Below are 144,179 nucleotides of genomic sequence, written 5' to 3' on the forward strand. Positions count from 1 at the left end.
AACAAATGTGCCGAAACATACAAAGAATATTATTATGAACTTAGAAGATAATAATGGGAACGGTTCTCATTGGGTTTGTATTTTTAATAGTCAAGACAAATATTATTTTGATAGTTTTGGTCTTCCACCACCTGGTGAAGTCATAAAATTCTTACAGAATGGTGTTTATCAAACATTTCATGTCCAAGAATTAAATTCCAAGTGTTGTGGCCAATTATGCCTATATGTGTTATTTCAACTCAACAAAAATAAAAAATTTTATGATATTATTTTTAATCTAATATAAATGACTTATGTTGGTAAAGATGGTTCTATCTTTGGTGTATCTCAAGAACTGGATATTGATTTATCAAATTATTACACAAAGGCACAGGCTGAACGACATAAATATAATATAACCAAAAATATTAACATGAAAAATGCTTATAAATTAAAAAATTATCCAACCCCAACTGAAGCGAATGACTTGGTGAGATTAAGTGATTTATCACAATATATATACTTAAATAAAACGGCTGTGTATTCCAAAGATACAGAAGTGTTGATATTATCTCCAGGTCATACAGAATTCACAGTTCGAATTAAAATAAATTTTTATAAAGAAGGGCGTATCGTTTGTATGAGAATAGAACAATGGGGGTATGATATGAATGATTTAGGGTATAATTGGTCATTTAAAATTAACCTCGAAGACCTGGAACAATTAAATCAGTCTCGTAAGGAAGAATATTATCCACTTGGTATCGAGAATGAGTTTTGTGGGGCTACGATTAGTAAACAACAAATAAAAGAATATAATAAGGGTAAATATAATAATGGTTTTGCCCTTGTTTATCTCATGAAAACAGAAAAAACAGGATTGTATATAATAAGTAAGGAAATACAAAATGATTTAACTATGGGAAGATGGGGAGGTGTTTCGTGCCATAATATTATTCTAACATATATTTCTAATACATAAATGACAGCAAAAAGGCTTCAAGAAAATTATCATTTCTGTGTCCAAGCATACCTTCAAGAAAAGGGTATTCGGTATTTTAATAAATATGTTCTACAACATAAGAATGAGTTATTTTCAATAAAAGATTGGCATTATGCTGATGTTGATAAACCGACAACTTTAGATTTAATTAGAATGTTAAATGATGAAAAAATTATAAAGTTAAGAAAAGGTAAGGCTCTTTTAGAAATTCAAAAGAAATTTTGTTGGTTTCCTGTTGTAAAAAAAATTATTTTGGATACAGGAATAACAAGAAATCCTGATGAATATATGTATAATATTCTATGGGGTGTAAGCGATTCAAGGATAGTAAGGGATGAGGAAGGAGTTGAAGAAGAGAGGGAAGAGGAGGAATAGGAGAAGAGAGAGAAGGAGGAGAGGGAGAAGAAAGATAAGGAGGAAAGAGAGAAGAGAGAGAGGGATGAAAGGGAGAAGAGAGAGAGGGAGGAAAGAGAGAAGAGAGAGGGAGGAGAGGGAGGAAAGAGAGTGGATGAATAAATATCAAAATATGGAAACCAGTGAGATTCAAAAAAGAATAGGGGTATTACAGAAAATAACTTAACCCACCGAGGAGGAAAACAAAGAATTGATAAGTCTATTTACAATACTTTCGACAAGACTATTGACATCGAGAAGACATGTATTTTAATTCAAGTTTTTCATTTTTTTTTTTCTTAAATAAATGGGGGAGAGAGTGAAGGCATTTCTAAGGATTCTTTATGTTTTAAAAATTAAGATTCAAATATGCATGTTGGAAACTAAAAAGGTTTTTGCACTCTGCAGGAATTTTTCTCATAAATAAATGAGTTATTGTCTCAAATGTAAAAAGAAAACTAATACTAAAAATATTTCATATATTAAAAGTAAAAATAACAGGGTTATACAAAAAGGTATATGTTCGGTGTGTGGTTCAAAAAAAAATCAATTTATCTCCCAACACAAACTAGGAGGAGATATACAAAAGTTTTTATCAGGAAGTAAATTTACAACTACTGGAATACCAGGGGAATTACATCTTCCAGGGTATTCTTTCTGTGGTCCAGGCACAAACTTGGATAAAAGATTAGATGAGGCAGACAATCCTAAATCCTGGAGTAAGCCTGTCAATAGAGTTGATGAAGTGTGCATGAGACACGATATTGATTATGGGAATACCACAACGTTGGAAGAAAAGCATGAAGCCGATAGAGAAATGTTGCATAATTTGTCTCTGATACAAAATCCAACCTTGAGAGAAAAAGTTGATCGGTTCATTGTGAAGAAGATGATCAGTGCTAAATTGAAACTTGGACTTGGAAATTCAAAAAACTTGTAAGCTCTAATGATGTCATTAAGACTGAAGAGCAATTAGCTGATGAATTACATAAATCAATATTCACAAAGTTTCAGAGAAGGAAAGTTTATTCCAAGGAAGTAGATTATATCTGGTCTGCTGATTTGATTGAACTCAATAATGATAAGGGGTACAAGTATGCTTTAACCGTTATTGATTTGAGGAGTAGATATGCGTGGGTTGTACCATTAAAAAACAAAACAGGTAATACTCTTATGTTAGCCTTCCAAAAGATATTTAATAAAAGTAAGAGAAAACCTAAAAAATTGTGGACTGATGAGGGTAGGGAGTTTTATAACAAGACATTTATGAATTTTCTAAAAAATAACAGTATTACATTATACAGTACCTTTAATGAAGGGAAGGCAGTTGTTGTTGAACGTTTTAATCGTACCTTAAAAGAGAGACTATATAAAAAATTCACACAACTCGGTTCACAACAATGGTCATCTTTTATTCAGGATATTGTGGATAAGTATAATGACACGATTCACACGTCAACAAATATGAAGCCATCAGAAACATTTACAAAATTAAAATATGAAAAAGAGATTAATGTCAGAAAACCTAAGTTCAAAGTTGGTGATATCGTAAGAATATATAGGTGGAAATCTCATTTTGAAAAGGGTTTTACTAAACGATGGACGAAATAACTTTTTAAAATTGTTGATGTAATAGATACGGTTCCTTGGACTTATAAGATATATGATTTGGAAGGGGAAGAGATTTTAGGTTCATTTTATTCACAGGATTTACAAAAGACAAAACTAAGCAGATAATACCCATGGGAGCAATGGGTTGTCCCTTCACTCCCTCCTACTATACACCTTTGTGGACACTAGAGGGCCAAGTCCGAGGTGTATAACAGTATATAATGTGTGTCAAGGGGTGGACGTTCTTAGATCTGTGAACCCCAAACGCAGAATCCTCAACTGAATAGTCAAGGCTTAACTTTTGTTTGTTGGTGTGTGTGTATGTGTGTGTGTGTGTGTGTGTGTGTGTGTGTGTGTGTGTGTGTGTGTGTGTGTGTGTGTGTGTGTGTGTGTATGTGTGTGTGTGTGTGTGTGTGTGCAATGGGAGCAATGGGTTGGCGCTTCACTCCCTCCTACTATACACCGTTGTGGACACTCGAGGGCCAAGTCCGAGGTGTATAACAGTATATAATGTGTGTGCAATGGGAGCAATGGGTTGGCGCTTCACTCCCTCCTACTATACACCATTGTGGACACTCGAGGGCCAAGTCCGAGGTGTATAACAGTATATAATGTGTGTGCAATGGGATCAATGGGTTGGCGCTTCACTCCCTCCTACTATACACCATTGTGGACACTCGAGGGCCAAGTCCGAGGTGTATAACAGTATATAATGTGTGTCAACGGGTGGACGTTCTTAGATCTGTGAACCCCAAACACAGAATCCTCAACTGAAGTCAAGGCTTAACTTTGTTTGTTGGTGTGTGTGTGTGTGTGTGTGTGTGTGTGTGTGTGTGTGTGTGTGTGTGTGTGTGTGTGTGTGTGTGTGTGTGTGTCCCAACCCTCACATTCAAAATCTCAACCCCAACCCTCACATTCAAAATCTCAACCCCAACTCAATCCTCGCCCAACACAATGTCTTTTTCAAAATGAGATTTCCACCTATATATATATTTTTTACGTTTTTTTTTCTTCTTCCAATTGTCTTTTAAGGCTTTCAGGTTTGATGACATAGAAAGGGGGAGTAAGCCTGCACTTTCTTCCCAGAACGAACAATGTATATTTTTTGTATTTTTCTCTTCTTCCAATTCTGTCTTTTAAGGCTTTCAGGTTTGATGACGTAAAAAGGGGGAGTAAGCCTGCACTTTCTTCCCAGAACTTTCTTGATCTTGCTCCCATCAAGCACCATCCGACAAAGAACTACATCGATAGGTTTAGATCCCAAAGAGTGATAGCAACTCCAAAAGTCTCCAAAATATAAATAAATAAAATAATAATAATAATAAATAAATAAATAAATAAATAAATAAAAGCCCCCAAAAAAGTTTCAAGTGTCCAACATAAACCCAACTTTCCAAGTCTTCAAGGTATAACCACATTCCCGTTGAGTTTCCAAGATATGTATCACATTGTGAGTTATCAATCCAGAACCCACATTTCAAGTATTCAAAGTAAAACCAACTTACAAAGTCTCTTAAGGATAACTCATTTACTGATTTTTTCAAAATTTGTGAGTCTCCAAGGTAGGACCCATATTTAGAACCATCTTGGCAGAACCCTTTTCCTGAGTCTCCAAGGTAGTTATTTAAACCATCAAGGCAGAACTCATTTACTGATTTTTTCAAAATTTGTGAGTCTCCAAGGTAGGCCCCATATTTAGAACCATCTTGGCAGAACCCTTTTCCTGAGTCTCCAAGGTAGTTATTTAAACCATCAAGGCAGAACTCATTTACTGATTTTTTCAAAATTTGTGAGTCTCCAAGGTAAAACTTGTATTCTGGCTCATCAAGGTATAACTTGTTCAGTGGGTATTGTCTTGATAACTCACAATGAGTACTATTGCTGTAAAACTCTTTTTCAGGATTTTGCTGGTCTCCAAGGTATAACTCTTTGGTTGGGTCATCAAGGACGAACTCGTTCTGTAGGTCTTGGTCGCTCATAAGGTCTTCAACCAAGCCAACAATTTCCCCCAAGTTGTAGCAAAAGCAGTATTTTCATTTCGTATTTCAGACACAATTTCCTGTGAGAGAAAATAATAATGTATTAATTAAGTTATTTAATTATTAAACGAGTCGATGTTTAAAAGGAACTAAAAATAGGAAAATAAAATCTTACCTCAATGGATAAGAGGTTTGAATCCAGTTCATCAACTTGAAGGTTTAGTTCCATACAAGTCAGAGAGTTCCAAGGGACCCCAAAGTCATCCCACTCAAGGTCTTGCTCGTTCTGTCGGTCTTGGTCGCTCATAAGGTCTTCAACCAAGCCAACAATTTCACCCCAAGTTGTGGCAAAATCGGTATTTTCATGTTGCATTTCAGATACAATTTCCTGTGAGAGAAAATAATAATGTATTAATTAAGTTATTTAATTATTAAACGAGTCGATGTTTAAAAGGAACTAAAAATAGGAAAATAAAAATCTTACCTCAATGGATAAGAGGTTTGAATCCAGTTCATCAACTTGAAGGTTTAGTTCCATACAAGTCTGAGAGTTCCAGGCAAGCACACAGCACACCATTGCCAGCAAAAACTAATGTTTAAAATGGAGCCTGGGCATGAGGCTTTTATAGGGAGACTGTTGGGTGTGGTTTCCTGTGGAAATTCCCTGGTGGAATTCCCTGGTGGAAGACAAATAACCATTTCATAACATGGAAACCATAGAAACTGAAACATGCTGAAATTTTCTAGTGATTTCTTTGTGAGTCAGAGATGAACTGGAAATGATGTAAGAGTAGGTGGGCGGGGCTTAGGAAAAGTGGGCGTGGCTTATAAAAAACCTCATGAAAAGTGGGCGGGGCTTAGCAAAAGTGGGCGGGGCTTAGAAAAAGTGGGCGTGGCCTATAAAAACTCATGAAAAGTGGGCGGGGCTTAGCAAAAGTGGGCGGGGCTTAGGAAAAGTGGGCGGGGTTTAACAAAAATAACCTGTGGCTCAGGAGGTGGTCAGATGAGATCATTAAGAGAAGTTTATCATTTCGTAATGGCACAAAAGGGGTATCTTAAAAAATATAAAGATTCAAATGTTTTGTTTGTCAATATTTTAGATGGGGATTATTGTGCAAAGAAAATTAAACTATTGAAGGAATTTGAGAATGAACAAATGTTTATAGGTTCAATGAGTGAGCTAAACAATATGCATTGGTTATTTGATAAAGAGTGCCCCGAGGCTTAGACGTTTCAGATATTTCTTTAGAATCACCTTTAACAAATCTTTATCTTGTTGTATGGGTTATTTGAATAGAGAGTGCCCCGAGGCTTCGACGTTTCAGATATTTCTTTAGAATCACCTTTAACAAATCTTTATCTTGTTGTATGGGCTATATGAATAGAGAGCCCCTAGGTTAAAAGGGGAAATAAAAAAATGACCGTTTTTACAGCCATTTTTCCCTGCTGTGCAGGGGTTTGGCTTTTTCTTGAGGCAATGTTTTATGGCCGGATGCCCTTCCTGACGCCAACCCTGGTCGCCTCTTATGACACACAGGGATATGGTACACCTATTCTAACCGGGGCATACACCGGGACCAGTACACTGGCACTCATTTCGCCGACCTCGGAAGGATGGCAGGCTGAGTCAACCCCCTGGTGTTAATTCAGCAGCCAACGGGATTTGAACTCAGGACCCTGGGATCCCAAGCCACCACCCTAACCACTAAGCCAACACCAGGCTCCAGGTTAAAAGGGGAGACAAATAAATATACCTTGGGCTAAAAAGGGGATTTATTTTTTTAGGGAAAAAAAAAAGAAAAATTTCATGGCTGAAAATCCCCCATTCATTTACATGGGGAAAAGTGAGCCAGAACCAGTATTCTTTCCCTACTGATGGAGGACAAATTATATGGTGAAAAGGGCAGAAAGAGGATGTGCAAAAGCAGCAGAGCAGGTTTTTTTTATCAGACTCAGAGTCGAGGGTTGCTCGAAAATCTTCTACCTTCTCAGGTGCAAAGGACACAGACTCCATGAGCAATTGGTTCTGACTAGATAAGGTGGGTACAGAGAGAGAGAGAGGGGTTGGGGACAATATTTCGAAGCAAACACAGAATTGATTCATTCGGCCATCTCACGAGCTGAGTTCGTTGTGATACCATTTGATGTGACAGAAGGGAGGGATGGGGAGCATACTCCAGAGACAGGCTTTAACAAGGCACCACCAGGTTTTAAAGGAGGGAGACAAGTTTGGAAGTTCAATCTTGAGGTTCGTTAGATGTGGTTTTCTGCCTCTTCTGAGGGTGCACATACACTTGTTGAGGGCTATGTGGAATGATCTGAGATTGCCTTCAGTCTGGTTTCCCTTCCAGGCAGTGAATGCAAGTTGTTTCAGAGTAACTGCTCCACCACATGATTCAGCGTACCATGGGTGGGAAGAAGAATTGGATACTTGAAAACTAAATGGGACGAATCTGTGAGAGAGAGAGAGAGAGAGAGAGAGAGAGAGAGAGAGAGAGAGAGAGAGAGAGAGAGAGAGAGAGAGAGAGAGAGAGAGAGAGAGAGAGAGAGATTGAGAGAGAGAGAGACAGACAGAGAGAGAGAGACAAAAACAGAGACAGAGACAGACAGAGAGAGAGACAGACAGACAGACAGACAGAGAGAGACAGAGACAGAGTGAGAGAGAGACAGAGACAGAGACAGAGAGAGAGAGAGAGACAGAGACAGAGAGAGAGAGAGAGAGAGAGAGAGACAGAGACAGAGACAGAGACAGAGACAGAGACAGAGACAGAGACAGAGACAGAGACAGAGACAGAGACAGAGAGAGAGAGAGAGAGAGAGAGGGAGGGAGGGAGAGAGAGAGAGGGAGAGAGAGAGAGAGAGACAGAGACAGAGACAGAGACAGAGACAGAGACAGAGACAGAGACAGAGACAGAGACAGAGACAGAGAGAGAGAGAGAGAGAGAGAGAGAGAGAGAGAGAGAGAGAGAGAGAGACAGAGAGAGACAGACAGAGAGACAGAGAAAGAGAGCAGGTTTCTGTGGAAGAATTCTCAGGGTGAGTTAACATCAGGGGCAGTAGATATGGGAGCCCATTCCTGAAGAGATGGCTGCTTGCAGTCCCTGCCAATCTGCCTGAGTGAAATGCTGCTTTGTTCCTTAATAACACTAAACAATGTTCAAAGGCTAATAAAGTAATCCGCTTCTATTAATATCCATTTGTCAATTCCATTGTCCTGGTGTAGGAATCTGATCCTCTCCAATTGGATGTTACATTTGTTTTTATCTTTCTTTCTTGCTATGTGTTACCCTTGATGCCCCCTGGGAATTGTGATTGAATAAGTAAAATAAGTCATTAAATAGCTCTCACCGCAGGTTAACATGTTGCTCAATAAGTATAACAATGGAGCATAATTGAATACGTAGTTATGATTACAGAAAAGTGTCAAATATATAATAAAATATGTTGCGGCAATTTATGCTAATGATGCCATGTATCTGTTCCTTGTCATCTTTTATGATCCATTTGCAGGGAGACAAATGAACAACCCGATTTATATCTCCCAAATCCTTTAACCCTTTGAACCCTAGCAGCCGTTTTACCAGCCACTATTCAAACCTCCATACACCCGAGTGGCCGGATTTTACTCCAGGGAGCCCAGAGTGGGGGGAGCCGGAAGTCCAAGGAGCTCAGGATTCAAAGGGTTCAAGATTTATTGGCCTGGGTTACAATCCTGCACTGGACACAACACCGATACAGGATACTATACTCAGGGTTCAGAAATTTTTGTCATTTCGCCACGGTTCCGATGATCTTTCACGTTCACAAACAAAGCAGGGAGATGGAACACACAGTTCGGGCTCACAGGACGGCCTAGAGGTAAGCACACTCCTCGCGGATAAGCTATCTAGCCTGGGTTAGAATCCTGACCTCAGCTATAAACTGTCATCCTGGTGTTTCGCAGGCAGGGTGATTCATCAAAGTATGTGCCGTTCTTCCGATGGATGTTAAACTGACGTCCCATCTGCCAGCTTCCGTTGGTGGACTTTAAAGATCCCATGTTGTTTTTCGCGAAGAGTTGGCGAGCTATCTTCGGCACCACAAACAAATTCCAAATTCCTACACTAACCAGCAGAGGGCTCTGCGTCCGTGGCACAGCCACGCCGTCAGGCAACGATACTACCCCGCAGCCTTGTGCTGCATACGAACGAAGAAGAATACGAACACTCAGTTCAACTAAACATTGCTTTACCTGCGAAGCAATAGGACGAGAGTTTTAGGTGGGTCGAGATTTGGATCCAGGTGAGACAGCTCAGAGGCTAGGCTATATTAGCAGCCCAAATTTAGTTATAGTGTTTATTTTACCCAATTTTATCTTCTACAATGAAACTATTCTTTCCGTAAAGTTTGTACAAACTTTTAAACGTCGTCCTTCGAACTCGTGAAATCATGCAATGTGCAAAAATATAACCTCTACTACCGAAGAATCAAAATATAAAATGTAACCACCAACCCGCACCTGGATGGGATCATCTTTGCAAAGCGACTTCATGGAGTGGTGGGTTATCATTGCAATGGAATCTCGTGCATAAACGATCGAAGCAAATCGTCCCGACAGTGCGATGCAGCAAAAACACAATCTTCACGACACCCAACCGCAATTTTTGTCATGATCAGGGCGATTGTGCTGATGTGACCGATGCAGATTTTTGCTTCTGTTCACAGAGAAGCAGAACAGCGCAGTTTGTACGCAATCGGTGGAATCTGTTGTGTAATTCGTTCTCTCGACCACAATTAGGGCAATTCAGTTTCACAGTAAATGCAATATTTCTTCATTATACGTGATATAGTAGTGGGTCATAAGGGTGGCATATTTATATAGCATCGCCTGCTGAAAAGGTGAGAGGGTGAAATGGAAAAGGTGGTGTTAAAAGAAAACAATAACACGTGTTCCTGCTTCATTAATTTCATTACGGCAATACTTTCATTTCTCAATATGTCCCGAAGGGCGAAGATTCATTGCAGGTGGAATGTATCAGAAAGTTAATTGATGTTCATACTCTCCGCAAATAGGAAAGAGCAAAAGCTTATTTGAAGAAGTGCAATAGCAAATGGCTGATATTCCTTAGTGTAAAACCTAGTGGTTCTCAACAAATCCCAAACGCTCCTACAATGTATTCTAATATTGCACGCCAGGTATCAGAGCCTTGCACCATAGTGTTTTGTTCTCTGTCACTCCTCATTTTTCAACGTGGAAGCTTTATTATATTTATTTTTTATTTATTTTTCCCTGATGCCATTACAAAATTGCTTGCTTCAAAATAGTGCAGAACCTATTGTTGAAGCATCCTCCAGTCGATTTTGCTTTGGTGGATTTGCATTCAATAAGTATTCTCGTCGTTGAATTCAATTGAGTTGCAAAATCCTTCCATTTTTTTTTTTCACTTGTTTCATTTGAGTTTGCCAAATGCTTGCATCTCAATCTCAGAAAATAAAATTACAAACTTTAGTTCCTATTTCTTTTTTTTTAAAACTCAATTTGTCAATGGTGTAAATAGCAAGTTTTAAACTAGTAGGGCACTTGATAGAGCACATACCTCCGCCAGGCTGAAAAAGTTTACATTTTGTATCTCACAGATCGGCCGGATCTGCATCCAGACCTGAACCGAAATCGAATTGGTTTCTTCCTATCGCTGTCTACTCTGCTGAATCATTCTTCTGCACTTATTTTGTCTGCACCCCTCATTGCCTTAAACATTTCTATCATATCTCCTCGTAACCGCCTCCTTTCTAGTGTGTAAAGCCCTGTCTCCTTCAGCCGCTCCTCATAGCTGAGTCCAGCGAGGCCCAGAATAAATCTCGTAGCCCTGCGCTGAACCCTCTCGATGGCATCTATGTCCTTCCTGAGTTGTAGTGACCAAAACTACACACAATATTCTAGATGTGGCCCTCACTCAATTCCTGTACAATGTTAACACCACCTCTTTTGATCTAGAAATGATCTTTTCCGAATACAACCTAAAACCCTGTATTTGTTCTACCTAGAGCTGCCTGACACTGAGCTGCCTCCTCACCTCCCGTATCTATTACCATCCCCAGATCCTTCTCCTGTGTGACACGCTCCAAAATTACCCCTTACATCCTGTAATCTCTACTTTCATTGTTCTTTCCCATCCCCAACACCTAGCTCAGGTTAAATTACATCTGCCAATATTTTACCCAATACAGGGGTAGATCCAGAATATTTTAATTTTTTTATTTTTAGGGGGAGGGGGGTTCACTTAAAGTTAAGATGTTCTCACATTGTGAAATGTACCACCAACCCTTATTGAAGTCATTGTAATTGTCGAGGAAAAATCGGTTAATCTATCCAGAGCTAGCAGTGGCCAACCATAAATTTACTCTCTCCACAGGAAGACATGGGAATATCGAGATATTTGATGAAAAGACCTCAAGACTGTCACAAACTGATTCTTAAGAAAAGATAAAGATTTTGGAATCTTTGCGACGGATCTTTACAACAACAATGTAAATACACAAAATGTTTCCAATACAAATCAATGAAAATATCGAACGGATAGGCACAAAATGTGGCGAAATAACCCCGAGCACGAAACCTAAACCCACCATTGTGGATTATCAGATCATAAATCATAATAATGGATGATGTAGCCACTGAAACTTTGAATGACCTAGTGAAATAGTTCAGGATCGTACTGAAATTTGCTGGAGGACACGATCCTGAAAATGTTGCCTTTCTCTTCGGAGCCATAACTAAACAATGAGTCGCAGGGATTAATACAGGACCAGCTGCAAGAAGTATCGCGGCTCATATTAATTGCCGAGTGAAAGCAAAAGACGTGCGATTGCCGATTGTCCAGTGATATCTCGTACAATGATCATGTGACATAATTGTAAGAGCGGAGGGGAGGGGTTAAGTTCCTGTGCACCCAGTGAACCCCCCCCCGGATCTACCATTGCAATATATGCAAGTATCAATACTTTCCTGAATCTGATCACCACTCAGTGTGCTATCCACATTACCTCCAAGCTTTGTCATCTAAAAATTTGGAAAGTCTACTCTTCACCCCACTATCCAAATTGGTGATGTAAATAATGAATAACAAGTAAAAAAGACGTAAAATATCATAGCCCTGTTGTTTCAGTAATTTTGCTGTATGGAGTTCAAGGGCTAGCCCATATTTATGTCCAACTAAAATGGCTGCCAGTCGACCACCTTTGATCAGAACACAAAATAAAGTGAAAGGCACTTGTATACCATCATGTACTGTGCTTCTGCCAAGTTTGAAAAAATTCGGACAATGCATGTCTGAGAAATGGTTGGGGACACGTTTAAGTAACAAAATAGCCACCAGTCAGCTATCTTGGATCTGATCTTGATTTAAAAAAAAAATGACGTGCTTATGTAAGGCATCATTCGTTATCTGTGTGCCAAGTTTGAATAACATTGGTAAATGCTTGTCCAAGAAATGGTAAAGGACAAGTTCAACATCAGGTTTTTTTACAACTGAAATGGCCACCAGTCAGCCATCTTGGATTTGATGTCGGAATAAAAATGATGTGCTTATGTAAGGCATCATTCATTATCTGTGTGCGAAGTTTAAACAACATCGGTAAATGCATGCCTGAGAAATGGTTGAGGACGTGTTCGACACCGGGTTCTTTTTGCAACGAAAATGGCCGCCACTCGGCAATCTTGGATCTGATGTCAAAAACAAACAATGACGTGCATATGTATACCATCATATTTTGTCTTTATGCCAAGTATGAATATAATCAGTTCATACATGTTCGAGATATGGTTGCGGACACACGCACGAACACACACACACACACACACACACACACACACACACACACACACACACACACACACACACACACACACACACACACACACATACAAAATCGACACCAAATACATAAGCCCCCATTTTGGACTAAGTCCAACAGGGGCTAAAAATAGTCCTAGTACTGATCCCTGAGATACCCTGCAACTTACATCCTCCCAGCAAGACATCCTCCCCCTCACAGCCACTCTTTACTTCCTACCACAAAGCCAGTTTGCAATCCAATTAGCTACCTGACCAGCCACTCCACAAGCCCTCACTTTGGCTAACAACCTCCGATGTGGTACCTTAACAAATGCCTTCTTAAAGTCTAGATATACTATGTCCACTGCCTTTCCCTCATCCACCCAATCAGACACTGCTTCGTAGAACTCTAAAAGATTTGTGAAACAGAAACTAACTTTGGTAAACCCATGCTGACTACCTTTAATTAGTTTGTATTTATTTTAATGGTTCCTCATCTGATCCCTAATTAATATCTCCAACATCTTCCCCACAACTGAAGTCAAACTAACAGGTCTATAGTTTCCCAATTCTTGTATGGATCCTTTCTTAAATAATAGTATTACATTTGCTACTCTCCAATCTTCCAGTACCTGTCCTGACTCCAGGTCCTAACTTTTATATATGGTCTGCCAAGGAGGAGCCATAGCTGCTGGTGGGACAAACAATTTGAAAGACTGAAGTTCTTCCATTCGTTGCAATCACACCCATTTGTAGTGTCAAATTCCAAAATAATCGTATTTCTTGACAACAGAGATATCGTGGCTCAATAAGGAAGACAGAAAGGAAGACGGTCACTGCTGTCATGGCAAGTAATTCATTATTACATTATCCTTTTTTCCAATGTGAGGAAAAAAAATGATCAATCCCAACAGAAACAGAAAGTAAGAAAGCTTTTGCAACAACAAGGAATGAAAGGAAAGAGAAAACAAGGTGTTTGTTTTTAAAGGGTTGCCCATACCATCACAAAACTGAAGACACTGCAAGCTGACCGAAGACAGAAGTGGACCTGTAGTCGCCTAAAAAACATATGAAAAAACTAGAAGGGCACTCGGTGGAGCGCATACCTCCGCCACGTAATGCCTGATCCACGAGAACATGTGGGAGATTCTACGGTAATGGAATTACAATCAGAGGAAAATCCAGCCAAAAAAAATATTTAAGGCCAATATTCCAAACTGATTGCCTTGAGTCGATGGATATCTCACTAATTCTCTGCCCTTTTCCCCCAGTTTCTAAGAGCCTATCAAGTAGTCTATGGAATCAGGCTTTGCTAAAGTTAGATATTCCTTTGTTGATGAAAGGAGTCCCTTCAGAGAAGAAAAGTCCATGGTAACGGAATTACATCCTCTGAAACAACTGAACGTTGTGAGGCCGCAGGCCATTATTCATTCTAGATACCCTTCTGAAGTTACAAAACCTACCACAAGGCATATGAAAAACTTAACTTGACTAACACAATGCATCCGATGGGGATGCAGTTAACAGAGTTTTCAACACGATTTAACACCAACTCCTAAATAAATCAGCTTGCCACAGTTTTAACTCAATGGAGCTCTGTCCATACAGTATCTGATTATTTGGCAGAAGGGTGTTGCTCCAGATACACAGGCTTTTTTTTTAGCAGATATTATTCAATGAAGAAACAAACATGGGGAAGAAACATGGTAACAGAATTACCACAACCACACATATTTTGTCTAAGTGCAATGTTTTGTCCACTGTTTGTGTTATTTGCTGCTATTCCATGGGATTTGAAATGTGAGAACATTGGTTGATTAGGTTTTTTTTAATCAACTGACCATGTTTTATCCCACCTTGGTCCCTGGAACACCAAATCTCAAAGAATGGTTAAGCATACAGCATCACATGTTTCACTGGATGAAAGTGATCCTGTCTCGCCTGTCCATCTGCGGTTCAGGAAGAATGTCCACAATATTCACACACTGCACTGTATCAATTTCCTCAACCTCAGGCCAAACATATTTATCAAATTCAGGAATCTTTTTCAGGAATTTGACGACAATATCCTCACCAGATTTCCTAATAACCTGGCCCACAAATTTTCCTGCATCCTTCTGTTGAGAGTGCTGAACCTTGACCCAATTTCCTACATCTACTACATGCACAACATCGACCCCATCTCCTGCATATTCAGCATCATGTCCACCTGAGTCTCCCTCCTCAGCTTCTGCCTCATCATCTCTGCCATCCTCATCTGTCGTGTCACTTTTTTCCTCTTCAGCTGTATCCAACTCCATATCGGTTCCCATCAAAGGCACCAGCTCTATTTTGTCCACATCATCTGCTGTGTTATCATCATCGCCAACAACTTTGAAGACATGTTGAGCTGTAGTTGATGCCCTAGAATGATCCTTTACATCAATACAATAGGATCCAATGGTGATGATTGTATGTTTTTTTCTTTACATCTGGAATGGCATGCACACCCTCAAAGCCATGCAGCAACTTGGGCTTTGCCTGCTCAATTTCATCTTTGGAGACATGTAGGACTTCTATACCAGGATACTGTTTCTCTGCAATCGCTGCAAACTCCACCGATGTTGTCACAGTTGTATTGCGACTCAGAACAGCCTTGGCAACTTGTGTCTTTGCTGTACCGCCAATTTTCACAGATGTTGACGGATTAAAAGTTCTGACATCCAGGTTTCACATGGCACAGCTTCCTGACTTCGAGAAAAGGTTGAAGGTCAAGTGTCTGACACCTATTGTCCACACAATCAACCAAAACAATTAAATTAGGACAATAATCAACTAAAAAAATTAAATTAGGCCAATAATCAACTAAAACAATTAAATTAGGCCAATAATCAACTAAAACAATTAAATTAGGCCAATAATCAACTAAAACAATTAAATTAGGCCAATAATCAACTAAAACTATTAAATTATGACAATAATCAACTAAAACAATTAAATTAGGCCAATAATCAACTAAAACAATTAAATTAGGCCAATAATCAACTAAAACAATTAAATTAGGCAAATAATCAACTAAAACTATTAAATTATGACAATAATCAACTAAAACAATTAAATTAGGCCAAAATCAACTAAAACAATTAAATTCGGCCAATAATCAACTAAAACAATTAAATTAGGCCAATAATCAACTAAAACAATTAAATTAGGCCAATAATCAACTAAAACTATTAAATTATGACAATAATCAACTAAAACAATTAAATTAGGTCAATAATCAACTAAAACAATTAAATTAGGCCAATAATCAACTAAAACAATTAAATTAGGCCAATAATCAACTAAAACAATTAAATTAGGCCAATAATCAACTAAAACAATTAAATTAGGCCAATAATCAACTAAAACAATTAAATTAGGCCAATAATCAACTAAAACAATTAAATTAGGCCAATAATCAACCAAAACAATTAAATTAGGCCAATAATCAACCAAAACAATTAAATTAGGCCAATAATCAACTAAAACAATTAAATTAAGCCAATAATCAACTAAAACAATTAAATTAGGCCAATAATCAACTAAAACAATTAAATTAGGCCAATAATCAACTAAAACAATTAAATTAGGCCAATAATCAACTAAAACAATTAAATTAGGAAGTGCTGACACCTTTTATTGTATACAAAGACCAAAGATTCCTTTCAAAGACCATGAGAAACCAAGCTTGAGTACTAACTGTAATTCCGTTACCAATGTAATTCCGTTACCACATTTTCTCAGAAGTATGAGGTTCTTAATTAGAAATTAGGCTGTAATCTCTTCATTGGGCTCCAAATAAAAGAGAATCTTCAAGGACTTTCTCCAAGATCAAGGAATAAGCTCACACACAGATTTATTTCATGATTTTGGTAACGGAATTACCACTAAAAAGGTGTGAATTGAAAACATCTGTGTGAATTTCATAAAAAGGCCGGTCAAAAATGAATAACAAAATCAGAAACCTTGAGTGTTGAACCCATAATTAAAATAATTTTTACAGACATTTCTCTCATCGATAAAATTATGGGGTGGACCATCAAATATCAGCTAAAACTCCTTAAATTCCGTGGCAAAAAAGTCCATTTTCACTGAAACGGAAAAACGTGTGGGAATGAGATATCCAGGAGTTGTCTGTTGCACTGAATGTCTAAGAACCCATAGTTTTGTGCTAATAACTTTCTAATTGGGTGAGGCCAAGTTTGAATTTTCATGTTTTTAGCCTTTCTGCTGTAGAATTGCCCATATCTGGCTCAATACATTTTTGAAATATCATTCTATATATAGTTTTGGCCCTAACCGGGTGTAGTGGCGTGCGCCTGTAATCCGGCTACTCGGAGGCTTGGGTTGGAGGATCGCTTGAGGACGGGAGCTCTGCACTGGGCCATGCTATGAGAGGGTGTAGGGCAGCCCGGAATCATGGCGAAACCCAATCCTTATCCCTGTGTCGTAAGAGGCGACCAGGGTTGCGTCAGGAAGGGCATCTGCATAAAACCTATGCCAAATCAGTATGCGGATCATAACGGATGATCCACTGTGGCGACCCCGAACGGGAGCAGCCGAAAGAGGAAGAAAATATAGTTTTGGCCCTATCCCTCAATGGTGAAGAATCACTTTAAAAATTAAATAATTTTCGTATTCAGATCCGGATCTTCACCAAAAGCGAATCAATTCGTCCTTGTGACACACCCAACATGTCCACCAAGTTTCATCCGAATCCATCGACAACTTTTTTGAGATATCGTGTTATATATCATTTTTATCCCGATCTCTCAATGGTGAAGAATCACTTAAAAAATTGGCATAGTCGGATCCGGTTCCCGATCTTCACCAAAATCTAAGCGGTTTGTCCTTGTCACACATCTAACCTGGCCACAAAATTTTATCCAGATCCGTACACAACTTTTTGAGATATCCTGCACACAAACAAACAGACAAACAAACAAATCAAATTGCTCGTTGAGCAAGTAATTGCCGGGATAACTTTGTCATATCTCCATGAGCTCTGAAAAAAACAAAAACCTGGAAATAAATTTGGTTCTTATAAGTCGATAGTACTACTGTTTAATGAGTTATAGCACCGAGTTTGGTCATGATCATAACTTGGAAGTCAATCGGACTTGAAATGGAAATTTTATCGCAATTTGAAAGTTTTGACCCGACCCCCCTGACATTCGACCCCCGACCGTGAAGAAGGGTGTTCGTGTGACACCCCAATGAGACATGTGGTTGGATACAGTATTGGACGATGCGCATTTTGGATTTGGATTGAAGTCGATACGACCATTTTTAGCAAACGTTATTGCAAAAATAAGAATTTCGGTTTTTCGGTGACCTTGACCTTAACCTTTGACCTAAATTCACCAAAAACGACAAGTGTCTAAGTTGGCCCATGGCCAACGTCTGTACCCAGTTTGGTCATGATCGCTGAAACGGTGTGGCTGCTACAGGGTAAACAAACACACAAACAAACAGACAGACAGACAGACACACAGAATGACACACACAACCGACCAACATAATTGCCGAAATCCGAAGGATTCCGGCAATTAACAAACAGACAGACAGAAAGTGGTGAAAACATAACCTCCTTCACCTTCGGTGGCGGAGATAATAAAACCAATTGGTTGCAGCTGGATCCTAGCAAATGAATTGCCAGGTGACAAATGGCATTCTACGATTAATTGCAATTGGTCACCGAGTTTGACACCAATACAAATCTTTATTACAGACTCTCATCATAAAAAATATACATATTTCGAACAAGCAGTTTCAAATGGAGCACCTCGCACCATTAGAGCATTTAAATTGCATCAGATGTGGCAATAAATGTGAATTGTTTCTCCCAGGTCGCCGGCTCGATGACAGAAGATGCCGTTCACACTTTTTTGCCGACTACGTGCATTCGTATCCCACTTCGAATCTCGCGTGGGCACGGGAAACTTCTTTGTGTGATTGAGAATGCACATCATGTTCCGAGTGCCTTCACAGTACCTCGTGAGCTGAAACAAACCTTGCATCGAAAAACCGAAAGATTTTCTCGCGCTATATTTCTCTTTCATTTTGCCTCCTTCTCCGCTGTCAAATTCTAAGATAGACGCAGTCGCAACCTTCACAGACATATTTAAATATCATTTAAAACTGCCTTTACAGTTGAACAAGCTTCCACATGTACATGTGCATTGTACATCAGGGAGAGATACCGCACAATCCAAGTATTATCTGTTTGAACATTGTTTCCCTTATAGTGGGGAAACTTAGCACAACAATTGTGCATTTTGTGAGGAAAGCACCAAATTTGGCACACTAGTAGCCTATCATATTATGAACAGATTTGGATATCGGGCCATCTCAAATTCAGCTGGTGATGGCTGTGGCAGCCATTTTCCACTGCCATCAAAAATTTTGAGATGGCCCAATATCCAAATCTGTTCATAATATGATAGGCTACCAGTGTGCCAAATTTGGTGCTTTCCTCACAAAATGCACAATTGTTATGCTATATTTAGTTAAGTTGCCCCACTATTAATGTTCAGAGTAATTCAGTTGCCATCATTTCATCAGCTATAGCAAGGATAGCCATTAACATTGGGATCTGCTTCATGAGCTAAAGATTTGGGATTGTCTTTTGCACATTTTCCAAATGTGGGTTATCTTCGCCCCATGAACTATGAACGATGGAAGACTTTACATTGTTGTACAGTCTTGGGTTTTCTTGTACATCAGGTATTTCTGCACATTATTCGATCAATGTCAGTTGAATCTCTGGGCTAAGAGTTATCTACTGAAACGATGACAATGTGGGAATGTGGGACTTGATGACATCAGGTATTTCACCCTCGTTTACTTCTTTTAAAAGGTTTTTAAGCTTATAATTAAAAATTCCTGATACAAAGTCGGGGTGTCTTTATACCCTTTCGTTAAGCTTAAGAAGCCTGATGTTGGCTTCGTGGTTAGGGTGGCTGGCTTGGGATCTTAGGGTCCTGAGTTCGAGCCGTGTTTGACATTGAATTAACACCAGGTGGGGTTGACTCAGCCTGTCATCCTTCTGAGGTTGGTGAAATGAGTACCAGTGTACTGGTATAGGGGCATTGCATCAGCAGCATTGTGGTGCCCCAACAAAATGATAGTCAAGCTGCCATATGCAAGAAGAGGAAAAAGATTGGGTTTAAGGTTTTCATGTCTTTCTTTCCATGCAGGATTGCGCGTGAAAATGATAAAAAGAGGTCAGGTTTGCCATTTTTCCAACAATTGTCATTGCATCTTGAAAATTCTGCTGCTGCACATTTCTTGCACTTCCAATAAATGAAGATGGAAGATTGACCTTTTTTCTCTGAAGTGACATTTTTTTCTTCAGCCCTCGTCTTAATATGGTCAATAATATGGTCAATAAGACCAATAACATTAAACTCGAAGCCATTTTTAAATTTTCTCCAATACATTTCAGCCCTTTCCCTTCGACTGAAACATACATATCCACAATATACTGTCCTGTGGGAATAGTTTTCACGAGGCATGAAGGAGGGAAAAGTTTTTCACGAATTGCTAAGCGATATGAATGAAAATGAATCTTTGTTATTTCGTTTCGCCTGGCTCTCCTGCTTTCTTCATTATGTTCAAGTCCAACTTGCCAGCCCAATTCACAACAAGGAAAAAGCAAGCGGTAAAGCATAGGGTCTCGATTTGGGTTCATTACTTGTTATTATTTTGTTTGCAGCCTGTGGTTGTTGGTTACATCGTTGCTGGGAGAGCAGCTGTGCCACTAATTTCACTGTGCCACTGTGCCCTCTGTTTCCAGTAAGCTGGTACTCATTCTGCCCACCTCGGAAGGATGACAGGCTGAGTGAGTCAACCCACCTGGTTTTATTTAACAGCACGACGGGAGCTCAAAGTCAAAACCCTAATATCTTAAGACAGCCATCTTCACCATTAATCCAACAACAAGTTTGGTAAATTACTCAAAGTGCTTTAATCCCTTGTTCCTTTGAGTGTGGTTTGAATTGTTTATCTGCTGGAGTTCTCCATCTGGAGCAACAGAAATTGCTGCAGTGCCTGTAGCGGTAGGTTCATTGTGTCGTCGCATATCCAAAGAATTGTTGTTAACAAATACCATCATGACTGGCTCTACTTGCCGGTGTTCATCAACTGCCTTTCTTCTTCTTCAATTTCCTTCATCATTAAAAAAAAATTTTTGACAATGATTGACTTCTATTATTCATCGAGTCATGAAGCATTTGTTCACTAATTATGGAGTTTTCATGACGACCAAGTCTTTCTTGAATTGCCTGCATCATGATCATGACGATGATGATGATGATCATGATCATGACGATGATGATGATGATGATGATGTTGATGTCCATAAAATACAAACTGGCATTTGTTGGCGAATTGTCTGTTGTTCTTACTGGCCCAATGAGATGATGAATCTGACAATTAGTTCTGAAACAGTCAGGAACGAAACCCCTTGGTAGAGAAATGTGAGCTACAATAAATGCAAATGCCAGAGAGCCGTTTAAGATTCTAATATCATTGAAATATTTTGTTGTTCTTCCGTCATTGTTTTATATTGGCTGCTGTACGAAACCAGGCACCGTCGGCAATGGTATTGCAACTTTTCCATGATGACAACGTGAAGTGAAACTATCGTTTTGTCCATTTTTCTGGTGGAAAATGAAGTGCTTAGCAGTGTGCACAATGTTCTGAAAGATATTGAAATAGAATGTAGCTCAACTTCTGCATCTGTATACATTTGTTGGGCATTTAAATGTTGCTGTCCTTACTCACTTTGTCGCCTAACCTGACATTGGCGTCTATTTCGTTCTATCTCTCGTTGGTGATATTGTTCATTTGTAGCCTGATGAGCTTGGGTGTCTCTTGCCTGCTCATGTTTGGCAAAAATCTATGTTGCCTCGACGTCGTCTTTTACGCTTGTGGTCCCTTGTGGTGGAGCTTTAGCTTGAGTTCATTGAGGTGGTCTTACAAGCATGGGTTGATATTGGCGTGTCTTCAAACAGCAGCACAAGTGTTGGCAGTGGCGATGACGGTGACATTCTCTTCTCTGCTATTCAAATCAATGACGACAAGCAGTTAACGGTTACATTGCATGGTCTTCAAACGTGCCAACATCTAGATAATCATCAAATATCGAAAGGTTTCGCCGATATGTGTCACAGGCCTTGTACGTCTGAGCGATAGGCCTTACGCTTCAGACCTCCGGTGTTAGCCTATGGGCCATTGCAATATTGGAATCCATCCGAGCTGTATAACCAGGGTTTTGAAATTTTATTTTCGGGAGTGATCGAGGCAGAGTTCTGTTCTCTTTGCACCACTCAAAGAAAAGGTACACTTTGATTACAACCCATGCAGAGGAAAGAAAACAGTCATGGAGGTAATGCAAGATATTAATATTTGAAATGTATACTTAAAACAACTGCAACCCATCATTGAAGTCTTCAGCCAAGGGAAATTACATGTTGCATTGTCACGTGCTAAACCATTTGAGGATGTCAAGATAAAGATAGTCAGTAATTGGCAACAAGGAAAAATTGATGGCAACAATGGAATAATAACAATAATAATAATAATAATAATAATAATAATAATAATAATACCATTCTTTCATGCTCTTAAGGCACATAGGGCTGCTGAGGCAGTTTCGTTGACAAGGAGTACAGTCCTGGACGGGTCACCACTCCAATGCAGGTTATCCCAAATAGTTATTACCCCAGTACACGAGTACTCATTTTACTGACCTCAGAAGGATGACAGGCTGAGTCAACTCCACCTGGTGTAAATTTAACAGCCAACAGGGGCTCAAACTGATGACTCTAAGCTCCCAAGCTAGCCACCTTAACCACTTAGCCAACACCAGGCTTCCACAATGGAAAATTCACCCATAATGTTGTTTACCAGAGGACCATTCCAGGAAACCACCAGAGGGGCAATTACAATTCACATTTCAGATACATCAGATTAATAAATAAACTGTATTTCACACAAAACATTAAATCATTTCTGGATCTGGTGAATTACCAGTGCCCATTTTTGGAAACTCAATATGCAGCATCTAACTCAAGATGTCTAAATGTAATCCATACCTATACCTGTGGGTTTCTCACAGGTGCTGGCCGTAAACCAATGCATCATCATGAATGAGAGCACATGGTATGGATTGCTGTGTTATTATATAAATTGTTGTATCCACAAATACAAGTGTAGATATGCATTGCTGTGTGATTGCATATATCATCACAACATCATAGATGACTGCAGATATGGATAATTGTGCAATTACATGAATCATCATATCATATACTATAGCTATATACATTTATAAATGTAAGTTGCGTGATTGCGTCTGAACGGGGTAAACGTCATAACCACAGCACGTATAAAGCTGAATTATTCCTCATTAAAGAGCTCTTGGGTCCGGACAGATCAGGCGGAGGTATAAAAATATCGATATTCACGCAATTTTGAGTTATGTGCATTTTTGCCAAGGCTGCGCACATGGGTGGTGTATAGGCTCAGATTCGCTGGTTCACTCACCCACCGAAGTAAAAGAAAAAAATGAATACAACCACAAACTAACCATTCAATCAATTACGCCAATGTATAATTACCTTTTCATCGATTGACTTCACCGAGAAACCTTAGCATTTGTAACGTGCAGTTAGTGACTATTTTGCAGACTTCAAGAAGAAATGGGAAGCCTCGTACCTGAGGTTGGGACAGCAGGAACAGAGAGTCTAAGGGGGAGGGGGAAGAGAGTTTGAGTGTTGGGGAGGAGCAGAGCTCAAATCCCATTCGGCTGTTGAATTAATACCAGGTGGGGTTGACTCTGCCTGTCATCCTTCTGAGGTCGACAAAATGAGTACCAGCTTGCTGGTATCCTGTGTCAGAGTGGCGACCCGTCCAGGATTGTGTCCAATAGCCAAGGAGACTGCTTAGGCAGCACCAACGCTCTGCACAGAGTATGGTCCCCATGGATGGATTGGGGAGGGGGTGCAGAGAAGTGACCGAGTTTGGAAAGGGGGTTGAGGCTGGGGAGGGGGGGCTGAGCACTTGGTGTTGTGAGGGGGATAGTGGACTTGGAGTTTGGGGAGGGGGGTTGAGAGCTTGAGGAAGAAAGGGGAGGACAGGACATAGTGTTGGGGTGGGGAGGGCAGAGAACAGACAGAGAGCTGGGAGAAGGGGTTTGAAGACTTGGGGCTGGGAATGGGGGGGGGGGGGTTGCAGACTTCAAAAAGAAAGGGTTGAGTTCTTGAAGTCGCATTTTATCTTATGTGGAACTTCTGTGGTTCCCTGCCATTATGCTGTCAATGGATATTCCTAACAAACTCCCTAAATATTCCACACTATTGGGAACTATTTCCCTCACAACAGACCAGTAGAACTGGGGTATAAGCGAGGAAAATTAAATAAAGAGGACTGATAAAAAGGATGAGGAGAGAAAAGAGGAAAATGAGGATCAGGAGACCGTAGCCTTCATGAGAAAGAAGAGTTATTCATTCTACAAAGAACCAAAGATGGTTCATATGATTTGAGCGTTTGAGGTTCGATGATTACCCTGAAAATGGGTCAATGTTAAAAAAAATTGAGTGTGATGTTTGAACTAAAAACAGTTGACTGAAGCGTAAAGAGTACTACTGCTAATGCTTTTTTTTTAGATTCCAAACTCCAAAGATTCCAAAGAAAAATAGAGCCGGAATCCTGAAGTTCACTTGGATCAGGAGCAAGTCACTCAAACCCCCCACAGACCTCCTCAGACCCTGATTTATTTATGCTGTGAAATAACTTTGGTACATCATGGGTGATGTAGGTTGTGGGCAAGTTTCAACAAAATTGGGTGTGTAGCTTCGGAGAAGAGAGCAAATACCTATCTTGGGGGGCTCAAAAAACCCCGTATACCCCCTTAATGAGCACAGATTTTTATGCAGTCAATAAACTTTGGTACAGCACGAGTGATGAAGGTAGTGGTCAAGTTTCATCAAAATTGTGTGTGTAGTTTCAGAGAAGAAAGCAAATATCTATTCTTTTTTTGGGGGGTGGTCAACAAAAACCCCATAGACCCCACCCCCCTTAATGAGCGCAGATTTTGATGCGGTTGATACAATTTGGTATATCCTGGATGATGACGGTTGTGGTCAAGTTTCATCAAAATTGTGTGTGTAGTTTCAGAGAAGAGAGCAAATACATATTTTTGGGGGTCAACCTCCACCCCCCCCCCCGTAGACTTCCTTAATGAGTGCAAATTTTGACGTGGTCCATATGCCTTCGTTGGGCATCAGATATGAAGCTTGTGGCCAAGTTTCATCAAAATAATTTATTTGGTTCAAGCGATAATGACTGAAGTGTTTAAGGACTCACTGAATGACTGACTGACTCACTCACTCACGGACACTGGTCGATCGCATCAGCTCACCGGATGAAAGTCCAGGCAAGCTAATACTAAGTAAGAAAGAAACTTTGAACGCAAGACTTACTTTTTCAGCATTTCAAAGTAACACAGGCTTTTTGAAAATCATCTTCGGCACACCATTTCTTGAAAGCTGCTGGAGATCATCCTCGATTTGTTTCCAAAATGTTGAGATACTTTGTTCAAATCTCAAGCACCGTGCCCGTTTTCCAGTGGATTGGACCAACAGAGCTATATGTTCTTATTACACCGTGGTTCGGTTTACCAGAAAGAAGCAGGGCACCAAGGTTTTGCGCATATGTAAGTGGCTTTAATGAGGAAAGCAGTAACTGATTATATGGAAGCAGAATGTAAATCGTTGTACCACCAGGAGTTCCCTTCTAATTGGGCACAATGATAAATGCCCCGTGATTATTGCCAGATTGTTTAGTGCACAGCCATTCTCCCATTATCTGTAAGCATCGTGTAGCGACGTGGTTGGTGCAGTGAAATTAAGTGCATGGTTTTCCAAGAAGACAATTTCCAAGTTTTCAACAATGCAACGACAAAGTATGAAAAGTCAGACTTTTTTTTAGTTGCTGCTGTGGTTGCTACATTGTGTGTGCATTCAGTTGTGTATTTGCTATGAGAATGGCCAAAGTATGTCTGACCATGTGGCTTGAAAAACAAAAATTCGTCCGAAGTCGTGCAACTGCGGAAAATAAAGAATATTCGGTTTGCTTTTGGAATGTGTTTAGTTGCGGTGGATTTGCCAGCTTTAGCCATTGTGATTGTTTAACTTTTATCTGACTACTACTCGTCTTTGCACTCAGGTGTAAGTGACATGATGCGGATGGAACATGTAATTGCAATCTACACAAAAGAGCTAAATATTCATTCAATTGCAGTCTTTAACAAGATCGAGAATTGCTTTGCAATGCATGTCCCCGACCAATGTTATATTTTGTCGAGTCCAAAAAGGGCATAACTCGGTGAAAAATTGACGAAACGCGCTGAAACTCGAACCTTTTCTGTAACTTATCATAATAAAGCCATGTGCCAAGTTTCAGTTGAATATGTTAAAGGGTATGAGGAAAAAAAAGTCTGAATGATAACGACAGGTGGACAGATGGACAGACGGACAGTCCCCTCCAGTGAAACCGGTAAGTACTAATAACTAGTCAACCGGAAGACTTGGGCTTAAAACGTTCCCCTGCTGATCGCAAGAAGGGTGCATAATTGGAACCACTGAAGAGATGGTGATAGTTGTTGTTGTCATAGTAGTAACATTTAACCTTTTCGGAATGATCAGCTTCATGTTAATTCTCACTGATTTCATCCAAAGCATTTACGTATATGCAATAGAGCATACTGCATCACATCAGCTCGGTTTGCGAAGATTTTTTGTTGGATGTTAAAGATCCACCGATACATTTCAGTAAGAGCAGGCTATTGTGTGCACACCTCTTGTCATTGGAGCATGGCATCAGCAATATATCCCCTCACCTTGGATAGATATATAGACTCGAACTTTTCATTTTTTTAGAAACTTCGATAGATATATAGACCTGCAGCCACAAACCATGTATTCATGAACGAAAACAGCAAATCATGACACACATTACTTTATGGTCATGTTAACATTGAGCCTGAGATTGATGGAATGCTGGAAGTGTGTTAGAAGAGTAATGATCTTTTGATCGCTGTCATGAGAAGGTATTGTTCATCTTGTGAGATTGTTCGCAAAATGGAAGTCTTTTTCACAAACAAGGTGGTTTGTGAAACGACGAAACCATCAAATCACAGCTCGGTACACCTGCCAAAATTGTGCGATGGGGGCGTTCAAAAAGTTTGTCGAAAAGGTATAACGAATGGTATACCTGTAACAAAAGGATACGTACATATATGATCTTACCAATTACACCTACTTCTATTTTGAGAAAAAAAAAATAACACCAAAACTTTCCCACATCTTGGAGAATTGTGAGCATCTCGTGAGTGGACCTTTTTGAACGCCCTTCGTGATCTGATTAAATCTCCAAGCTCTGATAAATGGTGCAACCCTTGGGAAGCTCGTGACAAGAGCCAATTAAATGTGGAGAGTAAGAAAAAGGCTGTGAAAGTGCGCTGTGAATTGCAACTTTGTCTAGACTAAGGAAAATATTACACAACTACTGTTGTGAACGGAATAAGTGCTTCAGCTGCTAACAGATGTTTGTAAGCAAAATAAGCAGTCAAAATTTGTGTTAATTAATTATTTGTTTATTTATGATCAGTAGTTTGGTGGTGATTATAATGCATCTGGTGCAAAAGTCAAAGATATCGCAATATTAACACAATGCATTGAACAAGAGGAGTTAGTGCAGATACGTTTCACCCTTGTGATTTGTTAGCACGTTTCCCGTGTAGCGGGAGACCGAGGTTTGCAATCACTTCTGTGTATCCGTCTGTCTGTGTGTCTGTTTGGGCCTTAACTTTTAACCATTTGTGCTTTTGTCAAATTTTCAACAAAGCTATATGATGAAAATATGAAGACAAATTAAGAATTTGGTTAAAAGGTCAAAGGTACCGTTAGGCATATGGAAGAAGAAGTAGAAGGCTTTGCATTTTCAGATGCTTTCGAGTTACGCTCGCTGAAGGATTCGGAGAGAGTATTGCATTTCGGTCCGTTTGTTACTTTGCAAAAATTAAGAAAAAAACATTTGACAAGTATGTTGATCGCCTCCGTTTGTTTGTGTGTTTGTGTGTGTTTTTTGTTTGTTTGTTTGTTTGTGTGTCTGTCCGCTTGCCTCCAACCCAAATTGCTCAACCGATTATTCTGAATTTCTCAAGGATTAATGTCATTGACGCCGCGACAGTCATGCATTAAAGTTTCGTAAAATTTGGTCGACCAAAAAGGTCAACATCGTCATCGGCCAATCGGCCAATTTGAGCCAAATTTTCCAAAATCTTCAAATTTGACCCGATTGACTTAAATTTGAACCGGATTTGCATATCAGGTCAGTGAATTCAACCACATATTACTTTTGAGGTTATGATAGGTCAAAAGGTCAACATAGGTCATAAGGTCAACCGAAAATAGGCCAATTTTTAATTGTTTCTAAAATCCTCAATTTTCATCCGATTGACTTGAAATTTGAAGAGCATTTTCATGTCAGGTCGCTGATTTCAAACACCTATTGATTTTGAGGTAAACATAGGCCAAAAGGCCAAGTTGGGCCACATTTTCTAAATCTCAATTTTCATCCAATTGAGTCGAGATTTGAAAAGGATTTACATATCAAGTCACTGAATTCAACCACCTTATATTTTTGAGGTCACCATCGGTGAAAAGGTCAGCAGACCAATAGGTCAACATAGGCCAAATTTCTAAAATCCTCAATTTTCATCCAATTGAGTTGAAATTTGAAGAGCATTTGCATATCAGGTCACTGAATTCAACCACCTGTTAATTTTGAGGTAAACATAGGCAAAAAGGTCTACATCGGCCAATAGGCCAAATTTCTAAAATCCTCAATTTTCATCCAATTGAGTTGAAATTTGAAAAGGATTTACATATCTAGTCACTGAATTCAACCACCTAATATTTTTGTGGTCACCATCAGTGAAAAGGTCAACATCGACCAATAGGTCAACAGGGGCCAAATTTACAAAATCATCAATTTCAATCCGATTGACTTGAAATTTGAAGAACATTTTCATATCAGGTCGCTGAATTCAACCACATATTAATTTTGAGGTAAACATAGGCCAAAAGGTCAAAATAGGCCAAAAAGCCAATTTGGCCCAGATTTTCTAAAATCCTCAATTTTCATCCGATTGACCAGCCCATCACTGGGATACAAAACGGGAATTGTTCCACTTGACAGAGGTATGCGCTCTACTGAGTGCCATTTTTCCAAGTTGTCACTCTACGAGTGATTTTTCATTTGTCTGTCTGTCTGTTTATTTGTCCGCACAGAACTTTCTTGTTTTTCTCTGCAACTGCTTGTCAGATTGAGCCAAAATTTTCACCATTGGTGCAAATACTCATGTAGAATGTTTCCAATGATAGTTATGATGTCATAGGTCACGTGTTGTGGCAGCCATATTGGAAAAACGGAAAAACTTTGGACCTCTGCATCTCTGAAACCACACCAAGGAAAAATTTGAAACTTGGCACATAGCAAGTACCCTTCATGCGGAATGAGGGTGATTTTTTTTTATGATGTCATAGGTGCCCTCGTTATGACGTCATAATTGCATATGTAGAATGCCACATCTGATCAGTAGGAAAATGTTTGAGGGTCATCCAGCGATAGAATGGTCCACAGAAAAAAAAATCCATGACGTCATCGGTAACATGATTTAGCAGCCCTATTGTTAAAACCAAAAAAAAACCTTCAAAAATCTTCTCTGAAGTGGCTGAACAGATTGAGGCAAAACTTGACACATATGATCGCCTGTCCATGAGGAACAAAAGGTTCACACATATGATGTCATTGGTCACATGGTTTGGCAGCCATCTTGGATTTACCCTAAAACCTGTAAAAAAATCTTCTCCAGAATGGCTGGACAAATAGAGGGGAAACTTCACACACGTGTTCCCCAAGCCATGGGTGTACAAGTAGCACATAGCAAGCACTCCTCAAGGGGAATGAGTGTGGTATTTTTATGATGTCATAGGTGCTTGCCTTCATTATGATGTCAAATTGCATATGTAGAACACTACATCTGATCAGTATAAAACATTTTGAGGATCATCTAGGGATAAAATGGTCCACAAAAGTGTTTTCTTGTATTTTTTTAAACCTTCAAAAATTTTCTTCTCTGAAATGGCTGAAAAGATCGAGGCTAAACTTTACACATATGTCCGCCTATTCATGAGGAAGAAAAGAGTCACACATATGATGTCACAGGTCATATCGTTTGGCAGCCATGTTGGATTTACATGAAAACCTATAAAAATACAACACTCAAAAAAAGTCCTGGCAAGGGTTGGCAATCTCTGATTGCTCATTTTTTTGTTAACCTCCGCCATCGAAGATGGATGGAGGTTACTGTTTTCACCCCTTTCTGTTTGTTTGTTTGTTTGTTTGTGAACAGTATTACGGAAAAACTCCTTGACGGATTTCGACGAAACTTGGTGGAGGGGTTAGGACTGGTCCAAGGATCATGCCATTAGATTTTGGACTTGGTCCAAAATCCAATATGGCCGCTATGGTGGCCAATTTGAAAAAAATATTTGAATTTTTTTTTTTTTTGCATTTCTACATGTTTTAAGGGATTTCCAACCCACCCCAATACAAAAAAATTGTTATGGAAAAAAAAAAATTGCAACTTTTTTTTTTCAACAAAATTTCGATTTCTTTTTTTTTGCATTTCTACATGTTTTAAGTGAATTCCCACCCCCCCCCCACCCCCCCCAAAAAATTGTTTGAGAAAAAAAAATTTTGCAAATTTTTTTCAACAAAATTTCGATTTCTTTTTTTTTGCATTTCTAAATGTTTTAAGTGAATTCCAACCCCCCCCCCCAAAAAAAAAATTGTTTGAGAAAAAAAAAATTTGCAAATTTTTTTCAACAAAATTTCGATTTTTTTTTTTTGCATTTCTGCATGTTATAAGTGATTTCCAACAAAAAACATGCCAAAATTATAATTGCGGCTGATTTTGGAACTTCAGGTGGATATGCCCACGTAAAATCAATTTGTCTCAAGGAATCCAGTTATGACGAATGAATTGAGTATGTAAAAGTTAAAAGTAAAAAGGAAAGTTGCAAACTATAACTCTGTGAGCACTGTTGATGTCAAATTGAATGAATAGGATATCAGGTTCACTTGAGTGACCTAGCAGAATTGGCGGCGGAGGTTTTGCACTCTACCGAGTGCTCCCCCTCTAGTTTGAATTGTGTTTGTTGCATGTATCTTATGAGAATGAAAAAAATAATTTCTCAACTATGCCAGGCAGCTATCGACAAAAAAATGTCTCAACTGTACCAGGCAGCAAGAGACTAAAAATGCCTCAACTGTACCAGGCAGCAAGAGACTAAAAATGCCTCAACTGTACCAGGCAGCACGAGGCGAAAAAATTCCTCAACTGTGCCAGGCAGCAAGAGGCTAAAAAATTCCTCAACTGTACCAGGCAGCACGAGGCGAAAAAAATCCTCAACTGTACCAGGCAGCAAGAGGCTAAAAAATTCGTCAACTGTACCAAGCAGCAAGAAGATAAAAAAAATTCCTCAACTGTAACAGGCATCAAGAGGTTAAAAAAATTCCTCAACTGTACCAGGCAGCAAGAGGCTAAAAATGCCTCAACTGTACCAGGCAGCAACAGACTAAAATTGCATCAACTGTACCAGGCAGCAAGAGGCGAAAAAATTCCTCAACTGTGCCAGGCAGCAAGAGGTTAAAAATTCCTCAACTGTACCTGGCAGCAAGAGGATATAAAATTCCTCAACTGTAACAGGCAGCAAGAGGCTAAAAAAATGCCTCAACTTTAACAGGCAGCAAGAGGCTTAAACAATTCCTCAACTTTAACAGGCAGCAAGAAGCAAAAAAATTCCTCAACTGTAGCAGGCAGCAAGAGGTTAAAATTGCATCAACCGTGCCAGGCAGCAAAGAGGGTAAAAAAATTCCTAAACTGTAACAGGCATCAAGAGGTTAAAAAATTCCTCAACTGTACCAGGCAGCAAAGAGGGTAAAAAAATTCCTAAACTGTACCAGGCAGCAAGAGGCTAAAATTGCATCAACCGTGCCAGGCAGCAAGAGGCTAAAAAAATGCCTCAACTTTAACAGGCAGCAAGAGGCTTAAACAATTCCTCAACTTTAACAGGCAGCAAGAGGCTTAAACAATTCCTCAACTTTAACAGGCAGCAAGAAGCAAAAAAATTCCTCAACTGTAGCAGGCAGCAAGAGGTTAAAATTGCATCAACCATGCCAGGCAGCAGTAAGCTAAATGTAATCAACTTTGCCAGGCAGGTATAGGCTAAGCTTAGAGGTTATATTCGTATTTATGTAGGTTATATATTATATAGGTTATATTCGAAGGGAGATAAATTATAAATCAAAAGAGGTCGTGGTAACACAACAAGAATTTACTGAGTCCTCATCAATAATATTTTGTTCAGTTTTGGTTACTACATCTGAGAAAGGACATAACTGTGATGGAGATGGTTCACAGAATGAAGGTTATGGTGAAGTAATGGAGTATGATATAGATAAAAGAAAAGAATGAAGGATATAGACAAAATAAGTAATGAATTTTTTTTTTTTTTTGCAAAATAGACTGATCGGACCAGTGGCCATAGCCTGAGAGTAAAGAAGAGTTAGGATGGTCGTAAAGCAGGGGTCTTTCATTCAGAGAGTATATTATGTATGGAATGGTCTCGCTAGTAAGGTAGTAGCAGCAGAAAGAGTAAACAAGTTTAAATTGGAATTAGATAGATACCTAGAAACATTGGGGATCGAGGGCTCCATGGATATTTGCCTGATTTGTAGGTAGCTTACGTGTGGATGGTTTATAGTTTACATATTTAGTGATTATATGTGTGGTGTGGCAGAGTCTCATCGAAGGCTGAGTGTATGGTTAGTCTTGTGCATTCCTCACCTTACAGCCGTCATCATCATCCCCCCTTCCAAAGCAACAACAAAACATTTTGGAGTAATAATAACAATTATACATACTGTACCAAGTTTGACTTAATTCCTTCACTCGTTCTTAAGTTATTGCATTACCAAAAACCTATCATGGACTCGCTGCCTGACGGACAACATGAAAACATGCCTCCGTTGACTTCGTCGGCGGAGGAATAAAAATATTTTTAATTTAAATATTATTTTGTTTGCACATATGGCATCCCTCCCACATTTAAATTAGGTTTGTAACATGAGACTGATTTGTTTGGTCTCGTGTTGGTGTAGCCCAGACCTGGCGGGCCAAATGGCCTCCTGCTTCCAGGTTCCTTGTTATTCTCTAACTTCCAAAAACAAGCCTATAAGAATAATTAGCAAAATTTATTGTTGATTTTGGAGCTAATCTTAGCGAAATGCAACATCCACATGACAATTTTGCACCTGCTTTCCTGGTACTGACCACCCAACACCCCCACCCCCATTTCAGTATCCACATGATATCTATGACGTCACAATGGTGACTATCTGACAACGTGAAACGTTTATTCACTTATCGTTATCGGAGCAGTCCTGAAATATTGTCACACCTTAATTGGCCACAGAAAAGTGGAATACTTTCTGAGCACCTTCTGATTCCATTGACTTGTGGCACACTGTCTGGTTTGGCTTATTTATGAGCATTGCTGTAAAGCTTACTTCCACTAAGTGCTGTTATGCTGTGCCATTATAACTGCCATATTTCATTGCTTTATTGACCAATAAATGGGACATCGCTATCAATTCTTGCTGCAAGATGACATCTCAGATTGAATTGCTTTAGTAATGTCATGTGTAGTAATAGTTGAGGGTTAATAATCCTCCCAGTTTTCAATTTTCCATCTTTTCACCCAGCATATCAAGCAGAGATGTTCGAGTGAAAATAGTGCTCGATCTCCCCCATTCCCTCCAGATTCACACCCCCCACACCCAGAGCAATCACCTGACTACCTTAAAATGGTTCCTCAGGCCACATGTTTAATTCTGACCAATATTGGATTTTCTGTTTGCTTGGGGAAGTCTTTCAAGAATGGGTCGTTGGGGATTTGGCCAATCAACCTGAATATCAACCCAAAGATCAATATTCCTGAACTTACACCACCCGACCACCTTGTTCTGAAGACGTGAAATTTAGCCACTTTGCTGCTTTATAGACAGGTAGCTGCATTGTACAGTACATCCTCCTTTGAAACAAATGTCTCATGTCGCATTGTTACTTGCGGAGATTAATAATCCCACAGTGGTTTCCAAACAAAGTAGCCATTGTGAGCCCCTGCCCATATTCCAAAATTCTACCCTGACTCTCGCAAAGGAATACAATGGCAAACCGTACTTACACTAAATCCCTAAGACTCATTCTTGCAGCTTCCAAACGATGGATGAAGTGCACTTGGCAAACACATTGAGGTTCAATGCAATGTCATGCTTACCCCATGTCTTATTATGACTGATATTTCTTATTGATTTTTATTGATGAAACTCTTTCAATCGATTTGCCTAACTTATTGTTACTCCATGACGTTTTATTTGTTGAATCAGTCTTCTTCTAACCAAATAAATACACTATTATTTTCCAGAACAGAGTTCTTGCATTAAACCTCCATTGATATCCTGGTATGTGCTGCAGTTGAACACTCGATTGTTTACCTGTCTACCTTCAAATGGACTCGGAGGCAATTTTAGGATTGTTTTAATCCAGCGATTGGCTGTGGTTCAAATTTGTGTTAAAGCGAATGAATACTTTTTTTCTCGAAAATGAAAGACTAACTCAGTGATCTACACATAGTTATTCATATTATTTAGCAGACAGGGAGCGTGGGCCAATCAATGTGTGCCAGTCCTTGCAAAATTTCAAGTGTCCATCAAGCTTGCCTGTTATACATTGATCACACAAAAAAAATCACATTCATGATAGAATGACATCACTTTTGAAAATTATGAAACACTATTTTACCAAATTTCTGTGCATTTATTATAACTTTCTATACAATAATGGAAAAAGTGAACAGATGGACTGTGATGTCATGGCATTGTTGTTACTTGTGTCTCGGTGGCCAAATCCATCTCAACAAGCTTGTTACTTAGAGTGAGATTTTGTTACTAGCAGAAGCCCGTGGTAAAAAAAAAATATATACCTCGACAGAAAAGCCTGAGCGTGTTATTTTATAGAAAGAATGGCTCCTCGTCACCAGGCCCACACTCAGAAGGAGCCCATAGTGATATACTTATTTATTGATTTTTTTCTTTTTAAAGTGTACACATCACGATACATTTCAATAAAGAATATGTATAATTTAATGCTACTTAAAAAAACAAAAACATAGTATGTATTTGAACTAAAAAAAAATCATACTACCATTTTCTGGTGCGTGACGTCACCACAGTCTACACTGTTAATGGTAGACATAACAGTTCCAGTACCATACATGTAGAGGGGGACAGTTATAGTTAGTTTGGAGAACAACTGGATAATTAGTAACACAAATGATGAAAAACATTTGAGCGGCACTCAGAAACCGCAGTGCGGTAATCTTCATCCTGTTGAAGCAGCACTTCATGGAAGGAAGGAAGGAAGGAAGAAACGCAGGCATAAAGTAGATAAGGATGAAAATGAAGCAAAACTGCATCCTCGTCCTTGCGATGTGGATGCCAATGGCGACTGGGGGGAAAAAAAAAACTTGAAGAATGGTTTGCATCATGGGACGACATCCCGCATCAACTGGGGGCTTAGAGAGGGGTGGGGGACTGGTCTCAGAGAAAAAGCCTTTAGCTACATAAGGATGGACCCTTGATACCTCAGCATATTATTATATCGAATATGGCATTACCGGAAATAATTTATTGATTTGGTTGTCCATTTGTTTATTTATTTAATTCTGACAAAAAGAACCTTTCAATATCAGCCAATATCTTTCAATGTACCTGATCAGAAAATCGATAAACTTCCCGATGTAGGGATGGCATGGACACTCTTTTAAGTTTAATACAACACAAATCCTCAAAAACTCCACTAAGATGCAAACTTATAAACATATAAAAACATATAAAGTCAGAGTGCCGCTCTGCCAGAATCGGTTGAGTTACTCTCTTATATAGCCAGTCGTTTGCAAAGGATTTCACATCCAACAACATTCATGAAGCTCTTGGACAGCATCGCTAAGCTCCAAAACTGACCAAATCAAACAAAGCAGGTGGTTTGTAATTATTATTATTCTTCTTTACATAAAGCCTAACTCAAAAATGGTTAAAAAAAACAACCTCTCAGTAGGTTTAACCATGAATATACTTTGGGATAGTCCATTACTAATCAATTTTCATCAGTTGGCAGAATTCCACAAAGTAAGCAGAGCTGCTTGTGTTGGAGCGTCGATCACCCTTCACCAAGGCACGAAGACTTGAGAGACACGAAGACTCGAAGATTTATGTACTTGAGAGAAAACTGTTTATTATCTATCATACGTGCGCATGGAGAGCAGACACCATGAACACCAATTAAGCAATTGAGGAAACCGGAGAGTGCCGCTCTGCCAGAATCGGTTGAGTTACTCTCTTATATAGTCAGTTTTATCTTTAACAAATGCCATTACACAATTGTCCTTTCCTTCAACCCAGGACCAGCTGGATTACCATCTGGCTTATGTCCTGGCAATATATATATCAAACCGATAAGCAAGATCAGAGGTTTTCCTCCCAGATCCTGCTACACAATGCTCCCTTGAATCACTCAAGGTTAAACCTTCCTTATCTCACACACAATGTCCCAAGCAGGAATATATTTTAATTAACTGCAGGCGAGTGAATTGAGTTGGGAATAAACAAAGCATTTCAGAAAAAGGTACAAATCCCAACACTTGTGTACACATCGGGCAATGAGGACCCAGGAGAAGTGGGTGGGACAACACTTGTCAATCAGCCTTATAGGAGTGGGCTCATGCCGACATACTTTTACATTTTTCCCCCCGCCCCTCCGAGAATGTCGGAGATGGGGGACTTTAAAATGAACTCCATCCGACTGACCAACAGACTGACCAACCAATCATCCGTCCCTGTATTTTTGTGTTCGAGATATTACAAAAACCGTTGAACAAAATGCTTTCATCTTATGGCTATCTATTTCTCACGACATTATCTCAACCTGATTAGATAATAGCTGTGATTGGCTGAAATCTCAGTAACTCAGTAACTTGGCATGTTAGCCAATTGATTGATTTGGCATGTTGATTGGCAACCATCTCAGTAACTTGGCTTGTGTAAGTGATGTTTAAAAAACAGTTCAAGATTTAGTTTTCATATTGCACAGATCTATTCCTCATACCACCCAAAAGGTGGGAAACATAGAGTACCAGCTCCTCGTTTTTTAAGGTTTTTCATTACTTGTGAAAAAGTGATGAAAAGCCATACGTGCCAAGATTGATTCGAAGACACGGTGAAGCACCATTTATTTTTTATTGTTTGAATTGTATTTATGAAAAAAATTCTCAATTTACTTTAAACCCCCCCCCCTTTTCTTGAACAAAATGCAGAACATAATTTAGTGACCTGGAGGTATTGTGACAACACATGTGAAAACTTTGATAATTCCTTCATTTTTTTGAGAGAGAAAAAGATTCTTGTAACACTTCAATGATTTTCAGAAATTGATATGAAACCAAAAGTTTCAAAAAAACGAGATAGTATTTAGCACACGAGGATTGTTGTCATGATCCAGGATGGGGCAGCACCCCAGTGATTAATTTTTGCCATCTCAAGGATGTTCCATCATCCCAATGGTCAGACAAATGAACTCTGTGATCCTATTACAATAATGGCTGAGAAGTGTCACTCTCACAATTAACGATCATTCAATTTACCCACATCGTGATCATTCTTGAAGTCGAGATGTACACACAGCAAGGATTAGACCAATTGTAGAAAAATAAAACTCCATTATTAAACAATGAGCATACTACGTACAATAATGGGAACAAGAAAAAGAACAATTAGAGATTGCAGACCCTCACCAGGACTTGGTTTGTGTGGTGTGTGGTGTGTGATGTTTGTGTATTTTTGTGTGGAATTTGTGTACTGGTGTGTTATGTAATTAATAAGAGACACAATTAGAACTGCCACTTTATAACTGCGATGATGACCGGGTACCAAGACGTCCCGCTTTGATGTAACCCTGATTTGATCGGACATCTGACTTTGACCCATGACAAATTTAATGATTATTCAATTGAATTCTGAATGGGATTAAAATAAATTCAATTCATATCAAATGGAAGACCAAATAGGTACAGTACTGCATTGGAGGAATCAGATATAACCCAAACAAGCAAAAATAAAAGAAAAAACCAATGTCACCTGCAGGGTGACCCGTATCTTGCCAAAAGGTGACCACGTGTGACTTCTTTAAGGTCACACTGAGGTGAACAGAGCTGCTATCCACCATGAGCGACTCCTTGAGGAATATCTGCCTACGAGAGATTCCGATGAGAATCGTTCTACAGAGTAACCATGAAAAATATGCGTTTGCCTCATAATGCCACCAAATGACGTCATAATGTCTCAAGCTTGACATATCTAGAAAGCACTCATCGAGGTGTTCAATTTGAGGTACTACACGATATGGTTCCTAAAACTTGAAAATTTGACCTTGGGGTCAAATATGTTTGACCTCAGGCGCTAACCATGAAGGTCAAGTCCAATCGCCACCAAAAACTAAGCAGCTGAGCGCCAGACCATATACGACATTCCCATAAAGTTTGGACATGATTCGATTAAAATTACTCAAAAAATAAAGGTTTCGTCAACCTCCATGATTTACCGCAAAGTGACCTTGACCTTTGACCTTGACCTTTATGTGTGCTGAAGGGTATTGTAATAATACTACGACATGTGTACCCACAAGAGTTTTCGATGAGAATTGTGCTCTACAGAGTGATATAAAGGTGAAAAATCCAATGATTACAGACAAACAAACAAACAAAAAAACTTACGAAGTAACAGATCTTGCAAAAACTTCATTTTGGCAAGATAATGAAGTCATCATGAGGAACCTGGATAGGATTCACATTTCAGCTGCTACTCCTCGACCCTCAAACCCAACCAGGCACAGCCAAGTGAGATTTATTCAACAAAAAAAAACAAAAAAAAAACCCATATCAAAACATTAAATAATTCTGGCTGCTAGACAATGTGTCCAATCAAGTTGAAATTTAAAACACGTATTCCCCATCACAACTGGATTACAATTGTGAAGTTTTCACGTCGATTGATTAAGCAATTCCAGAGAAAACATAATTTAATATTTTTCTTCAATCCAATAAGGCTACTAAACCATGTAAATGATCAATTATTCCTTAGTAACTATTATTCCTTGTACATGTAAAATTATTCCTTGTACATGCATGCCTTGGGGAATATTTTTGTGGTTTCCCCTCAATCTGCTCAGCTGTTCTGGAGAAGAATATTTATATATGGTTTCGGATAAATCCAATATGGCTGCCAAACCATGTGACCTATGATGTCATTTGTGTGAACCTTTTGTTCCTCATGGATAGGCGGTCATATGTGTAATGTTTTGCCTGGATCTGTTCAGCCATTTCAGAAAAGAAGATTTTTGAAGGTTTAAAAAAAAAAAAACAATATGGCTGCCACATCACGTGACCAATGATGTCATCAAAAAACATTTTGTTGACCATTTTATCCCTAAATGACCCTCGAAAATTTTCATACTGATCGGATGTAGCGTTCTACATATGCAATTATGACGTCATAACAAAGGCACTTATGATATCATTAAAAAATCACATTCATTCCCCATGAGGAGTACTTGCTGCATGCCATTTCAATTTTTCCATGGTGTGGTTTCAGAGATACAGAGGTCCAAAATTTTTCTGTTCTTCCAACATGGCTGCCACACCACGTGACCTATGACATCATAATTATCAGTACAACATTCCACATGAGTCATCGCACCAATGGTGAAAACTTCGTCTCAATCCAACAAGCGGTTGTGGAGAAAAACACGAAGGTTCTGTGCGGACAAACAAACAAACAAACAGACAAACAAACAAACGGACCCAAAGGCAACACCCTCTCTTTCAGCAAGGGTAAAAATCGTATGCACATCAATGAACCATATAACAGTTCTCTTAAATGTGAAGAAACCAAAATTAAATTCTTAAGCGGTAAAACCACTTCAATATTTGGCAACGTCCTTCCTTCCATTCGTCCGTCCGTCAAAGGGTAATTGTAAAGGGTTATTCTAAAGGGTAATTCTAAAGGGTTATTCTAAAGGGTTATTCTAAAGGGTAGTAAAGGGTTATTCTAAAGGGTTATTCTGGAGGGTTATTCTAATGGGGTTTTCTAAAGGGTTTTTCTGAAGGGTTATTCCAAAGTGTTAATCTAAAGGGTTATTCTGAAGGGTTATTCTGAAGTGTTCTAAAGGGTAATTCTGGAGGTTTATTTTGGAGGGTTATTCTAAAGGGTTATTTTGGAGGGTTATTCTAAAGGGTTGTAAAGGGTAATTCTAAAGGGTTTTTCAAAAGGGTTTTTCTCAAGGGTATTCCAAAGGGTTATTCTAAAGGGTTATTCTGAAGTGTTATAAAGGGTTATGCTGGAGGGTTATTTTGGAGGGTTATTCTAAAGGGTTATTTTGGAGGGTTATTCTAAAGGGTTATTTTGGAGGGTTATTCTAAAGGGTATTCCAAAGTGTTATTCTGAAGGGGTTTTTTAAAGGGTTATTCTAAAGGGTAATTCTAAAGGGTTATTCTAAAGGGTTATTCTAAAGGGTTATTCTAAAGGGTTATTCCAAAGTGTTATTCTAAAGGGGTTTTCTAAAGGGTTTTTATAAAGGGTTATTCCAAAGTGTTAATTTAAAGGGTTATTCTAAAGGGTTGTAAAGGGTTATTCTAAAGGGTTATTCTAAAGGGGTTTTCCAAAGGGTTTTTCTAAAGGGGTTTTCAAAAGGGTTTTTCTAAAGGGTTATTCCAAAGTGTTATTCTAAAGGGTTATTCTATAGGGTAATTCTAAAGGGTTATTCTAAAGGGGGTTTCTAAAGGGTTTTTCTAAAGGGTTATTCCAAAATGTTGCTCTAAAGGGTTATTCTAAAGGTAATTCTAAAGGGTTGTAAAGGGTTATTCTAAAGGGTAATTCTAAAGGGTTATTCTTAAGGGGTTTTCTAAAGGGTTTTTCTAAAGGGTTATTCCAAAGTGTTATTCTAAAGGGTAATTCTAAAGGGTTGTAAAGGGTTATTCTAAAGGGTTATTCTGGAGGGTTATTCTAAAGGGGTTTCTAAAGGGTTTTTCTGAAGGGTGATTCCAAAGTGTTATTCTTTTGTTCCTCATGGGTTATTCTAAAGGGTTATTCTGAAGGGTTATTCTGAAGTGTTCTAAAGGGTTATTCTGGAGGTTTATTTTGGAGGGTTATTCTAAAGGGTTATTTTGGAGGGTTATTCTAAAGGGATATTTTGGAGGTTTATTCTAAAGGGTTGTAAAGGGTAATTCTAAAGGGTTTTTCTAAAGGGTTTTTCTAAAGGGTATTCCAAAGGGTTATTCTGAAGTATTCTAAAGGGTTATTCTGAAGTGTTCTAAAGGGTTATGCTGGAGGGTTATTTTGGAGGGTTATTCTAAATGGTTGTAAAGGGTAATTCTAAAGGGTTGTAAAGGGTAATTCTAAAGGGTTTTTCAAAAGGGTAATTCCAAAAGGTAATTCTAAAGGGTTCTTCTAAAGGGTAATTCTAAAGGGTAATGCTAAAGGGTTGTAAAGAGTGATCCTAAAGGGTTGTAACGGGTAATTCTAAAGTGTTGTAAAGGGTTATTCTCGAGGATTATTTTAAAGGGTTATTCCAAAGCATTGCGAAGGGTTCTTCGAAAGGGTTCTTCTAAAGGGTAATTGTAGAGGGTAATTCTGCAGTGTAATTCTAAAGGGTTATTCTACTGTGTTGAAAAGGGTAATTCTAAAGTTTGATTTTAAATTTTTTTTTGTTAAATTAACAGTTTATGAAGGAGAGATTTTGTATTAATTGATAATTAGTTAATATATTACTTGAGCAGAAATAACCATCATTGCCTGACCCAGGCACAGTCGGACACCGCGACCAAAATGGTTGATGAATGTTTTGTCCCGCAGTCGCAGGCTGACCAGGTGTCTTGTATGTTATGGGATCGTCCCATTTCTCACTTTTCCTGGATGCGATTTGTGTCTGTGCCGTGTCCCAACATCAGGTCTGTGAGGTGTCGATGTCCCTCCCCAGTGGTTGGTGGATTGTGGAGGGGGGAGGGGTGTATGAGATGGGATGCTGGTAGGTATTGTGGGGATGATGATTATGGGGGGACGATGGAAAGGGGTGGTGTAGAATGGTGGTGGGTATTGTGGGGGTGATTGTTGTGGAGGGGGGGGTGGTATTGGATATACCTGTTATGAATGGAAAAGTTGAAAGGTAAACCCATACATCAATACAATGTAATTGTGTTTATTTTTCAGTGCTCTTGTATGAGCAAGGTTAAAACTTGAATTTAGTTTTTTAGAAAAGTTTTTGGACAGCTGAATGATTTTATGGATAAATGATGTTTGGAATGAATTTGTAAGGTTTGTGAGAACCATTTTGTTATTCTGGTGTAGCATGTAATTATTTTTTGTATGAAATGTTAAAGTTGTTTTTCTTCGTTTTTTGAAGTAATGCAGTATCTGTACTTTATCACTCTATATCTCTATGTACAGTATATCTCTCTGCATCTACCAATGGTTGCATTTCATCACAAAGTTCTGTTGCACTCTTTGTGATGAAATTCAATGTGAATCTCATGTGATTCAGTGTGTCATAGCAAATCGTCCAAAGTTATTTTGTACAATTTGCTACTTTATTAGGATTGTATATGTTTGCGTGCATTTTCTTTATATTTCAGGTATGGCTTTGATTGGGTGAATTACAGCCTTATTGAAAGTCGGCTTGTTTCTATTCTACAACACACTCATGGTGCCGAAGCATAAGTACAACACAAGACTTGGTGGTGTAATTGTTAAGGCGTTTGCTCTGAGTCTGTGAGGTGGGTAGTTCGATCTCCAGTTGAGTCATACCAAAGACTTCAGAAACGGTATGTGCTGCTTCCTTGCTTGACTCTCAGCATAATAAAAGCATAGAGCATATACATGTAACTGTAGTGCAAGTTTTGATGGCCCCAATGGCCTCCTCCTGTGTCGAAGTTCCCTGTAAGGGAAAATATATTAATATTATTTATTGCCAGCTTTTGCCCATATGCTGACTCTACCAGTTCCAATAGGATTTTGCCCGTTTCTCCCCATGGGCTTGTCCAATGCATCCCGTCCCTTCCCATATGGTGAGGGCAATGTCTCTCCTCCAGGTTTGGGCCAGCCATGTTGTTCCTCCCCCAACACAGGGCTATTGCAAAGCAATTATTCTACCACACCTGTGCTTGCTGATTTGCATGTAGATTGGATTTTAAGTGATAATCCTTTACATGGTGGCTTACTTTAGGTGATACTTCACCTGTTGGTGCTGCACATTGCACCAAAATCCAATCCCATTCTCAACAATTCCTGCTGCTTAAGGTCACAGTTCTTACACAAATAACATGAGCACAAAATAAGAGCTTAATGAATTCCCATTCTTGCAGACCATGGATAATTGATGTGATCCACTGAGGCCATCACAAATTACCTCCCCTATGGAATCTCAGAGCTAAACCCAATGAAGTTCCAAGCACGTAAACAACTCTTAGTGAACAGTTCTGCATGCAAATATCATAAAAACATGTCCATTGCACATGACATTACTTCAACTTTTTTCACAACATTACAAGACGATAAAATAAATCCAGCGCTTAGCAAAAATGTAACTCGTCGTGTACTGTATAAAACCAGATCCCTCGGGCATCTCCTTGAATGACAACTGAGGAATCAATGTGGTGCACATCACTTTATCTGAAAAGACAAGACAGATCGGGATGTGAAATGGCTTGTGTGAAGCATCTTACGAGATCGGACTCCATTCTCAAAGAAAAATTAGGAAAAAGCAAAATGTTTTAATTTCAACAAGAAGATGAGACATGAAATGCACAAGCTGCTGGAATCAAATTTCTCAAAAAAGTTGTAGGGCAATTACCTTGCGGATGAACCTCATTTTGGGTGGCGTTTCAGGCTTTGTGGTTGTTTATTTATTTATTTATTTTTAAATAATGCACAGGAGGAGGTCATTTGGCCCATCGCGCCTGCACCACACCAATACCAGGTTTAACTGGAACTACGTTGTCGATGGCACACCATCGCATATTCTCGCGCGCACTGCTTTGCCCCATTAACGCAAGGTGAAATTTTATCTTGCAAAATGGATTGACTATTCTTTTATATTTGATGTGCTTTATGACCAAATACTTACGATCTACTACACTAAAAAAATAGAATATGTTTGTATGTATGTGTGTTTGTTTGTTATCTTGCCAAAACAAAGTTTTTGCAAGATATGTCAGTCAGCTTGTATGTTTTTTTTTGTTTGTTTATTTGTTTGCTTGTTTGTCTGTTTGTTTGTCTGTTATCACGTATAAAAAATTCTGCAGAGCACAGTTATCATTGGAAATTTTTGTAACTTCGCATATCAGAGGCCTATAGAGGTCCCTTTTAGTGCACAAAATTTTGAAGGTCAAGGTCAAAGGTCAAGGTCACTTTGTCGCAAATCAGGGGAGTCGACGAAACCCTTATTTTTTGAGTAATTTTGATCGGATAGTCTTCAAACTTCATGGGAATATAGTTCATGGTCTGGCGCTCAGCTGATTAATTTTTGGTGGCGATTGGCCTTGACCTTCATGGTTCGCGCTGAAGGTCAAACATATTTGACCCCAAGGTCAAATTTTCAAGTTTTAGGAACCATATCGTGTAGTACCTCAAATTGAACACCTCGATGAGTGCTTTCTAGATATGTCAAGCTTGAGACATTATGACGTCATTTGGTGACCTTATGAAGCAAAAGCATATTTTTCATGGTTACTCTAGAACGATTCTCATTGAAATCTCTCGTAGGCAGATATTCCTCAAGGAGTCGCTCCTGGTGGATAGCAGCTCTGTTCACCTCAGTGTGACCTTAAAGAAGTCACACGTGGTCACCTTTTGGCAAGATACGGGTCACCCTGCGGGTGACATTGGTTTTTATGTTTGTTTGTCCTTTATAGGTGGCCGAACCGTTGGATGGAATGAGATGAAACTTGGCATGAGTGATCCTTCGGACATGAGAACGGACATGGGGGGGTCAAGTTCAAGGTTAAAGGTCACGGGGTCAAGGGGTCAAGGTCACCGGGTAACTTCAATTTCTCAATTTCATCCGATCGAGACGGGACCAACGCCATCGACACATAATCAAAATTAAATGACATAGTTCATTGATGACATTCACTTCCGACTTCCGGTTTTCGAGTTATGATGTCATAAATTGACTAAAACGTCAATTTTTCATGTTTGTTTGTCCTTTATAGACGGCCAAACCGTTGGATAGAATGAGATGAAACTTGGCATACGTGATCCTTGGGAATGGCCATAAGGGGATCAAGGTCAAGGTCAAGGTCAAAGGTCACGGGGCAAGGTCACCGGATAACGTCAATTTCTCAATTTCATCCGATCGAGACGGGACCAACGCCATTCAACAGATAATTTAACACTGTCCAGCAATATAGAACTGTGCATCAATTTAATCATAGGAATGAACTGTGTATAATATTAATTATAATTATTCATAATCAATTAGATAAATAGAGTAAAACCTGTGACTGATTGTCACTCATGGGGGCCACATAAGTAAGTTCTTTATAAAATAATTTACAATGTACAATGGTAAATACACTCAAAAAAAAATCTATAAGACAATTTTTTTTTAATCGACCCCCATGACCCCAACCAGTCTGGCCCGGCCCCTAGGGGTCATATCAAAAATCCGAAAGTGTTGTGCACTTCCCCATACATCTATCTACTATGTCCCAAAGTTTTAACTTCCTATTTCAAACGGTGTAGGAGTTACAAGGTAAGACAGACAGATGTACGGACGGATGGACGGACGGACGGAGACAATCACAATATTCCCGCTTTTCTCTGAAAGCGCGGGAATAATAATAAATAATGGAATCAACATTGATTGAGGTATGCTAACCGCCGTGGGGTGCAAGAAGAAACTGGTGTTTCTGGCGTTAACCCTTTGTTGGAGCAAAAGAGCGACATTGCTGCCAGAATATCTGCTATTAACAACCTCGAAGTGGGGTTTTTATTGTTTACAGGAGGGAGGATCATGGAGGAGTAAGGTAGAACTGACAGTGGGGCAAGCATAACGTGAACAAGAAAAAGAGCAATCAGAGATTGCAGACCCTCACCTGGACTTCTTTTGAGTGGTGTATTTTGCGTGGCATTTGTGTACTGGTGTGCTACGTAATTAATAAGAGACATAATTAGAACTGCCACTTTGTGACTGCTGGCAGTGATGACGGGATACCAAGACGTCCAGCTTTAATCAGATACCTGACCGTGACCCATGACGTTTCTAGCTCATCTGTTCGAATAACAGAGAGCTACAGCGATACCCCTGGCGTGAGCGTGAAAATGTTAAAGTTTTTGGTGCAAGTTATTTCCTTTCTAATGTTTTTATCTACCACACTATTTTTTACTGATTACAATATACAAATACATATATTGCTTTAAAATTATTTGGATCAGACTTCACTGCAATGCTTTATAAAAACAAGGACAAATGTGTCCAAGAGCCACGTCCTAAAGGTTTTGTCTTCACCAGAAGAAGAAGAAGAAGAAAAAGAACAAGAAGAAGAACAACAACAATGCGGAGCTCTCTTAGAGCCAGCGTTCGCAACGCGACGCGGCTAAAAATTCATTACAGAAAGTCAAAACATCAGCATTTTGATCACAATAACAATAACAACAACAACTTCCGATATTTCGTCACGTGCCTTGATGGAGCCAATAGCGAGACCTGTCATGGAGGCTCCTCGTTCATGAAGAGAAAATAGTGTATTTACGAAATTACAACACATTAAATGGAATAATCTTTAAATAGTAACGTGAACTTTTCGAAACTTTATATATGTCAGAGTCTGTAGTAATTTGGTTTGTGGTGTGGGATGGGATGAAGGTGGAGTATATACACCGGAGACAGACTTGACAAGGCACCACCATATCTTAGAGGAAGGAGACTGGTTGGAAAATTTGGCCTTGATATTTTTAACCTCTGTCATCTTCGAAGATGGATGGAGGTTACTGTTTTCACCCCTTTCCGTTTGTTTGTTTGCTTGTGAACAGTAGTAGGGTGAATATCCTGGTTCTAGCTCACTTTTCCCCATGTAAATGAATGGGGGATTTTCAGCGATTCCCTTTTTTTTTCCCTAAAAATAAACCCCCTTTTTATCCGTTTTTCCCTGCTGTGCAGGGGTTTGGCTTTTTGTGAGGCAATGTTTTATGGTCGGATGCCCTTCCTGGACGCCTCTTACAACACAGGGATATGGTACACCTATTCTAACCGTGGCATACACCGGGACCAGTATACTGGTACTCATTTCGCTGACCTCGGAAGGATGACAGGCTGAGTCAACCCCCTGGTGTTAATTCAGCAGCTGAGCGGGATTCGAACTCGGGACACTGGGATCCCAAGCCGCCACCCTAACCACTAAGCCAACACCAGGCTTTGTATATATATATATATATATATATATATATATATATATATATATATATATATATATATATATATATATATATATATATATATATATATATATATATATATATATATATATATATATATATATATAACCAGGCTATCCCAAGGTATATTTATTTGTCTCCCCTTTTAAGCTGGAGGTTGATCAGCTCACTCATTGAACCTATAAAGATTTGTTCATTCTCAAATTCCTTCAATAGTTTAATTTTCTTTGCACAATAATCCCCATCTAAAATATTGACAAACAAAACATTTGAATCTTTATATTTTTTAAGATACCCCTTTTGTGCCATTACGAAATGATAAACTTCTCTTAATGCTCTTGTTTGACCACCTCCTGAGCCACATATCATTTTGAGATTATAGTAAATTGTTTTTTCATTGTTCAATTGATAACCATCAAAGTTTTCAGTCCATTCAAGGATATTCATTTTTTTCTTTACATCCTCTAACTTACTAGTTTTTAAATTGATTCGCTTATTTGTTTTATTTACCTTTGTTTTAGTTATTTTTTCAATAAGACTTATTTGATATTTTTCACATTCATTATGTTTTCCATTTATATACCAAGACTGAGATTTTCTCCACTCTTTAGTTTAATTAATACTTGGTTTAACCATTTATATATTGCGAAAAAATGCGGCGGTAGCCCTTAAAAAACCCTAACCCATCTTCCCATCGTTAAAACACAATCTATTCTATTCACTCTATCATACAATATCCATATGGAACACAATCTATTCCATTATCTAAAATAAATCTCTGATCATCAAAGGCTCCTAATGTCTTTTTATTTACGTCTTCACTATATATGTTATGTTTATAACTTCTTATTGTATTCATTTTCCTATATTCTTCTTTCTTATTCATCAAACAATTATAATAATTTCTAAAAGTTATTGATTTCTTTATTACATATTTCTTTATTCCCTTTAACCTCATCAATCTGATCACCATACTTATAAGCATATGCCTTTGCTCTCAATCCAATAAACTCACTCATTACTTTTCCACCCAACTCATCCTTAAACTTACCAATAACCTTTTCATTCTTTTTGGAAAATAACTCACTCTTCTTGCTGAAATTACTTGTATCATATACTCCAATATTTTTCTTCATATCTTCATAAACATCATCAGTTTTTATATCTAGGATAAAACTATCAGTGTCCATATACAACAATGAAACATTTTCACCATACTCTTTCTTTAAGTCATTATACAAATAATCATACATCAATATCTTTGATAAATCAAGAACTGCTGTTCCAATATAAATTGGTTTATCCATTACAATACTTTCCTTTTTCATATGAATTGCAGAAAAGTTCTCTGAAAAAACCTCTTCTCTCTCAAAACTTGGTTTATTTATCAATCTCGAAGCTTCTTTCCAAGATGTTGCGAATCTAATGTTTTGCCTGTTTCTAACATTTTCCATAGTCTTTCCAAATACAGCATTATTCATTAATTTATAAAAGTCCCCTTCAAATTTTACTTTTGTATTTGCTCTCATATCTGTATTGAATTGAATATACTTTTTCACCCAAGGACTTTGTTTAAATTTTAAAACTCTATGAATTTTAGCTACTCTCAATCCTTCTCTCAAAAACTGTTTTAAGCTTCTCTGATGCAAAACATATCCCTCTTTATCATAGAATGTTGTTAATAACTTTTCTGTTGATTTACCTTTAATATTAAAACTTTTATGATAATCACTTAACCATTCTTTCTTTGGGGTTTCTTTCTCACATGCAAAAGGAAGATCTTTATGCTTATTATGAAGATCACTTGGGTACCTCAAATCAACTTCAAAATAATAACCTTCTTCTTTGTCATTCAATTCCTCTTGAGAAGAAATAACAATATTCATCAAAGCCTTTTCATAATCCTTTTCTTCCACCCACTCTAATTTACCATAAGGCAGAGATTGAGACATTGCCCATCCATACAAATTATTAGCATCAAAATACATCAAATAATTACTATCTTTTTCACTATCATAATTTGGAAGATATTTATTATTTGCTTTAGCATATCTTTTTGAACATACTTGTGATATTCCACCTCTCTTAGACTTCTCAATCATCAAAAGCATATCAACATCACTGATTAAATCTATATCTTGTTTTGTCATTTTCAACATTGCACTCCAAGCTAAACCAGGAGCTGTGAAATAGTGGGCAGGGTCTAATCCATAACAATTTTTATTATGACAGAGTGATCTAAAACCTTCAAACACATCAGCTAACAATAAAACATCTGTTTTTAGATATAAATCATGATATTCTCCAAGGTTCTTTATCTTAAATAATTTCCATATTACTTGTGCGTGTTTATATTCCTTATCACTTATCTCTTCTTCATAAAGGTTATTATAGAAACTTTCTTTTGATGGAAGTTGTGTTTCTTTAAATCTCATAAATGAATCCATATAATCATAAGGATAAATTCCCTTACTTGTAAGAATTTTCTCTTTACTTTAAATTTCATTCCTTGTTTGAATTTCCTCTCTCGTAAGAATTCCTTCTTCAATCAGAATTTCATCTTTAATCAGAATTTCCTCTTTAGTTAGAATTTCATTCATTGTTCGAATTTTCTTTATAATTAGATTTTCATCTTCAGTTAGAATTTCTTCATTAATTTCCTCATTAATTAGAATTTCCTCTTTACTTTGAATTCTCTCTTTAATCTGAATTTCCTCTTTAGTGAGAATTTCCTCTTTTGGAAAGAATGAATTAAGATTTGGAAAAGAGTCCATGGAGCTTAGATTTGATGCGAGGTAGGCTAGTGGTGTTCCCATAAACTTGTAAGAATCAAGAAACCGAATACGAGTTATAGGTTTTGTGAATATCATTTTTGTAAATGAAATATACTTTTGACTTGTGTTTGTTATGGCAGAAATATTCCCTGGTGTTTTTGAAAGTTCATTTATAAATATATGTGTATCATAGTTGGCGCTGTTGTGAAGAAAGACTGGAATAAAAGAAGGTAATTTATAATTAAGATTACAACAGGAATGAGCGGGACCTCTATATTTACCAGTAAGATGACAATGATCCCTAAGTTTAGACTCCTTAATTTCCCCCTCACAAATATGAGATATTGTTCTTTCTAAATTCTAATTTTTCTTCTTTGGTTAATTTCATCGGTTCATTTGTTTCTTTCATTAATTTAGTGAGTCTTATACAATCCTTTTCTAATCGTTTTACAAACTCTTGTGAAGCTTTTTTTCCACGATAATGTTCAAGTTTGTTATACTTTTCTCCAACAGATGATTTGATATAATAACAGAAACCACAAGGAATATGTTTTTGATATTTATTTGTATATGATTCTTTTGGATTAGGAGAAGCAGTATTAATCTTTTTAAGGATAGACTCAAAATCAGCGTATATCACAAATGGGTGCATGATAGATTTATTATAATCTTCAAAAGAAATCTTTTCACCAGGTTTAGGCATTGTAATTACAGCTGATTTATGATTACTACAATATTTTGAATGTTGTTCTAATCGTTCTTTTGTATGAAATGAATTAAGACATTGCTTACAAGGATATATTTTGTTTGCTGTTCTGAATACCTGAGAAGAGATTAATCTTGATAAATTATTGATGTATGTGTAATGTGAATTCTTTCCAACACTAAAATATAAAAGATCAATGTGTGTTTCCTCATTTTTATAGTTGTTTGAAATTTTTAATATTTGATCTTTGTTTGTATCCGTTAATCCATATACATTAATAGAAAGATTATTCTTTTTCTCAAATTTAGGAATATCTGTTAGTGGCATTGGGAAATTAAAATCTTTAATGTCCAAGGTATTCTCATATTTCATATATTGTTTTACTCTTTCTGAATTACATTTTGGTGGATGTAAGTGAGCAAGAACAGACCAGAGAAAACATTCATTATCATTATTCTTAATATTAACAACTGCCTTCTTTCATTTTATTTCTTTTGGTAATTCAATATAAGAAGAAGCTTTAAGAGGGTTTGATTTTAGAATGTGTATATCTAAAAAGATGATTTTTTAAATATTGAATCCACTTCCTACCACTGTATTATCAACATCCTCCTCTTGTCTTGATAGTTCTTCATAAACCCCACTATTCAAAAAATCTTGAAATGATGTTATAAAATGAAGATCTGTTCTCATATAAGGAGTTTGTTCTTCATCTTGTCTTTTCATATTCATTTTCACCCCCATATAAAACTTTAAAGTTTTCATTTCTTTTAATGTCTTTTTAATAAATTTTTCAACATCGGGTTTCACTATTTCAATTGATTCAGCTATTGATGATGGACCGGGTTCTCCAAATTGAAAAATCCTTATTTTTATATGCCCTTTAAATGCCCCATCAGTGTTTTCAATATAATAGTCTCCCTTTACTTTAAACTCATTTTTCTTGTGTTTTTGTGATTGAAGATGTTTATTATAACTACTCTTCAAAACATCCTTTGAACAGATATCACAATGTTTTCTTTCCAACTCAAGAGGAGATATTTTATGAAATAGATTAAATGTGTGTTTGTTGGTTCGGAGGTGTTTTCTATAATGTTTATATTCGTGATTACAAACATCGCAGTATGTTGTATTCACCATATTTATATAATAAATCTTTGCTTAAACTAAAATTTTCTTGATGAAAATTTCGTTTATTTTACAGGTGAATCTGTGCTTAAAACCATTTTATCCTCCAACTTTTTCACTTAATAAATACAATGTTTCAAGACACAAAAGACAAGTTTCAATCAATCTCTTCATTTGTTAAAGATACTGAGAAATATGTCAAGGATGTAAAATTGAACAAAGATAAATATAACAACTATTGGATAAAAACAATTATGGTAAATAATATGAGTTCTTCAATTTCCTTCAGTGGAAGGGCTTTTAGTATACCTGGTAGAACATCAATTAAAGTATCTCTAACAAAAGTTTCTCCTCTCCTTCTAGTAATATATTCAAAACTAGAAAAAGCAATGAAACAAGAAAAAGTATCAAAAAACAAAAACCTTATGGATGAAGCTTTAGAAAGAAAAGATAAGACCATCTGTAATATGCAAGGAGAAATTTGTATTTTTTTCAACAACCTTAAAGATATAAATCCTGATGAAATAAAGGATGTTAATATATCAGGTGAAATGACATTTCGTTCAATAGTAATTAACGATCATTTTAAAATTACCTTTAATATAACAAATTTTGTAGTTGAATCTGATAATGAAAAAAAGTATATCGATATCGATGGTAATATACAACTGAAAGTATAGATGAATTTCAGTTTAAGTAAAGTTTTACTTTATAAATATGCTAGACTTTCCTGATTCTCCATATGACAAATTTGAGAATTGTCCTGCGTGTGAAAGACGGGGATTAAACACAGAGTCAAAAGCCTATAAACAATGTATATTCTGTGATTATCTTCTAATTAATGATAACAAAAAATATAAAAAGGAAAATAATTCTTTTAGATTTACACCAAAAATGAATTACTTTACAAGATTGATTAGAGAAATGAATGTAAAGTATGAGGGTGATAACACACCTTTCCTTACAAGGGAAGAAACTGAACGTATAAGAGAAATGTTCAAAGGATTGTTGTTGTATATTATTCATGGATGTAATTTTCAGGGAAATATCAACACAAGATATTGTATAAATAAAATAATGGATTATCTTGAAATTAAACCTGAACTTAGGATAAAATATAGAGTTTCTAAAAAAGCTAATAATAAATTAAATAACCTGTTTTTCAAATATATAAATGAATGATTTTTTACCTATTTGGGAAAATAAGATAAAATTTAACAACCATAAAAATCTCCCAAATTCATTAAGATGTCTAATAGTTGGTTCAAGTGGATGTGGAAAAACCTGCTTACTTTTAAAAATGCTCCTCACTCCCAACTTTTTAGATTATGATAATTTAATAATTTTCACAAAGTCAAGTTTTCAACCAGAGTATCAACTACTCTCACAAGGTTTTAATGCTGGTCTTCAAAAAGAAGATATAATCGGTTTATTTAAACGCCAAAAAAACCTAAATGATTATAACATTGAAGATATGATTCAACTATTTTGTGATACACAGCGATGTAAAAAGAAATCAAATCCTATAACTTGTATTCTTAGTGATAATACAGATGATATACCGTCTCCCCAAGATTTGGATAAATCAAAAAAGAACCTCGTTATCTTTGATGATTGTGTTAATGAGAGAAACCAAACGGTAATGGACAGCTACTACACAAGAGGGAGGCATTCTTCTTGTAATTGTATTTATCTTAGTCAATCGTACTTTCAACTTCCTCGTCGTTCCATCAGAAACAATGCTAATACTTTTATTTTATTCAAGTTAAATTCAATAGATATCAATAATTTTTGGAGAGATAATTGTTCTACATTATGTAGTAAAAAGAAATTTGAGGATTACATGAAGCACACGACTGAAAAATATAAATATATTGTTGTGAAACAAGATGAGATATTAAGGGATATATTTTTTGTTTTATAAACAATTACATATATAAATGACAACTATTATTATAAATCTTGTGGGTAAATCTGCTTCTGGAAAAAACTTTCATAAATCAAGGTTCTTGTGTAGTACAAATGAGAATATTGTAAATTTACTTAAAGAACACCCCGTGATACGCATTGTATCAACAACAACTAGAGCAATAAGACCTCGAGAAGTAAAAGGTGAAGATTATCACTATATTTCAGTGGAGGAACATATGCGATTGAGGAATGAAGGCCAAATGTTTGAGGAGGTTTCTCTTGGTACAACAAAATATTCACATTGCAAGAGTGAGTTAAGGAAACTAAAATCTGGTGGTGTTGGGAGATTAGAAACTAATCCAGAAGGAACGAGACAAATTATTAAACATCTGAGTGGAGTGAAGATTTTATCATTCGGTTTTGATGTTGATGAAGAAACTCAACGCAAACGTATGAAAAGCAGAGATGCAAGTATTCGTGAAGAAGAAATTACAACTCGCATTAATGTTAATAAAGAATTTGATGAAATATTTAAAGAAAAGGATTTATTTGAACACATCTACTTGAATGATGAAGAAAAGGAAAATTTCCCTGTTGATCTTTACAATTCATTAAATGATATTTTACAATAAATAAATGGATGCAAAAGAAAGAGCAAGAAGATTTAAGGAACATCAAGAGTTGGTTTCAAAAGTTGTAAAACAACAGGAAGACATAAAGAAGAAACGCAGACAGAAACTAACGGGCGAAGAAGCATTTGAAAGAAAACAAGAGAAATTTTTTAAACCACTTTTAAAAACTTCCCAAGAAAAAATGAAAGATGTTTCCACAGTTCCCACAGTAGAATATACTCCCAGAAAGCTTCAAATGTTAAAAGATTTCAGTCAAATGACGGAGGAAGAATTAGAGCATATTGGAGAATTAGAATATCATGATGAAGAATTATTTCAACAACTGGAAGAGATTAATCAACCCCCTGATTATATTGTGAATGCTGTTCAAAACAATGAATATTCAGCGGATTCAAAAACCAAAGCAGGACTCATTCCAACAGAACAACCAGCAATATTTCATCTTCTTCAAGAAAAGGTATTGATATTTAATGATGAATTAAGGTTCTTGGGTTCTGCTCAACCCCCTGTTAAACTAACTCCGAGATTAATGTTTCTTCTCACAAAAGATGGAAGACAAGATTCAACTGTGAGGGATGAATCAAAGTATATTGATAAGCCATTGGATATGGAAAATAATGATGATAGAGTATATATTGATCTGCTGAACACTCTAAATTACAAGGTTATTCTTTCTGGTAAAAGAAGGAAGAATGAGAAGGAGAAACACATTATTCAGGCTTTAAGTATCCTTGGTTCAGGTGTTAGTTTTCTTCCAAATGACCCATCGCAATTAGTTAATAGACTGTTGTTGTTGTTAGGCAGTAAGAAGGCTGGAAATAACAATTGTTTTAATGAAGCATCAGCCATTTTAGACCAGTTGATGAACATGAAAATAATTAATAAATCTCAATATAAAGACATTTTATCTCATATTAAATAAGATGAGAAGCACAATCCTTAGTTTCAATTTCACAACAAGCGACCACACATCTTCATTCCCATACCCACTACAACTTGACACAACAAAAGAATATGAGGCATCTTTATTGTCCATGGAAACTTATAATACCTTATTTAATATAACTGATAAAAATGACAAGTTTAGTTATAATCCCGGAAGTGGGTACAAAACGATAACAGTCTCACCCGGAGCATATGAGATTTCTCAAATATCTGATTGATTTTCAATTTTTCATTGATTGATTTTCAAAAAAGATTGAAACTAATGGGACTTTTTACAGTGATAATGTCATTCAAATATCCTCAGGAATAAATTCGGTGTTAATTCACTGTGATTTGATTGATGGTGCTTATAATGATGGAAAAAAAACAAATACAATATTTTCATTCAGCGCATACTCAACCACAATTGGTTATAAATTCAATATGGAACCTAAAAATTTGGTTTATCTACCTGTGTCAGGAAAAACCATACACAGAGTAAATTTTAGGATAACCGACCAAGATAATCGTGTGATTTCTTTTAATGGAGAAGTTATATCTATCAGAATTCACCTACGTGAAGTTTTCCAATAAATAAATACGATGGTTATTGTGAGGAAACACGAGTTGGGAAAATATAAAATAATTACAGGGGATGGGATGTTCCTTTCCCCATACTACAAGGGTGAAGGTATGTATCTTGGTAGAGGATACTATAAACCTAAGAGACAAAGGGGTGTTGGACATCAATTTAGAGGAGATGGGATAATTGATACTCTCATGGGTATTGGTTCAACTATTCTTAAACATAAAGATCTAATTGGTTCAACTGCTTCTGCTGTGGGAAATGTAGCAGGTGCTGTAAAGAGTATAAAAGATGCTCAGAAGGAATCTCATAAATTACAAGCAATAAAAGAAATTAAGAAAGGCAAAACTCAGTTGTCCCCCCCAAGAACGACAGAAAATAATTCAAATACTTGGATCAGGGTTTCAAAAGTTTTAACATCTTTTTTCCTAAATAAATACAAGTATGGAAGCAATTGATAGTATCTATGATTTGGATGATACTATTATTATCTCAAACTCCACGAAAAAAGAAGATTACTTCAAGGTAAATGCAATAACTGGAACAGACTGGAATACGAATGGTACAAAAAGTTTTGAAATAAATAATCAACAAACCTATTTGAATCTCTCCGAAAGTTTCTTGTTGTGTAAATTTAAATTCACTAAAGCTGGGAATAACACAAACGCTACACTTGTAAATGATTTCTTCTGGAAAATGTTTGATAGTGTGCGTTTGTATATTGGAACACAAGAAGTTGAAGCGGTTGATTATGTCTCTGCTGTATCTGAAATGATAAAATTTACACTCTATACATTCAGTGATAGAATGGGAAAGGGGTCTGTCGAAGGTTTTATTCCTGATATGTCAACGGGAACAAACACAGACCCTGGATATACTCAAAGGAAAGGAATGTATAATGATGATACAAAAACAGAAAATAGTTTTACTGTGGCAGTTCCTCTTAAAGGTATATTTGGATTTTGTGATCATGATAAAGTTCTGTATGGTCTTAAAATTAGATTTCAACTACAAAGGAATGATAATGAAAATCGATTGCTTTTTGGTGTTGCTAGTGCTTTTGGTGATCAGAATAAATTTGTAATTGAGGAAATGAGTTGGTATATCAGTGAATATACTCCTAATCTTAAAACAGAAGAGATGTTGAATCGAAGACTTAACTCAAAGAAACCACTCAGTGTATCATACCTCAAAAGAAGATGTCAACACGTTAAACTCAATCAAACTACTTACACGTGGAATTTGGGTGTTCTGGAAGGAAAGCCACGATATCTGTGGATCATTTTTAAAAAGCCAGATGGTGATACTGCGACTGATAAGAATAATGCATTGAGTGATAATGCTAAGGTGAAACAACTTCGAGTTTCTCTCGATGGAACATTTTATCCACGAGATAGATTGGAAATTAATTGGGAAAAAAATGATTTTGCTGAAGCATACAAGTCTTACCAAAAGGTGTGTGAAAGTAATGGAAATAAAGAACCTATTTTGGATATGACAGCATTTAAAAGTTTGTATACAATCTATGCGTTTGACCTGAGCGCGCAAAAGGAAACTATAAAGTCTAATCGAGTGGATACTTCCCTATACATTGAAAGAGGAGAGAGTGAAGAAGTTGATACATATTGTTTGCTTTTGGAAGAAACAGAATTGCAGATTAATACAGATAATGGTGTGATGATTAGTCTCACATAATTTTTTGTTAAATAAATGAGTGGCAAAGTACCAACTGGGGTATATGTTAATCAAATCAATCTTCATAAACTATCATCTTGTGTTCAAAATCAAAAGCCTTGTATGATTAACGTTAATACAATTCAGAGAAAAGGAGCAGTAAGAATTGATGTTTTGCTCACAAGAGAACAGGTTAAAATCTTGAATGACACTGGCTCACTTAAAATTAAAATGACAAAACCAATGTTGAAAAAATATTCAATAAGAGAGACGAGTGGAGGATTTCTCCCATTTCTAATTCCTTTATTTGCTGGTTTAAGTATGGTTGGAGCATTGACGGGTGGTATTTCAACAGCGGTGAAAACTGCCAACGAAAGGAAGGCTCAACTCCAGGCTCAAAAAGAATTGGAAAGACATAACAAAGAGTTGGAGAAACAAATTAGTGGAAGTAGCGTAATTGTAGATTTTGCTGAAAAACTTGAAGGTCTGCCTGATAAAGCGAGATTGCTAGTTGGAGATATGCTTTCTTCTATAGCACAAGCAGGTGTAAAATTAACGAAAAGAGGTAATGGATTATATCTTTCTAATAAATAAATGAGCATTGATGAGTGGTTGGAAAAATTTGGAAAGAATACAACATCAAATTTACAACTTGTCAAATATTGTAAGAAATTAAAAATTCATAATGTGGTTATTTGTATGAGAGATGAATTAACAAATGTGCCGAAACATACAAAGAATATTATTATGAACTTAGAAGATAATAATGGGAACGGTTCTCATTGGGTTTGTATTTTTAATAGTCAAGACAAATATTATTTTGATAGTTTTGGCCTTCCACCACCTGTTGAAGTTATAAAATTCTTACAGAATGGTGTTTATCAAACATTTCAAGTCCAAGAATTAAATTCCAAGTGTTGTGATCAATTATGTCTATATGTGTTATTTCAACTGAACAAAAATAAAAAATTTTATGATATTATTTTTAATCTAATATAAATGACTTATGTTGGTAAAGATGGTTCTATCTTTGGTGTACCTCAAGAACTGGATATTGATTTATCAAATTATTACACAAAGGCACAGGCTGAACGACATAAATATAATATAACCAAAAATATTAACATGAAAAATGCTTTTAAATTAAAAAATTATCCAAGCCCGACTGACGCGAATGACTTGGTGAGATTAAGCGATTTATCACAATATATATCCTTAAATAAAACGGCTGTGTATTCCAAAGATACAGAAGTGTTGATATTATCTCCAGGTCATACAGAATTCACAGTTCGAATTAAAATAATTTTTTTATAAAGAAGGGCGTATCGTTTGTATGAGAATAGAACAATGGGGGTATGATATGAATGATTTAGGGTATAATTGGTCATTTAAAATTAACCTCGAAGACCTGGAACAATTAAATCAGTCTCGTAAGGAAGAATATTATCCACTTGGTATCGAGAATGAGTTTTGTGGGGCTACGATAAGTAAACAACAAATAAAAGAATTTAATAAGGGTAAATATAATAATGGTTTTGCCCTTGTTTATCTCATGAAAACAGAAAAAAACAGGATTATATATAATAAGTAAGGAAATACAAAATGATTTAACTATGGGAAGATGGGGAGGTGTTTCGTGCCATAATATTATTCTAACATATATTTCTAATACATAAATGACAGCAAGAAGGCTTCAAGAAAATTATCATTTCTGTGTCCAAGCATACCTTCAAGAAAAGGGTATTCGGTATTTTAATAAATATGTTCTACAACATAAGAATGAGGTATTTTCAATAAAAGATTGGCATTATGCTGATGTTGATAAACCGACAACTTTAGATTTAATTAGAATGTTAAATAATGAAAAAATTATAAAGTTAAGAAAAGGTAAGGCTCTTTTAGAAATTCAAAAGAAATTTTATTGGTTTCCTGTTGTAAAAAAAATTATTTTCAATGCAGGAATAACAAGAAATCCTGATGAATATATCTATAATATTCTATGGGGTGTAAACGATTCAAGGATAGTAAGGGATGAGGAAGGAGTTGAAGAAGAGAGGGAAGAGGAGGAAAATGAGAAGAGAGAGAAGGAGGAGAGGGAGAAGAAAGAGAAGGAGGAAAGAGAGAAGAGAGAGAAGAGAGAGGGAGGAAAGAGCGAGACAAAATAAATATCAAAATATGGAAACCAGTGAGATTCAAAAAAGATTGGTGGTATTACAGACAATAACTCAACCCACCGAGGAGGAAAACAAAGAATTGACAAGTCTATTTGCAATACTTTCGACAAGACTATTGTCATCGACAAGCTATTCATTTTAATTCAAGTTTTTTCTTAAATAAATGGAGGAGAGAGTGAAGGCATTTCTCAGGATTCTTTATGTTTTAAAAATTAAGATCCAAATGTGCATGTTGGAAACTAAAAAGGTTTTTGCACTCTGCAGGAATTTTTCACATAAATAAATGAGTTATTGTCTCAAATGTAAAAAGAAAACTAATACTAAAAATATTTCATATATTAAAAGTAAAAATAACAGGGTTATACAAAAAGGTATATGTTCGGTGTGTGGTTCAAAAAAAAATCAATTTATCTCCAAACACAAACTCGGAGGAGATATACAAAAGTTTTTATCAGGAAGTAAATTTACAACTACTGGAATACCAGGGGAATTACATCTTCCAGGGTGTTCTTTCTGTGGTCCAGGCACAAACTTGGATAAAAGATTAGATGAGGCAGACAATCCTAAATCCTGGAGTCAGCCTATCAATAGAGTTGATGAAGTGTGCATGAGACACGATATTGATTATGGGAATACCACAACGTTGGAAGAAAAGCATGAAGCCGATAGAGAAATGTTGTATAATTTGTCTCTGATACAAAATCCAACCTTGAGAGAAAAAGTTGATCGGTTCATTGTGAAGAAGATGATCAGTGCTAAATTGAAACTTTGGCTTGGAAATTCAAAAAACTTATAGGCTCTAATGATGCCATTAAGACTGAAGAGCAATTAGCTGATGAATTACATTAACCAATATTCACAAAGTTTTAGAGAAGGAAAGTTTATTCCGAGGAAGTAGATTATATCTGGTCTGCTGATTTGATTGAACTCAATAATGATAAGGGGTACAAGTATGCTTTAACCGTTATTGATTTGAGGAGTAGATATACGTGGGTTGTCCCTTTAAAAAACAAAACAGGTAATACTCTTATGTTAGCTTTTCAACAGATATTTAATAAAAGTAAGAGAAAACCTAAAAAATTGTGGACTGATGAGGGTAGAGAGTTTTATAACAAGACATTTATGAATTTTCTAAAAAATAACAGTATTACATTATACAGTACCTTTAATGAAGGGAAGGCAGTTGTTGTTGAGCGTTTTAATCATACCTTAAAAGAGAGACTATATAAAAAATTCACACAACTCGGTTCACAATAATGGTCATCTTTTATTCAGGATATTGTGGATAAGTATAATGACACGATTCACATGTCAACAAATATGAAACCATCAGAAACATTTACAAAATTAAAATATGAAAAAGAGATTAATGTCAGAAAACCTAAGTTCAAAGTTGGTGATATCGTAAGAATATATAGGTGGAAATCTCATTTTGAAAAAGGTTTTACTGAACGATGGACGAAAGAACTTTTTTAAATTGTTGATGTAATAGATACGGTTCCTTGGACTTATAAAATATATGATTTGGAAGGGGAAGAGATTTTAGGTTCATTTTATTCACAGGAATTACAAAAGACAAAGATAAATTGAAATTTTTTGACTCCGCCCCTTTTTAACTCCACCCACACAAACCCCGCCCACACAAGCCCCGCCCACACAAACCCCACACAAACCCCACCACACACAAACCCCTCACAAGCTCCAATAAATTGAAATTTTTTGACTCCGCCCCTTTTTGACTCCACCCACACAAGCCCCGCCCACACAAACCCCACACAAACCCCACCACACACAAACCCCACACAAGCTCCACACAAAAACTCCACACAAGCTCCACACAAGCTCCACACACACAAGCTCCACCCATATTCATCATATTCACATAATTAGTGATTAGTTAATTAGTTCCCCACACACAACATGTTTATTTAATTAAAAAAATATCCACCCATCCACACAAGCTCCACTCATCCACCCATCCACCCATCTCTCCACCCATCCATTGATCCACACAAACCTCATCCACATTCACCCCTCCCACATAAGCTCCACCCACATAAACCCCTGCCCACATAAACCCTGCCCACATAAGCGCCTCCCACATAAGCCCTAACTACACAAGCTCCTCACAAAACCTCCTCACACATAAGGCCTGTCCACATACACCCCTCCCACACAAGCTCCACCCACATAAACCCTACCCACATAAACCCTGCCCACACAAGCTCCACCCACATAAACCCTGCCCACATAAACCCTGTCCACATAAACCCTGTCCACATAAGCCCCGCCCACACAAGCCCCACCCACACACACCCCTCCCACCGAAGCCCCGCCCACACAAGCCCCACCGAAGCCCCGCCCACACAAGCCCCTCCCACACAAGCCCCACCCCCTCATCCCCTGTGCGCCCCCACCTTTGACCCACCACCTCCCTCATCCCACCCCCACCCTTCCCCACACACACACATGGGGAGGGGAGGGATGGGATGAGGGGGTGATGGGTCATTGGGGGAGCGCACCTACCCCCCCACCCCCACTCCCAACCCCTCCCTCTCGTTCATGTCTTGATCCTCTTCTTGTAATTCAGAATCAAGTAATTGTATACAAAACAAATATAATTTATTAATATTGAAAATATTAAATATTCATTTGCGAGAATGTATAATCTTTCCCAGCAATCTTCTCCAGATGTCTTGTGATTTCGAAACTCAGACACCATATTCTGTTTTGAAACAAAAAGTGGATAATAATTACATGGTAATATGAGTAAGCCTCGTTGACCACTGAATTAACACACCAGGAGGCCGACTCAGCCTGTCATCCTTTCAAGGTCAATAAAATTAATTCCAGTGTACTGACAAAACCGCGTCCAAACTAATGATGCAACCAACATTAGACGACATTCTAAAGAGAGAGTGATATTAATAATAATTCAGAAATATTTACCTCCAGAAAATCATGTGTTGTACAAGATTGCTTCAACAGCTGATGTTGTGCGATAGTGCTGAAAAAAAAATAAGAAGTCAAGGGTATAGATGAAGAGACAGACAGAGAGAGATACAAACAGACAGGGAAAGCAACACACACACACACACACACACACACGCACGCACGCACACACACACACACACACACACACACACACACACACACACACACACACACACACACATACGCACACATAGACACACACACACGTGTCTCACCATTGGTTTAATTCATTCGAGATCAGAGACCAGTCATTATAAATCATTGACCTCTTCAATAAGAGCAGAGAGAGGTAGGTAGAAAGACAGACACACACACACACGTGTCTCACCATTGGTTTAATTCCTTTGAGATGAGAGGACGTGATCAGACTTCGTGCCACTCATTGTAAATGTCTTTCAATTCTCTTCTAAAATCATTGATCTCTTCAATAAGAGTATTAATTTCATGAACCACGTCATGATATGTAAACTCAATTTCTTCCAATGCCCTGTCAGGGAAAAAATATATATATCAGAATTATCATGATTTAATTAATAATCATTTGCTTCATCGTTCAAAGAGAAAACCATACACAAACTTACCAACTCTGTAGTAAGCTTTTGTCTTCATCGGAAGAACGATCGCCCATGTCTCAGTTGTAAAAATGAAAATCCCGTCTGGCAGAAACTTTGTCTGGTGAATCACTTATAAGGCAACGACGAGGAAATTCCCTAAGCATTGGGTGCGGCCACAGGAAATGACAGGTTGGAAAATAACTGGGCGATTGTATGAATCATTTACAAAACATACTTAAAATGGTTTTGATTCAAATGTTTTCAGTTCGTGTTCTGAGAAAAAATATAAACACGAGACCTTGTCTCACAGAATAGTTCCTATTTTTTCACAGCATGACTGTCTAAAACCACACAGCACGACCGTGTCAAAAAACACTTCCTCATTTTCACGGCATGAACTGAAAACATTTGAAACAAAACTTTTTTTATGGCGTGGTTTATACACAAAAATGATTTGCAACTCGGGCGGTGGTCAGATGAGATCATTAAGAGAAGTTTATCATTTCGTAATGGCACAAAAGGGGTATCTTAAAAAATATAAAGATTCAAATGTTTTGTTTGTCAATATTTTAGATGGGAATTATTGTGCAAAGATAATTAAACTATTGAAGGAATTTGAGAATGAACAAATCTTTATAGGTTCAATGAGTGAGCTGATCAACCTCCAGGTTAAAAGGGGAGACAAATAAATATACCTTGGGATAGCCTGGCTATATATATATATATACAAAGCCTGGTGTTGGCCTAGTGGTTAGGGTGGCGGCTTGGGATCCCAGTGTCCCGAGTTCGAATCCCGCTCAGCTGCTGAATTAACACCAGGGGGTTGACTCAGCCTGTCATCCTTCCGAGGTCGGCGAAATGAGTACCAGTATACTGGTCCCGGTGTATGCCCCGGTTAGAATAGGTGTACCATATCCCTGTGTTGTAAGAGGCGTCCAGGAAGAGCATCCGACCATAAAACATTGCCTCACAAAAAGCCAAACCCCTGCACAGCAGGGAAAAACGGATAAAAAGGGGGTTTATTTTTAGGGAAAAAAAGGGAATCGCTGAAAATCCCCCATTCATTTACATGGGGAAAAGTGAGCTAGAACCAGTATATTCACCCTACTAACAGTATTACGGAAAAACTCCTCGACGGATTTCGATGAAACTTGGTGGGGGGGTTAGGTATGGTCCAAGGATCATGCCATTAGATTTTGGACTTGGTCCCCCACCCCCCAAAAACAAAATTGTTAGAGAAAAAAAATTTTTTTTTGCATTTCTACATGTTTTAAGTGATTTCCAACCCCCCCCCCAAAAAAAAATTGTTACCCCCCCCCCCCAAAAATTGTTAGAGAATTTTTTTTTGCATTTCTACATGTTTTAAGTGATTTCCAACTCCCCCCCCAAAAAAAAAAATTGTTACCCCCCAAAAAAATTGTTACCCCCCAAAAAAATTGTTAGAGAATTTTTTTTGCATTTCTACATATTTTAAGTGATTTCCAACCCCCCCCAAAAAAAATTGTTTGAGAAATTTTTTTTTTGCATTTTTACATGTTTTAAGTGATTTCCAACCCCCCCCCCCAAAAAAAAATTGTAAGAGAAAAAAAAATTTTTGCAACTTTTTTTTTCAACAAAATTTCGATTTTTTTTTTTTTTTTTGCATTTTTACATGTTTTAAGTGATTTCCAACCCCCCCCCCCCCAAAAAAAAATGTTGGAGAAAAGAACTATAACTCAGTACTGTTGACATCATATTTAATGAATAAGATATAAGGTTCACTTGAGTGACCCAGCAGTATTGGCGGCGGAGGTTTTGCACTCTCCCGAGTGCTCCCCCTCTAGTTTCATGATGTTTTTTTTCTGGCTTATCAATCCAGATGGACATACTTTTTTTTTCCAAGATTTATGGAAGTTATGGAATGAACCCACATGTTAAAGAGTTTGCAGTATGTGCAGCTTCCTGTTCAGCAAACTGAGAAAGTACTGCAAGTGTTTCATTGTGCAGAGGTACAGCCCTTTCTCAGGAACTTTTCCAAATATTTTCAGCTTATTCCAGAAGCTCTGTCAGCCATTTTAAGTTACAATACTTATCTCCGACACAGAGTATTTCTGTGTCAATAAATGTCTGTGTGCCCTTTGTGCTCCCTCCCCATTCACTTATTAAATATGCAAATGAAATCACTTGGTCTCTGAGTGATTTGAATTGCCCTGATTGCAAATGGCTTTAGCTATTAATTGTCCGTTAAAGAACAGATTTGGCTCAGGATGATTAGTATACACATGGAAAGCATCCCGCGTCCGGTGTGGTGACCGCTCAAACTGACATTTGGTTTGTGGGTGTGAGGGAGTACCAGCACGTCGTTGAGCTGGCTCAGACGTTCCACCAAAGCACGGTAGCGGCGACCTCTCCCTTCCTGTACTCCCTCCACTCTCAACCCACACCAATAAATGTCTATTTGTGTCCATAAATTATTTAGAGATTGTTCTGTAATGATTTGTTTAATTTTTGTCTCTAATATGTACATAAGTGAAGGTGAATTTAAGTTAGGGTGACTGAAAATTTTCCCTGGCAACGCATCCCCCCATAACATGATGTACACTACCGGTCTAAAGTTTTAGAACACCCCCATTTTTCCAGTTTTTGCTAAAATTTAAGCAGTTTAATGTTTCAATGTACTCTGAAATTAAAGCAAAGAACAAATAAACAATTGCAGATAAAAATAAATAAACCATGGAATCGTTTTGTTGAACAAAATTTAATCTAAATTTTTGACTCATCAAAGTAGCCACCTTTAGCAGATATAACATCCGAACATACTTGTGCCATTCTTTCTACAATGGAAATCAAATATTGTTCGGAAAGTTCTTCCCAACACTGTTGCAGAAGTTCCCACAAATGTGTTACACTTGCAAGTTGCTTTCCTTTCACCCTTCTGTCCAGTTCATCCCAAACCAGCTCGATCTGGTTTAAGTCTGAAGACTGTGCTGGCCATTCCATGATTTGAAGCCTACCATCTTGTTCTTTTCTTCTGAGGTAGTTCTGACATAGCCTGCAGGTATGTTTTGGGTCGTTATCATGCTGTTGGATGAACCCATGACCAACTAGGCATAGACCAGAGGGTATTGCATGGCGCTGCAAAATGCTGTGGTCGCCCTATTAGTTCAGGATGCCAGTCACTCTGTGCAAGTCGCCGACTCTGGATCCAGCAAAAGAGCCCCAGATCATCACGCTTCCTCCTCCATGTTTGACAGTTGGTGTCACACACTGAAGAACCATCCTTTCGCCTACTCGACGGCATACAAAAACCCTGCACGATGAACCGAAGATTTCAAATTTTGATTCATCGGTCCATAAGACCTTCTTCCAGTTTTCAGTAATCCACTGGCAGTGCTTCATGGCCCAGGCAAGCCTCTTTTTCTTATTTTGCCATCTTAGCAATTGCTTTCTTACTGCCACTCAACCTGTCAAACCTGCAGCTCAAAGTCTTCTCTTCACAGTTGAAACTGAGACTTCCTTGCTTCGACCAGTGTTAAGTTGCGCTTGAAGCTGCTGTAATGTGAGCCGCCTATCACGCAAGCTGTTCACTCTCAGAAACTTGTCTTCTGATTGAGTTGTGGCTTTGGGTCTGCCAGACCTCTTCCTGTCAGAGTTTCCTCCAGTTTCCAAGTGCCTTTTGATGGTGTAGGAAACTGTACTCACTGACACCTTGGCTTCTTTGCAATTTCTCGAAAGGAAAGACCTACACTTTTAAGGGTTATAATGGTCTGTCTGTCTTCCTTTGTTAATTGAATTTTTCTCGCCATTATTATATCAATATACCACTTCCTGCAGTGCAATATTGTCCAAACAATGCTTCAGAGGGTGTAGCAACAGCCTGTTCCAACATTGCTTTTATACAGATAGAGGGTTTGTAACTAATCAACAAAAGTTGGGACACCTGTAGGAATTGTTTGCATCAACTTTCAAGGCTTAATTTACTTCCATTGCTGCAGAACAGCTGCAGTTGCTGACCCATTACTTGTTCTCTGAAAAGGGCCTTTTTTAACAACTTAAATTTACATTATTTTTCAGTTTTTGGTAATCCAAGCTTTCGTTTTTTTAACCTCTGGCAGTTTACCACTTAGCTTTGTACCATTTGAGGTTATTCACTGGACTTGAACTGCTTAAATTTCAGTAAAAAAACTTGAAAAATGGGGGTGTTCTAAAACTTTTGACCAGTTGTGCATATGGGTAAATTGTACCCGAATAATGTCATTTCGTATAACATCGCAGTTTTTTGAGAAACGATCTATGACGTAAATCAAAAAGTTGCTTTATAAACACTGTAAAGGGAAATAATGATGAATGTTTTCTTTCACAATCATGAGAGACTTCCAGAACTCCTCAAACATCTTTATATTGACATGGATTTCATGGTCCCTGCTCGAATCTAATAAGAGAGAAAAAAACTTTATCGCTGCTGGAAAAAAATATAAAACATAACCCGGGTTTGAAGCAAAACCATGGCCACTGACCACCAAATATATAATACATAGCTGGAAGCCCGTGGTAAAAAAGTACAGGTCAGGTCAGGTATGGGAGCATGTGCCAGAACAGCACGTCGCTGCGTCCACTTTCCGCCGGTACTCCAGGGGCCTCCGTCTGGCCATCCCCCAGGCAGATGCCAGGCCCATCCCCATCTCCTTGAGATGATGGTCAACCTGTTGCAACCATGAGGCACGTGGTCGACCCACTGGCCTCCTCCACTCATGAGACTCCCTCGCTGAGAGAATCTGGTGAGCAGGATCAGAGTCAGGAAAACGAGCCACATGTCCATACAGCCGCAACTGACGCTCACGGACTATGCAGGTAACAAATCTCATCCGAGTCTCTCTCAGCAACCGCTCGTTGGACACAAAATCCGACCAGCGATAGCCAAGGATTCTCCGAAGAAACCTGGTACCAAAGGAATTAAGTCTCCGTCTCAGATCCTTGGTCAGAGTCCAAGTCTCGCACACATAGAGCAAGACTGGAAGTACCAAGGACCTGAAGACTCGGACTTTCGTCCTCCCGCACAGGTACCGGCAGCGCCACACCCCATGATCCAGTGAATCCATGACTCCCCAGGCCCGACCCAGACATCTATTGACCTCTGACTCGCAGCCAGCAGACACATGAATATCACTGCCAAGGTAAGTGAATCTCTCCACGACCTCAACATCCTCACCACAAACAGACACAGACAGGACAGCAGCATCCAAGATGTCACCGAAAGCCTGGATCTTAGTTTTGACCCAAGAAACCCATAATCCCAACGGCTCCGACTCCTCATTCAGCACCTCGAGGGCCCCCAAGAGGATGTCTAAAGTCTCCGCAAAGATGACTGCATCATCTGCAAAGTCAAGGTCCGAGATCTTGACATTCCCAAATGACGCACCGCAACTTGATCTCTCCGACATCCTCCCTAGAATCCAGTCCATACAAGTGCTGAAAAGTGTGGGGGCAAGTACACATCCCTGACGAACTCCAGTAACAACTGGAAATAAGTCAGAGATGGTACCACCACACTTCACAGCACTCTCAGTACCAGAGTAGAGTTCAGACATCAGATCGATCAGTTTTGGTGGCACCCCACGAAGACCAAGAATCCTCCAGAGGACATCCCGATTCACTGAATCGAACGCTTTACAGAGATCAACATAGGCTGCAAGCAGCCCCTGCCGAAACTCTCGTCTGCATTCGGTGAGGACACGAAGTGCAAGGATACGGTCAATCGTTGACCTCTTTGGTGTAAAGCTTGACTGCTCTGGACGCTGGTGCTCAAGCAGATGGTGGCGAACCCTATCGAGAATTATCCGAGCAAAGACCTTGCCCGGCACTGAGAGCAGCGTCACCCCTCGGTAGTTGTTGCAGTCTTGGCGATCACCCTTCCCTTTCCAGAGAGGGACAACAAGGCCCCTCTTCCAGTCAGTTGGGATGATGCCTGTTTTCCAGGCAGAGCACAAAACTGCATGCAACGACACGAGTGCAGCATTTCCACCAGCCTTGAGAAGTTCGGCATGGATGCCACAGATACCTGGAGCTTTGCCCCGTTTCAACTGGTTCACCGCAGCCCGTGTTTCCACATGCGTAGGTGGACCACAGTTGATTCGAGGGTCAGCAACAGGGATTGTAACACCCTTGACGTCCGACTCGACAGTTGGGGGATCAGCCTGGTACAACCGCTCAAAGTAACCGGCCCAGCGGGCCTTCACTTCAGACTCCTCTGTCAAGAGCCTACCACTCTCTGCTCGAACTGTAGTGCTCCGAGGGATGGGCTTGGATGAACGTAATGCGCGAATTCCCCTGTAAGCGGGACGAGAATCACCTGTCCACAGGTGATGCTCTACCCCCTCACAGATTACTCGCACATAGGCCTCCTTGTCCACCCTCAGTGCACGTACAGTTTTACGCCTCAGCTCCCTGAACAGCTCAGCTCTGCCATTCAGCCTGGCCCTGCGACTCTGGTCAATGGTATCCAGTGTCCCTTGAGAGACAAAATTCTTCTTTGCCCTGCGGTGAGCTCCAAGGCATCCACCGGCAACATTAAGGACGGTGGTCTTGAAGGCGCTCCACAACTCTTCAGGACCCCCCAAAGCACCCAGACCCCCCAAGTGTCCACTCAGCCTGTTTGCAAACTCCTCAGCTACTCTCTCATCCCTGAGCTTGGCAACATCCAGCCTCGGCTGGGATGGTACCATTCTCCAGGATTTAAGGTGCAGCTTTAGAGTTGCTACAACAAGCCTGTGGTCAGTATTGAGGAACTGAGCACTCCGGTAGACCCTGCAGTTCTGGATCATCCTCCGACGACCGTCAATGAGGACATGGTCAATCTCCTTTGCCACACCGCCAGCGTTGGAATACCAAGTCCAGCGATGAGCTTGTGGGCGCTGAAACCATGAACCAGCCACCCTAAGTCCATGACTTCTTGCAAAGTCAAGGAACTTAGTGCCATTCTGGTTCATAGTTCCTGACCCATGGGGACCAACACACACCTCATAACCGTCCCTATCAGTTCCAGTGGATGCATTGAAATCCCCCAAGACTAGAAGTGTATCTCGTCTGGGGCACTGATCAACCACAGGCTCGAGTGTGGCGTAGAATGCATCCTTCACGGTGAGATCACTCGCCTCAGTCGGAGCATAAACAGAGACCAGGGAAATGACACCTAAGGAGTGACGAATCCTTAATCTCATAATAGGCTCGTTGACCGGTGTTACCTCAATTATCATTGGGGTCAGCTTATTGGACACAGCTACAGCAACTCCTTGGGTATGGTAACCATCAGAGCGACCAGACCAATAGTAGGTGTAACCACCCACCATTATCTCGCCGCAATCCGGTCTCCGAACCTCAGAGAGAGCTGCAATCCCGATGTCCAAACGCTTGAGCTCAGATGATAACAGAGACAGGTGATCATCCTCTCTTAGGGATAGGACATTCCAGGCACCCACCCGAAGGGACCGCCTCAGGTTAACCCAAGGAAACCGCCGTCTGGTGGACGACACCTCAGCACCACTCCAACACACTCTCCCGCAATCTGACCCAGGGATGTTACCCCGTGGTTTCCCTCCTATCAAAGATTGGGGGTCCCGAAGGCTTTGCCCCAATCCCGTCATCCGGTGAGCTGGTAAATGATCTTGGTAGCTGAAAGTACCGATCCTCATCGTTTGGTGAGCGTGGTAAAAAAAAGTACAACGATAGAAAAATTTTAAAAGGAAGCAATTTATTGTTGTGCTGACGAAAAGGGCTCAAAAATACAAAAAAAAATTAAAAAACATCTCTTCACAGTATGTTCTCGGTTCAAATTGGTACCTTCACCTTAGTTCATTTTACACAATGAAAGTACCGATCCTCAGTTCAAATTGGTACCTTCACCTTAGTTCATTTTACACAATGAAAGTACCGATCCTCAGTTCAAATTGGTACCTTGGTTCATTTTACACAACGAAAATACCGATCGTCCATTCAAATCGATACCTTGGTTCATGTTACACAATGAAAGTACGGATCCTTCATTCAACTTGGTACCTTGGTTCATCTTACACAATGAAAATACCGATCGTCTGTTCAGATCGATACCTTGGTTCATTTTATACAACAAAAAACACCGATCATTGGTTTATATTGCTACCTTGGTTCATTTTACACAATGAAAGTACCAATCCTTGGTTCAAATCGGTACATTGGTTCACTTTACACAATGAAAGTACCGATCCTCGGTTCAAATTGGTACCTTGGTTCACTTTACACAATGAAAGTACCGATCCTCAGTTCAAATTGGTACCTTGGTTCACTTTACACAATGAAAGTACCGATCTTCGGTAAAAGTTGGTACCTTGGTTCATTTTACACAATGAAAGTACTGATCCTCGGTACAAATCGGTACATTGGTTCACTTTACACAATTAAAGTACCGATCATCGGTAAAAGTTGGTACCTTGGTTCATTTTACACAATGAAAGTACCGATCATCGGTTCAAATTGGTACCTTGGTTCACTTTACACAACAAAAGTAATGTTCCTCGGTTCAAATCGGTACATTGGTTCACTTTACACAATGAAAGTACCGATCCTCGGTTCAAATTGGGACCTTGGTTCACTTTACACAATGAAAGTACCGATCATCGGTTCAAATTGGTACATTGGTTCACTTTACACAATGAAAGTACCGATCCTCGGTTCAAATTGGTACCTTGGTTCACTTTACACAATGAAAGTACTGTTCATCGGTTCAAATTGGTACATTGGTTCACTTTACTCAATGAAAGTACCGATCATCGGTTCAAATTGGTACCTTGGTTCACTTTACACAATGAAAGTACCGATCCTCAGTTCAAATTGGTACTTTGGTTCATTTTACAGCATGGAAGTACCGATCCTCGGTTCGAATTGGTACTTTGGTTCATTTTACCCCATGGAAGTACCGATCCCCAATTGAAATTGCTAATTTGGTTCATTTTACACCATGGAAGTACCGATCCCCAATTCAAATTAGTACTTTGGCCCATTTTTCACAATGAAAGTACCGATACTCGGTTCAAATTGGTACCTTGGTTCACGTTACACAATGAAAGTACCGATCATCGGTAAAAGTTGGTACCTTGGTTCATTTTTACACAATGAAAGTACCGATCCTCGGTTCAAATCGGTAATTGGTTCACTTTACACAATGAAAGTACCGATCCTCGGTTCAAATTGGTACCTTGGTTCACTTTGCACAATGAAAGTACCAATCATCAGTAAAAGTTGGTACCTTGGTTCATTTTACAGAATGAAAGTACCGATCCTTGGTTCAAATTGGTACCTTTGTTCACTTTACACAATGAAAGTACCGATCCTCGGTTCAAATCGCTACCTTGGTTCACTTTACACAATGAAAGTATCGATCTTCGGTAAAAGTTGGTACCTTGGTTCATTTGACACAATGAAACTACCAATCCTCGGTTCAAATCAGTACCTTGGTTCATTTTATACAACATAAAACACCGATCATTGGTTTATATTGGTACCTTGGTTCATTTTATCCAATGAAAATACCGATCCTTGGTTCAAATTGGTACCTTGGTTCATCTTACACAATGAAAGTACCGATCCTCGGTTCAAATCGGTAATTGGTTCACTTTACACAATGAAAGTACCGATCCTCGGTTCAAATTGGTACCTTGGTTCACTTTGCACAATGAAAGTACCAATCATCAGTAAAAGTTGGTACCTTGGTTCATTTTACACAATGAAAGTACCGATCCTTGGTTCAAATTGGTACCTTTGTTCACTTTACACAATGAAAGTACCGATCCTCGGTTCAAATCGCTACCTTGGTTCACTTTACACAATGAAAGTATCGATCTTCGGTAAAAGTTGGTACCTTGGTTCATTTGACACAATGAAACTACCAATCCTCGGTTCAAATCAGTACCTTGGTTCATTTTATACAACATAAAACACCGATCATTGGTTTATATTGGTACCTTGGTTCATTTTATCCAATGAAAATACCGATCCTTGGTTCAAATTGGTACCTTGGTTCATCTTACACAATGAAAATACCGATCGTCTGTTCAGATCGATACCTTGGTTCATTTTATACAACAAAAAACACCGATCATTGGTTTATATTGCTACCTTGGTTCATTTTACACAATGAAAGTACCAATCCTTGGTTCAAATCGGTACATTGGTTCACTTTACACAATGAAAGTACCGATCCTCGGTTCAAATTGGTACCTTGGTTCACTTTACACAATGAAAGTACCGATCCTCAGTTCAAATTGGTACCTTGGTTCACTTTACACAATGAAAGTACCGATCTTCAGTAAAAGTTGGTACCTTGGTTCATTTTACACAATGAAAGTACTGATCCTCGGTACAAATCGGTACATTGGTTCACTTTACACAATTAAAGTACCGATCATCGGTAAAAGTTGGTACCTTGGTTCATTTTACACAATGAAAGTACCGATCATCGGTTCAAATTGGTACCTTGGTTCACTTTACACAACAAAAGTAATGTTCCTCGGTTCAAATCGGTACATTGGTTCACTTTACACAATGAAAGTACCGATCCTCGGTTCAAATTGGGACCTTGGTTCACTTTACACAATGAAAGTACCGATCATCGGTTCAAATTGGTACATTGGTTCACTTTACACAATGAAAGTACCGATCCTCGGTTCAAATTGGTACCTTGGTTCACTTTACACAATGAAAGTACTGTTCATCGGTTCAAATTGGTACATTGGTTCACTTTACACAATGAAAGTACCGATCCTCGGTTCAAATTGGTACCTTGGTTCACTTTACACAATGAAAGTACCGTTCATCGGTTCAAATTGGTACATTGGTTCACTTTACACAATGGAAGTACCGATCCTCGGTTCAAATTGGTACCTTGGTTCACTTTACACAATGAAAGTACCGTTCATCGGTTCAAATTGGTACATTGGTTCACTTTACTCAATGAAAGTACCGATCATCGGTTCAAATTGGTACCTTGGTTCACTTTACACAATGAAAGTACCGATCCTCAGTTCAAATTGGTACTTTGGTTCATTTTACAGCATGGAAGTACCGATCCTCGGTTCAAATTGGTACTTTGGTTCATTTTACCCCATGGAAGTACCGATCCCCAATTCAAATTGCTAATTTGGTTCATTTTACACCATGGAAGTACCGATCCCCAATTCAAATTAGTACTTTGGCCCATTTTTCACAATGAAAGTACCGATACTCGGTTCAAATTGGTACCTTGGTTCACGTTACACAATGAAAGTACCGATCATCGGTAAAAGTTGGTACCTTGGTTCATTTTTACACAATGAAAGTACCGATCCTCGGTTCAAATCGGTAATTGGTTCACTTTACACAATGAAAGTACCGATCCTCGGTTCAAATTGGTACCTTGGTTCACTTTGCACAATGAAAGTACCAATCATCAGTAAAAGTTGGTACCTTGGTTCATTTTACACAATGAAAGTACCGATCCTTGGTTCAAATTGGTACCTTTGTTCACTTTACACAATGAAAGTACCGATCCTCGGTTAAAATCGCTACCTTGGTTCACTTTACACAATGAAAGTATCGATCTTCGGGAAAAGTTGGTACCTTGGTTCATTTGACACAATGAAACTACCGATCCTTGGTTCAAATCAGTACCTTGGTTCATTTTATACAACATAAAACACCGATCATTGGTTTATATTGGTACCTTGGTTCATTTTATCCAATGAAAATACCGATCCTTGGTTCAAATTGGTACCTTGGTTCATCTTACACAATGAAAATACCGATCGTCTGTTCAGATCGATACCTTGGTTCATTTTATACAACAAAAAACACCGATCATTGGTTTATATTGCTACCTTGGTTCATTTTACTCAATGAAAGTACCGATCCACGGTTCAAATTGGTACCTTGGTTCACTTTACACAATGAAAGTACCGATCCTCGGTTCAAATTGGTACCTTGGTTCACTTTACACAATGAAAGTACCGATCCTCGGTTCAAATTGGTACCTTGGTTCACTTTACACAATGAAAGTACCGATCCTCGGTTCAAATTGGTACCTTGGTTCACTTTACACAATGAAAGTACCGATCATTGGTACATTGGTTCATTTTACACAATGAAAGTACCGATCATCAGTTCAAGTTGGTTCCTTGGTTCATTATACACAATGAAAGTACCGATCCTCGGTACAAATTGGTACCTTGGTTCACTTTACACAATGAAAGTACCGATCCTCGGTTCAAATTGGTACCTTGGTTCACTTTACACAATGAAAGTACCGATCATTGGTACATTGGTTAATTTTACACAATGAAAGTACCGATCATCAGTTCAAATTGGTTTCTTGGTTCATTATACACAATGAATGTACTGATCCTCGGTACAAATTGGTACCTTGGTTCACTTTACACAATGAAAGTACCGATCATTGGTTCAAATTGGTACCTTGGTTCACTTTACACAATGAAAGTACCGATCATTGGTACATTGGTTCATTTTACACAATGAAAGTACCGATCATCAGTTCAAGTTGGTTCCTTGGTTCATTTTACACAATGAAAGTACCGATCCTGGGTTCAAATTGGTACCTTGGTTCACTTTACATAATAAAAGTACCAATCATCGGTTCAAGTTTGGTTCGTTGGTTAATTTTACACAATGAAAGTATCAATCATTGGTTCAAGTTGGTTCCTTGGTTCATTTTACACAATGAAAGTACCGATCCTGGGTTCAAATTGGTACCTTGATTCACTTTACATTATAAAAGTACCAATCATCGGTTCAAGTTTGGTTCGTTGGTTAATTTTACACAATGAAAGTATCAATCATTGGTTCAAGTTGGTTCCTTGGTTCATTTTACACAATGAAAGTACCGATCCTGGGTTCAAATTGGTACCTTGGTTCACTTTACATTATAAAAGTACCAATCATCGGTTCAAGTTTGGTTCGTTGGTTAATTTTACACAATGAAAGTATCAATCATTGGTTCAAGTCGGTTCCTTGGTTAATTTTACACAATGAAAGTATCAATCATCAGTTCAAATTGGTACCTTGGTTCATTTTACACAATGAAAGTATCAATCATCGGTTCAAGTTGGTTCCTTGGTTAATTTTACACAATGAAAGTACTGATTCTCCATTCATATCGGTACCTTAGTTTGTATTGATTCACCACCATAACAAAGGCCCAGATGCCGATGACCTCCAACATTTTGATCTGTGATGATCATTTCAACAGTTGCATTGGTCATTTTACACTGAGGGTAAAACTTGTGGGGAGAATATGACGATTGTGAATATGGCCGCTGCAAATAAATCTTTGGCCTCGTTTTATACAAACACGGCTGTCAAATGTCTTGAAGAGGTGGAGGAAATGTTACACACAAACGGATATGGACGAACCGGCGTATTATTATATAGATAGATCTATTATCGAGCAGTATCAACATCCAAAATCATATTTCTTAACAGCAAAGATTTCGCGGCAATATTTCTTCACATAAAAAATTCAGAAGCGATCGAAGCAGTGGTTGGACTTGTACATCATCCAGGTTCAATTTTTTTTTTGTGCAATTGAAAAAAATGATAATTTTCCTGCACGTTTGGATTAATTTGAAACAACTTTTATTGAATCTTTCTCTCCAAAGAGCGTTTTCCGTGTTTCACGGTTGGACAGACAGACAGACAGACAAACAGGCGGCACTAGCCTATTCCATATATATATATATATATATTGTTGCGGATTCGCGCCCGCCGGCGTGCGAGCGGCCACGTAACTCGAATCGCGGCACGTCGCCCACCGGACGGACAATCCCGTCGTGACCCTCTCGGACTAACGCCGGGAACTAGTCACGGGTGGGCCTTTCGGCCTCACCACGATCGTGCCAATCGGCCCCCCGCGTGGGATAGGGTTGCTCGCCAAATTCGACCTACCTAAGTACCCACACGGAGGGTAGACCGGGCGATCGCACCTCGCCGCAGGTCGACTTCGGACACGGGCCACTTTAAGCGACCCGTTCCGTACTATCGGGATAACCGAGCGGTGTTATCGTCAACCTCGACGGTTCGATTAATTATTGGGCGTATTTAGCCCACGACCAACCCTTTACGTGAAGTAAGATGGAGATTCAATAAAGGAAAAGACGGAGCAAAACGGGAAAAACAGTTCAACATAAAGCACATTTATTCCGCGGCAAACGGAAAGCACACATATACAATTATACACCAAAAGCAAATGTAAAAATAGAAGAAACACACAATTCTGCACAAAAAGCAAATGCAACAATGCAGATCTACTACCGACTACCGAGCACACGGCAACACTTATACAGTTTTACTTCACAGACGGCGCCGACAACACATATACTCAAAGCAAAAGAAAAAGGGACCACCCTCCACTACAAGGGGGCAGACGGGCCTGGGGCCGAGACCGCGTGGAGCCTACCCATCTGGTGATGAGCCGCAAAATGGCGGTGGCGCCCCGACTCCGCGGGCCTCGCTGGCACTGCCTGGAAATGGGGTGGGAACGGGGCCCCCTTCTCACACTATCTTAGCGCGGGGGGAAACAGGAGGGGGTTGTTGATGCTCGGGGGAATGAGGATATCTCGCTGGCTTGGGTCCCGCGCGAGCGTCTCCACCGCGACCTCGGTCGCGTTACCGGCCTCCCCTCTCCGCAGCTCCCCGACTCTGACACGAGCGCCCTCTCGACTGCCTTCGCCGCCGCCACCTCTCCAACTCTCCCACTCTCCACTCTTCTCAGCTCCGTCCAACTGCTTTCTCTGACTCTTCTCTTCTCAACTCTCCTTGACTGACTGCCTTTTCGGCGAGCGAACGTGGCCCTTTATAGCCCCCGGGGCTTCGCTCCTTCACCTTCGACCCTTCACCTCTGGCTGGCTCCCCATTGGACAGAGGAAAAGTGGGCGTGAATGATTTTTGATCCGCGAATCTACATATAGCGATTATACTCCGACGCACATGGAGGCGGGGCCAAATCGCCCCACGCTCGCCGATAGGACGGAACAGAAGTGGGCGTGAATCGTTCTTGATCCGATTTCTTCGGAAAGGCTGGTGTTTTTGCACCCTCTGTTCGGTGCGCGCCCTGTACGAGTCCAGGATCGGTGCCCACAAGCGGCGCGGGAATGGCGGTGATGCGATGGTTGCGAGAGCGAGATGTGACGGTAAAGGTCGTGGCTGTTGTTGTGAAGCGGCGTTGCGGTTGGTGGTTGTTGTGTGATGGCTGTTGAGACGTGGTTGGTGGTGGTTGTGGTGGTAGTAATGGCGGCTGGTCCAAAATAAAGATAGTAAAAGAAAAACGGCTATCCTGAAGGGTCGCAGCCCGAATGAATGACATTTATTCCCTCTAAACAACGGGTTTGGACTAACTACACATATACTTACAGAGATATCTCACCTAAGGGACCTGAATGGTGGTTTGCGAATTTCGTCAACCACAACAATATATATATATATATATATATATATATATATATATATATATATATATATATATATATATATATATATATATATATATATATATATATATATATATATATATATATATATATATATATATATATATATATATATACATGATTGGTATGGTGATTGTGAATATGACAGTGCCGAAGATGTCTTTTGCTTCATGTAGCACAAACATGGCAGCCATATGATTTTTCAGGTTGAAATTGTGGGTGGTCAGGCCAGCTGTCTACCCAATGGGTGGAAAGGAATGTTGTATACACAGATGGACGAACAAGTGTATTATTTCGATTTTATTCAGTATAACTGAGAGCTTCTTTATTCTTAGCATACACAACATATGTATTTGCCTCACTGTTTGGAATGAATTTGTAAGATCGCACTTGTAAAAACATTAAAATTGCAGGCGAGGACTTACCTTTGGCGATGTGTGGAATGGAAAGGTTTGGTGCAGCTCGAGAGCAGAATCCACATTTCGGAGAGCCGTCCTCCCCGAGCAACGACGAAACGGTGCCGGAGACGAAGTAAGCCAATGACAAAGCGAGACAGTGACGAAGTGAGCCAGCAATGAAGTGAGCTCAAAGATAAGACAAGCCAGTGATGAGGAGCACACAAGACGAGGAGAGCAAACAATGACGCTAGAACCAGAGATGAAAAGCGCCGAAGATGAAGCAAGCCACCCACAAAAAGCACCAGTGACAATAAGCACCTCGGGACATGGAGCCTGAACGAGTCCTCATGACCCTCTCTCTATGCGCTTCTTCTTCACCTTCGAGCCATCCTGCATGCTGGGAGCTCTGGTGTTCCCTTTCTCTAGGCCCCTGTTCGTCCTCCAGGGCGTATTCCTCCTCCAGGCTGTCTCACCCACAGGGCAGCCCCAATAAAAATAAAGCCATATTGCTTCTTCTGGGTTCCACAGCACACTGTGCCACCATGGCTTCCATACCTCAGCCAGAAAGATCGTGATCGGCCTTTTTGGGGCATGTGCCTTTTTGTGATGGGAAGTTCTCACCTGTCCCCTCCCACAAACAGGTGTTTATGCATATTATATAACCCTGTCTGTAAATTACATATGCTGATTCGTCTTCTGCCTCCTTAAACTGTAAAATTCCTTCTTTCTACTTTACCACTATACAACTATACCTTGCTGAAAGGTTACTTTTGACTTCACATCAACTGATTTAATGTGAGTTGTGGGTTAGTTTGAACAAATTTGCAAATGACCAGCAGAAGGAAAATTTTCTGCCAAGTTTTATGAAAAAACCTCTCATAGTTTAGAGATGTTTAACCAGCTGTGACAATGTTATGACTGTCTTATGGACTTTTGGGATATGCAGATGATTAGCCACGTCATAAGGTCCTCTGAAAATGTTTTCTGAAAATCATCTTCACATGTGGTTTTATTTTAGTCCGTATTTGCATTCAATGTAATGATAGGATGGCCAAGATGATGCGCACTTATCTTTGAGACACTATATACTTTGCAATTGATTCCCAACCCCACTATAAGTTGGTGGATTGGTGGTTCTCAGGCAAGCAAGGCATTGCATCAAATATCCATTGGCTCTCAGATGGATGTGAGGGTAGTTGTCCCCTCTGCCAACATTACTTTGACACAACCTTGAGTAAATTACAAATTCTTGCCCAAATAACCTTTAGTCGAATGTCAGGCTCAACCAGTAAATTTGTGAAAGATTTGTGGCAAAACCTCACCCAGCTGATACGACAAGGAAATGGGAATAAATGGGGTCGTTAAAGTAGTAGTAGTCGTCAGAGAGTTGTCCCAATCAGGGGATTGTCCTCAAAATTAGTCTCTGAAGGAAAATATTATCTAAGCTTACTGAAGTAATATTGCTGCAGATATGGTTCCTCCTCAGGATTAATAAATGCTTAATATCGTGTAGTTATTCCTATGTTGAGTGTTTAAAATAAGCGTAAAGTCATTAAATGTCATTTTAGATAGGCGTCACGACTTCATTTATTTAGAAAATGTCAGACCCACCCCATTGTGTGTGTTTAAAATCCTCCTGACACACAACTTATCAGGTTTGGCCTAATGACTGCTGGCCTGTGGCGATCTGGAGGGGAGTCTCTGCGGCAGGGGACTGATTTGGTTGCTCTGCGACTCAACAGATTCGAACCAGGGCAACGGTGTCGAACCCCCGTGAACCGTAAAAATATCATAGCATGTGCTAAGCCTCTTTTAAGTTGAACTAGCTTCTTGTCACTGCCAGTACTAATGTATGTCAACTTCTATGATTGTTTTCAATGGCATGTGTGTTGTGGAATTGGATGCAAGTATGATAAATCAAAAGTGAAAAGAACTGCTGTTTTCCAATAGCAGGTACACGTGTTTTTGAAGTTTTTTTCTGACTCCTCTCTTGTTCTGATACCTGCAACCTAAGTTATACGTTTTCCCAAACCTTTTAATACTATGTTGTACATGTGCAAGCTTATTTAGCACATCTTCATCTGTTGTTGTTTGCCCATCTCAATCCATTCTTCCCCCAATTCAGCATTACATTATTCTGCATTATTTATCTTGCTCCTGCTCCGCAGCATAAGTCCCGAAACACAGCTCTCCACCCTTTCCTATCTTGGGCTATATGTTGTAATCTTTTCATAGTAATTCCAAGAAGCTTCCATTAGATCCTTTTCCACTGTTTGCTTCAATCTGGATATTGGTCTACCTGCTTTGCTATATTATCTTTCACTAATCTTTCCTCATCCATTCTTTCAATATGTCAGAAGCAAATACATCCAAATCAACGTCAGGTCCAACAAAATCCGTCACGGCTGCCTCATGTCCATCTCATATGAAGCATTTGTCCTCCTCCCATTATTAAACCCCTTTGTGTTTTCTTTCTCAGGAGACCCTGGTCAATTTGTGTAATATTCTCCAGGCTGTTTACATCTTCCATTTAACTCAACGTAATGAACTGCAACAGCAATGAACGTATGACTTAGTAATTTCAGATAACTTAAACTGTACTTCATTCCTTCTGTATGTCTGGTGTTGGCTTAATGGTTAGGGTGATGGGCTTGGGATCCTAGGATCCTGAGTTCAAATACCGCTTGGCTGTTGAATTAAAACCAGGTGGGGTTTGACTCTGCTGTCATCCTTCTGAGGTTGGCAAAATGAGTACCAGCTTGCTGGTATCCTGTGAAGGAGTGGTGACCTGTCCAGGATTGTGTCCAATCGCCAGGGAGACTGCATAGGTAGCACCAACACTCTTCACAGAGTATGGTCCCAATGGATGGATCCCTTCTGTATACATATATAAATTAATATATATATATATATATATATATATATATATATATATATATATATATATATATATATATATATATATATATACACACTATACAGGGTGTCCCAAAAGTCACCGAGGGATTTAGAAATTAAATAACGTTTGTTTTTAATAATGTATGGTTATTTTTATACCAAAAGAAAATGTACAAAATGGAGATAAATTTGCTTTATTTATGAAAAATGATGCGACTTAGGTGTCCTCCATTTTCGGTTTCGCAGAGACGGGCTCTTTCGACAGCATTTTCCACAATAGCGGACAATAACTCTGGCTGCAACCCTCGAATTTCTGCACAGATGTTGTCTTTGAGCTGCTGAATTGTGTGGGGCCTATTGATGTATGCACGCTCCTTCAGGTAACCCCAAATAAAATAATCGGGAAGCGTCAAATCAGGAGCACGTGATGGCCAATAAATTTCTGAATTTCGCGAAATTATTCGCTGTTCATGGTCTTTGGGTGAGAATAATTGATCGATGAAATTTAAAATAAAATTCCAGGATTTTGGTTCTTTGTTCAGTTGTGAATTTTTCCATGGGTAATTTCCAAATGTTCATCTAAATTCTGAAAAAAAAAAATTTTTTTTTTTTTTTAAAACGGAAATGCTATTTAATTTCTAAATCCCGAGGTGACTTTTGGGACACCCTGTATAAATATTATAATGCCTTGTATATTTAAACGAGAAGCTAACTGATGAATAACAGTGTTACCAGTTGCAGAAGAAAGTTCCCAACCTCCTTCCTCCTTGGCACCTCCCTGGGAAGAGGAGAGAGGTTGGAGATGGGTAGCTGCTTTCTTAATGCATGGCCCATCCTTGTGATATATATATATATATATATATATATATATATATATATATATATATATATATATATATATATATACATATACATATATATATACATATACATATATATATATACATATACATATATATATATATATATATATATATATATATATATATATATATATATATATATATATATATATATACACATACATACATATATATACATATATATATATATATATATATATATATATATATATATATATATATATATATATATATATATATATATATATATATATATATATATATATATATATATATATATATATATATATATATATATATATATATATATATATATATATATATATATATATATATATATATATATATATATATATATATATATATATATATATTCCTGTGTGTGATTGAGTCTGAATTGTATTCAGGTGACGCAAACTATTTCAAATTTATTTTTCCCCTCGTCCTTTTTGTCATACATGGGAAATTTAATGGGCCGTACCAGAGTCCCCGATGCTACTTTGATGTATGCATGCTGCATGCGAGGCGTCTCTCATATCACAAGCTTCACAGAGATTTGAAGATAGGCTGTGTTTTTATTACTCTGCAGCATTTGCTCCATCAGCAATATTATCCAATATCTGGCGCTGGTTACGAGATGAAATGTCACGCGTTTTCTCCAACAGAAGTGCGTTTCTTTTTCGCTTTGTGTGACTCTCCCTGCTACCCCCAGCACTCATCGGGTTTCAGAACTTGACCTTTGTCGCTCCCAGGTGGTTAATAACACCTGCCAAATGCTTTTTAAGATCACTCCACTCTCACAGATTACAAAACTCACTTGTCATTTAAAGAGACGCTTCAATTTCGACACTGTCTCCCGGCCCCGACACCACTATTAGAGCAAATAAACGGCAGGTGAGCCGACGGGCTGCGAGGTCGCTGACGCACTATGAGGTCATGCCTCCAGACGTGCTTCGGGAGCAGCGTGGATATAATTCCCGACCAGATGCAATCACACGAGGCGCCTTGACGACGGAATTGACCGCGATTTGACCAATGACGAATAGAGATAATTTGATTCCTCGCAAAGGTGATGGCAACACAGACATTGGATGGATTTAAGCTTGGGTTAGGTAGATACCTAAGAGGAGTGGGGATAGGTAGGGAAATTAATTTTTGGCAGATTGTGCAGACTTGATGGGTCTAATGGTCTCCTTGAGCGTTGAAGTTTCTTGTGCAGTTCCTTTTGTCATTTTGTTGTCTTGAGCACTTTAGAGGATGTTGGTGCGCGGAGGGTACTTTCAGATTTGTTCCATTGAGAATTAGCTAATTGCGATGATTTTTCTAACATACTGAAACATAAAAACTGCAACAGCCTGGGTCAAATACTTGCTTCATTCATGATGTTTAACTACACTTGTTAGCTGCTACACAGGAAGAAATCCAATTCAATGAAGAAACCATGAAACAATGTAACGTTTCCGATTCATGAAACAGAACCTCTACAAACAAAGCGAAATGTTATGACCTCCACCACCGAAGGTGAAGGAGGTTATGTTTTCACCTCTTTCTGTTTGTTTGTTTGTTTGTGTACAGGAAATCTCAAAAAGTTGTGGACAAGTTGGGTGTATGACTAGGATGAATTGATTAGATTTTGGTGAAGATCCGGATCCGGATCCGACTACTGTAATTATTTAAGTGATTCCTCACCATTGAGAGATGAGGCCAAAAATGATATTTAGCACGATATCTCAAAAAAGTTGTTGACGGATTCAGGCGAAACTTGGTGGACAAGTTGGGTGTGTGGCAAGAACAAATTGATTCGATTTTGGTGAACATCCGAATACGAATCTGGATAAGATAATTATTTAATTTTTAAAGTGATTCTTCACCATTGAAAGACAGGACTAAAAACGATATAGTACTGAATAGCGTGATATTTCAAAAATGTATTGGGCCCGATATGTTCTTGTGGATCAGGCATTACGTGGCCGAGGGATGCGCTCCAACGAGTGCCCTTCTCGTTGTTTCTGAAATAGGCATTACTATACTTACTCACTTTTTATGGACGCCATCTTGTTGCAGTGGAAAGATTCAGGTGAAATGGTCTCAAGCGTCCAGAATATAATTGCTATCACTTCATGTAACAAACACCCAGTCATGTCCGATGGGACTCGACCTTGCTGATGCCACAGTTATCACTCGAGCCTGGTGTAGGTTTAGCGGTTAGGTTGGGATCCTGAGGTCCTGAGTTCGAGCCCCGTTGGCAGCTGAATTAATACCAGGTGGGGTTGACTCAGCCTGTCATCCTTCTGAGGTTGGCAAAATGAGTACCAGTGTACTGGTAATAGGGACACTGCATCAGCGGCATAGCCGCATCCCTAACCATTCATGCAACCAGCAGCCATAAGGCTGCACTCTAAAGAAAATTAACACTGCAAGATGGCCTGAACAGGTTAGGACAGGTATGGGAGCATGTGCCAGAGCAGCACCTTCTGAATGTGGAGGCTTTAATTCAGCCTCCCTTGATAGTCCTCTTCATTGCATGGCCTGCGAGACATTGATGGCCACTGTTGGCCAAAAGTGCGGCCCCTGACGCATGGCCGATAATGCACAAATGTGAAAACACCCCATAATCCGTCATAAATGCTATCAGATTGACCAAATGTGAAGTAATGTTCCAAAATAGCATCACTACATCAGTAAAGCTTGAAGCCCAGTAACCACAATGAAAAAAAAAAACAGAACAAAAAGAGTGCGTGGAGGCAGGCTGTTAGGGTTAGCAGCCACTTTGGAGTCCTGCAGGCGGTGTGGCGGCTCTCACACTGATGTCTATCCGCAAAAGTGCCCCCCTTCTAAAAAAGTGAAGATCGCTGCTCTATACAATCAGGAAATGCTTATACCTGTTGTAGGGTTTGTTTTGACAATGAGCACACCAAAATTTTAATGGTACCCTAAAATTTATCCGACCCCCCCTAGGAGTACTAATCCAGCACTTAGGGAGGTGGGGTGACTTTCTGGGGGTGGGGGGGGGTGTTCCTTTCCTTTTTTTTCTGCCAAAGTTCAAGCTATATCTCAGAACCAGCAGGAACTTTCAGAATTAAATTTGCCATCAATAATGGGAATACAAAGTGTGCAGGGCTGACATAATTCCTTTGACCATGACCTACTATTTAAGGTCATGACCCAATTATAAACATTTTAACATTATAGACATGTAAACATTTTTCTCCATATCTCAATGAAGGATTATCCGATCAGAATGACATTGCCTTCCCTAAATAGTCTCGAGCAAGGCGCATTTCTGCTTCATTTACATCACACCCATCAGGGTTAAAGGTCAAGGTCAAATGGCGGTCTGAAAAAAAAAAACACGTTTTTTTTGTCATCGCTCAATTTTGCCAATGCGGAATCTTAAGACCGCTTGGCCTTTCAGAATATTTTTGCATCATAATGCAAAATTACAGGATACCAGCATCATAGTGGCCTGCAAAAGTATTCACCCCACCCCCCCCCCCTCCAAAGTTTTCACATTTTGATGCCACCTGAGCTTATTTCATGATGCTTTCAAATCAAACTTACTACATGTAGTCTTCATAAATTACTCCAAAGGGATGAAACTGAAAAATGTAGATAAACTGCAAATAAGTTTGATGAACAGACAAAATCTGATGATTCTCGGTTGTGTAAGTATTCATAACCTTTACCTAATTAACCCTAAATCACTTCAAGAGTAAATTATTTGTTTGAAAGATTACAAAATAAGTGTAATATGCTTCACCTCAATATAATCAGTGGTTTAACTTAAAAATTAATCTCCCTCACTTATCGAAGGTGTTTTCAGGTGCAACTCACTTGGTGAACCAACAAGGCAAACATGAAGACCAAGGAGCTTTCAAAAGAAGTCAGACATAAAGTGGTGGAGAAGCACAATTTAGCAGAGGGTTATAAGAAGATTTTAAAGTCATTCATTATCCATTTGAGTACAGAGAAATCCATCATTAAGAAGTGGAAGACGTATTATACCACCCAGACACTGCCCAAATCAGGTTGCCCATCGAAACTCAGCAGCTGGCAAGCAGGGAATTGGTTCGGGATGTCACTGCAAATACAGCAATGACTTTGAAAGATCTTCGAGACTCCGTGTCCGAAATGGGGGGGGGGGGTCAGTGTTCATCAATCAACAATATCCCGTTCCCTTCACATAGCTGGCCTCCATGGACAGGTGGCAAGAAAGAAGCCATTACTGAAAAAGACACATCTAAAAGCTCAGATGGAGCTTGCAAAAAAGCATCTTAGTGATACTGCAGGCACGTGGAGAAAAGTTTTGTGGTCAGGCGAGGCAAAAATTAAAATTTTTGGTCGAAATTCAAAGTGTTATGTCTGGCACAAGCCTAACACTGCAAATCACCCAATCAACACTACCCCTACTGTCAAGCATGGTGGTGACAGCATCATGTTATGTGGCTGCTTTTCATCAGCAGGGACTAGCAAGCTTGTCAGGATAGAAAGAATAATGGATGGTGAAAATACAGGAGAATTCTTGACGAAAACCTGCTTGAGTCAGCCATGAATCTGAAACTGGGTCAGAGATTCACATTTCAGCAGGACAATGATCTGAAGAACAAAGCTAAAGCTACACTGAAGTGGCTGAATAGGATTAAAATAAATGTTCTTGAGTGGGCCAGTCAAAGTCCTGACTTGAACCCAATTGAACATTTATGCCGAGACTTGAAGATTGGAGTCCATCGATGATCCCCAACAAACTTGGCAGAATGGGAGCAATTTTCACGTGAAGAATGGACAAAGATTTCACTACCTCACTGTACAAAACTGGTAGAGATCTACCCACAAAAACTCATGGCAGTCATTGCTGTAATAGGTTCTTCCACCAAGTACTGACCGAAGGGTCTGAATATTTTTACAACCAGTGAATTTTCATTTGTACATGTGTTTTTACTGGTCCTCCTGACGTGTAGCCTCCTTCAACGATAACAATGTTTTGTTTGATCTCTTTCGTTATGAATAAAGTTCATTTGGAGAAATTGTTTTTGCATAATTCATCGAAATGTGCCATTATTGGTAGAGGGTGAATACTTTTGCAGGCCACTGCATGCAGAAAGGTGACATGGCTTGTACTGAAACATAATCGTTTCCCAACTGAATTTTATATAAACTAGCAGAGTACCCTCGCCACAGGCAGTCTTGTTCCAAGCATGTAACACGTTCTTCCAATGCATACCTTATTTGGGTGGTGTATCGGCAACTGACAGTTCCATATAGGAAAAACTTAATAACCCGGGTTATGTGAATGAATCATAAACATAACTACTACCTCTAATTCAAAAAACCTCACTGCACTGGAAAACGTGGGGACAGGAATACTGCACTGTAAATGGGAAAAACTTGTAATACGCTCCCCCACCTGGAGGCGGCGCTACACGATACACATTTCCATAGAGAATTTGTGTCCTCTCCCAAGAGCACCGGAAAAGATAAAAACACCCCGACACATTAAATAGGGTCATGCTGATCCTCTGCAGCAAGTCTGGATGTAATTTGGCCCAGAACTGTTGGAGTAGCAGCCCGACAAACAAACGAGCACACAAACACCAGTCCGTGAAATATAGTAAGGATTACAATGTTGCTTTGTTGGTGTCATCTCTACTAGTGTAAGTCTGTGCAAAAATACTCGAATGACGTCTCCAACTGAATGTAGTCGACTTTCTACAATGTAGTATGCATATTACAATCAGACATTGTTTTCCTTCATCATGTATGTGTATATATATATATATATATATATATATATATATATATATATATATATATATATATATATATATATATATATATATATATATATATATATATATATTGGGGAGAACAAGTATTTGATACACGCCGATTTTGCAGGTTTTCCCACTTACAAAGCTCGTAGAGGTCTGTAATTTTTATCATAGGTACACTTCAACTGTGAAAGACGGAATCTAAAACAAAAATCCCGAAAATCACATTGTATGATTTTTTTTGAATAATTAATTTGCTTTTTATTGCATGAAATAAGTATTTGATCACCTACCAACCAGTAAGAATTCCAGCTCTCACAGACCTGTTAGTTTTGTCTTTAAGAAGCCCTCCCATTCTCCACTCATTACCTGTATTAACTGCACCTGTTTGAACTCGTTATCTGCATAAAAGACAGCTGTCCACACTCAATCAATCAGACTCCAACCTCCCCACAATGAGCAAGACCAGAGAGCTGTCTAAGGACATCAGGGACGAAATTGTAGACTTGCACAAGGCTGGGATGGGCTACAGGACAATAGGCAAGCAGCTTGGTGAGAAGGCAACAACTATTGGCGCAATTATTAGAAAATGGAAGAAGTTCAAGATAACAGTCAATCTCCCTCGGTCTGGGGCTCCATGCAAGATCTCACCTCTTGGAGCCTCAATGATCATGAGAAAGGTGAGGGATCAGCCCAGAACTACACGGCTGGACCTGGTCAATGACCTGAAGAGAGCTGGGACCACAGTATCAAATAAAACCATAAGTATCACATTACGCCTTCATGGATTAAAATCCTGCAGCGCACGCAAGATCCCTCTGCTCAAGCCAGCGCATGTCCAGGCCCGTCTGAAGTTTGCCAATGACCATCTGGATGATCCAGAGGAGGAATGGGAGAAGATCATGAGGTCTGATGAGACCAAAATACAGCTTTTTGGTTTAAACTCCACTCGCCGTGTTTGGAGGAAGAAGATGGATGAGTACAACCCCAAGAACACCATCCCAACCGTGAAGCATGAAGGTGGAAACATCATTCTTTGGGGATGCTTTTCTGCAAAGGGGACAGGACGACTGCACCGTATTGAGGGGAGGATGGATGGGGCCATGTATCACGAGATCTTGGCCAACAACATCCTTCCCTCAAAAAGAGCATTGAAGATGGGGCGTGGCTGGGTCTTCCAGCATGACAACGACCCGAAACACACAGTCATGGCAACTAAGGAGTGGCTCCGTAAAAGCATCTCAAGGTCCTGGAGTGGCCTCGCCAGTCTCCAGACCTGAACCCAAAAGAAAATCTTTGGACGGAGCTGAAAGTCTGTGTTGCCCAGCGACAGCCCTGAAACCTCTAGGATCTGGAGAAGATCTGTATGGAGGAGGGGGCCAAAATCCCTGCTGCAGTCTGTGCAAACCTGGTTAAAAACTACAGGAAATGTCTGATCTCTGTAATTGCAAACAAAGGTTTCTGTACCAAATATTAAGTTCTGTTTTTCCGATGTATCAAATACTTATTTCATGCAATAAAATGCAAATTAATTATTTCAAAATCATACAATGTGATTTTCAGGATATTTTTGTTTTTGATTCCGTCTTTAACAGTTGATGTGTACCTATGATAAAAATTACAGACCTCTACTTGCTTTGAAAGTGGGAAAATCTGCAAAATCAGTAGTGTATCAAGTGTGTGTGTGTGTGTGTGTGTGTGTGTGTGTGTGTGTGTGTGTGTGTGTGTGTGTGTGTTCTTTCGGCTGTTCCCGTTAGGGGTCGCCAAAGCGGATCATCCGTATGATCCGCATAGTGATTTGGCACATGTTTTACGCCGGATGCCCTTCCTGACGCAACCCTGGTCGCCTCTTACAACACAGGGATATGGTACACCTATTTTAACCGGGGTATACACCAGCCCAGTACACTGGTACTCATTTCGCCGACCTTGAAAGGATGACAGGCTGAGTCAACCCCCTGGTGTATTAATTCAGTGGCCCAACGGGGCTTGAACTCAGGACCTTTTGGATCTCAAGCCGCTGCCCTAACCACTGCGCCAACACCAGGCTTCATATATATATATATATATATATATATATATATATATATATATATATATATATATATATATATATATATATATATATATATATATATATATATATATATATATATATATATATATATATATTCAATGTTTGTCGATGTACATTTGTTAGCTGGTGATGCTCTGTTTTAAAAGTGTTCTCAGGAAAGAAGAAGAGAGATAATTATGTTTTATGAAGCTGTCATTGATGTTGCAATACATTGGCATATTCTAACTTCCAAAGGCTGATTATCTTCTCCTATTGACCTCACAATGACTTCTTTACATACCACACCCATGCTGACACTGACATATAGAGTTTATCCATTTTCTGAACTTAACTCCTTTGAGAGTGACAGGAATCAATATGTAATTTCTGGTGTTGAAGTCTGCTGTGGACAAAAGAAAGGCGATTGTAATAAAGTTGGCTTCCAACGGGTTCGGAAATCTGTTTTTCTTTGCAATTCTTGCAGTCTTGCAATAACCAGCACAAGTAGCAATCATATTGCATGTGCCATTTGGCTCATGACTGGGCTCTGGCTTAAAATACCAAGGACATGTGGCTGTCTCTCAAAATAATCACAAGAGATACAGAGGGATAAAGACAGCTTTTGATGTTCTGGTGTTGTGGCAAAAACTGACCATCAAATATTAAGTTTTTATCAGCTGTTTGGAACAAAATGTTATGTTTGCCTTTTAAGCACCATTGTGCATCTGCTTTGGGTTGTCTTGCGTCTTGTTTATAAATTGCAACATGAAATTGCCATGTACACAATTTTATTGCAATGGATACGATTCCTAAGAAATATCCTGGTTTTCGGGTTGTAAGATTTAATAAAGTGAGAATCATAGATATTCACAAACAAATACATATTTGTCACCCTGGCCCTCAATCCACTTTGACTCTTATATGTCGAAAGGAAGACACCAGACCTAGATTTACCTGCTGTAAATGGAAGGAGCTGTGGCAAGGTATTGTAGCAGTCTAGCGTCGTGGGGGAACCAAGAGGGATGGACTGCCTCGGTTACTCGCTGGACTCACCCGAATCGCAGGCCGTCACACACGAATAACTTCATGATGCAGCGGGTTGCTAATCAACTGTGAACGTCATTAATGACCACGTAACTTAGGGTCCTTCGTCTAATAAACCATTTACCTAAGGGTCACGTGACCTCATTACCGGGGAACGCACCCTCGATGCATACTTGAGTGAACCAGATTACCTACCAGATCAGGTGCAGCCGAGTGGAACTGCCAAGTATGTACTGGCTACAAAGCGAATATGTGGGGAATAATGTCCCAGCTAAGAGAGGATGCAGGCCATTTTATATCCATGCTGGACCAATAAAGGGAAATACGAAAACGAGCTGGGAACATTTCTGCAGAGTGAATTTATTTACAACCAGTATATGAGGAAAGGAATGTGGCACAGTGAATGGGATTTATGAGTATGTACAGCAGGAAAAGCAAGGAATTTGTGGGGTGCAGCAAAAGGGCAAGAAATCTTACAAAAGCAGACATAGAGCAGAGTTATCTCGTTATATAATTCTACAATCTTAATTTATGCTAGGACAGGCACCATCACACACAAACACACAAACCCCAGGAAGATTAGATAGCCCAGAGAGAAAGAAAGCAGGTGAGAATAAACGTCCTCTCAATACCTGGCATGGTCGGCAAACCAACACAACCCAAAATGCTTAGGGAGAGGCAGGTGGGAAGAATACTTGGTGTATCTGGAGTGTGAGAGTGTAAGGTGTGATGGAGTGCAACGTGGGGGTGCAGCATCATGCAAGAGTGTGAATGCGAGTCAGTTCGTTTGCTCCTTAGGGTTCTGCCTGTAAAAGAACAGTCGACCTTCACCCGCGTTCATGTTCTTTTATGCATCCACAGTAGTTGAGATCAAGAGAAAGAAAGATGGAAGAAAAAGAAGTGTCAGGAGAAAGTCCCTATCCTATCTAAGTAAATATCTGTAAGTGTAAATGTCTGTACCTATTGATGATCACTCGAACGGAGTGGCCCCACCTCATGGCAGTAGTGTGCGACTATTGCCAACTGACTCATGAACCGACTCGTCAACTGACCCGCAACTCACTCAGTGTCCACTGACCCGCGCGCGTCGCACCGCACACCAAGAACGGACCTCTCCCTCTTTTTTATAGGCGGCCTGTCTCGGCGGCACAGACTCCCCCCAAATCCACCCCGCCCCTCTTGCGCACCATCACCGTGATAGCCCACACGTCCCGCGATTATTCCTCGCTTATGATGCCAGGTCTGTGGTGGTGGTCGAACTGCAAAAAGCAGCCATTCGTCAGAATTACCGAGCACAAACGTGAAGCGCTCATAAAACAACAACAACAATTATTACCTCACTGTTCAGCCCGACATGAAGAGGAGCCAGTTAGCGTCCATAGAGCTGTGGAACGGGGTGTCGATGTTGATCGGAAAAGGCAGGTCTCGGCGTTCATGAAAGAAATGGGTGTCACCGTCACTGGAAAAAGGTGGGCGTCGGCGTCGGTGAAAGAATCGGTTATCTCACGTGCATGAATGTGTCTGTCGTAAAGAGAAAACGCTTCCCATCAGAGAGGGGTTCTATTTTTTACCCTTCTCAATGCATCACATTTAGAATCCCACCAGACATGGGGATGGGTCTATCCTGGACATGCATTTAGGGAAATAACTATCTGAGGACCTGGATCTTGGTATGCATTCGCCGGATCGGATTCTGAAATCCGTAACTATATATATATATATATATATATATATATATATATATATATATATATATATATATATATATATATATATATATATATATATATATAATATGATGTTGATGTTAATGTAAATATTCATATTGAAGTTTCAAAAGTGTGTGAATCCTTTTTTTCATCGAAAATTTCGAGTCCATCCAAATCCTTGTGTATTCAACTATTCTCCGTTATTAAAGTGGGTTCCTGTCTTGCCATAAAGTCTCATTGAATGCTGCTTTTCTGAAGGGGGAAACATAATCTTTTTCAAACGCCATGTTTGTTCACCCTGTCACATTCATAACATATATTTAAAGCACTATAACTGAGCATAACATCTTCAGCTTAATATTTGGTCTTGTCGTTTTTCTACAAACCAATAAATACATCAACATGCATTCAGAAAGCCAAACCAAACAGGTTCAGCATGGTTACATCATCACCTCTTCAAACACAAGTGGATCATTTTATGATTAGGAAACATTTTTGACTTATCTGAGAAAATAACAAACGTTTGATGTTTCGCAATCTGAAAACATGGAACAGAGGCAATATAATTGTCTCTTTGCTGTCTAGTCTGGGTTCGATGATTGACCAGACTCAACTGTCGAATGGTGTTACATAGGCAGGATGTTGCATCCCAAGGAATGCCATTCTCCGGATGGATGTTAAGCCGGATGTTCAGTCTGCTACCATTAGCTGGTGGTAGATCATATGGTATCTTTCATGAAGAGTTGGCAATTTATTTCTGGAACCCTAAACCAATTGCAAATTTGAGGAAAGGAAAGGTGATGTTTACTGCGATGATAGAATCCATGCATTGATTACAATTAGAAGGAAGCTGACCAGCCTGTATTTGAGACAATCTGTTTTTGCACCTTGCTTGTAATTGGAGTGATGTTTTTTTATCTTTCAAGATTATAGGAGAAGAGCAGATAGAAGATAAGATAGAGCAGCATAACAGTATTTGAGAACACTGGCACCAATGCCACCTGAGATGTTGCCAAGGGTAGAGGCCAAGCTGGACAATTTTCTCTATCTTCCTGGGTTAAAAAGTCACTGTCTATAAGGCAGTGGGTATATGAGCAGATAAGGTACAGGTAGTGGTCAAAGATAATGGAAACGCCTGAGTAAATGAGAGACACCAAGCATATTGAAAGCAACGGCTTCCACGCAGGTGTGGCCCATTTGTTAATTCAGAAAATAACATCCCAGCATGCTTAGAGTCATCTATAAAAATGTTAAACAGGCCTGGTTGCTTATAATTATGGCTAGCAATTGCAAGAGGAGACCTCAGTGACTTTGAAAGAGGAGTGATTGTTGGGGCACGTTAGGCAGGAGCTTCAGTGACTAGGACAGCTCAACTCACTGATGTTTCACAAGCAACGGTGTCGCGTGTGATGCCAGCATGAAACTTCAAGGGAAAGACATCATCAGCAAAGAACAACAGTGGGTGGAAGCGCATACTCCACGATCGTGATATCCATGCATTAATTTGAAATGCAAGGCAAAGCAGGGGAGCAACTACAGATCAATTGACTGTAAATTTCAACATAGAGTGCGAACAGCCAGTTGCATAAAAAACTGTCTGCCAAGAACTTCACAGAGTGGGATACCACAGTTGGGTTGTCATGTACAAACTGCTCATAACACCTGGAAATGCACGTATGCAAGTCCAATGGTGCAAAGAGCACAGGCAATGCACTACCGAGCATTGGGGAAATGTGATATGGTCAGATGAATCATCCTTCACCATGTTATCAACAAATGGACGAGTACATATGTAGCGCCAACCTAAAGAACTCTACAACCCTGAGTGCTTGGTTCCAACAGTGAAGGGTTCTGGTGGTTCTGTAATGTTATGGGGCACATTTTCCTGGCATGGTTTGGGTGCAGTCATTCCCTTAGAAGTCAAGGTCAAATCCAATCACTACGTAATGGTACTGAATGATCATATTCACTCCATGTTGTAGCATTTATTTGCTGCCAAGAAGGGTGTCTTCCAGAATGACAATGCCCCCATACACAGAGTACATGTGGTCACCCAATGGTTTGGTGAGCATGACACTGGTGTTATCCATATGTCATGGCCTTCTCAGTCACCTGATCTCAAGTCAATTGAACATTTATGGGATATTCTGGAAGGATGCCTGAGACAGCATTTTTCACCTCCATCAAATAGATGTGAGTTGATCGACTTTCTTGTGAAAGAATGGTGCCACCTCCCTCCTGCAGAATTCCAGACGCTGGTGAACTCTATGCCACAGCACAGACAGGCCATATTGGCCACACATTGTGGCTCAACACCCTATTAGGTGACTTTACATTGGCATTTCCATTTTTTGTAAACTACCTGTAGGTACAAGGAAGGATAGGTTTGGTGATGGGCATTGAAGGCAAACGTTGAGTTGATACATTTGGCATTATTTCGAGCGAAGTCGAGTATTCTGTGAATTACTGGCTATGTAATATACTTGTACACAGAATAGCAATTATCCCAGTTCACTGAGTGCAGGTAATATAATCATGCATGCATCGAAAATAACTGTTGAACTTCGTTTTTGAGAAGAAAACGAGAAGGACACTCAGTAGAGGACCTCTCCACCACGCAATGCCTGATCCACGAGAACATATCGGGCCCAATACATTTTTGAAATATCATGCTATACAGTACTATATCATTTTTGGCCCTTTCTCTCAATGGTGAAGAATCACTTTAAAAATTAAAAAAATTCTAGTAGCCGGATCCAGATCCGGATCTTCACCAAAACCTAATTAGTTCGTCCTTGTCACACACCGAACCTGTCCACAACTTTTTGAGATATCCTGTACACAAACAAACAGACAGACAGAAATGGGGTGAAAACATAACCTCCTTCACCTTCGGTGGCGGAGGTAATAATTACAAAATAATTTTTGTCATTTCCATAATGCAGACAGTTGTCTTTAAACAATAAAATAACTCAATTACATCATCACAAAAACAATTCAACTCACTTACCAAGTTTCCATTGCCATTATAGAGGCCTGGAAAAGAATCTCAATTGTTCCATTATAATAAGCAGCTCTTTCAGTAAAGTGTTATGATGACAATACGAGGTCAGTAACATTCTGAAAGTTCAAGTTACTGAAACAAGTTATATGACGTGTTGCAGTACAATTATCCCCAGTAAGTTAATGACGAGTGTGGCTTTGCATGATATCTTTTTTTCACCAGTTTCCATATTTGTGCATTAAGTATCATTGACTAGTTCTCGGTTTCATGAGCACTGAGCCGTGTCGAGACTGCTCACCTCCTTATCCATTAGCTTGCCTCCCATGGTGTGATGCATGATAAGCAGCGTCCCTCTGGATGCTTGCGTTGCTTGTTAAGCCGTTGATAGAGAGGACATTCCTTCGTGCGCAGATGCATCATACATTCAGGCCAAATGCTTCCTTCCCAGAGAGTAAGAGTTTGACTTCAGCATCTGCGATACTCTCAATTTGGTTTTGCAATCCCTACTTCTTTTTCTTCACTTGAGCAGTTTACATCCTTGAAAAACGTTCAAGCCAACAATGCATGGAAATGTGGGTTTTGTTAAGAGTTGAGCAAAGGAGGAACCATGGGATGTAACAATAACAAGGGAAAGAGCTTGGTTTGATGAACCATTAATAACTACATTGATGAACTCCAGAGAATTCCACCATTATGTGGTGATTGCTGTGCATCAACGAACTTTGGGAAGAAATGTGCTTTCAATACACATTCCCTTTCATTACCCAAAGCAACCAGGACTCATAAGGCAGTAGTCTTTATTTAAATAGGTATGTAAGTTGCCTGGTGCATCAGCATCAGGAGTGAAGATCATGGAAGATGAACAACAAGGAATTAAAAAAAAATGCTTTGTGTGTATTTCCTCAGGATATAATGACATTTCATACAAGGTATGGGAGAAACTTAAGGCAATCTCAACAATAATTTACTTGTAGCATATCTTGGCATTTGTATCTCATTCATCAACAATAATGAAGCTGGTATAAAACCAGAGTGATGGGAAAGTTCACGGAAAGGGGGATGGTTGAGATGTGTAGGAGTAAGGTTACAGTGAAGGTGGAGAGCTAGTCAATCGCTGATGTTGGATGCTTAGCCTGATTCATCGCAACACTGATTTCTCATTTTTACACCTATGTTGTTGTTAGCCCGTCTGCCTGCACAGCAGATGATGGGGTTTTGCAATCGCGTGTGTGTGTGTGTGTGTGTGTGTGTGTGTGTGTGTGTGTGTGTGTGTGTGTGTGTGTGTGTGTGTGTGTGTGTGTGTGTGTGTGTGTGTGTGTGTGTGTGTGTGTGTGTGTGTGTGTGTGTGTGTGTGTGTGTGTGTGTGTGTGTGTGTGTGTGTGTGTGTGTGTGTGTGTGTGTGTGTGCGTGTGTGTGTGTGTGTGTGTGTGTGTGTGTGCGTGTGTTTGGCCATTCCAGGTTAGACAATGGGGGAACACTTATCTTACATGTGTAATTTGCAATTGCAAAACTTGTCCTATGTTTGCTACAAACAATAGAATTAATTGTACAGTTATGGCTAGATCTTACAAGTTAAAAGAAACCAAATAAATAATTACATGTAAAACCTCAAACATATTTATTGATTGACTTGGAGCAAATATGTGATGCGATTGGTGAAAACAATGCAGAGGTGTAATGTAAGAATGAATGCACACAGGAACGGCATAAGAAACCCAGATAAAACTACTGGTTGTCCACTACTCACTCGTCACTTTACTTATGGACAAGTCTGGAGACTGCGATGGTTCGCCTTTTTTATTTTTTGACCTTCGAGGGGACGCCACGGGCAAACTGGCAGGAATCGGGAAAAACGTAAATGATGAAAGTTGTAGTACTCGAAGAGCACGACTTGCATACCAACTTTCATTCAAAACAGTTGAAAACCCTAGGAGCTCGATGCCCAATTTATTGATTTTTTTGACATTTTCTAAGTTTGTGACCTTGTGACCTTGACCTTGGGATGAAAATGAAAAATTAAGCTCCGTGGAGCTATGCAGGTGCCATTTGGCTAACCAAAGACCAAAACCCCTGCCAGATTCGACAAACCCCCTCGGAGAAGATGTAACTTGAAATCGGCTACCTCCTAAAACACGTTTTTTGGGCGTGGCTCCGCCCATAATGGGCGCAGCAATCCCATTCTCAGGAAAACACAACGAGATCATGATATAAACCTCCCACCAAAATTTTATCAGGATAGGATCAAAACCACGGAGCTATGCTCGGGACAGACAGACAGACAGACAGACAGACAGACACACAGACACACACCCATAACGAATATAGTGATCACTCTGGCTGGCGCTCTGGCGCTCATGAACCAATACTGTAACAATGTCAGCTTCAGTGTTCAGATTGTAGAAAAGATAAGTTGTTTAAAAAATGAATGCAATGGAGGATAAAACAACTACACAATTATGTAAGCAGAGAGAACTTTTCTGGATTGAAGAATTAACAACTGCTTAGCCATGTGGATTAAATTAGATAATTAATGGCACGTACAACATAATGGCCAAAACATAATCACATAATTGGGGATTGCCGGTTCTGGTTCTTGAGCGACGGTGGCTGTTCCTCTTCAAGGTCTCTGCTGACTTTCTCAAAAATAAGTTTACCTGTCGTTTTTATCGCGTTTTTACATTTATTTTGTTGTTTGTGTTTACTGTGTGTTTCTAGTTTGGTTTTGTGTTGAGTGGGGCAGATAACAGCAATTTTTGAGAGGAATCATGCAAATGATGATACAAGCATCAAATTTGGCACATTTGTTCTCCAGGGGACTCTAATCAAATCCGCGTGATTGGCCATTTGAAAATCCAAGATGGCGCCATTTTTCAAGATGGCCACAAAGTTAGCCTCCCAAAGTTGACTTTTTGCTTCAAAGTATTTGTAGTTGTCCGATTTGCATGATTTTGGTGTGGATTCCTATGTTTTCAAGCCTGCTGGAGTGGATTTTCCTGTTTTTAAAGCCCCCTGACACACACTTTATTCTGATTTTGCACCACTTTAATGATTGTCATATGAAGCTAAGGCCTTTCTGCAACCGTGCCCTGGCTAGTAAATGTTCAAAGTTATGCATACAATGCGAATGTTCCTCCAGCTGCTACTGTCCACATATGCAGCTGCAGAGTGCTGTGCAGGGGAGCCCTGACTGAAAGCACTTGCATCTCCGGTTGCAACCTTTCTTACAGGGACACTTGGTCAGTTCCTGACAGCTGGCTGCAATCGGGGGTAGTGTTGTCCAACATATCTGCCACATCTCTCCTTTCTGTGTCCATCCCCATTCAGCGGGACTGCTCATGTCTGGACTGGAGATGGTTGCCTGGCCCCAGATGATCCCAGCCTGATATGCCGCACACCTTGCATGTTCTCTGAGGGCTGCCTGTGTTGGTGGAATTGAGTTGTATGGCCTCTACTTGTGGGTAAAGAGATCCAGGCTTGCTCCGTCCACACCAGTTACTGCGCTTGATCTGTCATACATGAGGACAACGAATCTCTCCAGCCTCTGCAGGTAAAGATCACGAATCAATGTTGGATGCTGGCAGAGATTGGTGAATGTTTCAAAAACATCATCAAAGAAGTTCCAAGTCTGCCATGCAGTTTTCTTCCCTTTAAAGGCCCGGTCACACCTTGACGTTTTAGCCAGCGATGGCAACGTATTAAAATGTATGTAAAACGCTGGCTTACGTTGAACTTTTGATGGTTTTTTTTAAAGATTCGGACGTATTCATAGCGACTTGGTCTTATGTATAACGCATTGGTAACGGACACAGAACGTTTCGTTGTGTTATAGATAACTTATACCAACGAATGCTGAACCTGTTGTCGGCCTACACAACCGATGCCCAACGATAGTCTAACTTAGGCATAGCGCGTTGCACGCATCGCCGACGATGTCGTGACGTAGCCTATTAAAAGGCTGATGCACAACGATTCGAATCATAACTGCCGTAGAAATGGAAGTGTCAACATCGCGGTCACACCTTGGCGATCTTGCCAACGTATGCCGACCTAAGAAAAAATGTGTCTAAAACGTTGGGGCACGTCAAATACGGTATGAGTAAGTTTGATATATGTGAGTAGAACGCTAAAGTACGCTATCATACGTCGGAGTAAGTAGAGTACGTCAAGAAAATTTAAACATGTTCAAAATTTTACGACGTACTCGGCGTATGACACACGTTCCGCATGCGATGGGGATAAGTTTTACACACGATATGTGGACGCTTACACACGTCCACAAACGCTACTTATAAGCTACTCATAAGTCGAAACACGTCGCGGTAAAGTCTTTTTACGCGAAACTTATTTCTAACTTGTGTTTGACGTGCTTTGAACCAATTCTTTACGTAGTCCCAACACACATCGACGTATGTAGACGTATTCCAATGACGTCTTCCGGTCGACAAAAAAAAAATTAACGTGTTTCTAGCTTACAACTGCATATAAAGACGTGTTCCCAGCGGTTTTGGGAATTGGTATATAAAAATGCTGCTCATAAAAGGGGAACCCAACAGTGTTTTCGAGTTCCTTTTTGAGTCGATGTCCATGTCAGCAGTAACAGTATCAGTATCAGTATCAGTATTAGTATTAGTATTAGTATTAGTTTGTTCATGTTGGCAGTCGTAGGTGAGTGTGAGGGGGAGGGTGTGGGTTATGATGGATCGTCCTTGCATTTAACGATTTAACGATTTAAATGATAAACTCAACGATTTAAATGGCTGCATCTCCACTATTGAAAGTAGACGCTTGCCTCAACAATTGGATTTTTTTTACACTCAACGACTTTTAAACGGTACCACTCAGCTATTTTCATTGTTTACAATGAACGATTTAAATTGCTGTCACTCGCCTTTGTTTCTTGACGCTGGGGTTTTGAAATTTGAAGCGTTTCTTCTGAACGTGTTAAAACGCTCAAACTCGACTATTTTAAATAGACGCTGCCGATGGACAATTGGAATCATAGCCAAGATAGACATCGAAGTGTGAACATCCTCGTCATGCCGAAGAAAAGTTTGAAGAATGCTGCAAATAAGTGTCCTGGCCGTGGCCGTGGACGCTGACGCAAGGACGATCCATTATACCGACGTCTTTCAGCCTATGAGTAACTTAAAAGTAACGTCTGTCAATGTGTGGCAACGATCGCGTAACGTGCCAACAACGCGTTAATCATAGGTTAGAAATAAGTTTCGGGTACGCTAAACATTACCTCGGCGTGTCTCAACTTATGATTAACTTACAAGTAGCATGTGTTGACGTCTGTCAACGATCGCAGACCGTGCATACAACTTGTGGCCAGCGTAGCGGAACGTGTGAGTCATACGCCGGCATACGTCGTGAAATTTCAAGCGTGAAAAAATTTGAGGACAACCAAAAAGTACAACGTTTAAAGCCAGCGTACAACGACGTATGGCAGTGTTTTTCAGCGTGCTCTCAATGTTATCAAAACTTACCCATAACGTATTCAACGTGTGCCAGCGTTTTAGAAAAAAAATTCAAAAATCGGCATACGTTGGCTAAAACGTCAAGGTGTGACCGGGCCTTAAGGCCCAGTCACACATTGACGTTTTAGCCAGCTTATGCCGATTTTTGGAAAATTTGTATAAAACGCTGGTACACGTCGAATACGTTATGGGGAAGTTTTGATAACATTGAGAGCACGCTGAAAAACACTGCCTACGTCGTAGTACGCTGGCTTTAAACGTTGTACTTTTCGGTTGTCCTCAAATTTTCCATGCTTGAAATTTTAAGACTAATGCCAGCGTATGACTCACACGTTCCGCATAACGCTAGCCATAAGTTGTAGCCACGTTACGCGATCGTTGACACACTTCGCCACACGTTACTTGTAAGTTACTCATAAGTCGAAACACGTCGAGGTAATGTTTAGCATACCCGAAACTTATTTCTAACCTATGAGTAACGTGTTGTAGGCACGTTACGCGATCGTTGACACACGTCGACACACGTTACTTGTAAGGTACTCATAAGTCGAAACACGTCAAGGTAATGGTTAGCGTCAGTGTTCCAGACTCCCTTGGGTTTTTTTCTTCTTCTTCTTCGGTATGACGGTGATGTCGACACTTCGATTTCTAGTGCGGTTATAATATAATATGATTAAAAGGCTGCCGCTCAACTATTTAAATCATAACCGCACTAGAAATCGAAGTGTCGACAACACCGTCATACCGAAGAAAAAAAAAAAACAAACAAAAAAAAAAACAGGGAGTCTGGAACACTGACGCTAACCATTACCTTGAGTGTTTCGACTTATGAGCACCTTACAAGTAACGTGTGTCGACGTGTGCCAACGTTCGCATATCGTGCGTACAACTTATTCCCATCGCATGCGGAACGTGTGTCATACGGCAAGTACGTCATAAAATGTTTAACACGTTTATAATTACAAGACGTACTCCACTTAATACGACGTATGATAGCGTACATTAGCGTTTTATTCACGCATACCAAACTTACCCATACCGTATTCGACGTGCGCCAGCGTTTTAGAAGCATTTTTCAGAGGTCGGCATATGCTGGCAAGATCGCCAAGGTGTGACTGCGATGTTGACACTTCCATTTCTGCGGCGGTTATGATTTGAATCTTTGTGCGGCAGCCTTTTAATAAGCTACGTCACGTCATCGTCGGCAATGTGTGCAGCGCTATGCATAAGTTAGACTATCGTTGGGCATAGGTTGGGAAGGCCGACAACAGGCTCAGCATTCGTTGGTATAAGTTAGCTATAACACAACGAAACGTTCTGTGTCCGTTACTAATATGTTATGCATACGACCAACTCGTTATGAATACGTCCGAATCTTTAAAAAAAACATCAAAAGTTCAGCATAAGCCAGCGTTTTACATACATTTTAATACGTTGCCATTGCTGGCTAAAACGTCAAGGTGTGACTGGGCCTTTACCGCGGAAGGCAGACATGGCGTCACATCCAGTGAACGCATGGAAGTATGGGATCCCTCTAGCTTTCTCAGGCCCTACTGCAGAAACTACTGCAGGGACTGGAATCCATCGCACCTTGGCTCCTTGGTCAAAGGCAATCCACATGTTCTCAAGACCTAGTTCCTGTAAGGATGGCAGTACAAATATTGAAATGACTAGTTCGTCCATGTCATTAGCCTTAATGATAATGGACTTGCTACCATCTGTCGTTGCATCCCTGGTGTGTATAAATATTCGAGTGTCAGCTTCTTCATGACAACATGGAGACACAGCATCCAGTGACTTCCTTGTGTTGCTAATGGCATCTTCTCCTTTTGTGACAATGACTGTGCTTGTCGTCTGTGCTTCACACATCTTTTCTGCAAGGAAGTGAAACAGCTCAGTCTTGTTGCTGTCATCTCGAAGAAAGCTTCTCCAGTTACTTGGGGTCTTACTGGTTCCTGTCACTCTTCTTCTGATTCCTTGCCACCTTTTCGACCTTGCCTCGGACTTCAGACTTGACTTCTTGTACACATCAAACACTATGTCCACCCTCTCGTACCTGACACCATAGGATTCCAACTTTGGGATGATGTCTTCTTTAGCATAGTCATAAAATATCTTTGAAGTGCGTGGAGGTAGGGCATTGATAAGTGCTGAGCCATCAATGATGACTGCATCTCTCCTTGGTTCTCTGTCTGGGATGTTCACTTGCGCTTCAAGAATTTCAGCCAGCTGTGACTTCTGACATGTATGAAGCTTGCCGCTGTCACTGAGAGATGCAGGGTGATACTGATTCTCATGCTTGAATAATTCTTGCAAGTCACACTGCCTGTTCTGGCATGAGATGAACAGTCATCAGAACAGCTGACAGTCGTCTTTCAGGACTTTCTCCTTCGAACTTCCCCCAGCTTGCTCTTGTTTGAAGAAAGAAACAATGTTTTTCTTGATTGGATGATAGAAAGGACATTCACCTTCATTCTGTAGCCCCTCCATGAATGAATGGAACTGCTCTTTGCCCCGCTGGTGATGTGTAGCTACCATTTCGGCTCGAGTTGGGTCTGCAATGTTCTTCATGTCTAGTACCAGTAGGTCGGCTGATTCTTCTTGGAATGGGTTGCCCATCTCCTGCATTACTGCAGAGAGTGCTTTCACCTTTTCAAAGAAAGATTTCTGGGCACTCAGTGTCTGCTCATGGTGTCTGCTGTTGTTGGTTGCATCTTTCATACCAGACATGGCCTCGTATCCAGCTACTAGACGACTCACTTCGGGTCCAGCGACCATCCACCTTCCAAGTGCTGCCGGGTCTTCTGTCAACCCAATTGCTCCTCCGTCACCTTTGATGACTGCATTATTTTGCTCGTCGGCTTGGTCGATTGCCAGGGCAGAGAATCCTCTTCTAGACTTGTGGATAACGAAGTTCCCTTTGTGAAACTCCCTGGCCACATCTGGATGTTGTTGCTCAAGCGACATCATATCTCGGAGGTGAACTGGGATCCATCACGCATAGTTGACATTGTTATTCGCAAAGAAGTAAGGCGCCAGTTCTGAAAGTGCTTCACGGTACAGGTTGAAGTCTCCTTCTCTGAATGAGCAGATCAGGGTGAATATGGTGAGCTCCATGTCCAGCACCAGACTCCAGAACTGGAACTGTGGACTCTCTTGCCTCCGTTGTTCACACCAATCTTCAAAGGTTAGATCTGATCGGTTAGACTCTTCAGAGTGGTAGTCATGGTATGCTTCCTTCATCAGTTTGTACAAGCTGCAAGCAGTGCCTGGTGTGCTTGTCTTGTCCTGGTGACACTGGATGCAGACAGGAAAGACTCTGCTGTACCAGATGAGGCCACCTCTGCTTCCACAATGGAACTGGTCCAGTCACTGTCCTGTAGTCGTGTTCCTATCGATCTCAGTGTAGCCATTCCTCTATGAAGTCCACCAAACATGATAACGAACTTGTACTCTCCATATTCTGGCCAAATGCCATTGTATTTGTTTTGCCAGAGCATACAATGGTTGGTCAGCAGCAATGACAGGTGTCTGCCCTGGGTTCAGGAAAGCCACTGTATCATAGACCTTCTCCATGACATGCTTGATCGTTACAACAGAGTGAGCCTGGTCTCACAACAGAGGCATCAGTGCTGAAATGCTCACTTCAAATGGATGGCTCCTTTTCTGTGTTGCATGGTGGGCTGACCATGCAATGCAGACTGCATCAGCCACATTCTCAGTGAGGAACACTTCCTCCAACCAAGAATATTCTTCTTTCAAGTGTGACCAGATTGACTCGGGTGCTGGTAAGGACTGGCTTGCTACTGGAGGAGGATTGAGATTTTTCATAATGTATGCTGGTCGAACATTGGTGAATTCTTCTGGAAGCTCTGGAACTTTCTTCACCTTCATTTCTGACTCCAGTTTGAGCAGCTCACGTTCATCACCAGCATTTTCAGTGCTTGGATGTTGGAAAATGGACACACTTGTGCCATGGAAGGATGTTTGAGCTGTGGTCGCAGTCGGATTATGATCTATGTTGTCCACTGCTGCAGTTGTGAACAACTGCTTTTTAAAGACTGGGGGACAGATGACTCCATCTTCCACATACCATGCATCAACTGCTTCTCCTAACTGGGCTGAGACTTCTAGGACTCTGTCATATGATATGCTGAGCCCATTCTCATGGAGCATGTCAATGAGTTGTCGCTTCCTCGTCTTGGCAAACACATACAGGCCAACGTAGACTGCAAAAGGTGTTTCACGGTCCTTGGAATGCCTGTGGACATCCGTTCCTTCCTTGTACTTGGCAAAGCAGTTGTACTGCAGGAGCTGTGATATAGAAAGGTCAGATTTCGATGCTCCATGATGGAGTTGGGACTTGATGTCTGCGCCATGTTCGACCATGCATACAAATTGCAGAAGTGATGGTGGTACAGCCTGTTCTAGGTCTGTGTCGTGAAATGTGCTGCTGAAATGCGACTTTTGATGGAGCATGTCTCGTCTTATTATCCCAGCAGCTTTCGCTAGATGGATCGCTTCACCGTACTTGGATGCTTGTGTGAGGATTGAGCCTACGTCATTCTCAAAAGCCAGCAGAACATCTCGTCCTTGGCGATGAGCTTGCAGCTTGTGGATGTGAAAAAGCAGCTGGTCCTTAAGTCAAGTAGGATGAACATCAGGCGATTCAACACCAAGCTGCTCCAGCCTCTGCTTGTAAAGCATGGTCATATCAGCAAGCCTGAAAATGGGTGGATCTGTACTATCACTGGCAGTTTTCATCTCACTAATGTAGGTGACCAGTTTGGAGAAAGCAATTGGATATGCTTCCTTCCAGTGGTCCTGTGCTTTCTCTTGCTCCTGCGCCTTCAGGTAGTCTCGTTCTCGGTTATACAGTGCCACCAAGCAGGCAGGGTGATATTTCAGTTCTTGTGCTACGACATCTCCTACACTCAGTTTGGCAAGGAGTTTTCTATCACTGAGTGTTTTTGCACATTTGTTTATTCTCTTATTCAATTTCATTGTCATTGCTTCTCTAAGCTCACCCCCTTGGGTTTCGCAAAGAAAACATTCTTGCGTTTTAGCTTCTTGGACCTTTCGTGGGATCTTACTTCTACTGCCCTCATCACTAGCACCTGCAGGGATTGATCTTTTTTCAGCTGTGTAACTTTGTGTTGTTAAATAGAAGCCTGCAACTCTCATGATATCGTGCCTTGTTTTGTCTCAAGGTTTCCTCTATCCCACCACCTTCATCAAGTCTTGCAGGGTCTAGCTTGATTGGTAGTGCATTGAGTGAGTGAAACAGAGGAATATTCCTTGCCAAGTTCATATACCGATCATCTCCTCTTTTGGCAGGATTGGCCTGGGGGGACTTTAGATCTTCTTTCTTAACCTCCTGACATAGGCAACACTTGGTCCAGACAGTGTTCCATGATTTACCAGTAGAACTCACGTCCATGGCCAGTATGACGTTCAGGGTCGAGGGTTTATCCTTTTACCACCCTGTACATGTATAATGGACACTTTCCTGTATGGGATACAACTAGGTTTATGCATCTGCCCCACACCTAGTCCAATCATTCATCCAGTGTCATAAGTCCCATGCGATCTGTCCACCATCCAGATAAGTAAAACCCCGTTATCCTTGGCTCGGCTCTCCCGCTCTGGCATGTCCTGTCGATTCAGGTGCGGCTGCCTAACTGATCCGGAGTTGATTAGGCAACATTTGGGACACTAGTAAGTTGTTGCAGTATGATGCCAACAATGATGCCAACATACAATTCCTACTTAGCTGACACTGAACCCCATGCTGAGTTTCACAGCAGTGATGTCACCAATGTGCCTTGGTAGTGCCTGACAATCACTCCTTCAAGAAATTCTTACTTGGCGATGAACTGGAAATGTTGATTAAAAGACTGGTAAGTGGCCTGGATTCAATCAGCACACCTGTTTCATCAACTTCGTGCACTTTGAAAATTTGGAGCTAGATGTACTCCATCACATGCAGAGACCTTCTGTGTGCTACCCTCATCTAGTTTAGCCCGTGAGCCAACGCGGTTTACCAGGGTGTGGCTGATGCCATGCACTAGCAACTTCTTGGAGCCATAGATGAGAGTTGGGCCAGTGATGAGGACCAGTGCCAGTAGTCCATCCAAGTGATGTGGCTGACTGCTGAAACAAAGGTACTACGTCTAACACTACACCCCTACACCCCATGCATAAGTAGCGACTACTACATACATGTTAAGTCATGCAAACGTATGAAAATCATAAACAAATGTGCAAAATCAGAAAACGTGTGTGTCAGGGGGCTTTAAAAACAGGAAAATCTACTCCAGCAGGCTTGAAAACATAGGAATCCACACTTCGATCATGCAAATCGGACAACTACAAATACTTCTAAGCAAAAAGTCAACTTCGGGAGGCTCACTTGGCGGCCATCTTGAAAAATGGCCGCCATCTTGGATTTTCAAATGGCCAATCGGGCAGATTTGATCAGAAAGCCCTGCAGAACAGAAATGCCAAATTTGATGCTTGTATCATAATTTGCACGATTTTCTACTATCTACTACACTATGAAGCTTGTGCTAATTGAGTTTCGTCGTCTTTTCACATCGGTTTCCTTTCAAAAAAAGGGGAAATGATCTTCCCGTCTGTGTTCACCATGTGTTTGTTGTATTTTCTCGTAATCATCTTCAGTTTTTTTCTTTCCACAATCCCTCCATCCCTTCCTAAATTCCTCACAACTTTACCCTCTTTTTCATGTCTTAAAATATTAAAAAATATATTTTCGAAGAATATTTTCCCCTCTCACCTTTTACTCCCGTAACCACGTGACGTTCTCTATGGACTCTTCTTATTCTTCCTTATTTGCCTTATTTGTTATTCACCACTCACCATCACAATTTTTTTTCTTCAAACTCTTCCTTTACTCTGCCCTCCTCTTCCCTCATCTTTAAAAAAAAAAAACTGTCTTAAAATGTTTTGACTTCCTCTCTCCACCATGCCCTTCTTCCTCTTCTCCTTCTTCATCTTCTTCTTCTTCTTCTTAAACCACCTGAGTTTCTTTCAAACTTTCCTTCATCCCATGTCAAAAAATTCTATCTGTTACAACGCTTCCTTCCTTCATTCCCTCAATCCTTCTGAACTCCATCTATCCTCCTATGTATTTAAATGAATCTCTGACCTACACATTTTAAAAATCCAATTTTGCAATGCATGTTCGTTTCATTATTTCTTTCCAACTTCAGTGCAAATACATCCCACCTCTTTAAATCTACGTCCTCCTAACTCCCTGCCCTGTTATACCCCCTCCTTGCTCCTCCCATCTCCCCCCCCCCCCACAACCCCCATCATACCCCCTCTCTTCGCTCATTTCCATTCCCCTCTGCTTTGATAACAGTTCCACTCTGTTATCCCAAACTGTGTGGTATTCAAACATCCGTGGACTCCGTTCCAACCAAACGAGTATCTCACTCTCATTCAGTACACTCCTCAATATCTCAAACATGCTCTCTTGTTCCTCTCATCATGCCTCCTCCACATCCCACCCCACCTATCCCAAATCTTGTTACTGCCCCTGCCCATTCCAAGCTTTACCATACCTCTACCCAGTCTCATCCTTCCCCTCTCCCCCACCCTCCCTTCTCCCTCCTCCACCATGACTGTGCCTCCTCTCATCATCTCCGCTCCCTTTCAAAGCTTCCCTCCCTCCCACCCACCCACCCCTCCTTCTTCAAAGCAAACTTATCTTTCTTGCCCCTCCAAGCTTCTCCCTCACCCTTCTCAAAAGCTCTCCCCTGACCTTTCTCCCTCAATTCTCCCCCTCACCCCTCTTAAAATCTTCCCTCTCTCTCTCCCCCTTCTAGAAGCTGCCCCCCATCATATCCACAAAGCTGCCTCTTTTCCCAACCCTCTCTCTCCCAGCTCATACCCCCACCTCCTCCAATCTCCTACTTCCCTTTGGCCTCTCTCTTATTACTCCCCACTGTGACTCATCCCTTCACCACCGAGGCTTTTGTCTTCCTCCCCATCTGACACTCTCCCCTAGCTTGCTCTTCTGCAATCTCCTGCACACCGTCAACATCTCTCCCTACCTCCACTTCACCTCTCTCGTCCTAACCTCTCCCTCCACTCCCCTGCACCAAAAGCCTTCCTCCCCTCCCTTTTCCTTAACAGTGTGGACCTGAAGTATCTGAGGCCTTCATTCTAACATGGCTGATCTCTCCATATATGTTACCACTGACAAACCAGACAATCTGCTTAACAGAAACTTTCCTCCTTCAAGACATCTCTGACTCCTTAGATTCTCTCCCTGATTACTCCCTCCTCTGGTATGGTAGACCTGAGCCTCGTCTTGGCGGCAGAGTTGCTCCCTTTATTACATTTCCAATTTCACCTCCAAAGCCAGGTGCTGACTGGGCATCCTCCATCGTGCAAAGTCCTTCCTTGGCACACCTGAACTCCTGACCACATAGAAAGCTTTCGTCTGGAGCCTGATGGAGTACTGCACTTCCCTCTGGGCTGGTGCTCCCTCCTCTCACCTTTCTCGGCTTCATGCTGTGGAAACCAAGGCCTTTAGGATCATTGGTATCTCCCGTGATGAGGCTGTCTTTAGGCCTCTCATTCTCTCACCACAGGCAGGTCGGTGGTCTTTCTGTCTTCTTCCATCTCCTCTCCAGCCTCACCCCCCCTGCTCTGTCTGAGATACGCCCCCGCCCGCCCCCCCCCCCATATTTCCGCAGGGCGATTAAGGTCCACCAGCAACCCCCTTCTGGTAAAACTACCAAAATCAAGAATCACTGCACACCTTCACTCTTTCATTTCTCTTTTTCCCCCACCTTTGGAACAAACCCACACTCTCTTCAATCCCACTCTTCCCTCCATATCTTCAAAACAGCTGTTCACCACCATCTATGATCTTCCCTCATCCAAAACCACGATCTTCTCTACCCCCGCTAATCCACCCCAAACCCAACTCCTTCAAATTCCGTTTTCCTTCCTGAAAGTCCCTGTCGTGCAAGCACCGGAAAGTCCCTATAGTCCATCTTGTTTACCCCATGTTCCCCGCCCCATCCCTCTCCCTTCCACAGATCTCCTAATGTCTCTGTACCACACTGTTTTTTTCCTTCCCTCTCCTGCCCCTCGTCTCCTGCTCCCTTTCTTATGTGTTCTGAGTGTTAGCTCTTGTATGAGCCTCGACCTTGTGTTAAAAAAACTCTGTTTTTTAACACCTTACCACGAGACTCTCAGAGAAGAGACACAGAGTTCATAATTATGGATATAAATGTCGAGTTATAGACACACCACAACAAATCGTAAATCATTGGTTAGATCTTAACAAATCAAATATTTGTTGATTACTCAACAACAGTAGAATTAAGATCAATACTTCAAAAAATAATAATAATAATAATAATGATAATAATAATTTTAGCAAATCGGTAACAGATAAATGGAAGAGGATGATCAAGAAGAACTCCAAATCCATCATATGAAAGCAATTCTGGGTATAATTGACCATAAAATAGACAAAGGGAAAGCTAAATAAGTTAATCGTAGAAAAGACAATGACAATCAAAATTATGTTTGATAACAAAGGCATGGAAATTATCAATAGAAAATACAACAAAGATAGCCACCAAGGTTTGTGTAGACTTTGCGGAATGTGATTAGGGGAAAGATCTTCAACTATAAAGAAACAGTACAATCTTTGGAGGTAGAGGAAGGGTTGAAGAATGCACATAATTTTAATTTGGCTGAGGCCCAGCGAAGTAACGTTGAGACCGTTTATTCCCGATATGTGAAACACCCTGCATCCCATGCCTTCAGAAAACAGACTTTTTGGAATGCTGACCACGTTTTCCATCCAATCATCATGTAACTTTGTTGAAAGCAATCTCAATGGGTATGTGTACCAATATTGAAAGTTGTGTCAATTGCTCAAGCGGTTGTGGAGAAAACAAATTTTAAAGCGAATAAAGGTGAAAATTGAGGACGGAAGAGAAAAAGTGAGGGCCTCGACCAAACTTCCACAACATGGTCAAGGATGGTTTTTTTATGTCCATTACCAATTATGAACTTTTCGTATTTAAAGATTCACATGAAAATACATTATCATAGGTGATTTCAGAAAAGTGAAAGATATAAAATAACATGCATTACTCACAAAAGTACCGAATTATACAGAAAACAATAGGATTAACTGGAATAAAGCAAGAGACCTTATAAATATTGGAATACAAATATAGGGGATTGATGAGAAAACAAATTGACAAAAATAAAATACCAAACACACAAATGGCTTTATGGTTAGAGGTAGTATAGAGAAACATGTAACAATATAACTGTACTCAGTAGAGTGCACGCCTCCGCCAGGCTGAAAACTTTATGTTTTGTATCCCACTGATAGGCTGGATTTGCATCCGGACCTTAACCAAAATCAAATGGGCTTGTTCTTGTCACCTACGCAACTCATCCACCAAGTTTCGTTATCATCCATAAGCGATCAGTCCATGTCGTTTTTAGCCCTCTCTCTCAATGGTGAAAAATCACTGAATAATTATAATGCCTGGATCCAGACCCAGATCCTCACAAAAATCTAATAAATTTGTACCTGTCACATGCCTAAAGTGTCCAACAAGTTTTGTCTGAATCAGTCCATAACTTTTTGACATATCCTCCTCACCTATAGACAAACAAAAAGATGAAAAATCACTCGTAGAATGACACTTGGCAAAACAGAACAAAGTAGAATGGAACTCAATAGAACGCATAGCTCCACCAGGTTTAACAGTTCACGTTTTCTATCCCACTCATGGGCTGGATCTGAACCAAAATCTAACCCACTTGTTCTTGTCACCTCATCAACTCATCCACCTTGTTTTGACATAGCTCGTCTACAACTTTTAGAGATATCATTATATATATATATATATATATATATATATATATATATATATATATATATATATATATATATATATATATATATATATATACACACAGTATCTCACAAAAGTGAGTACACCCTTTACAAAAATGTACATATTTTGTTGAATTTTTTTACTTATATGTATGATAAACACAAGAATTAAAGAATTGATAGAGTCGACATTCTGTCATACATATACAGGCCCAAAACATTTATTCTGTGGAAACAATGTGGCATACCGGGCATATCTGTGAAGGGGGGGGGGGCAACAAAAGTGAGTACACCCTATGTACTTTCTCACATTGAAGCATTATTGTTTTCAGTATTTTGTATGTCCACCATTGTTTTTGAGCACAGCAGCTATTCTACTCGGTATGGAGTTGACCAGAGTTCCTCATGTCTTTGCTGGGATTCTGTTCCACTCCTCTGCAATGACTTCTCGAAGTTGCGTGATGTTGGACAACTTTCATCCCTCAACCTTACATTTCAGGATGCCCCACAGGTGTTCTATTGGGTTTACATCAGGTGACATGCTTTGCCACTCCAACGCATTGACCTTCGACTTCTTCAGAAAGGTAGTTGTCTGCTTGGAACGAAGATTTGGATCGTTATCATGCTAAAATACAGCTCCTCTCCCAAGTTTTCGCAGGGAGGGTAACATCTTCTCCTTCAGGATGTCACAGTACATCGTAGAATCCATGTTTCCCTCAATGAACTTGAGCTCTCCAGTACCGGCAGCACTCATGCATCACCAAACCATGACACTACCACCACCATGCCTGACAGTAGGGATAACGCACTTGTCTTGGTACTGTTCCCCAGGTCGCTGCCAGACACGTTTCACTCCATCAGATCCAAACAAATTGATCTTCGTTTCATCAGACCAGAGGACATGTTGCCAGTAGTCCAGGGGCTTGGATTGATGTGCTTCAGCAAACTGTGTTGCGAGCTTTCTTGTGGCTCTGCTTCAGGAGAGGCTTACGCCTTAGACGACACCCATGCAACTCGATACAATGGAGTGTGCGACGTATGGTTTGCGCACTAACATACTGGCCAGAAGCTGTAGAAATCTCTTCAGCAATCTTGGCAGCACTTTCTCTTCTGTCTTGGAGGACTAGATTCTGAACTTGGCGAACAGTACGTGCAGTCGTCTTTGCTGGTCTGCCCTGGCGAGCGCAACTCATTGTTGTACGCATCTTGGAGAACCTCTGGATGACCTTGGCCATGGTGTTGAGGCTTACTTTCAAAGAAGCACTGATCTTCTTGTATCCTTGGCCATCTTTATGTTGGCCATCTAACAGCTCTTTACCATGAGGATCCAGGCTGCTTTCTCAATGGTGATTGGTACAGTATTTCCTATGCAATTATTTCTTCAGCAAGCAGATAGAAATTACTGCATTGAGTACACTTCTTCACTTTTAACATACCAGGGAGGTTGCAGCTCTATGGACATTGTGTGTAGTTTGGTGTATATTTGTACCTTCAACACTCTTTGACTTAAATGTGCAGAAAAATGATGAAAATGGAAGCTGTTTTACCGTGCTTGACTTACTTCTTGTACAGACAATAGCAGGAGTGTGCTCACTTTTGTTGCCTCCTCTTTCAGAAATATTTGTCATATGCCACGTTGTTTTTATGGAATGGCAGTTTTGTGCCTGTATACATAATGCAGAATGTCTACTCTGTCATCAACTCTAAGCTTTTGCTTCGAGCACAGCTGCTTAAAAAGTTATACTCAAGTATTTACATATTTGTGAGGGGTGTACTCACTTTTGTGAGCTACACACACACACACACACACACACACACACACACACACACACACACACACACACACACACATAGTCTTTGGCCCCACCTCTCAATTATAGAAATTCGGTCTATGTTCACCTTTTGACCTCAAAAATAATTGCCAGTTGACTTCACTGAGCTGATATGAAAATCCTGTTCAAATTTTAAGTTAATTGGATGAAAATTGTCAATTTTAGAAATTTCGTCCTATCTTGACCTTTTGCCTATGTTGACCTCAAAATTAATTGGGGGTTGAATTCAGTGAGCTGACATGAAAATCCTCTTCAAATTTCAAGTTAATTCGATGAAAATCGACAATTTTAGAAATTCGGCCAATGTTGACCTTTTGGCCAAAGTTGACCTCGCATCAACCATCAATTGACCGTCTCAAGTATGATACCTGCAATCTCCAAAAGTTTCAGAACAATCAGTTGAGCAGTTTGGGCTGTAGGTGAGTGGACAGACAAACAAACAAACAAACTAATCAAACAGATTAACATACTTTGCAAAAAAAAAAAAAAATTGCCACGTGACAAACACGGATGAAAACATAACCTCCGTTCACCTTCAGTGGTCGAGGTCAAGAGATTTGTTGATTTGAAAAGAAAAGTTCGAATCAATAATCCAAAAATAATTTTAAACAATCCAGAGACAAGTGATTATTTAAAACAGCTTCAAACACAACATGTTATTGCTCCAATTGACAAAGCAAATAATAATATTGCATTTGTATGCAAAACATTTTACATTGAAACACTTTTGGAAGAATTGGGCTTCCAGACTGGACTCTCAAAGACCTACAAAATAAGTAACGATAATAAAATAGACACCAAATGAATTCCTGAAAAGTGAGAAGACTGTTCGTTCCAAATAAACACCATAAATTACCATTCATTCACTGGATCCCAAAAAACCCATGGGTTCAGATCCAGCCCCTTTCTTTGTAAATTTATTCCTGCACATGTATGAGTCTGATTGGGTCCAGAACATGTGCAGGAATAAACTAACAATTGCACAAAGGTGTGGAAAACATCTTTAGATTCATTGATGATTTACTATCAATTAATGATGGGTATGTATTTGATCAGCTTCGTGATTATTTATATATATATATATATATATATATATATATATATATATATATATATATATATATATATATATATATATATATATATATATATATATATATATATATATATATCAAAAAGAACTGGAATTAATAAATGGAAAACCAAACTCACACTTCAGTTTCTTTCTTGGAATTACAAATCGATCTTAATAATAATAAATTTCACACCAAATTATATGATAAACGAGATACTTTACCATTTCACAATGTGTAAATACCTTTCTTGGACAGAAATATTCTGAAGAAGTTACTCTATGGTACAGTTACAGGTGAAGTAATTAGGACTGTAAGAACAACCACACACAGCACTGAACTTATCAATAGATTAAAACAACTTGTTAGATGTTTATTAAAACAGGGAGCTACAGTTAGCAGATTAAAACAAGTTTTCTTTAACATTGTAAAATACACCAAATATACTTAGTGAAATGCAATGTAAAGAGCAAAACTATTATTCATGGAATACTTATATAAATGTATCGTTAAATTTTCTAACCATTTTCAGTGGTTGCTTGGAGACAGTACAGCATCTAAAAAAATGTCCATTATAAATAACAGTTTGAATATTTGAATAACAATGCCATTTGGTGGTAACTTGGGCGGACGTGCTGGGTAGTGGACATGTTATATTTAAGGTAAGATGTGCATGATTTATTATATTATCATAGAATGAAATGTGTGATGAGAGTTGTAAATATGTGATAATATATGAAATTCTCTAGCAAGTAAAGTTTGAGTCATGATGTTGCATCGAGGGGTTATCTGACTGCGTGGACGCAACTGAGATTGTAGATCTACTGATGTGGATCCTTGACCGAAGTTGTGGATCAGCTGTTTGGAGAGGGTCTGGGCTGAAAGTATTGAAACCTTGAGGAAGAACGGTGCCCAGCTGATGATCTGTGCGGTCAGGAAACCATTCAATTGCTTCCAGGTTAAGGTTCTTCCTTTAGGTAAGGGTACTATGTTTTGAGGTTTACAATTTAAATAAAGTTGAATATAGGATGTGGTGAAATTAACATCATTTACAACAATCCATGAAATCTGTATTATAAAGCAGGAGTGTCCATATGTCTACATATTTTGGGGTTTTGGGGCTAGCCCTGCCAAATATTCTGTGGAACGTTTTGGGGTCCCAACGGGTGTCCTAAGGTGGGTGGGATGTTGGAGGTTTCATAGGTTCCTCAATACAATTATGATGTTGAGTTTAAATCCAGACTAAACTGCTCCCTACCCGGTTGTAACATCAGAATGGCATTTATCTTTGTTTTCCTCATGAGTGTTTGTAACATTGTAGTTTGTTATATTAATGGTGTAGTATTAATTTGTGATTGGAATGATGCTGTTTGGAATGAAAATATAAAGAGATCGAGTTTAAAGGAGAATCAGGAAATTTTGTGAAGGTTTCCACCGATGGCATTCACGGATTCTGCATTTTAGTTTTGCCATTGTGACATCATAAATATTACCCCCCTTACTTCTGTTGGGGTCAGCTGCAGTAAGATTTTGCCCAGTGCTTTACAAACTGGCTCTCCATGCCTGACATTCGACTGAAGGTGCAACAAGAACATGGAATTTATTGGTTCATGGTTTGACATTTGCCATTTCCGCATTGTCTGTTTGCACCCGGGCTCCCTGCCGTGCGTATTACGGGTACTTCGCTAGTTATATTATACTTTAGAAACAGCCGATACTGTACAATTAATTAAAAGTGTGTGTGTGTGTGTGTGTGTGCACGTGTGTGTGTGTGTGTGTGTGTGTGTGTGTGTGTGTGTGTGTGTGTGTGTGTGTGTGTGTGTGTGTGTGTGTGTGTGTGTGTGTGTGTGTGTGTGTGTGTGTGTGTGTTAATTAAATACTATTGGAATGTACCTTTTGACCCTTTAGAATGCTGAGACTCCTTCGACCTTTGAAGACCATTGAAGACCCTGAGAACCCAAAAGACCCAAAATACTCAATCGTCCCCGAGGACCCAAAATACCCAAATGTCTCAAAAGATCGTGAGGACCCAAAATACCCAAAGACCCTGAAGACCCAAAATATCCCAAAAACACTGTAAACTCTTTAAGACTCCACTGTAATGGATGAGTTGTGTGTGTGTGTGTGTGTGTGTGTGTGTGTGTGTGTGTGTGTGTGTGTGTGTGTGTGTGTGTGTGTGTGTGTGTGTGTGTGTGTGTGTGTGTGTGTGTGTGTGTGTGTGTGTGTGTGTGTGTGTGTGTGTGTGTGTGTGTGTGTGTCATGTTTCTTATGGAGTTCTACTGAAGTGTGAATCTCCTGTTTGTGCTGGACTCCCGTTTGTGCTGGAGCGTAGAGTTTCTGTGTTACACACAAAATTATCGTCATGATCTCCTGAATTGATTAGGCTAATTAACTACAAAGAATCCGGAAGAATTCCCATGTTTAAAATACACACCATGTTCAGGGGTATAGGGCAGCCTAATAGGTCCTTCTGTGGGATGACGTATTTACAAAATAATGACAACATTGTAACAAAGCATATATTAATATAATACTAATAATATAATGAACAATAATAATAGTATAATTTGACAAGAATAAGACAAAAGTATAATCCCATAATCCCAAACATATCTGGGCTTGGTGAAAGGCAAGGTAATGCTCAAAGCAGTACAGCAGGCAGGTATGGAACAAGACTGTGAAGACCAATAAAAATTTGGTCCATCGGACCAATGGGCCCAGTCGTGTTTTAAACAATCAGGCTCACAGTGCTCCCAGCTGATAGCATCTCTGCGGTCATTTGACTTGAAAATCAGGCCATTCACACCACGCAGTCATTTTTCCCAGCTTCATTCCTGTGCGAGTCTTTGCCCGATAGACACCACATTCACGACTTTACGTATCGTTAAACTGAAGGCACAGTTTTAGTGAGCCAAGTCGAGCAATTCTGTTGAGTACAGGAAAACTTGGTACTTCTTCCAAAACGCATGATACTCTTTATACGGGCCATTCTATAACATCACTTTGACATTCATTTATAAATACTTATTCCCACAAGTTAGAAAATAACTTAAATGCATGGATATAAGTTCATGGATCCTCGACGGATGAATAATACAATCGCATAGCTTTATACTGAAAATCAAGACCAACAAAACAGAGAGCATGAGACGACATACATGAGATAACAATGCTCACGTGCAATGACTTGTCGATACAAGGTGTTGTCAAGTTTATGTATCTCGGGTCGATGTCAGGAGCACTGGACTTGGAAATTCCACAAAGAATACAAAAAGGAAGAACAGCATTTATGAGGATGAGAGAAATCTGGAAATCAAAAAAATACTGACTCCTAAAATGGGTTCCACAAGTTGGCTGTGAAGCAGGGAAAGTCACCAAAATCATCACCCAGAAACGAGAACCACTTATTTATAACTTTCACAAAAATATTTTGTGAATATTCTGGTGAGATAGAGTGAGCAAGAAGGATGTAGAAATAAGTACTGGAAAGAAAAACACATAATGGAGGAAATTAAAATGAGGAACATTGGGCATGTACTGTGTATGGAAAACAACATCACAAAAAGAGCGATACACTGGAAGTCTGGAGGTCGAAGAGGGTTGGACGACCTACAAAGACCTTGCGGTGTATGGTGAAAATGGAGCTGACGGAGCTAGAAACCACCTGGATTGTGATCACTCAGTGGGCCCAAGACAGACAAAAGTGGGCTCAGCTATTTTTGACTCCCTTGAGTTTGAACATCTCGTTCTCAGAACAGTTTGAATGGCTCTCGCCGAAACATAGGTACAATATCACGCACAACCTTGAAGCCCACTCGGAGATTGCAAACTATTGTCGTATTTGATTGCCTCACAGTCAGTAAAGTGTATTAGGCTCGTCACAGCTACAGATCCACAATGAACCTCGCAAAGAAGGGTGGCTGTAAATCATTACGAATTAACTTTTGCTCAGTTATGAAAATTGCCATCATACTTGCGGATGGAGGGAATCGAGTGTCGTGCGGAATCGAAAATTTAAAATCCCTTTCACAAAGCCTCAGAGATGTTCTGCATGCATGCAAGAAGCTTTGCTTTTAATTCCTGCCGATAAATGTTGTTCTCCGTTTGTGAAGTGCAAAGTTGTTTTTCTATCCTGTGAGCTCATACGACTGACTGCACAACCTCTTCTACAGGCGACATGTTTAAAGAGTTTAACGGTAGAGAAAAGGTCCTTTAATGAAGCACTTTGTCTTTCCACTTGCCGCTGGTGATGGAAATGCTTGCCGCGACCAGCTAATAGGATAATTTTTTTCAGAACGCCCCGTTGAGATCGGGGCATCCTGTGTTTTGATTTAGTGGGAACAGAAAAAGCACAGCAATGGCTAATGTCTGCCCAATGCTGGTGCCAACAGGCAATTTGGATAAGGGATGGTTGCTGCTCTATTCAACTGCAGAGGCAGGAGGATCTCGACCAATGACCCAGAAACTGTCTTTCACCAATAGATCAAGGCCTGACCTAAATGCTTAGATATCAGAGGAAACTCTCAATAGGACTTGTTGTGAATGAATAGTTTGAATGAATAATGGTGGATGTCAGCTGTAGTTTGTTTTAAGAAGTAGAAAATTTTTTTTGACTCGACTTGCCATCTTGGAAGATTTTAATAGAGGTAATTTGAAATGTCCACTGATTTAAGATTAACCATATCAACCTCATCCTCATAGAAAATAAATCTGGATATAAACTGGAATGACACTTGGTGGAAACACCTACCTCCACCAGGCTGACCTGTTTTTTTTTGTAAATATAGTCGAGGCTCATGGAAGAGCGAGTACTGAACAGATCAGGACAAAACAGATAAGAGGAGAATGCAAAATACGCATGCATGGGGTGGACAAAATGGATACTGAAAGAAACTCGAAGGAGGGAAATCTGGAAATTGGAAGAAGGAGGAATTCGGGTGGGGTAAACGAGGGTATAAAAGATAATGGTTTTGTATTGGGAACAATATGAGATGGTGGTGAACAGCTGTCTTGAAGACCTGGAGGGAAAGATGAGATTGAAGAAGATGTGGGAGTTGAGGATTCCAGAGTGGGAAAAAGAGGAACAAATGAGTGGTGGTGAGCAGTGATCTTGGATTTAGGTCGTTTTACTAGAAGGGGTTAATGGTGGATCGTGTGAGCCCTGCAGAAACCTGGGGGAACAAAGTACAGAAAGAGCAGTGGGTGCAAGACCAAAAATGAGGTGGTAATAAACAAAGAGACCACTGACCTGTCTGCGATGGCAAACTGAGAAGCCCAAAGACTCAACTTCATCACGGGTGATTCCAATAATCTTGAAGGGCTTCATGGTTTCAACAGCGGCAAGCTGAGCAAGATGTGAGGCAGGGGAGCCAGTCCAGATGGAAGAGCAGTACTCCATCAGGCTGTGGATGAAAGCCTTGTAGGTGGATAGGAGTTCAGATTTGCCGAAGGACATTGTATAATGGAGGATGCCCAGTCGGTGCTTGGCTTTTCAGGCCAACTTTGAAATGTGGCTTGCATTTTGCATTCCACTGATAGGCCGGATATGCATCCCAACCTTAACCAATATCTAATCGGCCTGTTATTGTCACCTTCCCAACTCATTCACCAAGTTTTATCATAATCTGTCCACAACTCTTTGAGATATCATGCTATTTATAGTTTTTGGCGCCATATCTCAATGGTCATGAATCACTTACAAAATTAAAAAAAAATTATCGGATCAGTATCTGAATCTTCACCAGTATAAAATAAATTTGTCCTCATCACAGACCCAACCTGTCCACCCAGTTTCGTCTGAATCTGTCCGTAACTTTTTTGAAATATCGTGCTCTATGTCATTGTTGGCCTATCCCTCAATAGGGAAGAATGACTTAAATACATTATTTTATCCGGATCCGTATCTTCACCAAAATCTAATCAATTTGTCCTTGTCACATACCAAACCTGTCCATCAAGTTTAATCCGCATCTGTCCATTACTTTTTGAGATATTATGCTCACACACAGACAAGCAGACAGACAGACAAACAGGGTTGACAACATAATGATGGAGGTAACAAATATAAAAAGGCACAGTCTACCAAGAATTGCACCATATATAACGAAACCGATCTTGTAACAAACATGATGACGTTTCATCCGTAACTCAAGGACTTACTCAGGCCCTTCGTCCCAGCTTTGGCACGTGGTTCGGTTTTATTTCATTTTCAACTGTCTTCTAATCATTGGCCAGAGCAACCAGTGAGAAAGAGCATTAAACCTGAAGCACATCATCATCATTGATAGCATGCTGAATCCAGGTTTGAAGTCAGCATTACCTGCTGATATGTGTATGGGAGTCCTTTCAACACTATTCTGCACATGTAGTTCTGGAGCAGTGGGAAGTTGCTGCCTCGTTCTCCTTCAACACACCGGACTGGGTGTGGGAAAGTTGCACTGGCATGGTAGTTGTATAATTTGTCAACAAGTCGGCACAGTTTGCCTTTGAGTTAGCATGGTGTTACTTGGTGGTGAGCTCACATTGTTTGTTGAATCGTGAGCAGATAATGGGGTGATGGGATCAACAGGGGATGAATGAGTGACATGGCATTACTTGCTTATCTTACTCTTTACTAATCTCGAGTTCAGGCATAGTTTTTGACAAGAATGTCATTGGATGCAAAAGGAAGGTGCATACAAGCACCACTTCAGCATGGCACAGTCACGAGTGAAGGAGGACAAATGGATTCACGCATCTCAATCCAGATGAGTGTGCAAAGCAATTGCCATCTTGCATTCCTGGTGATATGTGGAAATGCAACCTGTGCTTATTTACACTTGCAATTACTTTTCCATTTCCAGCACCAGAGCTGTCCGGAAAGTTTGCTCAATGATTCATGATGAATGCACGGCATGCTGGGGGAAAAGACAACATGCTCACTGATGGACTCTCAAGAGCATGCATGACGCAACTGGGATGGGATCCCCAGGCCAGCCAAACCTTTTTTAAAAGGGGAAGAGAAGGAAGTGGATAATGAAAGCAGATCACATTAAAAGGTTAAGGTTAAGACATTCTAGAATCTAGAGGTTATTGTATATGTGAAAATGAAATAAAGCCATGGACACTGGCGTCTCCGGGCATTTATAAGCAATTCGAAGGTATGAAGATGAGACATTCGATGATATGAGTGAGGAAAGTGAAAAAACATTTTTGAGGGCTTTATCCTTAAGAAATTGTTGTGGCCTGTTCCAAGTCAAGGCATTGTTGAGCAGGCCAAAAAATAAATGGTGACTGAAGACCACAGCAAAGGACAGAGAGGTGACCAAAGATGAGCCTGATAAAGGATAATTAAATATGGCCATTAATTATCTTTAAAAGGGGTGTTTAAATTTAGCCAAATACCCAGTTTTCATTCATGCACTGCTTTGGAGTGCCCTGAGTATGCAAGCAAAGTTTCAGGCTGCTAGGTTTAATGGTTTTGGAGTTATGGAGGAGACACACACACACACACACCCACACACACACACACACACACACTGATTGACTGACACACTGACACACTGACATTTATTATTATTATAGACTAGCAAATACCACCCTCACTTTGCTCACGGGAAAACTAAGAAAGTGAGAGGAGAAAAGAGGAGGGGTGGGAAGTGAAGAGGGGCGAGGGAACGGAAGGCAGCGTGAGGGGGAGAGAAGAAAGTCTGAGTGGAGGGAATGGCCTGTTATTGTTTCATTGAACGGCAGTTTGAGAGGAGGGGAAAGGATGGAAAGGCAGCGTGAGGGGAGGGGGAGACAGCCTAAGGGGAAGTGAAGACAACATGAGGGGAGAGGAAGTGAAGACAGCATGAGGGGACAGGAAGTGAAGACAGCATGAGGGGAGGGGAAAGGAAGGCAGCATGAGGGGAGGGGAAGGGAAGGCAGAATGAGGGGAAAGGAAGGGAAGGCAGCGTGAGGGGAGGGGGAGGCAGCCTGAGGGTAAGTGAAGACACCATGAGGGGAGAGGAAGTGAAGACAGCATGAGGGGAGGGGAAGGGAAGGCAGCATACCGCGGCATTAGCAGGGCTCTCTCTCTCTCTTAGATTGTTTTATCCGAGGCAATCCTATGCAATGCTCTCCAGAAGGGAATCATCCGCCTCGCATCAAGTCCATGCAGCCATTACTGGCAATATGTGCCAGCTGCCTGCATGGCCCACCACCATTTCCTCACATGGCTTCACGTAACCCTGATCTGATCAGGAGGCGAAAATGGGTTCGTGTACACCTTGCACAAGGGTAGCCCATGGTTTAACAAATGCAAAAACAACCTCGTTTCAAAAAAGGATTGCTGCCTTTACCCCACTAAACACTCAGCCATTAAAACTCTTAGCTTTACCCTCAAGCACACCGCAAAAAGAGACATGCACCCACCCTATTCGTTTTATACTTGCTCAACAGAAGCGAAACAAAAGCAGAAAATAAAATAAATAAAAATTGGCCTTTTATGTTGACAACCTGCCATGTAATCACACTCATTCGAAAAGGTTACAGCGAGTATTGGCAGGCTTGTGTGACTCCAACGAGCATCTGAAGTGGTTTTAATTTCGCATCGGGCAGCCCATTCTGCTCACAAGTAAACCTCCAAATGACATACATTTTCCCAGAGGACCTCTTACATCTATTATGAAGATCCCAGCAATAAACTTTATTGGCCATGTTAGAACGCAAGCTCCCTCTGTTATTACACATGCTCTGAGATGTCTTTCTGAATGAACATCATTAAGAAAACAACGGCGGTAATATATGCAAGTGATCATGTTGAAAAGGTTATGGATAAGCATTTCGCATTTACAGAGTTTCAGCAACCTAATGAATCGGTAAAAGGTTGCCTTGTCATATGTTTTACAATGAATTTTGTGTGTGTCGTTAAAAGTCCCCAAAACTAAAAATTAAACTGCATGGTCTGGAATGCAACTTTAATTAGTGAACATTTTAGCCTTGCTTGTTGTCCAGGAATGTGCATGTTTTACATGATGTGGTATCAATACTACCTTAGCACACCTGCTGAAATATTATTATGATGATATTATCATAAAAAGAGAGATCCATGACCCTGAAGAAGTGCGAGATATTTTGTTCTCATCCGATTGATTTCGAAGGAGAGTTTCTGCACATCGAGTCCCAGATGTCTTTTGGAAAGATTTCGCAAAACACATTTTCTCTTCCTTGTAAAATCTGCTTCTGTCGATCTCTGTGCTCTTTCCGTGCAATTTGGGGCCAATCCCGACGATATTGGAGGAAGAATATAATATCGAGTCACGTTTTTGTTGGCAGTCAATTCTCTGATACACAATTATACGCTGATGCTCAAAGCCCATGAAGAGCACGATGCAAACGGAATGGATTATAAGCACAAAATCACTGCAGTGCCATAATTTCAATGAGAGGGTGACCCTCCCTCTCCTTTTCTTGGAGGTATAGTTCGCCAGGAAATCCCAAGACGGAACTCGACGTGGTTAATATGATTAGTGAACTTAATGGCACCTGGCTGCTGGGCTCTTCACCTCAATATACATAATAACCTCATTAAAGAGATCCCAGTTTGCTTTGTGGGCATAATGTGTATGGTACAAAGGTGATTCTTCTGATGAACGAGGGAAAAGGGAAACGGAACACCAGGAGGTATCGCGTTTTCTTTAATTTTCCTGTTGGACAATGGCCTGCACAAATAATTAAATTGGCCACCTTTTACATATTGTTACGGCTGTGGAAATTCGCAGAACACCATAAAGGTCCCTAGATCAGTTCGATCGATAAGTCCGTGTTCAGTTAGATTTCCCCACCGTTGTTTAATGGGCTTTATCCGTGTGGACAGGGCTGTGATCCTTTGAGATAGTGTTTTTCTTTACCATCGTTATTTTGGACCAACCACGTTTCAACCACCACAACCACCTTCACAACGCCACCATCACAACAACCACCTTCCTCGCTACGCCAACTGCCGATCCCCTTCTCCACAAACCAAACCACAACTCTCTATCGGTGGCGCACGGATTCTCCCACCTTGTTATTCCCACCTGTTTTTCCACACTTTGGTGTGGGGAAAGTGTGATTCCAGCCAGAGGTCAAAGGTCATGTGAAGGAGGGGCCTCATTTTGGGGGAATGAATCTCCCTGGACCTGTGCCAAGAATGATTCTCTCGGCCCCCGCAAGGCGCGCGGGGAAGGGGGCGAGAGGGCACGCCCCTTTTCTGGAAGCTTCCCGTAGGAGCTGGAAGGGGGGCGGAGCGATAAACGAGGAGGAGCGGGGCATTGGAACTGGGGGATATAAGGGCATGCAGGACACCAGTTGTGGGCTTTTTGCTTTTTTTTTCGTCTTCGTGGTGGTTCACTCGTGGTCTTATTTGTGTCCATTGGTGGTTTCGTCGTCGTCGAGGTGGTGCCTTCTCCTTGGGCGCGCCAAGTCGTGTGTGTTGTGTGCGGTGGTCTGGGTCGAGGCGCGAAGGATGCGGACGGGAGGCGCCGCTTTGCAGCTCCGCCGCGCAGCCTAAGCACCCGCGAGGAGAGTGCCGGAGAGAGCTCGCCCACCATCGCACCACGAGGGTGCAGGTAACCTGCAACGGTCTCGTGGGGTCCGTTCGGTCAACCAGGCTCCACGCCATAAAGGTCTACGGACCCTGTCTGGCGCCCTCGTCTTTGATGGTGGCCTTTTCCTTTCTTTTGAATGAATGTTGGTGGCGCCGTGTCCTGTAAGTAAAAACTGTTAAGTGACTAGATAATTGCTTATAGACGGTCGTAGTGCTTTCACCTTGCTCGTGTCTTTGTCCCCGTCCCGTGCATGATTGCTTGCCTGTATACGTGTTTTTTTTTTTTGAATACCTGCATTGATTGCATGGCTGTACATACGTGCATAATAAATGTGCTGGTCTAAATGTAACCCGTTCGTCATGTCTTTTTCCCCCATTGGAACGCCATATTGCATCTCGGAATATTAGTTGGGTTTTAAATACCCATTAGATAGAATCGGATCCGGCGAGGTCGGGCGATAATACCCGCTCAGTTATTACTGCAGAATGGAATGGACCGCTTGAGCGGTTCGTCTCCAAGCTGACCTGTGCCGAGGTACAGTCTCCCGGCAGGCTACCCGCGCAGGTACTTAGGTATATCGAGATTCGGCGATTGCCCCTATTTTGCGCCGGTAGAAAATTGGCTAGGCCGTGGTGGGGTTGAAGACCCACCCGTGACAGGGTTCTGGCGTGGTTCCAGAAAGTCAGGACTGAATTGTCCGTCCGGTGGGCGACGCGGCTGCTATTAGGGAAATGCGGTCGATCATACCCCGGCGGGCGCGAATTCGTAACAATATGTATATATATATATATATATATATATATATATATATATATATATATATATATATATATATATATATATCTTACAAGGAAATTATGCATAGGAGGAGGCCATTCAGCCCATAATGCCTGCACCACACCAATACCAGATTTAATAAATCCATCAATACCCCTTCCCTTCATGTGCAGCCTTTTGGCTGTGACACTTGCACTCATTTCACCGACCTCAGAAGGATGACTTGCTGAGTCAACCCCCTGGTGTTAATTCAGCAGCCAACAGGGCTTGAACTCAGGACTGGAGGATCCCAAGCAGTGTGACCACTCCTTGGCTTTTTTTCACAAGATCTTTGCTATTCGTTGTTCACCTTGGCGTCTTGGTTTTCTATTATCATCGCTTTTCCGAAACCTTGTGAATTCTTGGCTTTTTTCATTGGCTCACCTTGGAATTTATGAAAATGAGGAGTGGTCACACTGATCCCAAGTCACCACCCTAACCACTAAGCCAACACCAGGTTTTATGTATGTATATATGTATACATATTCTCGTAATAGACAAACAAGAGCCGATCCAGTGTCAGGTGACATTTCACCCAATTCCCAGCAGGTTTCCTCAGGCCAATGGAACCCAAGCCTAATCACGTATCCGCTTTTAGTTCTGACAATTCAGTTCCGGTCACATGCCGATGCAAGAGGTCAACTGAGGAGTGTTTTTGATTTTCTCAACCTTAAGAAAAATGCCAATCGCATGGTCGACGGTCTGCTCTGCTCTTTTTATTTACTCGTGATCTGATATTGTATTATATGTATAGGGGTAAGTGGGTATGGGTGCTAGTTACCTCCACCACCAAAGGTGGACAGATTGTTTTCACCCCTGCCAGTCTGTTTGTTTGTCTATTCGCAGGATATCTCAAAGCGTTGTGGACGGCTTCAGATGAAATTTCGTGAACAGGTTGCACATGCGACATGGAAGAATTGTTTCGATTTTGGTGAAGATCAGGATGCAGATCCGGATCCGAGTAAGTGATTCTTCACCATTGAGTGATGGGGCTAAAAACGAAATACAGGGTGACCACATTGAAATGAAATTCCATAACACGCATTTTGCCTTTTCTCGTAGAGTCATCAAAATTCAATCGGAAACACAAGATAAACTTTAAGCTCAGAAACTTAGATACATGGTGTGGTAACTGTCCAGTTTTCAATATTCTCAAACTTACATGTAAAAAGTTACAAGGTAACAAAGTTGTTTCATTTTAATGCGGACGCCTGTATTCCACAATATCTCAAAATGTTACAGACATATTTGAACGCACCTTGGTGGACAGGTTGGGTGTGTGACAAGAATTAATTGATTCGATTTTGGTGAAGATCCGAATCTGCATCCAGACACGATAAATTTTTTTATTAATAAGTGATTCTTCACCATAGAGAGATGGTGCCAAAAACGACACATAGCACAATATCTCCAAACGGTGTGGACGAGTGATGACAAAACAAGGTGGATGAGTTGGTCAGGTGACAAAAACAAGCCCATTAGAATTTGGTTTAGGTCCGGATCTGGCCTATCAGTGGGATACAAAACGTAAACTGCTCAGCCGGGTGAAGCTATGTGCTCTACCAAGTGCTGCTATAGTTCTTGTTTTTGTTTTTCCGGAGCAGGAACATTTGTGGGTTCGTGTCTGTGTTGGACGTGGTGACGTGTGGGTTGCATGGTTAGTGGAGTTTCCGTTGGATGTTCTACATGTGTGGACGTGTTGTTGGTGACCGAGTGCTGTTTTTTGCTCACTTTATCCAGCTGTTTGCACAATCCAATTTTTCCATTCATGTCAGAGAAGTGACGTGCGTGGGTCTGTCCAGTCTCCCCAATTAGAGCGCCCTCTCGGTTCTTGACACTCCACGCCTCCAGAATCAATTTGTGTCATTTGTTGGATGTCGAGTATCGCAGATTGCAGACAATGGCAAACGATGGCTGACTGTGTCCCCTCCCAAGACGAAGTCCTCCATCATGTTCACCGAGCCTTTGTTTCAAATTCCTTCCAATTTCACCAAGAGATGCAAAAGGAGATGCAAAACAGACGCAAAAACATTTAGTCTTGTTACATACGAGTCGATATATCGATAATGAGTACCACTTTCTGTGACCTGAGCGAGCACTGTGACTTATGATGCACACGTCACATGGAACAGATACGTCCTGATGTAAGTCCATCAAGGAAATGCTGCACAAGGAAAAAAAATTGATAACAAGGAACTTTGGTGCAGGAGGAGGCCAACCGTCCCATCATGGCTGTGCTACACAAAACACAAGATACTGTCACCCATCTACATGCAAGCTACCTACAAGTCCTGCCAATATCTCTGCATCTCTAATGCTTATAGGTATCTAAACCCTTCATTATCTTAAACAGCTCAATCAAATCCCCTCGTATTCACCTTCTTTCTAATGTATAAAGACCTTTCTCCTTCAACCACTCCTCATAGCTTAGTCTAGTCTCGCTAGATATCCTTGGAGTCAATATAGTCACCCCACGTATTCCTTTCCTCAGATGGGGTGAGCAAAGCTGTGCACAATATTCCAGATGAAGACTCAATACATTTATAAAGTGTTAACACGACCTATTTTGATTTATGTGATCCTACGAATACAACCTAAAATGCCTGTTAGCTTTACTGAAAGCTGCCTGGTACTGTCTGTCTGCTTAACCCCATATCTATTACCACCCCCAGATCCTTCTCCTGTGTGACATGCTCAAAGACTGCCCCTTGCATTACGTATATAATCACTTTCTGTTAAACTACATCTGCTAATCCTTTGTCAAATCCATGAACGTATTGTTACGTGGAAGGAGGGGATCCGTAGATACAGTAGGTTGTCTTAAGAATAGTATGGACCGTGTGATCAAGGAGGTTAGATTTGCCCTTATCAGGATATTTGTCAGATGTATGTCGTAATGTTAAGTGTGCACCAAGGAGGCAGCTAATGTCAACATTAAAGAAGTATAGAGTAAGGGCGTGTTGTGTAAAACCTCCCATAAACAGGAGAGGCCAGGAGAAGGACTTGCAGCCACAAAAGGCATCTGGAAAGTGCATTGTGCACTTTTGAATGGCACCATCACAAACTCTTAGGCCAGCGCATCGCAAGCCATGGTGTATAAGTGAGCTGTAGAGGCTGGGGTGAGGGCAGGGCACTTTTGCTAAGCATTGTCCCACAGGGTGGAGCATCCCGGATGATGGCGATGCCCCCAGGCAGCAGGGGGCCAACAGTCCCAGAGTTGAAGAAGGTCATGACCATGCTTGCGTGTGGCAGTTGGACCATTGAAAGAGCTAGCATCCCTCTCTCTGCTTTGTTATCGCCCTCATCATCATCACTCCCCGAGCCACATTTTGCCTTGTACCATCAGTAGCTTATTAGCCCCATCGTGGTGGAGGAAAACCTTGTGCTTTGCTCATATCAAGTCCTCACCTGCTTGGTTATCCTTCATTGTGCGAGTCTGTTATTTGGTGCCATAGTGGGTTATTTAGTTCTCCATGTAAGGTTGTGTGTCCCATCATCCCTGTTTGTGTCTGTTGACCACCAGATCTGTTCCTTATTTATTGAGCATCTTGTCTACCCATATTGTAGTCTTTTTTTAAAAAATAAACTATTTTAATTTTAAGAAGCATTTTCCCACCTTTTGCCTTTCCTGCACGTTTCACTGTCAGTTTCGGATCTTATTTTGGCAGTCGTAAAAGGAACACAGTACAATTAAGAAAGCAGTGCCTTAACATCGCTTCGGCTTTTCATGGATTATGATCGGTCTGTGTGAACGGATCATCTGATGCGATAGTATAGTATCCAGACTTTCCTGTATCTAATCACCCCCCTCCCCTCTGTCCACACATTACCTCCTCGCCTTGTGTCCTCTGCAAATTTAGAAAGCCAACCCTTAACCTTACAATCCAAATATTGATGTAAATCATGAGTAATAATGGCGTACATTAGGATGCATCCATATGGCATTCTGCATCTCGCAGCCAACCAATCTCAGTACTTTTTCCTGAGATACCCCATTACTTACAGCCTTCCAGCCAGACATCCTCCCACTCACAACCACTCATTTCTTCCTATCATTGAGCCAGTTTCCACTTCAGTTAATAATCCTACCAGCCCCGCCGCAAGCCTTCACTTAACGAACAACCTTGTACCCCTCACCTTATCAAATGTCTTCTGAAAGTCTAGATAGAATATATGCACTGCACTTCCCTCATCCACCCAGCTGGAAACTGCTTCGTAGAACTCCAATAACTTAGTTAAGCTTGACATCTCTTTAGTAAATGTGTGCTGACTGCCTTAAAATTGTTGGAAATTATTCAAATGGTTCCACTTCCGTTTCTTACTTCACATGTCCAACATCTTCCCCACAACTGAAGTCAAGTTAACACATCTATAGATGGCCAATTATTCTCTGGAACCTTTCTTAAATAATGGTGTGGCATTTGCTACTCTTTTCATATCCACTATTTTCCATGCATGTACATTTATTTATGACTGCTCATTTATGATCGGGCTCCCAACTTTCTATCACCTAACGCATTCTATTTCTTCTTTTTCCACTTCTACTTCCTCTTCTTCTTAGAAAAATTTAAGTGATTTTACCCTGTGCCATCTTTTGACATCAGTGTCTGTTTTACAAATCCCTTCCAGTAAACAAATCCTCTACAGCAACAGCCTGAGCGGTGATGTTTGACATATACATTGATGGAAAAAAACCCCCAAAATTGATCACTTTTAACAACACATCGTGTGTTAATTTGCCGAGTACATTTTTGACAAGTTTATTTTTAGTCATTTGTTACATAGTTCCCTCATCTCTAAGAATAGTATGGACACTTTTGAATGGCACCATCGCAGTTTCCACTTCAGTTAATTATCCCACCAGCCAAAAGTTTGACTTGCATTTCAGCAACGTCATCGGCAGCACCCAATCTGATGAGCATTTGCCATGACAATAAAAAAGGCCCAAGGACACTTCCAAACTGACTACGAGTTTGCATAGCAAAGAGCATAGCACTTATCTTGTGTACGTAGGTCTTTTTGTGTTGCTTTACGCAGCTTCTTCAGCTAGAGGAGTGTGGGAGAGGTAAATTATGTACATATACATTGATGAGCCAAAACATGATGACCACCTGCCTAATATGCTTTTGGTCCTCCGTGTGCCACCAAAACAGCGCCGACCCGCCGAGGCATGGACTCCACAAGACCCTGAATATGTCCTGTGGTATCTGGCACCAACTGCACGATGTACCTGCTGATTGAAGTGGTTAAAGTACACAGGTGCATGCACCTATAGTGACGACATCTGCCAACACCTATTCACCACGACGGACGATGAGGAATCGGACTAACTGTCAAGTGCATGCTTCTCCAGTAAGTGGAATAAAATGTTGTCAGTAATGTGTAGGAATGCCATAGCCTATCAACAAGTAATATGCCATCATCACGGCACCCCTCAGACTATGATTAGGCAAGGATGGGCAAGACATGTCCGTCCTATTCTGTGCAGTTAATGAATTGACTGGTGAATGTGAATCTAAACATGAGTCATAATTTCAGTTATCATTGAAGGATTTCAATATCATCTCATTGTCCTTTTTTTGTATTCACTGTCGAGGCTCGTATGAGAGCGAAAATGTTAACCGGGTTTCATGAAAATGTGACGCCAAATGACAGCGATTGTTCGCTATCTGACAGCCAAACAAAACACAGGGGTACATTATCTTGTGTTTATTAATAAATGATGTTACATCATTTACCCAAGTAGTTGGTGTTATTTTGTTCAGATATGAACTGGCAAGGTTTTGATATAAACATTGTCTATCAGATATCACTGTTTTGATATAAACTTTGTCTATCAGATATCACTGTTGTGATATAAACATTGTCTATCAGATATCACTGTTGTGATATAAACATTGTCTATCAGCATTATATATATATATATATATATATATATATATATATATATATATATATATATATATATATATGTTTTAGAAACTATTGCATGCTTTTGGTCATGAAACCAAAACAAGATTTTGCTATATTTTGCACAATTTTGTATTGTCCTGTCAAATACAGCTACAGTGTTGATACGTGTATTGATTATTAACATAGGTCTCGTTAATCCAGTCATTTTGATCCCAAATTTAGCCATGTAGCACTATAATTCATGGATTTATGGAACATCATGCATACTTTCAAAATCGGAATAATATGCGCACACCCTATTTTGCAAAATCGATTAATCTAATATATAAAGCTCATTCTAACCATTCACCGACTCACTCACCGACGAACTGATATTAATATTCAGTACCTTCTGGGTGACGTAGAAAGATGACATTTTGTGTGCCGATAGACATCGAAGCTGGTACGCTGGAGAAAAATAATAATCACAAAGCCATTGGAAAGCATCTGTAAATGAAAATATAAATAAATGGAAAAAAATGCAGGTGAGCGACCTTAGAAAATGGGGAAGCACGGTAATTTCGCGTGCTGACGGACATCGAAGCCGATACACCAGGAAAAACCACAGAGCCATTGGAAAGCTTCCGTAAATGAAAAAAACAAATAAATGAAAAAAATTAATGCAGGTGAGCGACCTAAGATAATGGGGCTAGCACGGTAATTTCACGCACTGACGGACATCAAAGCCAATACACCAGGAAAAACCACAGAGCCATCGGAAAGCATCCGTAAATGAAAAAACAAATAAATGAAAAAAATAAATGCAGGTGAGCGACCCGAGATAATGGGGAAGCACGGTAATTTTGCGTGCTGATGGACATCGAAACCGATACACCAGGAAAAATCACAGAGCCAATGGAAAGCATCCGTAAATGAAAAAAACAAATAAATGAAAAAAATGAATACAGGTGAGCGACCCAAGATAATGGGGAAGCACGGTAATTTCGCGTGCTGACGGACATCGAAGCCGATACACCAGGAAAAATCACAGAACTGTCAGAAAGCGTTGGAAAGGATGATTTTTCCACATTATTCTCCTTGACTATGAAAACATAACCACAGTCCACCTTCCGTGGCGGAGGCAGTGAACTAAGGTACTCACACCAGACATTGGAGTTATTCTCAGGCATTTGAGAGGTGTCCAAGGTGGTTGAAATGTTATTGCCGGCGATCAGGAAGAGGAACAAATGACGATACATCCTCGCGTTTTTAGCAGAGAAAACGACTGTCATAAAAATTTACCTCCATGCATTGAAAAGTATTGGCTGAGGAAGTGTGGACCTTGGGGAAAAAAAAATCTCTGAAAGTAGAAGTTTCCAGATATAAGAAATTTCACAAGAGCTGTCTATTTAGTCCACTTTATCAAACTGCACAAAGTCAGTTGTTCATATTAATTGTTCTGTTAGAAATCGCAGCATGTCTATAGTCTGGGAATGAATCAGCCAACCTGAAATATGAAGGTATCTGTCATGAGCAAGTTCAACATCAATTTCATGACCCCTATATTGGGAAGGAGGCTGACTGATCCTAAATAAGGAGGATCCATGTTGACACCTCACTAATATATAAAAGTTACATTTTCCACCTTTTATTCAGAGGGCAACTAGCTTGCAGATAACTTTTGAAAAAAATACCAAAGGCAGGCAATATTCTATGAGGTGTGCTGTGCATGCTGACACCATCATTACCAGATGCAAGAGATCAAGGTCATCCAATAACTCCTCCGCTTTGCCAGGAATAGAAACATCATATGCAGAGGGAAGGTTAACAAAGGCAAGGCAGGGAAACTAGAAAAGGTGAGTCGGTATGGGTTACTATCATGCAGCACTCTTTTCTTTAATGTCGTCAAAAGTTTCATTCATGAGGAATGCGGAATCGTTGACTGTTCTAGTCGTTTTAAGGGGTGAGTACAAATCTTGAGCTATGGAGGGTGGAATAACTTCGGAAGACAGAAACTGTATCACCAAGACAGAAGAATGGATTGTACAATCTTAAGGGTAGAACAGGAATGTTTTGTTTTTATTTAAGCCTGCAAAAAAATAAAAAAAATAGGAAATGCCCCCAATGTTAAGTTGTCATTAAAGTATAAAATCTCCTCCACTGAGCCAACATATTTCACACAAGTACGATGTGAGTGCCTAACTTGTACTTACAACATAAAAGTCAAAATTCAGCTGCAACTTTGAGCCTTTAGTGAACCTGTCTAATATGAGCCATCTATTGATTTATTTCTGTATTTATAAGCAATTACTTAAGGAGAAGATTAGCACCTAATATTTATTTATATGCAGCAATTGACTCTCCTATCAGATAACATGAGGACAAAAGCATAGCTTTGATGCATAATTTTCAGTATGCAAAAGGGTTGGTATGATGGCCTAGAGGCACATACACACTTGTCTCTAATGTGTAGCTTGGGTTCTAATCCTGACCCAGCTATAAACTGTTATTCTAGTGATTTTCAAGCAGGTTGATTCATTAATGTGTGTGCTGTCCCTTGGATGGATGTTAAACAGGAGTCATGTCTTCTTGGCCTCCTTTGTATACAGCACAAGGCTGCAGGTAGCATCATTGGCTGAGGGTGCAGCTGTGTCCTGATTGCCAGTGCACTGGTATTCATTTTGCCTACCTCAGAAGGATGACAGGCTGAGTCAACCCCACCTTGTGTTAATTCAATGGACAGGGGCTCAAACTCAGGACCCTAAGATCTCAAGCCACCCATCCTAACCACGAAGCCAACACCAGGCTTTGGCAGTCACAGCTGTCAGCATTAGTTGGTGGGTGTTAAAGATCCCACATTATGCTTTGTGAGGGGGGGGGGGGTGAGGAGAGCTATCACCGGCAACATGAACAAATTCCAAATTCTTGCCGTAATCAGCAGGGGGCATTGCCTCAGTGGAACAGCCACGCTCTCAGTGAATGATGCTACCCTGCAACCTTGTGCTGCAAACAGGCAAAGAAGTTTGCAGAAAATAAATATCAATTTGCTATCACACATCATGGTTGGTTTCGGTTAACAGCAAATAACTTTGCTGCTGTTAACTTTGGTGTTGCTAAAATGTAACCTCCTTCAACGTTATATTTTCACCCCTTTCTGTCTGTTTGCCTGTGTACAGGATATCTCAAAAAGTTGTGGACAGGTTCGGTGTGTGACAAGAACGAATTGATTAGATTTTGGTGTAGATCCGAATATCGATATGGATACGAGAATTATTTAATTTTTTAAGTGATTCTTCACCATTGAGAGATCGGGCCAAAAACGATATAGTACTGTAAAGCACGATATTTCAAAAATGTATTGGGCCCGATATGTTCTTGTGGATCAGGCATTACGTAGCGGAGGTATGCGCTCTACCGAGTGCCCTCCTAGTTCTAGCAGCATGCAAATGTGTCGTAGAAATGGTTGCCACATACACATCCTATAGTAACCTGTTTGGTTGTGACAAACTTTTCAATATTCAGCAAAGTTAAAGAATAATAATGTGAAACAGCCATTTGCACCTGAAATAGAGGGAGCATAACTCATTTTGGTGGGAAACTATGTTCTTCCCTCGTTTGCAGCGTATGGAAACATGTTTGTAATTGTGGTGATTATTTCTTTCAGTCCGTGCTTGTTATGATGAGGATGTTTAAACCAGAACAGAAGAAATCTCACTCACATTTAAAACTCAGGTACGTGTTATAAATGAAGTCCGGTTGATGATTACTACGTTGTCTCTCCAGCGGTTGGTGAAGAAGAAAAGGGGTTTTTGGCATTGAGCCGCCATCGCTTTAAAATGGTGTCGAAGATGGCAAGCAGAAGAAGAGACTCGTTCATTGGCATCGTGGTGGTTTAGCTGAGTAAACAAAATCCACAAAATCCACAAACAAATAGTCTTGGTGATGTTGAACATAAGTCACGATTCAATATTGACGTGTTGAGTGACTCGTGCATGAGAATGAGAAGAAATGACGCAAGGATTTATATGTGAGTGAGATTTCTTTTGTTCTGGTTTAAACACCATCATCATAACCAGCACACTCAAAAGAATATAATCATCACATAACATTGCTGGAGAATGTGGCTGTGAACCTGCTGCAGTGCTCCCTGTATGTCGGCACAACAGTTTCTGGAACATGTTCAGCATGTCAGCAGTAACTCATTCACTCTTTGTTGAAAGACACCAAAAGATCTCTAATGTCCTTTTTTTGTTTAAAGAATAAGCACTGACAACAGATACCAGTATGCATGCACTTGTACCATGAAAATGCTACAAAAGTGGTTGGGGAGAATTGGACTGCAGTGTCACCCACCGGACGAGGAACATGCCTTCCAAGGCTTCAGCGACACTATGTAGCCACCCTCTTCCCCACGGGTGTGGTTTTGGCATTGCCGTTGACTAAATACTAGCTTATCCACCTCACATCAAGGGTTCCATTAACCCCCTCAACTGACTGAGTTGCCACAAACCGGTCCAATCAGAATGGGTGTTTCATTAGGAGACACCATCTCCTTACTGGATGGCCGTTGTCTCCCGAAGAGAGCGCATCCACCCTTTGTCAGGTGTTGCTTTTAATCCTGGCAGGGTATCACAGTCACCCTCCCCACTAGCAAAGCCAGTGAGAAGTGGCGGCCTTGTCGCTGCCAACCCGACCATGCGGCTGGTAGCACTGGGTTACATGTTACCAGTGACAGTCCCAAAAGACTGACCTAACAAAACAATGCAGAATCATGACTATTCCAGTCGTTTAAATGCCAACAGACATCTTCCATCCAATGCTAGCAGCTGGGACATCCAGCTTAGCTTCCATCTGGTAGACAACGTCTTCATTGATTCAAAGCCCTGCCTGCAAAGCTCCAATCTGACAGCTAATAGTCAGGACAGGAATGAAAGCCAGAAAGGACAACTCAGACTTGAGTGCACCACCTTTGCACCATCCTGTGCATGGAATTATGAGTTGTGGTTTCAGCTTCTCTTATTAAGTCTGAATAACACAGGTCGATGGAAACCATCACAGTCATATGATACTCCAATAAAAAATACAATAGCGAGTATGTTGGATATCCAAACACATAACAATGGAATGGCTGACTTTGTACAACTTTGGTTTTTCCTTTTTGGTGCATCCATCTGAGCATGTGGCTCAAAACCGAAATAGGTGTACGAATGAGTTCATGATCCAGTTTTGGATTTTTTTCACACTGGTAAAATGTTCAGTATATTTAAAAAAAAAAATCCATAATGAAAGTTTGACATAACGGAGCACATCACAGAAATTGTGTGAATTGCAATTATCTGGACCATTGACCTTGTTGTTTCATATGCAGCCTGTGGCTGCTGGTTGCATCATTTCTGGAAGCACAGCTGTGCTGCTGATGCAGCACCCCATCCATCCAGCAAGACCATATTTTGTGCAGAGCGTTGGTGCTGCCTCAGCAGTCTCCTTGGCTATTGGACACAATCCTGGACAGGTCGCCACTCCGACACAGGATACCAGCAAGCTGGCACTCATTTTGCCGACCTCAAAAGGATGATAGGCAGAGTCAACCCCACCTGGTATTAATTCAACAGCCAAGGGGGGATTTGAACTCAGGATCCGAGGATCCCAAGCCCACCACTCTATAACCATAAAGCCAACACCAGGCATGATGCAGCGCCCCTGGTACCGGTCGCCTGATATTTTTCATTTTAATGACCTCGGAAGGATGACAGGCTGAGTCAACCTACCTGGTGTTATTTCAACGTGTCGACAGGAGCAAAAACTCAAGAATCCTACGATCTTAATTGGAAGCCACCTTAACCATGAAGCCAACACCAGGCTTTGCTATTTAACTGCAATGAGTTTACAAGAAGCTGACTCAGATGATAAATAAAGGACTGTATACTCTCCACTGAATAAAATTATTTTCTCTCTTGTAAGTTATCTTGGTTAACATAGCCAGGATGCATTGTTTAACAGATGTAAGTAAACAGCTAGTCGGGGCTTATATGAAGAAGACGAGACTCGTACAACGCTGCAATCGCAGAATTTCAATAATACATCGATTTGTTCATCGTCTCATAATGATCGGATAAATCATACGATTCTCCTTGTCTTGCACCTGATACATGTACAGACCTTTACACACCTCAACATTATATAGAAAAAAGGTTCAGAGAATTGTTATTGCATCAAGGGTACTTGTTAGAAAGCTGGAGAAGAATGTGGAGGTAGGACCTGAAAAAAGCCAAGGAGATTATCAAGTTTCGATGTTGGATTGATGTCACATGACTGGACCAGTTTAACTTGGAGTCCAAACCGCATGCTCTGCAAAATTGCTTTGAAGTTTGACTTCTGACCGAGCTGATGAATATCATCCTTAATGCAAATAATGCATCAAAATTCTTGAATGTGTAAGTTCTTGAACTTGAGAAAAGCCATCAAGTTGTGGTAGTCATGGTTATATGACTTGCTAGTTTGCTTCGTTCATATGTAGCACAAGGCTGCGGGGTAGCATCATTGGCTGAGGGCACTGCTGTGCCCTCTACTGGTTCGGGCAGGAATTTGGAATTTGTTCAGGGTGACGGTGAAAGCTCACTTCCTCTTTACAAAGGACACCATGGGATCTTTATCATCCACCAACTAATGCTTGCAGACGGAATTCTCGTTTTACGTCCATCCGAAGGACAGCACACACATTGATGAACCACCCTGCATGTGAAGCAGCAGTATGACGGCTTATACCAGGGTCAGGATTTGAACCGAATCACCAGTATGACGACTTATATCGGGGTCAGGATTTGAACCCAGGCTAAATAGCTTCGAGGCCGGTTCGCTTAAAGACCCGTCTGCACACCTCTCGGGCATTCTGTCATCCTGGTAGTTTACTGTTGCAATACTTTTGGAGATCAAGTCATGGTAGTGATTCTTGGCAGGTTACAATTCTGCATTCCTCATTAACGAAGCCTTTGACAAAACAGAGTGCACAGTGTATTTGTAAAATCAATATCAAATTTGTATTATTGGCTTACAAAATCAATGGCACCTTAACTTTGTGAATGCCTCACTTAAAAACATGGGCAAACACCGATCGACAACCTTTCCATTAAAAAAAATATATATATAAAAATTCACCATCTTCATCGGCATGGGAATGATAAAAGATTGTTCAGAGATTCGAAACGATGACAGGGATTGACAAATGCTATGGTAAAACCATCTGTGGTTTAGTTTAACTTCTTTTGAGATCCACAAAATCTAATTTTACAGATCTTAGCGTCAGTATGTCTCCTGGAAGTGTCGGACTTCCAAAACACGCAGCACAATCTATCACTGTTAAAGACACCGAATAAGCATCGATGACAGGCATCCCAACATCCCTTGAAAAAAAAAATAATTTCATATCCAATGTTTTGTGTGAGTGTAATAAACTACATCGAGTTACAATTCATTCCACATTGCATTGAAAGGAAAGCTGAAAGTTGACTTTGAATGAACGTTTCAGCTGCTACCTGTATTAATTGAACCGATTATAACTAATTTAAATAAAATAAGAGAAAACGCTTACAATTTGCGCACAAAGAAAATAAAAGGCTTTTCTTTGCGAAGGACATCAAATCAATTTCTGCAATTAAATTCATTTTGCTAGCAAGGTCGTCCTGATCCTTACAGTATTTAAACCTCTTGTTTGCGTCACCTATTTATTTTAACGTGTTTTCCAACAACAAAAGCTGAGATACAATCACAAACAATCACAGAGCTTCCCGCGTGTTTAACATTAGGCTGCAAATGTTGCGTGTCGTAATGTTGTCCAGGTCTTCGGCGTACGATCTGGTGTCTCGTAGATTCAAAAAGTTCAATTCCGTTGTTCAGTCACTCAATCTTGATGTTGACTTGCAAAATCCCATGTCAGACAAATTCCCTGTAACAGGGACCTGTTAGAGTAAAGTCATTTTGTTGAATGTAATGCTGAGGAGGCAGTGTATGAAATGCATGGACAGGATAGTCAGGGTAATATTGTATGTGAAAACACCTCTTGTTTGTGAGTGGGGCCAGGTAAGGACTTCCCATCACAAAAATGCACACTCAGCACAGACACTACAAAAAGGCCGTCATGATCTGTCTGGCCAGTGTGTGCCAGCCACAGCAGCACTGTGTGTTGTGAAGCCTGGAAGCACGGAAAGACATTTTTATTGGGGCCTCCCCATGGGTGGAACGGGCTGAAGTAGGACTCCTGCCAGAATGACTAAGGGGGCTGAGAGAAAGGACACACCAGAGCTCCCGGCATACAGGAGGACTCGAGGGTGAAGAAGAAATGCCTGGAGGGAGAGAGTCACAAGGGCTGGTTCCCGGCACACGTCTCAAGGGAGTGGAACATTTTGGGGATAAAGAAGATCACTCTCTGCTTTCTCTGTTTTGCCCATTTTTTTGGTTCGCTTACTTTGTCACTGGCTTACTTCAACATTAGCTCACTCCGTCAATGGCTCACTTCATCGCTGGCTTACCTCATCACTAGCTGTTTCGTCGTTGCTCAGGAAGGATGGCTCTCTAAAATGTTGACACTGTTCCTGAGCTACACCACAGCCCGGCACTCCACACATCACCAAAGGAAAGTCCTTGCCTGCATTATTGTATTGTTATCTGTGGTGCCGAGTGTTGGTTAGGTTCTATTTATTTTGCATTCTTGTATACAAGTTTGTGTATTCCCTTCTCCATCTTTGTGTCTTTTTATCTCACTTGGTTTGTTCCGAACTGCTCATCCCATTCATCGTTTCCCCCATATCCTTTATATAAAAAACCTTTAATCATCATCATTCAACATTGGCAAAAGCCCGTGGTTGCCTCCTCAAATCATACACTACCGGAACCACTGATGCCGCTTTCGACACAACCCGTTTTTCCAGCGCTGCCATTTTGATTTCAGTGATATTGCACGCTCACCAATCTCGGATGTTATCAACCAAACATGTCTTTGGTCCACCTACTGAAAGACGACATCCCTCCAGAAAACCATTCACAACAGCTGCTACCCGTCCACCGTGCTGAATCACATGGCCCAGCCATGCTGCCTTGTGTTCCATCACATTGCCACTGCTGAGGCACCATTGGTCACCGATTATCTCCATTAAACTTTCATTTGTAACACGATCGTGCCACTTGATGTTGAGCAGTCGTTACCAGATAGTTTGGCCGAAGCAGTCTAGGTCACCTAATGTCGGTTGCCTTCAACGACAAGGTGGTGGCACTGTACAGTACTCTTGACGTGATTTGTGCCTGAGCAAGCTGTGCCTTTGTTTTTAGGCCAACATGGGTGGAACACAGGTATTTATACTGCCGAAGGGTAGAATTGCCCATACCTATCTGCATTCACACCTCCTTGCTATCATCTAGAGTGTGGTTCATCGACATACCCAGGTACTTGAAAGATGTGATGTGGGGTATTGGTACCAAATGGTATGTGATAGTGTTGTCCTCCATTGTTGGTTGCACAAGCATGTATTCCGTCTTGCCAGGATGGATGACTAGCCCATACCCATTTGATATGTCACCCAGGATAGCAAGCATCTCTTCTGCGTCAGCTCTGCATAGCACCATCATCACGAGGTCATCGGCATATTAGATCTCCTTTATGGAGATACCACTAACATTGGGTGCCCTTAGGTATGATGTGCGTTCATACCACTCCTGCATGAGGCATTTGATGAAGAGGCTGAAAAGCATAGGGGACAATGGACAGCCTTGTCGTACTCCGACTGGCATCTCAAACTCATCTGTCATCCGGCCTTTCCAACGGAGCTGACCTTTTGAGTTGATGTAGAGATCCTCAGGCAGTCGCATCACCGCCTCTTCTCTACCAAAAAAACCCAATTGAAACTTTAAAAAAAGGAAAGAAATGTGTTTGATCCATCTGCCTCCTGTTTGTGTGCTGTAAATTTCAGTTCATTTGGGCAACTTTAGGAAATGGTTAAGTTGTAAATTAAAGTGAACGCAGTTGTAGGTTAGAGTTCGGTCATTCGCTGGAAGAAATATCCTGGCACAGAAGGCCTATGTTAACAGAGGTTGTCTAACATGACAAAACTATTGAAAAACCAGGTCCACGGAATATGAAATTTAAAAAAAACATTTTTTTTTGATGTGATGATATTAATTTGTAAGTAATTAATTTTGGGGGAGAGTTTTTAATTGTAATATTTTTTTCAGGTGTTAAAGTTTTTTAAAAGCCCAACCTGGCTGGTTATGCCCCTAAAAATTCCAGAAAACCTCCATGGTCATTGCGTCCTGTGTGACGTCATCACGAGTATGATTGTCTCAGCACGCAAAGAATAATGGCCAAACAACTTGCTTCGGACGCGTCAGAAAGTGAATTTGACGAATAATTTTCTGATCAAGAATCCTCAGATTATGACGATAAGTCAAAATCATGATGTAGAAGGTGCTGTCAGACCTTACACGCATGAACCCCAGGTGGAAATTTGGGATGACATTGTTCATGAAATACCTGGCATTCATAGCAATCGAGATAACGTTGAAGAAAGACTCAGCAATAGCAACTGGTAAGTGGTAAATCATCGTGTTTAAATGTGGTAAATGTGGAGTTTAGTGGTATTTTGATGTTACACCTTTCTGTATTTCTTGTGGAAATGAGAAATGCACTCATTTAAAAGCAAAAGGGTATCCAATTGTCGACACCTGCGACACAGCTTATTACCATACTGAGTGGGACTAATCTCACAATGCATGTGTAGTGAGTGAGTGATGTACAACAGGTTAACACCGATTGAACAAAACTGTAC

General features: G+C 40.1%; 2 long non-coding RNA genes and 1 pseudogene across 2 annotated transcripts; 1 reads left to right on the plus strand and 2 right to left on the minus strand.

The window, feature by feature from the left end:
• Positions 1–17,098: 17,098 nt before the first annotated feature.
• LOC147016512 (signal recognition particle RNA) lies at positions 17,099–17,239 on the plus strand (annotated as a pseudogene).
• A 17,555-nt stretch (positions 17,240–34,794) lies between these two features.
• LOC147016513 (uncharacterized) lies at positions 34,795–79,797 on the minus strand. The gene is made up of 2 exons (XR_015049675.1): positions 79,502–79,797; positions 34,795–35,505 (listed from the first exon to the last, which is right to left on the minus strand). It is a non-coding gene; the product is annotated as an uncharacterized LOC147016513 (long non-coding RNA).
• On the minus strand, positions 62,599–63,807 carry LOC147016514 (uncharacterized). Its single transcript, XR_015049673.1, has 3 exons — positions 63,369–63,807; positions 62,996–63,053; positions 62,599–62,771 (listed from the first exon to the last, which is right to left on the minus strand). It is a non-coding gene; the product is annotated as an uncharacterized LOC147016514 (long non-coding RNA).
• Positions 79,798–144,179: the final 64,382 nt, after the last annotated feature.

This window comes from Eptatretus burgeri, chromosome 11 (assembly GCF_056783735.1).
Source record: "Eptatretus burgeri isolate ZD-2024b chromosome 11, Ebu_testis_v1, whole genome shotgun sequence".
In the NCBI taxonomy this organism is placed as follows: domain Eukaryota; kingdom Metazoa; phylum Chordata; class Myxini; order Myxiniformes; family Myxinidae; genus Eptatretus; species Eptatretus burgeri.